Genomic DNA, 105,704 nt, shown 5'->3' on the forward strand with positions numbered 1-105,704 from the left:
GTCCTCTGTCCCACCTTCTGCTCCCATCCTCAAGCTATCTTGACTTCAAGGATACTACTACCTATCTTTTCCTGATGGAGAGCTTTGATTTATTAAGAAAATATTTTCTCTGAAAGCTGCTTTACCTCTATCTGCCTCAACTTCCTCATTTGTAAAGTGGGCTTAATAATTGTATTTATTTTTTTACAGAGTTGTAGTGAAAATTGAGCATATGTATACAACCTCTATACGTACTGTAGTTGTTGTTGGGTATCATCAAGTCGATTTTGACTCAAAGCAATTCTGTATGATAGAGTAGAACTGCCCCATATGGTTTCCTAGACAGTACTCTTTACAGGAGAAAATTGCCAGGTCTTTCTCCCTTGGAGTTGCTGGGTGGCTTTGAGCCGTCAATTTTTCAATTAGTAGCCGAGCGTTTAACCATTGCACCACCAGGGCTCCTCTATATGTATTAACTAGTATTAAAAACTGATTTATTTATGTGTGTTGTTGTTAGGTGCTGTCAAGTCAGATCCTACTCATAGCGATCCTATGTACAAGAGAACAAAACACTGCCCAGCCCTGTACCATACTCAAAATCGTTGTTATGCTTGAGCCCATTGTTGCAGCCAGTGTCAGTCCATCTCTTTGAGGGTTTTCCTCTTTTTTGCTAACCTCTACTTTACCAAGCATGATGTCCTTCCCCAAGTACTGCTTCCTCCTGATAACATGTCCAAAGTATGTGAAAGGTAGCCTTGCCATCCTTGCTTCTAAGGAGCATTATGGCTATAGTTCTTCCAAGACAGATATGTTCATTCTTTTTGCAGTCCATGGTATATTCAATATTCTTCATATGTATAGAGACTGTTATGGGTTGAATTCTGTCCCCTAAAATTGTGTGTCAACTTGGCTAGGCCATGATTCCCAGCATTATGTGATTGTCTACCATTCTGTCATCTGATATGATTTTCCTATGCGTTGTAAATCCTACATCTATGATGTTAATGAGGCAGGATTAGAGGAGTTATGTTAATGAGGCAGGACTCAATATAGAAGATTAGGTTTTGTCTTAAGTCAATATCTTTTGATATATAGAAGAGAGAAGTGAGCAGAGAGACAGGGGGGCCTCATATCACCAAGAAACAAAAGCCAGGAGAATAGAGTGTCCTTTGGGCCCAGGGTCCCTGGGCTGAGAAGCTCCTGGACCAGAGAAGATTGATGACAAGGACCTTCCCCTAGAGCAAACAGAGAGAGAAAGCCATCCCCTGGAGCTTGCACCTGAATTCGGACTTCTAGCCTCCTAAACTGTGAGAGAATAAATTTCTCTTTGTTAAAGCCATCCACTTGTGGTATTTCTGTTATAGCAGTGCTAGACAGCAAAAACAGAGAAAGACCAAAGTTTATTAGTGGGGGGAGGTAGGGAGAAAGAAGCCATGGCTTAGGGTGCTCTGAGCTGCTGTTAATGGTTATGGAATAATTTGGAAAAGGATCACAACATGATGAACCTAATCAATGTAACTGGATTGTACACCTAAAAAATGTTGAATTGTTAAATGTTTCATTATATATATATTTTTTCTAGGAAATGATCTGTTTTATTCAATTTCTTTCTTTATAAACTAAATTGTACTTTAAACCTGATTTGAACAGAGTTAAACATTAGTGAGCACTTTTTTTTTTTAATTGTGCATTAGGTGAAAGTTTACAGAGCAAATTAGTTTCCCACTCAATAGTTTGTACATGGTGTTTCATGACATTGGTTTCGGCCTCCACAGTGGGCCAACACTCCCCCCATTTCCATCCTAGTTTCCCCATTTCCTTTCATCCAGGATTGCTACTCCTTCCTGCCTTCTCATCTTTTTCCTTGTGCATATTTTGCCCTTTGGGACTCATATAATTGCTCGTTTTAAGGAGCACGTTTCTCTCGGGTGTTAAGTGTTTGCATTACGGACCTGTCCATGGTTTGGCTGAAGGGTGGTCTCTGGGAATGGCTTCAGTTCCAGTTCAGAAGGGTGTCTTAGGACCATAGTCTCAGAAGTTCCTCCAGTCTCTGTCGGACCAGTAAGTTTGGTCTCCCTTATGAATTTGACTCTGCGATTTTAATCCTGCTCTGTTCAGGACCCTAAATTGCAATCCCAGCCAGAGTGATTGGTAGTGGTAGCTAGGCACCATCTAGTTCTTCTGGTCTCGGGGTCATGTAGGCTGTGGTTCACGTGGTCTACCAGTCCCCTGGACCAATTGCTCCCTTGGGTCATTGGTTTTCTTGATTCTCCTTTGCTCAAGGTGGTAAGGGACAAATAGCTGTATCTTAGATGGCCGCTTGCAAGCTTTTAAGACCCCAGATGCTACTCACCCAAGTAGGATACAGAACTTTGTCTTTATGAACTATGTTGTGCCAATTGATGTAAATGTCCCCCGAGTCTATAGTCTTTCACCTTTGAGCCTAGGAACTTCATCCTGCCAGGTGTTTGGTTAGAGCTAAGAAGTTGCCCTGACTGTGGCACTTGTGGTGAGCACTATGTTTTATACCAATCTCTCCATCCCTCCACCCAATGATATCTTTGACAGGCTCCAATTGTGCATTTGAACCTCAGTGCAGAACCTTCAGCCTTGGAAACTTCCCAAACAGTGTTCTTTCCCCACCTTATGCTTACTTTTCTGAGGGATGTCAGTTATAAATATATTTAAAAAACCCACTGCCGTCGAGTCGATTCCGACTCATAGCAACCCTATAGGACAGAGTAGAACTGCCCCATAGAGTTTCCAAGGGGCACCTGGTAGATTCAAACCGCAACCTCTTGGTTACCAGCCATAGCACTTAACCACTACACCACCAGGCTTTCCATATATATATATATGTGTTGTTGCTAGGTGCCATCGAGTCAGTTCCAACTCATAGCAACCCTATGTACAACAGAACGAAACGCTGTCTGGTCCTGCACCATCATCACAATCATTATTATGCTTAAGCCCACTGCTGCAGCCACTGCGTCAGTCCATCTCGTTGAGGGTCTTCCTCTTTTTCACTGACCCTCTACTTTACCAAGCATAATGTCCTTCTCCAGGGACTGATCTCTCCTGACAAAATGTCCAAAGTATGTGAGACATAGTCTCACTATCCTTGCTTCTGAAGAGCATTCTGGTTGTACTTCTTCAAAGACAGATTTGTTCATTCTGTTGGTGGTCCATGGGATATTCCATATTCTTCTCCAAAACCACAATTCAAAGGTGTCATTTCTTCTTTGGTCTTCTTTATTCATTGTCCAGATTTCACATGCATAGGAGGAGATTGCAAACACCATGACTTGCATCAGGTACACTTTAGTCTTCAAGGTGGCATCTTTGCTTTTTAATACTTTAAAGAGGTCCTTTGCAGCAGATTTGCCCAATGCAATCCATCTTTTGATTTCTTGACTGCTGCTTCCATGGATATTGATTGGGGATTCAACTAAAATGAAATCCTTGACAACTTCAGTCTTTTCCCCATTTATCTTGATGTTGCTCATTGGTCCAGTTGTGGGGATTTTTGTTTTCTTTGTGTGGAGGTGTAATCCATACTGAAGGCTGTGGTCTTTGATCTTCATTAGTAAGTGCTTCAAATCCTCTTCACTTTCAGCAAGCAAGGTTGTGTCATCTGCATAACACAGGTTGTTAATGAGTCTTCCTCCAATTCTGATGCCGTGTTCTTCTTCACATAGTCCAGCTTTTCAGATTATTTGCTCAGCATACAGATTGAATAAGTATGGTGAAAGGACAAAACCCTGATGCACACCTTTCCTGACTTTAAATCACGTAGTATCCCCTTGCTCTGTTTGAACAACTGCCTCTCGATCTATGTGCAGGCTCCTCATGAGCACATGTTCTGGAATTCCCATTCTTCACAATGTTATCTATAGTCAATTTGCATAGTCAATAAAACACAGGTAAAGGTCTTTCTGGTATTCGCTGCTTTCAGCCAGGATCCATCTGACATCAGCAGTGATATCACTGGTTTCACATCCTCTTCTGAATCTGGCTTCAATTTCTGAAGTTTCCCTGTTTATATACTGCTGCAGCTATTTTTGAATGATCTTCAGCAAAATTTTACTTGTGGGTGATATTAATGATATTGTTCACTAATTTCCGCATTCAGTGGGATCACCTTTCTTGGAAATAGGCATAAATATAGATCTCCTCCTGTCAGTTGGTCAGGTAGCTTCCAAATTCTTGTCATAGACAAGTGAGTACTTCTAGAGCTGCATCCATTTGTTGAAACATCTCAACTGGTATTCTGCCACATATATTTGTCACAAGAAAACAGTTTTTAAAAACTTATTTATTCTGACAGCTGCAGTCACAGACATTTTATCAGAAAATAAATGTCTGGCATGTGGTTATTTCAAAAATAAGGGACATTCCCAGATATATCACATGTAGTGAGCACCAGTAATTCAAGATTGCTTTAGTAGATGTATTTCATCTGAAATAAATATAGTTTCTGAATCATACTTTTCATACTCAGTGAGCCTCAGTTAGCAAATTTGTCTCGCAAGAGTTAATCAGGACTCAGCTGGTAATTTAGTCAAAATGGTAGCTTACCGAAACTGTGTGGAGAAGGTGAGCGTAACCTATTGAAGGAAGAATTCTTGTTTGTGTTGCAGCTGTTCTTTTTGCCAAAAGGTGGTCTATTCACCACAGTCAGGGGTTTGGTTTAGCCACAATCAACATGTATCAAATGTATGAACCTTTTCATACTTTTTATGGTCAGGTGGTGAAAACTTCATGTTTGCTCATTATCAAATAAGGTGAAAGAACAATTTAAATATTTTAGTTCTACTTTCAGGTCTACTCACTGTATGAGTTTTGATTTTTTTTTTTTTCTCATGGATATCAGCAGATAGATAACATGAAGATACAGGGGTACAGGAATACATGATTTTCTTCCAAAATAAAAAATTTTCAAGCGATCATAACAGAACTACACAGGCCAAATATTTCTTCCCTTTATGAGGGTTTCTCTGCAGGTTTTGCTTACAACATTTATAGCCCCCTAAAGAACAAGATTAATGCATCTCCGAAAGCAATTATAATGAACAAGATAACATGATCTCGGCTATGGATCATTAAAGATCAGTGCTTTTGTAAATTCTGATCTCAAAAGAACAATCTGCAGATAATACCACCTTCCAAAGGAGCTTGAGCCAAAATACTAGCAGCACCCACCTCTCTCCTGAGCTCCAGCACATCGGTTGCCTACTAGATGGAACCATGAGAAGTTTCTGAAGGCATCTCAAATTCAACATGTCCAAAGTAAGAATGACCAGATTGGCTCATTGGTCCTCCTGCCTGCTTTCTACCTCTTAAATATCTTCTTTTCTCTATTTCCACTGCCCTTGTATAATGTAGACTCTCATTGCATCTCACATGTATCCTTGCAGTGGTCTCCCAACTGATTTCCTTGCTTCTATTTAGCCTTTTCTAGCTTGTTCTCATATGGTTTGAAGGTTATTTTAAAAAATACATACCTGCACCTTTCCTGCTTAAACCTATAAAGAAGTGGTGGCTTCGTCTTATATTTTGAGGTTGACTTAGAAAGCAAGAACTCTGGATATTTTCTGTATTTCCTAAATATATCCATTTTAACAATTCCTTATTGTATTGCAATGACCAATCTGACTTTTATAACATAATGGGGCAAAATAAGATTTAACATTAAACAACGATGTAGCAACAACCTAATCCAAGTATTTGTATCGAATTTTTATGTTACAAAATACTTTCAATATATGATTTCTTTAACAATCAGAACATTTCTGTGAGGTAGACAAATATCTGCATTTTAAGGATGGAGAAATTGAACTATAAAGGAAATAAAGTGATTTCATAAAACCATGAAGCAAATTAGCAATGGAATTGAACTTAATCTCTGGCTCAGCCCATGATGAATCTTTCCAAATGTGGAGGCAGCATGGGGATTGATAATGAGGAAGAGAATCAAATAAATGAAATATGCACAACAGCACTTTCATAAACAGGAAGGGAAGGAAATGACCTACACCACGGCACAGAGGGAAAAGGAAGGAAAGAGTATGGGAGGAAAGCATTATCTTTTTCAAGAGGGTATGTAGACATCAGAGCACCTTATTCATCGTGGTGCTATTTGCATATTGGTTAAAATATTAAACAAATTGAGAGACAGATGACCTGTGTTATTTTACCTGGAAATATATTGCTCTATGATGTTTTTCATTTCCCATGTGTGTCTGTCTTCTCCACTAAAGTGGAAACTTCATGAGGATCATAGGTTAAAACCTACTACAATATGAATCCCTAAAACAGAAACAATTCAGAGTTTTTTTTCTTTTGGATTGGTTAAAAAGCTACACACCTATTGGTGACAGTATAGTTAGGAACATGGGGCTTGAAGACAGTGGAGCTGCATTGAATCCAAGCTCTGTCAACAACTAGCTATGCAACTTTGGGCAAGTTATCCATCCCTGCAAGCCACACTGTCACCTGTAAAAAGAGTGACAGTGATAGGGCTCGGTCCATCCTTTGTAGTGAAGGTTAGGTGAGCTAATTGTTTGTCAACACCTATCAGGATGCCTGGTGTGTGGCCTGCATTCCAAAAACTGTTTTCACTACTGCAACCTACTGATATTTCAAATTCAAAAAAAGTACAGAAGCTAAATTCTGATGTTTGTAGATTTGGAGATAAAAAAAAAATGGAGATAGGGTAAGTTTAATTAGTTCTGAAAAATAAAATGAGATACTGAAAGAAACTTGAAGAAAGTCACCTAAAATATACTTTTAAAACAAACCTTTAATTTATCTCACATGCCATTTGCAACACAGTAATAGAACAAAGACGAAAAGGACATAGATGGGGTGTGATTTACTATCAATACAAGTGATCATAAGGAAAATCAGTTTATAACACAAGCCCACTGATTGAAAAACTTGCAGCATGTCACGATTTACAGAAGAGAGGGAAGACCTGAGGTCTGTCTGGTCACAGAGGGGACATTCAAAAGGAGGGATATGTGTGCAATATTCTTTTTTGAGTAATTCTCTTTATTCCCAGAAAGAAACAATTTTCATTGTCATAAATTTTTATTTTATCAAAGGTCAGCCAACTTATTTTCCAATGTGTATTTCTTCTTAGATCTTTAACCTTTCAACATACATTTTTCAGACCCTAATTGCTCCTTCGCATTGCAAAATAAATGCAATGATTGCTGTTGTTATGAGTCGCCTTTGAGTCAGCTCCAACTCACTGAGAACTTACGTATAACAGAACAAAACGTTACCTGGTCCTGCACCATCTTTGTACATTTAAGTGAGAAAAATAAAAAGATAGTATTAATTCCTTAAAAGGAAAATGACACACAATAAATTATCTCTATCATATTGAGGGTGGTGTTTGTGAGAGAAAGCTAGATCTAATCAAAGGAAACTTGTCTTTTCAAAACTTGCAGGAAAATGAACAATCACATAGCAAGTATCCACAAATAAGTTTGGGAGAGATTTGATGTCAAAATAAGATAATTAAACTACTCCACTGACACCTCTCCTTTTGTGAGTTTAGTATTTATAGGAGCCAATTTGCAAAGCCTGAAGACTTTTAAGTAACACTTTAACTCTGAATTTACAGCCCAAGGGCTCAAGCACAGGAATGTGGGCCAAGCTTCTTTTATATAACCAGACCGACCACCCGTGAAATCACAGATGGTGATTCAGAGAGCATCCTCCATTTCTCCTTTGCTTCCTTCAGCATCCGGGCTAAAGTCCAATGGCCTGGAAGACTCCTTCATTGGAATATCATCTCCCTGGTTTCCATTACCTTCCTGGGCCTCCTCATGGATCGAGGGTGGCAGGCACTCCTGCTCTGAGTTACTCCAGACGTAGCCAGGTAAAGTCACAAGGCTGTCGGGCTGTCTGCTGACAGTCTTGGCCACTTTGCCGGAGATGAGCACCATGTGAGTGCTGGCCGCCCTCTGTGACTGGCTGCTGGTGCTGTGAGTCATGGTGGTGAGCACTGAGCCGTACCTGCGGCTCCCACATGGGGGCGCCCTTTTCCAGTCAATGGATAGATCCCATTTACTCCACATCTTCTTCATCTCAGACTGAACCTAAACCACAAAAGAGTAGAGTGTTTTAGAAATAATAAGGGAAATCTTGAAACCTTGTTGCAAGGATGTCTGCTCCTGCTGTTGTTAGCTATCCTGGATCTACCCCCAACTCACGGACACACTATGCACAATGGAACAAAATGTTGCCCAGTCCTGCAGCAACCCCACGATGGTTTCAGAGGGGACCACTGTGATCTATATGGTTTTTACAGGCTGATTTTCAGAAGTAGATCACCAGGCCTTTCCTCCTAGTCCATCTTAGTCTGTAAGTTCTGCTGAAAGCTGTTCAGCACCATAGCAACACACATGGCCCCAATGGCAGATAAGTGGGGCTGTGCATGACACCTTGGGTTTAAAAAATACCACATCAAAATGTGCTAATGGATTTAGGCCAAGAAAACTTACACTTGAGTTCCTGGAAATTGATTACAAGTTTTAAGTATTAATTGGGATATGAAGTTCACTGTCCTTCCAAGTATCACTTTGTATTCCAACAAGTTGTTTTGGAACAGGGGTTTGCGAGTTAGCTGACATTTGAAAGTTCTAGACAATGAGGACCTTAGTCAATTTACATTAATTCTTGCTTTCTCAAAATAATCTATGATTAAAGAATCTCCTTTCTCCCACCTATTCTGTCCTGTAACTCCTAGAGATTCTCAAGAGATTTAGGTCACACTGTGATGGCCATTTATAAGCTTTTCTCAGAGCCCAATCTGTGGGATGTCTGGGTTTCCTTCAGACCTACCTCTCCATTGCAGTAGCAGTAGATGATAGACACAAAGAAACCCTAAAGAACACGAAAGCAGAACGTTAGCCCAGCTGACAATTCATAAAGCTCACAGCATGAAAATGTCTTGTAACTAAATATATAAGTTGAAAACTGTTTTTTCATTATTCCTTCAAAAAATTATTCTCTCCTAAAGTTTTCAAATCTTTATATTTATATTAAATGCATTTGATATCTTCCCGTAGTGTTGGCTGAACCAAACGAGTAACTGCATAAAACTCTAAGATACACAAAAAGCTGATTTCTATTATATTAGTTTCCTTTATGTCGCCACTCAAGGATCATGTAATATCCCCTGGTTGGTTAGTGTCTTAGTCATCTAGTGCTGCTCTAACAGAAATACCACAAGGGGATGGTTTAACAAAGAGAAATTTATTTCCTCACAGTAAAAAAAAAACCTTGCCATCGAGTCAATTTCAACTCATAGTGACCCTATAGGACAGAGTAGAACTGCCCCATAGTTTTTCCAAGGAGCACCTGGGGGATTCGCACTGCCAACCTTTTGGTTAGCAGTTGTAGCACACCATAGCTTCTAACCACTACGCCACCAGGGTTTCCTCCTCACAGTTAAAGTAGGCTAAAAGTCCAAATTTAGGGCGTCAGCTCCAAGGGAAACACATTCTCTCTCTGTTGGCCTTCTCATCAATGTTTCCCCAGACTAGGAGCTTCTCTGCAGGAACCCTGAGTCCAAAGGATGCACTCTGCTCCAGGCACTGCTTTCTTGGTGGTATGAGGTCCCCAACTCTCTGCTAGCTTCCCTTCCCTTTTTATCTCTTGAGAGATAAAAGGTGGATCAGGGACATGACTGGGTAAGGGTGTTACAATTCCATCTTAATCCTCTTTAACATAAAATTACAATCACAGAATGGAGGACAACCACACAATACTGGAAATCATGGCCCAGCCAAATTGATACACACATTTTTTGTGGGACATAATTCAATCCGTGACAGTTAGTAAGAGATATTTATAAACTGTGGATGCTGGAAACATCATAGAGTATTATACGGTGGGAACACAAAGAAACATTTTTATTATTCATTCAAAAATACTTACTGAGAGGAACAGTACACTAGGAGCTGTTCAGAGTTACAAGGATAATCAATGAAAACACAAAAGACAAGGTCCCTATCCTTATGGTGCTTACATTCTAGAAGGAAAGAAAGGCAGATAAAACAAAAACAGATACTGACACAGGAAAGATGTAAGATGATAAGGGCTATGTAGATATTTAAAATAAGTGATATGAAAGAGAACGATGGTGATATTAGATGGGGAACTTGGCCATTCAAACATTGTCTGAGGAGGTGACATTTGGGCTGGTTTGAATGACAAAGAAGAAACCAGCGATGTGTACATCAGGGAGAGGAGCATTCCAGGCAGAAGGACCAGCAGCTGCGAGCCCCTGAGGCAGAACTTTAGCATCTTTGAGTAACAGAAAGTCCGCTTGTGGGTCTAGAATTTAGTGGGCAACAGAAAGTATGGGGTGAGATGAGGGCATAAATTGGATAACAGCGTTTGGAATTTATTCTGAGTGTGTTGGAAAGCCCCTGGATATTTTTGGCAGGTAACTGCCATGATCAAATTCGTATTTTTAAGATTCTTCAGACTCTTGTGTAGAGACTAGACCTAAGGTGGCAGGGGGTGGCAGCAAGTGACTAAGCAGGAAGAAGAGATAGAAGGTGCCTGTAGCAATCCAGGTGAGAAATGAGATATAAAGCATGAAAGCAACCTCTCTGTCTTTTTTTCTTCCTTTCCTTTTCCTCTCTTCCCTGCCTTCCCCTTCTTTCACTTTCATTTATTTTCCACACACACAGAAAATGTCATGTATTTTACAACAATAGGCATTCCTGTCTCACTACCCAGGCTTGTTTGTGAGCTGTAGTCAGGGGATTAACCTGACCTCTGTAGAGGTGCCAAACAATATTGTCCTTCCAGGGCCCTTAGGCCCTGGAGCATCAAAGCCAGAGAGAGGGGCAGAGAAAGAGGTTGTTGTTGTTAGGTGCTGTGATGGTTAAGATTATGTGTCAACTTGGCTGGGCCATGATTTTCAGCATTTTGGCAATTGTATAATATTGTGATCACTTCCCTGTTGAAATTTGATATGTGATCACCCCCATGATAGACTCTTCTGAGTGGTACCGGCGGGGGCAGGGCCTGTGGCAGCTCACCGCCCCCTCAGCCTTCATCTCTCCATCCTCTACTGCCTATTTCCTTCCTGCTTACCTTGCCAAGGTTTTTGGCTTGTTCTGGATTCAGCAGCTGCCTCGTGTCATCTGACCTCTGGTTCTTGGGACGTGAGCTAGTAGCTCACCTGTCGATCTGGGGATTCATTGATCTTCACAACCTGCAAGCCAAGAGTCCTGCTCCCCGACCTGCTGATCTTGGGTTCACCAGCCCCTGCAGCTATGTGAATCAGGAGAAACCTTGCGGTCTTGCCTGCCCATCTTGGGATTCGTCGACCTTCACAGCCTGTAAGCGGGTGTCCTGCTCTCCGACCTGCCAATCTTAGGTTCGTCAGCTTCTGTGGCTGCGTGAATTGGGAGAGGCCTCTATCCTGATTCACGGACTTGGTACGTTCCAGCCTCTACAATCACGTGACCTGTTTTCTTGATATAAATCTCTCTATATATATATTTATACCTTTTACTGGTTTTGCTTCTCTATAGAGAACCCAGCCCAAGAAAGGTGCTGTCTGATTCATAGCGACCCTATGCACAACAGAATGAAACACTGCCCAGTCCTGTGCCATTCTCACAATTGTTGTTATGTTTGAGTCCATTGTTGCAGTCACTGTGTCAATCCATTTTATCAAGGGTCTTCCTCTCTTTTGCTGACCATCTACCTTACCAAGTATAATGTCCTTCTCCAGGGCCTGCTCTGTCCTAATAACACATCCAAAGTACTTGAGACAAAGTCTTTGATCTTCATCAGCAAGTGCTTCAAGTCCTCTTCACTTTCAGCAAGCAAGGTTGTGTCATCTGCATATGGAAGGTTGTTAATTAGTCTTCCTCCAGTCCTTATGCCCCATTCTTCTTCATACAGTCCAGCTTCTCAGATTATTTGCTCAGCATACAGGTATGGTGAAAGGATACAACCCTGATGCACAACTTTCCTGATTTTAAACCAAGCAGTATTCCCTTGTTCTGTTCCAACCGCTGGCTCTTGATCTATGTACAGGTTCTGCATGAGTATAATTAAGTGTTCTGGAATTCCCATTCTTTGCATTGTTATCCATACTTTATTATGATCCACAAAACTGAATGCGTGGTGGAGAAAGAAGTTGCAAGAGAAAAAGCAAAATATAAGAGCAAGTTAGTAGAGGGCACTGTTTACCTGGAAGGAGTTGAAGAAGAGCTCACAGTGCATGCGGATCTCCCAGCCTAGCCCAGGGAAGGAGTGGGGTAGGCACACGAACACGATGTAATGCACACCGAAGACCAGGACCAGCACCAGCGTGGATTTGGCGAGTTTCCTGAAAGAGAATGGCAAACCCTCTTTAGAAATCAACTAGAGCACCCTGAAAGGAGCTCTGGTGGCATAACAGTTAGGTGATTGGCTGCTAACCACCTAATGGCTCTACCGGGGGAAAAAGGCCTAAACATCAGAGACCCTAAAGATTAAAAAACTCACTGCCAGTGAGTCGATTCCAACTCATAACAACCCTATAGGACAGGCTAGAAAGGCCCATAGGGTTTTGAAGACTACAAATCTTTATGGAAGCAGACTGCCACATCTTTCTTCCATGTGGTTTCAAACAGCCAACCTTTCAGTTAGTACCCCATTGTTTAACCACTGTACCACCAGGGCTCCTTCGCCATAAAGATTACTGCCAAGAAAACCCTACGGAGCAGTTCTACTCTGTCGCATGGGATCACTATGAGTAAGAAATACCTCAAGGGCACCTAACAACAAAAGAGTAAAGACAGAGCTTGCTGGAACAAATAAAGCTTAACAGAGCTAACAAGGGTTGGCTTTTCCTGTCTCTTTGGATCCTATCATTGGTCATTTCCAGTCACCTTTATATTAAATCACGTAGTTTATTCTTACTTCTCAGCACTTGGCTGCTAACCTAAACGTTGGAAGTTCAACTCACCCAGCAGTGCCACAGGAGAAAGACCTGGCGATCTGCTTCCATAAAGATTACAGTCAGGAAAACCCTACAGGGCAGTTCCGCTGTGTCACATGGAGTCGCTATGAGTTGAAAATGACATGACGGCACCTAACAACAACAGTTCTCTCTAGAGTGCCTGAGTGGTACAAGTAGTTAATGCCCTCAGCTGCTAACAGAAAAGCTGGTTGTTCAAGTCCACCCAAAGGGTGCCTCAGAAGAAAAGCATGGCAATCTACTTCCAAAAAATCAGCCATTAAAAACCCTACAGAGCACAGTTGTACTCTGACAAACATGCAGTTGCCATAAGTAGGACTCTACTCAATGCAAGTGAGAAAATTTCTCTCTAATCTCATTTCCATTCTTCTCACTCAAAGGATATTATTTTCATAAAGTTGTTAATGATTTTTCCTCTCCTAAATCTTATAACTTCTATATTTGATCCTTAAAAGCATAAATGCCTTCATCCATGCTAATTGCCTTTACTTTTACAAGCAGCATTTTCCTGTTTTGTTTGTTTTTAGAATCAATTACTGCCTAGTTTCTTTCTTCCTACTCTTGAATCCCCATTTATCATTGATTATGCTTATTTCCTGAGACATTTTGTATTTTCTCATGAGCTGTTATTGTTACTGGGTGTAGTCAATCCCTAAATTCTTCTTGCCTTCTCTGAATATTCTTTAGATGTCAAGCACTCTAACTCAAATTGCCTAGAGATCATTTTTGTGTAGTTGTGTGTGTGTGTAGTTTTGTTTGTTTCCCTTGTCTCTTTATAAACATTTCCCTGTGTAGTTGGAGGAATCAGCACTTTGCCAATGTGATGGGTTGACTCTAAAATGGGCACCAGTGATTCCAGTCTCTGGTATTCATGCCCTTGTTAATCCTCTGCCCTTGAGTATGGGCAGTACCTGGGACTTTCTTCTAACTAATAGATTTTGGCAAAGGTGATGGAATGTCTCCCTTGCTGGGTTTGATGAAGCAAGCTGCCAAGTTGTGAGCTGCCCCATTGAGAGGCCTACATGGCAAGGAGCTGAGGGTGGCATCTGGCCAAAAGCCAGCAAGAAAATAGGCCCTCAGTCCAAACATCCACCCACACACATACACACACACACAAACTGAATTCTACCAATAATCGTGTGAGCTTGGTAGTTTAACGTTGGACATTATTAAAAATATTAAATATGTTTCAGCTATGAAAAAAAAAATTTGGCTGAAAAATATCTTCCCTGACTCCTATTACTCTAAACCCAAAACCCATTGCCATCAAGTCGATGCCAACTCATAGTGACCCTATAGGACAGGGTAGAACTGCCCCATAGGGTTTCTAAGGAGCAGCTGGTGGATTCAGACTGCAGACCATTTGGTTAGCAGCTGAGCTCTTAACCGCTGTACCACCAGGGCTCCCCTGTAACTCAAGACCTGTTCTAACTGATCACTACAAACTTAATAAGCTTCTGTCCACGAGACTAAACTTTCTTCGGAATTCTGAATAGTAAAGGATTTCAATCCTAATGAAAGATTCTCTTCCGTTGTTCCCAGAGAGCTAATCCCCCATGGATGAACTGAAAAGACTGTTATGCTCTCTTTCTCTTTTTAAGATAAGTCACCTTTTGTTTCTTCAGTTTCTCAAATCTCTCAGGCAACTTTCTACTAAAGCTGCAAGTTTTACACCATTCCGAACTCCAGAAATAAGTAGATTTCAAACACCATTGTGCTTTTTCGTTTTATGGGGAAGAACAAAAGTCTATTTACACCTTTCATTGTTCTATCACCTTTTGGCGTTTGTCATCACTGACGGTTGCGAGATTAGACAAATAGTAGTATAACATAGGCTCTTAGCTGTAAACTCGTACACACAACTTATTTTATAATGCTAGCACTTGAAGCACACTGAAAATAATCAAGCTAGCAGCTGACACTTTGTTCATATTGTGCTTAGTATCTAGACTCTAGCCCATATCTGTAGCCTTTTCTACCAGATAGTAAAAGCTGCCCAAACAGTGGAGGAGAATGATTCAACAAAGGATTTAGAGAACACTCCTCCTTTCTGTATCTCAGACAGCATTTCACAACGAGAGGCAGAAAGAGTTACCTGCATTGGGGATTATAAAGACTGACCCACATCCACCTGATGACTATATGTGTCCAGTTGGATAAAGGCCACGCTTAGTCAGAATATCTGAAATGATCATTGGTAGAATGGACACACCTTTAAATATTTTGATAATGACCTCAAACATTCAGTTTGCCCTTTTCTTTATCAAAGATTGAACAATACACCACTCCATCAGCACATTTGAAAGTTCTAAAAAATTTACATTTGGTAGGTACCCATTTCATGGAAAGATTGAGGACTATATAGTAAATCCACTTTCTTGATTTTAAGTTATGACATATTTTTTTAGAGTGCAGATAAAATTGTCTGCCAAAATTATCAACAAGAGACTTTCTGTGGGATCAAATGGTTTATGGGAAAAATCTCAATCTGCTAAGAACAGATTCAAATAAACATACCTAGAATTTAAGCACATTGTGAAGGTTTGGGGTTATATTTTCATAAAAATATGTTTACTTTTCAGATAAATCACACTGAACTAAATAAAAAAAATACACATTCACAAATTTAACCTTTTAGAGACATTTCCAATTAATCGGTATCTGTTTCTTTAAATAGTAAACAAAATTTTTTGATGGACACCTGTCCTGGAATTACCTGTATTGCTTTCTGGTGTCACACCCAATTGCATTGGTCTCCCAAATTTTGGTAGCCAGAACTCTAACTGTATTCAGAAAGAGAATAAAATTCAGCTGAAAGAGAACATTACAAAGAATGATTACATTAGTGTTGAAAGTGTTTCATAACAAATTTACATAAATTGAACTTTCTTGTATTCAAGAACTGAAAATTACTCATCCCATAAATGTGAATGAGAGCATCTGAAATGAGATGTTGCAAAGCTAGTGATTCCTGATTTGTTCTCATGAAAACAACAGAAAGGTAAGAAGTTTCAATATCACCGGATACAGGTACTAATGGATGATCTGCCAGAATCCCCAGGGAACTTCCAAGCCACAGCTCAGATGGAACCCTGTGGCAGTCTGGCATGACAAAGGATGATGGTTACTCAATAAATGTAACATAACACCATTTTTGAGGTAAAATTCAAGCTTCTGTCTCTACTTTCGAGAGAGGAAGAGTAGAGTTGTTTGGGGAATGCTGAGTCTCATATGATGTATCAAAGGTATGAGGTAGAGTATATAAGGCCCTTTTTCAAAAGATGAATAAGCTGCTGAGTAAGAAAGACTCATTGTTAAAGAATTAAATTGAATCTGCAGTTTTATCACGTGGGCATTATCAGAATCAATCAAGTTCTGGCTTTAAAAAAAGGGTGGAGGGAATACGTTGGTGGGATGAGCCCTTTTGTGTTGGAAGGACTCAAGGATCAACGAGGAGACCCTGATCTGAGTTCTGAAAGAAGTAGAAGCCTGAGCCCATTGGGTCCTCTCATTCAGGTCGGCAGTCCAGAAAGTGCTAGTACTTAAGAACAAATGAAATGTGGGTTGTGAAGAGTGGGCATTGCGTCAAGGCTGAGCAGAGACCAGAAGAGAGGATCCATCAAGTTCTGCATTCCTGGGGATAACTTGTCTTGCAGAGTCCTCAATCTTTTCTGGAATTTGGAAAATATCTTTCACAGGGTGATTTGCTCCCCAGACCAGCTGATCCTCTGCATCAGTCCTTAGCCCCATTGCCCTCTTTGCCATCCTACCATTGACTATCCTGCAGACACTTCTCAATAATTTCAAAAAAAACGGGGGGCTTTTCTTTAGCCCCATACATGAGGGAAGGGACAGAGGTGTGCTGTGAGCTGGTAAAAAAGGAGGGATAAACTTTCCGGGCTAATAATAGTTGCCATTTATTGAGCACTCCCTAATTTAAATCCTCACATCAGTATGGGGCAGACATTTTTATTATGGATGGAGAAACTCAGCTCAAACTGACTTGACCTACACTACCCAGCTATCAGCTGGAATTTGAACCAGGTCTGTGTGATACCATACTGAGCATTCTTAACCACTGTGTTACACCTTCTGTCCAGGATGATAAGAGAAATACAAAACATGAAGGTAGAGAATTTCCATCCATACTAACCCAGTACAAACCTAGCTCACAAACACAAAATATCTGTTAATAACAGGGTGAGAAGCTGCTCATTTATCCCACAAGTGCTACTTTCTGAATGGCCAAACTTATTTCACCCCCATTAGTTCCTCTCTCCCTGAGACTAGAGTCCCTGACAATCCAATGCAGCTACGGGTGAAGATAGTGGCGAGTGAGGCGAGTGATGCTGTGTTAAGTACTGTGTGACATCTGAAGTGGAAAGGAGCTGAAGGTGGCAAAGCCACCTGCGGTTGTCACTTGTCTTTCCCCGTTCCTGGAAAAGGCTTAAATGGCTTAGATGGGCCAACCTTAAGCTCCACCCATAGTAAAATACCCAGGACCAGGGACTCTGTCCTCGGGTCAACAGATAACACTAAATAAATACTGCAAAGCCCCAGAAATTTGATTAGATGCGATACACCAACCAGTCCACCAGCTTAATAACTGGGAAGGGGAATTTAATGGTAACCAAGTAGATTATGAAAAGAATTAGGGAAAAAACTAAGAGTGAGTAAAACTTGCTGCCTTAAAAGATAGGTAAACAAATTACAGACGCACAGGTACACATATATTAATACAAGAGACAATAGTTGAGTGAATTTCCAAATAATTATTCTGAGTGAACAAAGCCAGAAAAGAAAGAGTACATATTATTTAATTCCACTTATATAAATCTCTAGAAATTGTCAGTTATTTTGCAGTGACAGCATGCAGATCAGTGGTTGGTGATGGGGAAAAGGTGGGAGAAAGGAATTACCCAGGGGCACAAATTGGGGGGTGAGGGGAGATGATTTCACAAGTGAATATGTACGCCAAAACTTACCAAATTGTACACTTTAAATATATGCAGTTATTGCATGTCAATTAGACCTCAGTAAAGCTGTGAAAAATATTTACCTTGTGTTCTTAAAATAATTTAGGAAAATACAGGCTATAGGTTAATTAGAAACTAAGAATTATTGACTGCTTACTACTCTAAGTGTTTTACATGAATTGACTCTTAGTCTTCACAACAACTCTATGAGATAATCGCATTATTGTCCCCAGTTTACAAATGGTGGCAAGGATATGAAGGAACTGAAACACTGATGTTTGCTGGTGGGCATGTAAAATGGTGCAGCAGTGGTGGGGAACAGTCTGGCGGTTTCTCAAAAAGGCAAAGATAGAATTATGTTGCTAGGTGCCCTTGAATCAGTTCTGACTCATAGTAACCCTACTCACAATGGATCGAAATACTGTCTGGTCCTTCAATCCTTGCTATCTTTGAGCCCATTGTTACAGCCACTGTGTCAATCTATTTCATTAAGGGTCTTCCTTTGTTTTTTTGCTGACCCTCTACTTTACCAAGTACAATGTCTTTTTCCAGGGACTGGTTCCTTCTGATAATATGTCCAAAGTATGTGAGGTGAAGCCTTGCCATCCTTGCTTCTAAGGAGCATTCTGGCTATACTTCTTCCAAGACAGATTTGTTCATTCTTCTGGCAGTTCATGGTATATTCAATATTTTTCACCAACACCATAATTCAAAGCATCAATTCTTCTTTGGTCTTGTTCATTCGTTGTTCAGTTTTCACATGCATATGAGAAGATTGAAAATACCATGGCTTGGGTCAGGTGCACCTTAGTCCTCAAAGTGACATCTTTGTTTTTTAACACTTTAAAGTAGTACTCTACAGAGTGAAATTAGTTGCAAAAGGACAAATAGTGTATAAGACCATTATTATAAGAATTTGAGAAATAGTTCAAACTGAGAAGAAAACACTCTTTTGTGGTTACGAGAGCGGGAGGGAGGGTAGGAGAGGGGCATTCACTAATTAGATAAGAGCTACTTTAGGTGAAGGAAAAGACAGCACACAATTGGACTAAACCAAAAGCAAAGAAGTTTCCTGAATGAACTCAGTGTTTCAAAGGCCAGCGTAGCAGGGGCAGGGGTCTGGGGACCACGGTTTCAGGGGACATCTATGTCAATTGACATAATAAAATCTATTAAAACATTCTGCATCCCACTTTGAAGAGTGGCATCTAGGGTCTTTAATGCTAACAAGCAGCCATCTAAGATGCATCAATTGGTCTCAACACACCTGGATCAGAGGAGAATGAAGAACACCAAGGACACAAGGTGATTACGAGCCCAAGAGACAGAAAAGGCCACATGAATCAGAGGCTATATCATCCTGAGACCAGAAGAACTAGATGGTGCCCGGCTACAACCGATGACTGCCCTGACAGGGAACACAACAGAGAACCCCTGAGGGAGCAGGAGAGCAGTGGGATGCAGACCCCAAATTCTCATAAGACCAGACTTAATGGTCTGACTGAGACTGGAAGGACCCTGGTGGTCACGGCCCCCAGACCTTCTGTTAGCCCAGGACAGGAACCATTCCGGAAGCCAACTCTTCAGACATGGATTGGACTGGGCAATGGGTTGGAAAGGGATGCTGGTGAGGAGTGAGCTTCTTGGATCAGGTGGACACTTGAGACTATGTTGGTATCTCCTGCCTGGAGGGGAGATGAGAGGGTGGAGGGGGTTAGAAGCTGGCAAAATGGACAGGAAAAGAGAGAGCAGAAGGAAAGAGTGGGCTGTCTCATTAGGGGGAGAGTAATTGGGAGTATGTAGCAAGGTGATTATGGGTTCTTGTGTGAGTGGCTTTATTTGTAAACTTTCACTTAAAGCACAATAAAAATTATAAATAAATAAAGTAGTCCTTTACAGTAGATTTGCCCAATGCAATATGTCATTTTATTTCTTGACTGCTGCTTCCATGGGTGTTGATTGTGGATCTAAGTAAAATGAAATCATGATAAATGGAGAAAATATTGAAGTTATCATGGATAACAAAACACTGCCCAGTACTGCTCCACCCTCCAAATCATTGTTATGCTTGAGGCCATTGTTGCAGCGACTGTGTCAATCCATGTCATTGTTGAGGTGTAATCCATACAAAAGGCTGTAGTCTTTGATCTTCATCAGTAACTGCTTTGAGTCCTCTTCACTTTCAACAAGCAAGGTTGCGTCATCTGCATATGGAAGGTTGTTAATGAGTCACCCTCCAATCCTGATGCCCCATTTTTCTTCATATAGTTCATCTTCTTGGATTATTTGCTCAGCATACAGATTGAATAAGTATGGTTAAATGATACAACCCTGATGCACACTTTTCTGATTTTAAACCACACAGTATCCTTTATTCTATTCAAATGGCTGCCTCTTGGTCTATGTGCAGGTTCCTCATGAACACAATAAAGTAATCCAGAATTCCCATTCTTTGCAATGTTATCCATAATTTGCTATGATCCACATAGTGAAATGCCTTTGCATAGCTGATAAAACATAGGTAAACACTTTTCTGATATTCTCTGCTTTCAGCCAAGATCCATCTGACATCAGCAATGATATCGTTCATTCCACGTCCTCTTCTGAATCCAGCTTGAATTTTACTTGCATGTGATATTAATGATATTACTCGATGATTTCTGCATTCTGTTGGATCACTTTTCTCTAGAATGGGCACAAGTACAGATGGCTTTCAGTCAGTTGGCCAGATAGCTGTCTTCCAAATTTCTTGGTGACAAGTGAGCACCTCCAACACTACATCCATTTGTTGAAACATCTCAGCTGATAGTCTGTCAATTCTTGGAGTCCTGTTTTTCACCAATGCCTTCTTCAGTGCAGCTTGGGCTTCTTCCTTTAATACCATCAGTTCTTGATCATATGCTACCTCCTGAAATGGTTGAACATCAACCAATTCTTTTCGGTACTGTGACTCTGTGTATTCCTTCCACCTTCTTTTGATGCTTCCTGCGTTGTTCAATATTTTGTCCACAGAATCCTTCAAAATTCCCACGCTGGGCTTGATTTTTTTCTTCAGTTCTTTTAGTTTGAGAAATTCTGAGCGTGTTCTTCCCTTTTGGTTTTCTATCTCCAGGTCTTTGCACATTTCATTATAATACTTTACTTTGTCTTCTTGAGCCACCCTTTGAAATCTTCTATTCAGCTCTTTTACTTCATCGTTTCTTCCATTTGCTTTAGCTACTCTACATCAGAGAGCAAGTTTCAGAGTCTCTTCTGACATCCATTTTGGTCTTTTCTTTCTTTCTTGTCTTTTTAATGACCTTTTTCTTTGTTTTTGTATGATGTCCTTGATGTCATCCCACAACTTGTCTGGTCTTCAGTCATTGGTGTTCAATATGTCAAATCTACTATTGAGATGGTCTCTAAATTACCATACGATCCAGCAATTACACTCCTAGGCATATACCCAAAAGAATTGAAAGCAAGGAGTCAAACTATACTTGCACACCAATGTTCATTGTGGCATTATTCAAAATAGCCAAGAGGTGGAAACAACTCAAGTGCCCATCAACATGTGAAAGGATAAACAAAATGTGGTGTGCATGTATGTATGTATATATATATATATATATATAAAAAAATACATGTATATATATATATACACACACATATGTGTATACACATATATACATACAATTGAGTATTATTCACCCATAAAGAGAAATGAAGTTCTGATACATGCTATGACATGTCTGAACCTTGAAAACATACTCAGTGAAATAAGCCAGACACAAAATGACAAATATTGTATGGTTCCACTTATATGACGTATCTAGAAGAGGCAAATGCATAGAGACAAAGTAGATTAGTGGTTATTAGGGGCCTGAGGGAGAGAGAAATGGGGAATTATAAAATAAATAAAAATTAAAAAAGACTTGCAATAAGCCTAAGACAGAGTGCAGCTCTGGGAGAGTTTTAATCAGGGTAAGAGGATAGCCAGATTTAAATAAAAAAGAAAGAAAGAAATGGCAAACAAACAGAACCACTATAATTCCTTTGGAAACGTATAATCCTTGAGAATCAGTTTACTTTGATATTACTTCACATATGTGTGAAGTCAAATTTTTCATAAATCAATAGTACAATGTCAGTGACAAATACAGAAATAATAACTATTACCTCATATTTTCCTATATCTAATGTTATGGATTGAATTGTGTCCTCCAAAAATATGTGTTATAAATCCTAACCTCTATGCCTGTGGTTATGATCCCATTTGGGAATGGATTGTCTTTGTCATGTTAATGAGGAAAGATTAATGTAAGGTGTGTCTTGAGTTAACCTCTTTTGAGATATAAAGGAGATAAGCAAGTGAAAGGAGTGGAGCAGAGGGAACAGAAGTGCCAAGCCACTTGAAGATCACCCGGGAACAGAAGCTCAAAAAGACAAGGACCTTCCTCCAGAGCCAACACAGCAAGGAATCCTTCCCCTAGACCTGGCACCCTGAATTGAGACTTCTGCCTCCTAAACTGTCAGAAAATGAGCTTCTGTTTGTTAAAGCCATTCACTTGTATTTATGTTATAGCAGCACTAGATAACTAAGACACCCATTAATATAAATAATGCAACTCATAAACTCAGAGTTCTCTGTAAACTCATTTAAGTTTAAAAATCTCAGCAATTGTGTCAGATTAACGTCAGGAAAGATACTCCAAATCACTTCCCAACTTGACCCTTCTTTTTGATTCTCTGGCTTACTTTTGAGGCATTGCCAGAAAACAAACTACTGCCTGCAGAAAAGCAAGCTTATAAATTCTAATGTCTTAATGAATGATCAGCCCTGATTTTCAATTTCAGTTTCTTTTGCTGGGCTTGGTATTTTCCATTTCATTACTCCCATCATATAAACATCACTTAGATGTGTGCACTAGAAGAAAAATGAATCAGGAAGAAATTTCTATCCTTCGATATTAAAACATATTCCACTAAATTGGCTGCATATTAGCTTTTTTGTTGATGACATTCACCTTGTCCCTTAACAAAAAAATCAAGTTCTCCTTACTGCACATTCATTTCTCAATTCACCTAAGAAAAAGCAACACATTGTGGAGGAAAATATTTTGAAGCGTTATGACAGTCCAAAGGGAGTGGATTTATATGAATGGAATGTGTGAGGTTTACCACTACCAAACAGGAAAAAGCTATTGATTGCCATCAGATTGCCCATGGCCACCAGCTGCTGCAGCACTGATGTCCCTTTGCTGCTAACCTTAGCAGGAGCCAGTCTTGTTTGTTTGTTCCCATTTTAGTGCAATTCATTAATTCCTGCCTCCTTCTTTACAGCAAAAGTATGATATCTCTCATAGAAGTCTAGGAACCTTCAAAATGTCATAATTGATATCAGAGTCGATTAGATAGGACTATACAACAATATGGAGTCCTGGTGGCGCATTGGTTAAGAGCTACGGCGTGCTGTGGCTGCTAACCAAAAAGGTCAGCAATTCAAATCCACCAGCCGCTCCTTGGAAACCCAATGAGGCAGTTGTACTGTGTCCTATAGGGTTGCTATGAGTCAGAATCAGCTTGATGGCAATAGGTTTGGTTTTTTTTTGGTTTTTTACAATACACTTAAAAGGAGTCCCTGAGGGCACAAACAGTTAAGCGAGTCACTACTAGCCAAAAGGTTGGTGGTTCAAACCCACCTGGAGGCACCTCGGAAGCAGGCCTGGCAATACGCTTCCAAAAGGTCACAGCCTCAACATGCCTTAACAGCAGTTCTATTCTGACACATGGGGTCGCCATGAGTCGGAATCAACTCAACTACAACTAACAACACGCACTTAAAAATTTGGATTCCTCTGGCCACATTGATTGGTTTAGAGGTGGCACATGGCCCCATTAGGGCCAAAACTTCCTGCCTGAAAAATAATGAACAATGACAAAAATAGTGGAACTGGTAAGAATGCTTTCCAGGGGCAGAGTCCAATAAGACCTTTGAGCAGTACCTGACAATGAGACAGACCCTCTGTAGCTGCATGGCTCCTGTCCTCCCTCAACCTAGTTCTTCACCACTCTGTTTGGTCCTGTGGGCTCCTCCATAATCCCAGCAAAAGTATCTCTTTTTGCTTACATTAGCAAGAGTCCATTTCACTTATTTCCATCCAAAGAATTGTAAGTAAGGCAAAATAATACTTATATTAATAGCTAAAATTTATTGAGCACTTACTATGTGATAGGCAGTATACTAAGAACTTTAGATACTACTCATATGTGTGAATGAAGTACAATATTTCCCATTATACAGAAGAGGGTAAGTTAACTTGCCGAAGGTCAAACAGATAATATGTAGTGGAGCCAGGATTCACATTCTGGTCTTTTTCCAAAGTTAAGCACTTAGCACTTCATCCAAGACAGTTCTCCTCAAACACAAGTGTACAAATATGTTCTTAGGGGTCCATGAGATCTTTGTGGGAATTTTTAAATTTGATGTTTTCATTTTGATGATAATCTAAATAATAATATAAACTTTTTGGGTCCACCCCTTGCCACAGGATTTTGGTCTCTAACTGCATTTACAATCATGTGGGCACAGAGCAGAACTACTTTAATTGTTGGGACTAATGGATTGAATACATAATCAACACCTTATGGTAGATCTGTGGGTCTGCCCTTTTATGTTAATGAGAACATCCATAATTTCCAAAAAATGTTGATTGAATGCAATGATAAAACAGCCCCCAAAATGAAAACCTTAGTGAATTCGAGGTACATTGGAAATGCATTCATTGAAAGTTTCAGTTGTTCTCCACCCCATATTACTGGCATCCTCAGGGGTCATCTCATAAGTCCTCATGAGCAAGTCTGTGCAATCTCCCAATGGAGTCTGTGGTTTTTTTCTTGTTCACTGTTACAGCCTCTCTTGGTCAACACCAGTGAGGATGCAGGTCCTCATGTCTCAAGGAACTTATTGCATCTGCCCACTTCACCATTACCACCTCTGCCAGGCCATAAAGCCCTGCCTGCTGCTTCTCCTGTCCCTCTGGCCAAGCACCCCTGCTCCCTCTACTGATGCTTTGGAAGGCCCCGGACCAAAACAATGCTTCACGCTGTTGTCGATCAGGAGATACTCTTCTCATGTATTCACGTTACATAGCAGAAGTTAAAAATCACCCTCAAATCAACATCAAATAATTGCAGGTGAATAACGATTTGTTGCATTTGGAGACACTAATTTTCAGAACAAAAATTAAGTTTTCCATTGACTCCAGTTCTCATACAGAAAATTTCAACACGTGAATAAACATGGAAAACAACAGTGCTCCATTCAATCTTAGTTCCTACAATTCCAAAATCCATATTTGTAGTGAAATCTGTTTATCCCTAAAATTCAGTCCCCTTGATATGACTTCTTCAACTTAGAACTACGAACGCTCATCCTTTACAAACTCCTTTACCATCTTAAATTTCATTTGTCACATAGATCCCTTAGAAATCCCTTCAGATTTTACTTCCAGACATATAATATCCAACTATTAGAATTTATACTATTGTAAAATCCAAAGCAAAAATAAAGTGAAGGACCCAATTTAGATTTAAAACCCTGGGCAAATAATTTTGTGATAATATATATTGTCACATCTATTTGCAAAAGACCCTGCTTCATGCAATGTAAGACTAGAAAACAAACAAACCTTATATTCTAAGGTTAACATATGCAGAAAATATAAATGTAGCCATAAAAATGTAAAGATATTTCTCCCCCAAATTCAAGGGCGAGTTTGACATGTTTTAGAATGCAAATAAAAAGGACATTGAGCCAATGATTAAAAAACAGGGGTTATAGTCTTTGCTTTCTCACACTGGCCCGTGACCTTTATCTAAAAGTGCTTTAGTTTCTCTCTAAGGTGAAAAGATGGTTTGAAATGGACTCAGAAAGTCTGTAATTAGACTTGTTTTGTGATTTTCTTTCTCCTCTCCCCTCTTGCCAGTTCTCCCAGAATATCTACTTTGTATGCATGCTTTATTTTTTAAACAAATATTTATTGGCACTATGTGCCAGGATCATTGCTAGGCTCTAGAAAGACAGAAATTTAGGAAGAATGTGGTTCTTGTCCACACAAGCCTTGCAGTTTAATGTAGAAGACAGAGATTCAACAATCAGAAACATTATAAATTGTTTGTAATAAATGTTAACAAGGAAAAACTTAACTGTGTCTGTGGGTTATAATACCAAACCACAACAGTTGCCATCAAGTTGTTTCCAACTCATGGTGACTCCATGTGTGTCAGAGTAGAGCTGTGCTCCATAGGGTTTTCAGTGGCTGATTTTTTGGAAGTAGATCGCTAGGCCTTTCTTCTGAGGAGCCTCTGAGAGGACTCGAATTGTCAACCTTTAAATTAGCAACCAAGTGTGTCAACCATTTGCACCACCCACAAACTCCTGGAGGTTACGATGTTGTTGTTAGATGCCATCAAGTTGGTTCCGACTCATAGTAACCCTATATACAACAAAACAAAATACTAACTGGTCCTGCGCCATCCTCACAATCATTACTATGCTTGAGCCCATGTTGCAGCCACTGTGTCAGTCCATCTCGTTGAGGGTCTTATAATAGGTGACCTAATTTAGATGGGCAGCATTACCAAGGTCACGATGAAGAAATGACACTTAAAGTATGGAGCAGAAGGAGGCCATCCCGGCCATCCAGTGGGATGGAACGGCATGTGGAATGGACAGGAAAGGCAGTGTCGGGCAAGGTCAAGGAATTGGAAGGAAAACAATGTGGCCTGAGCATAGCGAGTGATAATACTTATACTGGCCATCTATTCTAAAGGAAAAATAAAAGCCTTCTTACACATGAAAAATAATAATAGTTAATACTTATAGTGCTATGTGCCAGCCACTGTTCCAAATGCAGTCCAATTATTAACTTGTATCATTGATGACATTTATTATTACCCTCATTTTACAGAAGGCAAAGTGGACCCTAAGTTTAAATAATTCGCCCAAGGCCAGCGTGCACAATAAAATTTCAGCACACACACTCTAGAAAAGGTATACCTGGGATTCTAACCCAGGCAGCCGAGCCCAGCGTCTGTGCTCTTCTGTGATACCTTTGGCCTCAGTCACAAGAGAGTGCAGAATCCCTGCATCCTTTACACGGTGTCCACATACGTGTGAAATTTGACGCACAGGAAGATCATGCCCCGGTGTTTCCAGAGCTGTCCTTCTCTTTACATTTTCACACAGGCCCAAAGGGAAGAAACCCTCACATGTAAATGCAGGTCCTACTGCCTACCTATAGGGTCACTATGGGTCTGAGTCGACTCCTCGGCAACGGGTGACTTACTGCCTGCCTGGGTTTGGCTGGCAAGTCAAGGATGGCCACGGCATGCAATTCGGAAGCAGGTTTCTTTTTAACCAAATATTTACTGAATTCAGAAACAGGACTTCCGTGGGAAGCAAGAAAGTGAAAATAAAAGCATTGTATTACACTTTGCTCACCTCATGTTTTAATAGAAGATGATTCATGGAAAAGTTTACCTGGAAAATTACAAAATTAAGAGCTTAATAACTTTTTCAAAATCTAAATACCCATTTCTTGATTACAAGGTAAAGCCTTCTAATTTCGAAAAAATGGAGGTAATACTAAGAAGTTTAATAACAGGCTAAGTACAACCTTTAATCCTACCCACAAAGGATGACAATTAAGTCATTTTGGTAGATACGTTAACAGCCTTTCATAAAGGAATCACACAAATGGCACAATAGGCTTTATGGGTTCGGCAAAAAGGTAAATTAAGGGGTCTTGAGAAGAGCATTCTCTGCTCAGAAGAAAGCCTCTGTACAGCCTGAGGTCTCATGATGGCAGCCTGAGGCGTCCACAAGTGCAGAGACTGTAGAGTACAGGAAGCTAGACTTATCCCTGGAGGCCTTTGAGGGCTGAGCAGTCACTTACAATGTTCGCATTATTGTTGTCCAGGAACTCAGATCTGCTTGTTTCAAAACTCACAAATCAGACGTTTTATTACTTTATTGAGACATTTTTAGATAATAGGTTGGGTTTTGTTGTTTTTTTTTTTTGGCAAGGTGTTTAGAGAAGTCCTGTCTGAGAAGGTTACCTTTTAACCTGAGGCCTGAAGGAAGAGTAGAGGTTAGGCAGGTGATTATCAGGGAGAACTGAATGCCTGGCACACAGAACAACATATGCAAAGTCCCTGAGGTGGGAAACAAGTTCAAGGAACTGAGAGAAGGCTATAGTGTGAAGATGAGGCAGCATACGTGAGGAGGAAGGTGACATCATACAAGAAGGCAGGAGTTAGAAGGGACCCGGTCATGGAAATGAGTAAAATGCATTCCCATTGTAAAGAAGAAGCATACAAAATTTCAAATCTCATTTCTTGATCTCCTTTACCTCCTACCTTCTCTCAGACCTACTCCCTGTCCACACACCATTGCTATGACTGAGACCCTCACCCAGCAGACACCCAGTGTCACCTGGTTGTCCTGTTGCCAGTCTCAAGTGATCCAACCCATCCTTCCATTGCTATCAATGGATCTTTCTTATAAAAAAAACCTGATCCTATCACTCTCCAAAGTGAAACCCCTTGATTGCCACTACTTGTAAGATTAGGTCTCAATTCTTTAGTGAAGGGGATGAGTCCCTTCAGGGTCTGGTGCCTGCCCCCTTTACAGCCTCAGTCCTGACACTGTTCCACACACACACTTGGCTCAGAAACACCGAAATGCTCTAGTACACCCTCCCAGCCTATGTTGACAAATAAATGGATGACTCCCCCCATGAATCACTACCTTCTTTGCTCATGGTTTTAATTTATTATTAATGTCCACCTACTGCCAAAGAAAGGAGCCCTGGTAGTGCAACAGTTAAGCACTTGGCTACTAACAGGTTGACAGTTTGAATCCGTCCAGTGGCTCCATAGAAGAAAAGACCTGGCGATCTGCTTCCATAAAGACTACAGTGTAGGGAACCCTGCGGGGCTGTCTACTCTGTCACATAGGGTCAAGCATGAGTCAAAATCGACTCAATGGCACACAAAACAGCAACAACTCCCAAAGTAGATACTAAATGTCTTATTTTTTCTGAAACCCAATCTTGCTCATAAAGCTGTGGTCTTTTTAATTCTAAGTAAAATAATCAGTGTCCTTGGAATCCAATCTTCTGGCTCAGTAATTCTACCTCTCTGCTATTTTCTCTCTGCCTCCTCCATCCTGACCTACTGCCAGGCCATCAGAATGTTAAAGTGGAAATATAATGGATAAAAAGGGGAAAGAGTTTTAGGAACTTCCAACTGCCAGAGCATACAAATATTCTAGATGTCTGGTCCCTGACTGCTAGCTCCTTAAAAGGCAAGTGCTTTCTGCGTGGGTCTCTTAGTGTCAGCCAGAAGTAAGGATCTATCGATGACACAGACTTTCTCAACAGTTATTGCTGTATATAGAGTCTCCCAAAACTGTTGCAGAACAAAGTGATAGATAAACTACTTTCTCTGGGTTTTCAGAGTGATTTACTTATTCTTTTTTTTTTTTTTTTTAACTAAGCAAGCTTTTAAACTTACCCCTATCGCTGCTAGGATTGGAGCTTGATAAATCCACTTGATGTCTCCAGCACTAAGTTCCCAGCACCTGTGACACGAAAAAGAACTTTCATTAATAAACTGGCAAAACAAATGGGCAGTTTTTAATTTTTTTAAAACTTAAAATTAAATAGCATTTTAAGTTTTACCAGACATACCACCTGTAAGCTTCTGATTAAGAAACAAATAGCAAAAAAAAAAAAAAACTTCAAACACTCAAGCTAGTGAAAAAAAATGTGTAATGCGTCCTTGTTTCCATACAATTAGCTAGCCCTTGGGATAAGTAGAGTGTTACAAATACTCGTGAATAATTTTTATATTGACAAAAGTCAAAACCACATTTCCAGAATCAAAAAATATTACAGTCTTCTAAATGTAGCACAATTGATACCTTATTTTTATTTTCACTGGAATGAGACATAATAATTACAACTTGATAGAGAAAGCCCTCTCACTTATAAACATGTGGTCCTTTGATTTCGCCTTTGAACGGGTTATAACATCTTACCGGTTCTCTCATTAATTAATGGGTTAAAGAATCTTTGACACGTGTTCATTTCATAGTTGTATGAGATTCATGATTTCACCTTTAATTTTAAAAAGTTGTTATAATTGTTATATTTATTTTCTGCTTCCCTCCTGCCCCAACTTGAAAGTAAGGCCTACACAGGCAGGGATCATTGTTTTTGTTCTTTGATGTATTATAAGTATCCGTAACAGTACATGGCATGTAGAGACTCAATAAATATTTGTTGAATTAAATTGACTTGAATTGAATTCAAAATAAATTTAACTTAACCTCACTCAATCTGCCCTGTACTAGTAAAGGTCTTACACTATAATAAATAGCACAAAGTTGATTAAAAATAGTTTCATAGAAACTTGAATGTATCCCTCTAGACAATTTTTTTAAATTAAAGCTTTTTAAATTAAAGCCTTCTGTTTCTTTCTCCTTGAATAAAGCCCAGCACTGCTTGTGGCAATAGTAAATGATATAAAGAAATTTTAGGGATATAATAACTTTTTTAATTCTAGATGACAAACTTAACAAGAAGCTGTTGTTCTAGGCACCGATGAGTCACCCCTGACTCATAGCGACCCTACGTGCACCAGAACGAAACACTGCCTGGTCCTGTGCCAGCCTCATAATCATTGTTATGTTTGAGCCCATGGTTGCAGCTACTGTGTCAATCCATCTCATTGAGGGTCTTCCTCTTTTTCACTAACCCTCTACTTTACCAGGCATGATGTCCATCTCCAGGGACTAGTCCCTCCTGATAACATGTCCGAAGTACATAAGATGTAGTCTCGCCATCCTCACTTCCAAGGACCACTCTGACTTTTTATTAATGAGCAAGTTAAGGATTAAAAAAGCTATTTCAAATAACTCCTGAAGGTAAAACATTTTCAATATCTATTTAATGACTAACCCACAGCTGTTGAGTCAATTCTGACACATAATCTTTTTAAATTGTAATACCTTCTCATTTCAAAAATTCAAACTACATAAATAGACATACATTGAGACACATCAATCCTACTGATATTCCTATATATAACTCCGTCCCTGTCCGTCACCTCATAGGCAACCTCTCTTACTACATTATTGTATACTTTTCCAGTGTTTCTTTATGCATATACGAATACAAATGTCATATTATTTTCCCCTATCTTAGAAAAAATGTAACATATACACTGTTCTGCAACTTGCTTTTTTCCCTTAACAGTGTATTTTGTATGTCTTTGCACATAAGTGTCAAGAGACTTTAGTAGCATGCATTCTATACCACAGTTAATTCATCAGTTCCCTACACCAAAGTCTAATTCTGGTCAAGTCAATTCAAATCTGCCAAGTCAATGGATGTGGAGCCTGAATAACATGAAAATCTAAGACAGTTCCCAGCACTGTATACCGGCATCTATTTTTCACGTTATTTAGCCAGACAGGAAAGACAAAAGACAGTGTTACTGCAGCTGTGTAGAATGTGTATCACACTCTCCTAAAAAAGGTTTCCATTTTAAGGAAGATGGCATATATTGTGTGAATATAAATTGAACATTGATTCACGAGCTACAAATCTCTTGGATTCCATAAATTTTCTTTTAGGTTTTTGACATTTTGGTAATATCTTCACAATCTTCTTTCTTTGCCACGATGACATTTCATCATGGTGTCTCCTAGCACACTGGGACTCAGTTATACAATTCCAGCTCTAAAAAACACTTGTATGTGGGAGTAGGTCAAAACCAGTTATATCTAAAAATATGAAACACTTGACTTCAATGGTTTGCAACGTCGAAGTTTCAAATTAGCCCTTTAGTGTAAGAGAAGCAAGTAAGATTTTAGACTTTTTAAGAAAATGCTACTAATTCTTGTTTTCCATTAATTCTTCAATGCCGTGGCTCAAACTGTATTTGTGCAAATGGCCCCGAAACTACCCTATGTTCATATTTTTTTTAATAAATTTAAAAATAAATACAAGTATGAGTGTCAGTGAAAATGCAGGTCTGGAAGATGGAGCATGAGGCACAGAGGTCTAATAAGGAGCAGAACTTTCTGTAGCCAGGGCTGGCAAACTGAAGATGCATGCTCTCCTAGAGATTGAGGAAACTGTATTGACTAAAAACGGGATTGTCTCCACAACTCACAGTAGATTAGAGGAGTAGAGGAAGTCAGACAGAGCTGGCCTTGAGACCCAACCAGATGTTTCCTAGGAATGTTAGAGGATATCTTTCCTTGGTTCTTTCCATTGCAGGCCCCACCATCCCTGCTGGATGGTGAAACAATAGTATAGCAAGAAGTTATGGGTTTCTCTATTCATTAGCATCTCCATAACATAACTCCTTTGAAGCAGGCCGAAAAGAAGGTAATAAGGTATTTTTGTGTTTGTAAGTAAGTTTAATTATCCAAGCTACACTACTCGATTATCTTAGCCTCCTTTAGTAAAATAATACACTTGATAGAATTTTAGAGTTATGAGAGACTTACTTTGTATATTTGATAGAGTTTAGAATATCTTCTACAACTGGGTCTAATCTGCTTATTTCCACATGGTCGAGGTTCTAGCTTTGAAAGTCTAGATCAGAAAAAGTTGAGTCTCAAATGTAAGAGACATGAATAGGGATGCATCCATCCTTTAGAGATGCTCAAACTCTGCTCTCTCTATCTGAGTTTTGTGATATAAAACTACAGGTAGGTCAGATTTCCTCCAAGAAATCCCGCAAAAACTTTCTATCTATAGACAGGTTGAATTTTATGAGAAATTGAATCAGGTAATTTTGAAATAGTGCTATATAAGTAGTAACAGAGCTCTATCTTATATGCAAAATCAAGGATCAAGTGACATCCTCGCCTAATTATATATTGTAGAAGTCAAGATTTTATTGTGAGTAAACCCTTTGTCGTCAAATCAGAAGAAACTGAATACCACAGAGAAGTTGCTTCATCAAACTTAACTATTTTAAAGCAATATTTAGCATCTGTTATAATTTTCAATACACTAGGTGCCAAATGGAGTCTTGCCCTCAAAAACAATTAAAAAAAAAAACTTGTCTTTCTTATTTTTTTAGTGAAAAAGACATGATTATTAAGGTTTCAAGAGATAGTTTGTGATCTTCAAGGAAGAACACAATATAAATACGAGAACCAATTATCTAATTCAGTACAAAAAGCAGTCTGCATATATTTGGTTTCTTTCAGTGCTCAAGGCCAAGTTTGCTGTAAGGCTTTGAGCAAGTGACCTGATGTCTCTGGGCCTCATTTTACTCATCTCTAAAATCAGAAGATTGGTCCAGAAAATGCCATAGGACCTATCATGTCTATAATTCTGAATCTACATTATAAAGTCACACATCTCAGCATATAATTATGGTAGCATTGTTTAGCATCTCTTTACCGATTTCTCTCCCGGAAGTCAAGCAGCAGATACTGCAAGTTTTCTTTGAGATTTCCAATATCCATGTATAAATACAGCAGTAATGATAACAATGCAGAAAACATTAGCCGTCAATGGTTAACAGATCCAAATAGCATAAACGAATGAAGGCAAGTTAAGATGCAAAGCCAACAAGTTCTAGAACTGAGAGAAGCTGATGAATGGGGAGCTTTGGCTCAAGTAGTAGCAAGACTGCACCTAAAGATAGTAACTCTATAGAGTTCACATTTTCAGGAACAGTGACAGGTTCTTTGTAGAGTTCAGGTGCTCAGGTAAGCATTTTTTTTCAATAATTGTGACCTCAAACTTGGTCATAAGAAGCAGCAGTTCAAGAAACCAATGCATAGCATAAAAAATAACTTCTGAAGGTCTCACCTTGCCTGAGGCAAGAGAGAAAGAAGGGAACCGAATAATTGCCTACAGGAACCACAGCCTCATCTATCCTGAGACTAGAAGAACTAGATGGCACCTGGCTACCACTACTGACCCGTTCTGAACTAGATGGTGCCGAATAGAATGAGATAAAATTGTAGAACAAAACTCAACTTCTTAAAAAAAGGCCAGACTTACTGGACTGGTAGGGACTAAAGGAACCCCCAAGACTATCACCCTGAGATACCCTTTAAACTCTGAACTGAAACCACTCCTGGAGGTCACCTTTCAGCTAAGTAACAGGTTGGTTCATAAAATAACTATTATCACTCAAATTATTCCTTTTTAAAAAATCATCTATATGAGACCAAACAGTCAACATTTACCCTTAAGCAAAGATAAGAAGGAGGGGGACGGGGGGCAAGAAACCTAGATTAATGGAAATGAAACAACCAGAATGGAAAGAATGAGAATGTTGACACAATGTGGAAAATGTAAACAATGTCACTGAACAGTAGATATAGAAATTGTTAAATGGGTACCCAAGTTGTTATGTAAACTTTCACCCAAAACCCAATAAAATATTTTTAAAAATAATAACTTCTGCAGAAAATATCTAGCAACTCAAAAACAAGCAACTAGGCTCAAGTTAAATACTCTGAGGAGCTAACAAGAAGGAATTGCTATCATGAAATGTACACTATCTTATATTGTATACACAGTCTTAAATTTAGTATTTAATATTGAATTTTATTCTGTTAACATAAAAGACCACTCAGCATTACTAGATATCTAAGTTAAAACTGCCTCACTTTTCATCACCTTTTTATTTATCATGTTTGACCCTGAGAGCAAAGGGCACTTTCTCCTTTTCCTTTGGCTCTTTATTACTAAAAAATAGAAATAACATAGAAAATGAGCATTTCAGTGTCCATTCATCATGTAGCCCCTAAAGAGAAACACACACAATTGGAGGACTCTGTCTGAAGTCCTTCCGAGCCAATTAAAAGCCTTTACCAGGCAGCCTGCAGTTGACTGCGGAGGTGTGTAGAACGGGCAGAGGTAAACAGTGACTTAACAATCTGTTAGACATTTATAATGGACACTAGGAGACAGGCTGTGGAGATTTTTTTTTCCATTTATATATAACTTATTGGATCTTAAAAATTATTGATTTCTTGATCAAGTCGTACTCACACTGAAGGTAATAATACTAATTGTTTGCCTAGAGTTGGAATTATTAAGCCCTTTCATAAATGAGTGCTCACCTGACTCTCAAAACTACCCCTTAGTCATGGCCTTAGTCGTGGCCAAGAATTTATTCTCATTTTACAGATGGGAAGACTGAGGCTGAGAGGATCTGCCACAGCTAATGGATGGAAGAGTAACCACATCACCTAATAAGACTTTATCATTGCTCAATAGATGCTTAGCAGATGGGTAAAATGGCCAAACTGATCCACAAGAATTGATCATAAGCATTGGAGCATTCTCTATGGTGATTTCACGCATGCCCATATGGAATTCACAGTATTTTTGAAAAAAATGAAATATTTACACACGCATTTCAAAAGAAATACTATGGTATATAAAAAAGGGCTAATTATGTAATATATATACTAAATGCTATAGGAGTTTGATAAGAAAGATTTTATGCAATGGAGTAGTAGGTTTGTTGTTGTTGACGTTGTTAGGTACCGTCAAGTCGATTGAGGCTCCTAGTGACTCCGTATGACAGAGTAGAACTGCCCCATAGGGTTTCCTAAGCTTTAACCTTTCTGGGAGTAGATCAGCAGGTCTTTTCTCCCTCGGAGACACTGGTTAGGTTCAAACTGCCAACCTTTTGGTTAGCAGCCTAGTACTTAGAGCACTTATAGTTATGGTTTTCCTTCCTGAACACCATGAAATACAGATAGATTTAATTTTATTACAAGAATGAGAAAAGTATGCTGGTAGACAACACTATGTCTGCAGGCTATACAAATGGGCTCATAACTCAACAAAAAAATGTGAACTGTTAAAAAGTAATGTTTAGGCAATGTAGAGTTTTCATTTATGGGAATGGAAAATTTGGCAACGGATATTGGTGCTGGTTGCACAAAATGATTGATAAAATTGGTTTTATTGAATTGTACCTGTGAAAATGTTGAATTTGGCAGATGTTGTGTTCTTTATATATTTACAACAATAAAAATTTTTAAAAAGATATGTTTCCAGAGATGTTTACACTCTAAATTATTCCTGAAATAAATAAATCTTGAATTAAAAAAAAAAAAAAGTTTTAGGTGATAAGCTATTTCTGATTTAGAGAGAAGAAAGAACTAGAACCAAGTGGTAGAAGGACAAAGGTAGATGTAGCAAAGCGGATTTTAGCTCGACACAGGAACAACCACCCAGTGTACAAATCACACACCACGCCCTTAAATTACCAGGTGTGTTAAAGCCACTGAAGACTGTGCAGCTGTCAGTGGTAACCGTTCAGGGAGCCCTTCTACAACTCTCCTTCATAGGTAATGAAAATGCCACTCATCTCAATAGAACATCGAATCTATCCGTAAGTATTTACTGAGTGCCTGAGTGGTATTTGAGCTTGGCCTCTGGAGCCTGATTATCTCGGATCAAATTTCTTCCCTCTACTTTCTGACAGTGCGATCTTAGGCACAACTTCTCAGGCCTCAGTCTCATAGGGTTGATATGAGGTTCAATTAATGTTTTCAAAGCTGTTAGAACAGTACCTAGCACGTGGTCAGCACTCAAGAATGACAGCTACTGTTTTCATTATTACTTTCCTCCAATTTGTTTTCTATGTGCTGGCAATGATCTTTATAAATGCAAATTTGCTCTCAATATCACATCACTGAAACCATTCCAGCGGCTTCTTTTTTCTTCTAGGTTAAGGACCAAACATCCTAACGTGGCCTATTTCAAGGGTTTGTATTCTGGCCCCCACTACCTTCTCCAATTTCATTTTTAAGCTCTAACTTTAGCAGAGGCAAGGGCTTCATCAATGAGACAGGGAAAAAAATCACAATATAGGATGAGTCCTGATTTTTCATGTGATAGCAATAAATAAAAATGTTTTTTAATCAGTCATTACTTCTAAGTATAAATCAATGAAACAAAAGAATAATAGCTGCTAATGAGTATTGAGCACTTACTAAAAAATTTAAGTTGTCAACAATTTCATTTACTTGGATCAACAATCAATGGCCATGGAAGCAGTTGTCAATAAGTTCAACGATGTATTACATTGGAAAAATCTGCTGCAAAAGACCTCTTCGAAGTTTTAAAAACCAAAGATGTCACTTTGATGACTGTCTTAGTTGTCTAGTGCTGTTACAACAGAAATACCACAAGTAGGTGGCTTTACCAAAGAGAAATTTATTCTCTCACAGGCTAGGAGACTAGAAGTCCGGATTCAGGGTGCCAGCTCCAGGGGAAGGCTTTCTTTCTCTGTTGGCTCTGAAGGAAGGTCCTTGTTATAAATCCTCCCCTGCTCTAGGAGCTTCTCAGCACAGAGACCCCAGGTCCAAAGGATGCACACTTCTTCTTTCTTGGTGGTAATGAGGTCTCTCTGTCTCTCTGCTCTCTTCCCTCTTTTATATCTCAAAAGAGATTGATTTAAGACACAACCTAATCTTGTAATTGAGTCCTGCTTCATTAACATAACTGCCTCTAATCCCACCTTATTAACATCATAGAGGTAGGATTTACAACACTTAGGGAAATTACATCAGATAACAAAATGGTGGACAATCACACAATACTGGGAATCATGGCCTAGCCAAATTGACAGATATTTTGGGGGGACACAATTCAATCCATGACAATGACTAAGATGCACCTAATCCAAGTCAATATCTTTTCGATTGCCTCACATGCTGGACAATGAAAAAGGAAGACAGAAGAAGAATTGATGCATTCGAATAGAATATTGACTATACCATGGTCTGCCGAAAGAATAAACAAATCCATCTTAGAAGAAATACAACCAGGATACTCCTCAGAAGTGAGGATGATGAGACTTCAACTTGCTTACATTGGACACATCATCAGGAAAGATCAGCTGCTAGAAAAGGACATCATGTTTGGTAAAGTAGATGGTCAGTAATAACACAGGAAACCGTCAATGACATGGATTGACACAGTAGCCAAAACAATGGACTCACACATACCATGAAGATCATGAAAGTGGTGCGAGTCCAGGCAACGTTTTGTTCTGTTATACATAAGGTTGCCATGAGTTGGCAACAACCACTAATACCATCTCTAGCACCAGTGTATTCCAACCCCTATATCAAGTGCTTTACATACACTAGTTCATTTAATTTTTACAACAAGCCTATGAAGAGAGGTATTGATTTTATCTGCATTTGATAGACCAGGAAACTGAGGTTCACATAACAAATCTGCTGTCACAGGACCAAGAAGTGGCAGAACCACCCTGATAGAAGTTTGACCCCAAGCCCCTCCACATTATGTGACCATTTAGACCCTTCTGTCTGCCAGACGAGTCCCTAACACGCTCGCTGCTAATGGAAAAATTGGAGGTTCAAGTTCACCCAGAGGCACCTAGGAAGAAAGGCCTGATGATCTGTCTAAATCTAAAGAAAGGATTTTTTATCACCACCCAGTGTTGTTACCTGTACTCTTAAGTGCTACATTGAATTAACTTTAGACTACCTGGAGGAAATTCTGGTAGGATAGTGGTTAGGAGCTATGGCTGCTAACCAAAAAGTCAGCAGTTCAAATCCACCAGGTCCTCCATGAAAGCTGTAGAGGGCAGTTCTACTCTGTCCAATGGGCCACTATGGGGCTACCTGGAAGATCCTAATGATTCAGTAAGAAAAACAATGGATTCCACTTCTAATATGCGTTTGTTTCATCATCTGAAATTATTTAGTTCTTTATGGAAGACAAGAAAACAAATAGACTAGATGAAATTCATAGTTTGTATTAAGTATAGATAAGTAGTTAATTAAGTCGCACATGTGTGTCAAACATAGATACATAGTGATATGGCAACTTGATATTAAATTCATGATATACTAAACGTACAAGAGGCAAAAATATTTAAAGCACTCAATATTCTTGAGGTCTTAATTCAGCCACAAATTGGTGACACTCATTCCCACACGTCCTTTGTTCAAGAAACAGGAATAAAACCCAGAGCTCCTCAACAGGCTAAATGGGAAGTTATAGCAGTGGCCAGGTGTACTTGGCCCTGCATCCCTCTGATTGAGCAAGTGGGTGTCATTGGCCCAGGGCACCTTCTGTCTGTGGGCTCCCTTACTTGAATCCAACTCTGGCCTTTGTAGCCACACCATCACTGTGGGGCAGGCTGATGTGGCAGAGAGAGAAAGTCAGGACATGTAAATACTGCACGCAACAAGACTTAGGTAGTGTAGTCCTTCCACCTGCTTGTACCCTGTCCTAAATGTGTTAACTTACCCATATCTTTCCCCTTGCTTCTCACGATGTGTTTTAAATTGGTTTCCTAAACTATGGGGTTCAAGCATCTTATTCTGGTCAATGAATCTTTCTGTTCTACGGCCTCTGGGATAGCTTGCTGGTGATATATTGGGGGCTACCATTGCATCAAGGTAATTTCCCACATGACATCCCTAAAGGGCAATTAAGGACAGTAAAAAGTGTTAATTCCAAACAGGAGAGTCTGAGTCTGGAGAAAATCTGAAGCTCTTTCTCCACCTCTTCTCTTTCACTCACCTTGCATCAGCTAGAGTTGCTCGTGCCACAGCCCAGGCTGCAACAAATGCTGCTGGAAATCCTGTGATCAGAAAAGGATGCAGAGACATTATTTCTATGACAATGAAGTGTTTTTTTGTTTTTTTCTCATACTAAATACATATATAAGAATATACTATTAAAAGTTGAGAGAGATAAACAGATGTGAGAAATGTTGATTTGTGAACAAGAAAAGTCCATTTCATCTCCATCTAGTCCATCTGTGAAATGGGCTAAGAACATTGATGTTATTTGTTCCCAAAAGTCTGAAGATGATGGTTGGCCCAATTTTCATCAAAGGATGAGGAGGAGACTGAAGTTCCTGGGGCCAAAATAGGCAGTGGCTGGTGTATCCGAGTCTCTTACCACATTGACCACTACCCACTCTCAAGGGATGAGGCACTGAGAGGAAGGAGTTGCAGGGAGGTTGTTCTTTCAAAACACTAGAACTTTTATTCCTAAAAACTGAAGGCATAAAGAAGCTATCATTTCAAGTTATAAAATCAGGAAGTTTTGATAAGTTTAGCCTCTTCCTTTTTTTTTTTTTTTTTTGGTTCATTTGACTTAAGACAGAAGTATTTGCATGCATTAATAGCTTAACCAAGGGGGATTGCTGTATTAGTTTGATGATTTGAGCATGAGATATTTGTTCTTCATACATGATAAACATCTGCTGGGCTTGCAGTGTCAAATACTGACTTCTCATGAGTCCTTCTTCCCCAAGAAAAGGTGACCGACCGTTCAGTTCATACTATAGTTGATCAGCCTCTGACACCACAAAGAATCATAAGCCATAACTTTTATGAACACTGCAATAAAAGACTAAGGGATTTCATGGATGACTTTTCATTATGCGGCTTTTATGACACAGGTTTAAATAAAGTATACGGAAACCATGACAAAAGCAACACAGAAGCCAGCGAACACCGTACAAAGGGAGAAAATTGCTTCAGTCTAACTTAGCACATTTTTCTTAAACATCATATTAAATGCTTCATCTTTATTAAAAAAAAATGCATTTGTGATTTTTCACATAGTCTTTCTTAGCAATAAAGTGAACAAAGAAATAGGCTGAGATGAAGGAAAAAAATGCAGAAAAATGAAAATAAGGCAGTACCCCCATAATAGAAATTTTCTTTGGTTCCCTGAAACTTACATTCTGGTTAAAAAAAAAAAAAAACTGTTGCAGTAGAGTGAATTATGACTCATAGCAACCCTATAGAACATAGTAGAACTGCCCCTAGGGTTTCCAGGGAGCACCTGGTGGATTCAAACTGCCAACCTTTCAGTTAGCAGCTGTAGCTCTTAACCACTATGCCTATATTCTGGTAGGGGAGGCAAAATTAATAAAAAACAGCTTTAGTTATCAATGAGTACTGTGAAGACAACAAAAAAATGATACTGTGTAATAGGGGTGACACAGCTCTTCCTGATAGAATGGCTAGAAAAGGCACAAAATAGATCCCTTGCTGTGCTGGCAGTCTTTAAAATGTGTTTGTTCTATCTTTGATTAAAACATTCATGCTTTTCCAGTTGCAGATCTTAATCTTCTGTTTCATTTACAATCTCCTAAGCAGGACGTCTCCTGAATGACATTCTACACAGTGTTGATTAATGTTGCCGGAGTTGGCATTATATTTTAGATAACAGTTACAGCAAACATACCAAGCATCATGTCTCAATGAAAACTGCTATTCTCATCCTCTTAGAAGACCTTCATTCAGACTAACATAGAGGCAACCCTCTAGGAGTAAAGAATAGAAAACAAGCTTTGGTACTTTTTAAGGATTTTTGATTGCCAATGTTGGTATCACATTATCAGGTACTTTAGAACACATAGATACAGAAAAAAAAAATGTTTGAAAGCAAGTAAATATAAATGTTACTCAATATATGTGTTTACCTTGAAACTTGAGTTCCTTACACAAGGTATGTAAATGTAAGATAGTGACTCTGAAAGGGAGGCGATCTCTGGCCTAAGAAGAAGTAGACAGGCTCTGGTGTGGCTCCATCACCAACTAGTGTTGTGATATCAGGACTCAGATTACTATCCTTTAAAATGAAGGTCTGGATTAAAAGTAGTCAAAAAATTATAGCAATTAAACCTTTTAATCGAATAGAAACTTAGCAAGAAGCCCACTGGATAAAACTGATAAAAGCAGAGCTGCTTTGGAGAAGGCAAAAAGGGGAATAGGGTCTCCGCCTGATGATTTATGTAGTTTCACCTTGTTTTAGACACTGTGGAGCCTTCATAGAATCCTACCTCAGCCTTACCATCTTCTTGTCATGCCATTATAATATTATAAAGTCATAGCTTGATCATAAAGGGTAGAGTTAGTCCAAACAATTAGAGACCTGTCATGACATGGGGAGTCCTAGGTCTGCTCCAGACATACAATGTCTTACTAACTAGAGAACTTGACTTCTCAGCAGTCCACTTGACTGTTCGGACATGAAGCTCAGTGCTCCAGTTCCCTCCCTACTCTTCGCAAGATGCTGGATTTCAGTAACCACTACCTGCTAGAACACCCTCTCTATGACTTTGGCAGAACTGTTCTTCTCATAGGACATTAAGCCAATACTCAACGAGCATATCTCATTCTCTGTAAAAAAAAAAAAAAATTGCAGGGCCTTTGAAAGGCTTCCATCGTTACAAAGGTAAACCTTTATTTATGAAACTTTAAAAGAGCAAAAAAAAAAAAAAAAAAGAGTTACCACCTCTTAAAATGGAATTACTATAAGTAATGAAAGAATATTTTTTAAATATCTAATTCATAGTTTCAAAAAATGCTCTAGAAGAATAGAGTAAGCTATTATAAAAAAAAAAAAAACAGCTTGAAACATAGAAGAGCTATAATGGAAAAGAAAATATGTTTTCTAAATTAAATACCTCCAGTAGGCAAAAATCAGAAAATCAAATTGGTGGAAATGAGGAGGAGGAAGAGGAAGACTTAGGAAAAAGTAAATAATGGCTGGGAAGGATAGCAATGAATTTTGATAAACCTACATAATTTTTACAAATTGAATCTAAAGTCAACTATAATTTATTTTCTTTTAAAGATGTAGTAACCTAAATAATTTTAAAGGATTGGAGTAAAACCCCAAATTACATTTCAGACATCTGGGAATGTGATAGGCATAGAGAAACCAAGTTTCTTATATTTCATAGAGTCAAAATATTGATCTTTCACTGACTTTAATGGTTAAACATATTTTTAACTTTAAGGTAATTATGAGTAGAAATAATAAAAAAACAGTGGCATGAAAAAAATCACAGAGGAAGGAGAAAATATTTCTTACAGTTTTTAAATTTTGCTTGAAACAATGAAAATCTTTGTGTTGGGGTGTTATAGTGACTATCACAAATAATTTTACAAAGAACAAATTTTCTGAATTAAAATTTTTGAATATAGTGCCTATGATCAGAACAGAAAAACAGACAAATTAACCAGAAAGATTAGATTGCATGCTTCTTGTTCAGGGGGACTTTGACTAAACCCTATCTCTATATTTCAATTATATTTACTGCCATATGGACGATCAAAAATGTTTGCTGAATTGAGACTGTTTTATAAAATAACAAAACTGGAAGTAGAGTACCTTTTCCTCATTAATTTCAGAGATTACAGTATATGAAAATATTCTAATTTAAAGCTTAGTAACAGGAACATGACTACATAATACTGCCAGGATAGGTGTTTTTAAATGATAATATATAATGACGTCTCATCTGACATTAACAATTAGGGATGGCTGGCTGCTAATACAGATGTAAATTACCACTTTAAATAAAGGTAAAGAAACGAGACTGCATCTTTTAAATAAAAAAAAAAAAAGTGAAAGGACAGAATGAAACCAAAAATAAAGTGCCTTATTTCTGGGACAACCGAGGCAGAGATAGGGAAACTTAAGATAGGGAAACTTAAGAATGTGGTTGGTTGAAAAAAAACATCGTCATTATTAATATTTGCTGTCACGCCTCCAAACATCTTGTTTTATAATAAAAGTATATAAAAAGTTATTTTAAATATTTTTCTTCAATTTAGTAAAGGTCAGATAGGGAAGCTATTCCTCGTTAGATAGTGATTTCCTTCCTTTCCAATTTTTTAAGAATCAGAGAAATCAACTTAAATAAAGTAGCTCTACCCATTACCACAATGTGAGTAACAGAGTTTTGAGTATTTACCTAACCGGATATTGTTTAGAGTTATAACGATTGGGTGCAAGTGAGTAACAAATCACACAGAGGAATCCAAGCAAGTTCTCTTCTTTAATGAAGCCAATAAATCACATTATTGGAAGAAAGTATGAAACTGGATTCAGTATGAATTACTCCAATAAAGGATCCTGCAAAGAAGCTACAATGTTTGGCCATTATTTTTCTTATGGAAGTTTGGAAAAATGAGTCCGAAATAAAAGTCATGTTTTTTAATTATATAGCAAAACAGAGAGAACTATTATGGCTGACTCTCAGCGCTGAGATAAGAGAAAAACAACATCTACTAATGAAATATATTTGGATATTTACTTCATTAGACAGTAGCTGTGTTTTAGGAGCAGCTTAAAATAAGAGCATTATGATACCTTGTAATATATACGCCTAGACTAGAACATTTACATTAAAAAAAAAGTTGCAGAAAGAAAGAAATTGTCAGAAGACAGACCAATCATACAATCATGACTTCATGAAGACTGGTTATCACTGTTTTGAATTGTGCCTATTTAAGTGACCATAAGATTGCATGTACTATCTTTTCAGTGAACTTCCATAAAAATCCTACTTGCGTTCATGCATGTTCTTAAACTATACTATGAAATGAAGATGCTTATCTCTCATAGTTGCCATTCCTATGCCAATATCTTTGTGGACAAATTAATAAAAATGTAAAGGAAGGGAGGAAACTCAATCTTGAATAGAAGCTCATGGAAGGAAACTTGACTACTTCTAAATCTTTTTTTTTCCATAGAAAGATTTAAAAACTAGTTTCCTGGATTTCAGTGGAACAAACCATTGATTTTGAGGAAGGATAGACTGAGACCAGCACAAATAAAGGGCTCGTTGTGCAGTGGTTAAGAGCTCAGCTGCTGACCAAAGGGTCGGCAGCTGGAATCTACCAGCTGCTCCTTGGAAACGCCATGAGGCAGTTCTACTCTGTCCTATAGGGTCGCTATGAATTGGAATGAACTCGACGGCAATAGGTTTTTTTGTTTTTTGCTTTTTTTTTTTTTTAAGGGGAGGCCTGAACCAGTTAGCTATCAGGCCAATAAACAACTAGAGGAAAAATAATTTATTATTACAGGTGTGACCGATGATATAAAAATTCAAATAAAATATAACTCAAATGTCTATAATTGTTATTGAACTTTCTATCAACACTTTACTAACTTCTAGTAATTACATGGGTACACAGATAAAATTTTGAATCAAGGCAAACTACCAGAAACTGTCAAGAAAATTTTCCAAGTGTCCTAAAAAATAAGATACATTTATTTAATTGACTGTATAAAATGTATATATTCAATTTTGTTTTCTGTTTTATAAAATGTATGTATTCAGTTCTCCCATAAAAAATATGGGAGAGCCTTAAAAACAGGTATGCTGCCTTCAGAAATACACCTTTATTCACGACAATTTTTTCATCATAATAAATGAAGTATTACAACAAACTGACCTTTTTTGTCTAAATGTTAACTAGCAGAAAATTCAATATTTCTTACCTTCACATTTTCAAATATTAAAACAATATTAAGGAAAACAGGCAAAGCACCATTCTTATTTTGGAGGGAAAAAAACTTAAAATTTAGTCATGAGCCATTTAGTGAATTTTTGCTTTCCTATGATGGAATACCTAATAATTTGAATATTAAAAAGCCATTGGGATTTGCCATTGTTAATCTCCCAATTCTTCTTGATTTTAACCACATGTGAGTTTAATTCCTCTTAAATTTCAACGCACACTCATGTGGAGTTCGTGCCTAGTCCAGTCATCCCTCCAGGATTGCTAAGCCATTTTTGGAATGTGAGCTCAGTATCTTATTTTTTTTTTTTTAATTACTTATGCCAAAAGTAATTTGACTGATTTCTTTCCAAAAGACATGTTAAGTCCAAATAATTACTTTTTAATTTGTATTTGTTAAATGCTGTCAAGATGGGCCTATAAATCCTTTCTGGCTTTCTTCATGAATAATCTAGAAATACAAATTGAAGATATGTCATTATAGCTTAGGAATTCCAAAATCAAATTTCTAGGATAAAATTACTGATAAATCAAGACATTTATTTAAGACATGAACAAAATAGTAACAATGTATTTTTTAAATTACCTCCAAAGAATTCTTCCAAGAATTCAGTGTAAAAACAATAATCATGAATTAAACTTTAAATTTTTGTTACCTCTGGGAAGATTACAGACTTGATCTTAAAAATTCTCTTCCAAGAATAGAACCATGAAACAGAAAGAAGGAAGGATAAAGATATGATGGGGAGGGACTACTTCAGGAAAATGGCTGAAAGAAAGTTAATGGTAGGCAACTAAAGCAACAGAATCATGACGGGAAGCCCTCCCAACCACAGTCCAGTTCAAAAGCAAGGGAGATAGGAATGCCTTACCCCAGCCTACCAAGGTGAAGCCCCACAGATATTTGGTGTCCGAAAAGAAAGCCACAAAGATTAGACTATGCAGGTAGAGACCTTCCACCAGGATCCAATAATAATTCGTAGCCAAGAAGTAAATAAACATCACGACAGCAATCTTGCAGCCAATCTGTTACAAATAAACGAAAATTGCATCATATTAGCTCTTAATTGTACTGAATACCGACATTAGCCCACAGGAAAACAGTTCTTCCAGTTCTCTTTTATAGTCTAATGTGTCTCTTGTATAAAGTAATGTCGACAGTGCTGGAAGAGACCAGAACATAGCTACTTTAACAAAGCATTTTTAAGAACATAGGTTCGATTCTATCATTTAAAAAAGATCTTTTAAAAAAAATCACTTTTCTTAATTTATCCTGTTTATTAAAATAATACACAACCATAAAAAACAGAAAACATAAAAGAAAAAATCATCATTCATTATTCTACCACGAATTTATTTTATTCTAGTCTTTTTTTATGCAAAGCTGGTTTCACATACTTGAGATTACATATATGTGCTTTTGTACAATTTGACATAAGATAAATATTTATTGAATACCCGTTACGTGCCAGACACTGTTGTAGGTTTGGGGAGTAAAAAATCCTGCTCTCGATGAATTTATGCTAGTGGAGGAGCCAGACAATAAAAAACCACATACACACACATAATATTATGTCATAGATAATAACAAGCACAACGAAGAAAATACGGTAAACAATGCAGAATGAGAATGATGGAGATGCTATTTTTAAAATAACAATAGCTCATGTGAATGAATACAATATTAACCATTCTTCAAAACATCATTTTAATAACTATATGAAATTTTCCCTGAGGATATTATAATTTACTTAAATAATCTCTTATTGTAAAACTCCTAGGCTGTTAAAAATTTACTATTGGCTTTAATTGGTTTAATACGTAGCTATAGTTTTTGCAGTTGTTGTTGATTGGTTGGTTGGTTGTTTTTCATTTTCCCAATTTTCTAAAAAATTGGTAACTGACTTTTGAATTTCTGACCTATTCTTTCAGAAAGGATTTTGTAAATTTGCAAGTACTGAGGTTTCAAAAAACAAAAAAACATGAATTATTAATTTAAACTTTGTTGTAACATGGTAAGACAAGTGGTTCATTGTATGGGTCTACTTCTTTTTAAGGAACTATATTCCTGAAATTTGACAACTCCGGGTTTCTTTTTGTGAAGCTTGAGTTGAAGGACAGTAATGCATCTTTTCCTCCCAGTGTGTGTTTACTTGACTCATTAAACATCCTCTGTCTGGTCCTATGGTTCCCAAACAATGGAGAAGCCAAAGCCTTCATCTTCTGATTGTCACTAGGTGCGGGAGGTATAACTTCTTCACAGAATCTAAAACGGGGGCAGGAATTTCGTATACCAGCAACTCCCAGCACCCTTCCTATTCCTCAGCAGCAAGTCCTTCTGTGGAATTAATGCCTGCTAATTTGGCTTTTTTTTTTTTTTAATCCCAAGCCCTGGTAGCATAGTTTTAATTTGCTTTTTTTTTTTTTTTTATCCCAAACCCTGGTGGCGTAGTGGTTAAGTGCTACAGCTGCTAACCAAGAGGTCAGCAGTTTGAATCCACCAGGTGCTCCTTGGAACTCTATGGGGCAGTTCTACTCTGTCCTATAGGGTTGCTTAGAGTTGGAATCCACTCTACGGCAGTGGGTTTGGTTTTGGGTTTTTTGGATCCTCCTCCTGAAGGTCACATTGTCCTCCTGAAGGCCACATTGTAGTGACAGAGAAGTTTCTCCAAATTTCTGATGCACATTTGACTTGTATCTTTAATTTCCAGTGCTATAAAATATACTCTATCTATACCGATAGCTATAATACCAGTATAATATCTACACTGGTACATAAACCAACATATTGAATATGTATGTTACTATTGTGTGTGTCTTCCTGGATATTTTAATGAGAAGTGAGGAGAAGGCATACAGGCAGTCCGCCAGGTTATGGACCTCCGACTTACAGACAACTCAATTTGCCCTTTAATGTTATGTAAACTTGCCCTCACTTTGAAATGACTGAACCAACCCCTAAGCGCAACATATTCTTCATCACAGTCACCTTCGCTTGCTGCACATGCAGCTACTGAATCACTGAAAAGTCTTCGAGCCTTTTCTTGCACCAAAGTCTAAATAAGAACTGTACATACGTGTTCCGACTTACGCACAAATTTGACTTAAAGACACACTTAGAAACGAATCTCATTCCTAACCTGGGACTGCCTGAGCCCTGGTGGTGCAGTGGTTAACAGCTTGCCTGCTAACCAAGAAGTTGGCCGTTTGAATCCACTAGCCGCTCCTACACCCTGTCCTATAGGGTCGCTATGTAAGTCAGAATGTACCCTACAGAAATGGGTTTTGTTTGGCTTGAGTTTGACACCTTCTTGGAAGTTCCATAAGGAAAGTCTTTTGGATTAAAGAAATCAAATAAGAATTTAAAGAATATTTGCTGGTGAAAAACTTTCCTAGTTTATCAATCAGCTGCAAAACAAACTGTCCAAAAACTTAATGGTTTAAAACAGTATTTATATTACTTCTTACGAGTCTATGAATTGACCAGGTGGTCCTGCTAATCTGGGTTGGGCTTGGTTACTCTTGACTAAGTCATATGTTTGCAGTCAGCTGGCAGGTCAGATGGGGCTGACTGGTCTAGAATGGCCTCGGCTGGTATAATTTGCCTCTGCTCTATATGGTCTCTTATTCTCCAACAAGCTGTCCTCAACTTGTTCTCATGGTGGTGGCATCTTGAAAGAGAGTGGGGTAATATTCCAGTTTTCTTGAGGTCTAGCCTCAACTGGCAAACCATCACTTCCACCTCTATTTGGCAAAGTAAGTCACAAGACCAGCCTAGAGTCAGTATTGTGTGCTTTTAAACCCCAAAGTTCCGGTCTTGCAAGGTTCCCCCCCACCACCCCACTTTTGAAAGTGGTGAGCCATGATAGTTGCTACATCAAATGCCATTCTCTCCAGGTACTTTTTGCAATTTCCATTCCAGAAATGTTCTTGAGGAAAGGTCCCAAACACTTTGCATAATATAAAATGATGAGGGATTAGGCATGGAAGTTGAGGGTAGAACTGAGGTAATAAAAGTCAGTAAACAAATTGGTAGCCTTTTTCATTTTGTACAGAGAGGTTATTTCACAGGTCAAGATGAGCCAAAACATGTTAACACATATTTAGTAAACTGTTAAACTTTCCTTACATATTTGTAATGTTATACCAGTCTGTAATGAAAATACTTACATATTGTGACTTGTCTAGAGAAGGTACTTCTATGGAATTTTGCAGGTCACCCTGCATGATCATGGACTGTAGCTCCTTTTCTCCTATGCGAGCATGGACCACTCTGTCCTTGACGAAGATGCTTGCAGCTCTCAGCATGAAAGACACAAACAAGTGTATGTGGATATAGTTCCTGGTGCAATGCAATCGCCTATGAAGAGAAAATTTTCAGTATTTGGATTTGAATTAAATCAGAAGTGGGGAAAGAAAAGGTATAAATGAGCCTCAGGCTCTGCAAAAAAGAGGAAACTATGATAAACTTGAACACAGACAGAAACCCATTATTATATATTTCCAATAAAAACAATTGGAATCTAAAACTAAAATGTAACATCTTGAGAATAAATTTCAAATTTATCCTAATCTATTATCATGTTGATCCAGATTTTGAAATATTAAATATTATATTTTACTACATATTAAAATAACAAATAATTAATGGAGAACCACCTTGAAAAGGGATAAACAATATTAAAATTGGAACTTTCATATTTTCTACACATTCTCTACAAGAAAAAGTAAGCTATTTTGGTAACATGACAATTTTATTTCCTAGGAATGTTTGAGAGTAAATAAGCCTACTTTCACCTAAAAAGCTTTGGAATTATAAAAAGATCGTAGACAAAAGTTAAGCCAGTAACATACTTACAGGTAGATATAGTGCCACTAAGTTCCAGTACAGAAAGCTAACTACAAAAAGACATTTTTTAAGCTTTTATGAAAAAAAAAAAAAGGTTGTGTAATCTGGTCAAAAGGCCCAGCTCCACCACTGCTTGACTATGAGAGCTTAAATACACAACTAACACTACTTTGTCTTCCAGAATGGACAAAGCACCCAAATATTAATAGTAAAACATTTTAATCCAAATAATGTATTTTTATGTCTCATAATATAGGGGTTAAGGTCAAATGAGACTGACCTAAATGTAGACATTTTGGGAGTGAATATATTTTTAATGCCATGGACATGTATTTATATTCCTTGTGCTCAGATGATTCTCTTCATTGATTGACACCTCACTGGAGGAGTTTTCAGGTGTGAGCATTGTTCAGCCAAACACGTTATCCGTGTACGTGGCAAATATTGACTGTGAATAATGGCTATCACAATATATAAGTACATTTTGATTTTTAAGAGACTTAAATGCTATTTACTGTCCTAATCGGGGGGTATTTTATGTGGTGAAAAGAAGAGCTTCTATAATTTTTGCAGAACTTTTTGTTGTATAGAAAGAATTTACTGTTAAATACTGTTATTAATTATTATGTAAATTAAACAATTATTACTTAGTCATTTGTTTTCTCTTGAATTATTTTGTAGCATTTTCCTTCTCATAAAGAATTATCTCACCCCCCCCCAAAAAATTATCTATTGTTCTGAACAGACACAGCTAAGCTTGTTGTTGTTAGGTGTTGTCAAGTCAGTTCTGATTCATAGCCACCCTATGTACAACAGAACAAAACAGTGCCCAGTCCTGTGCCATCCTCACAGTCATTGCTATGTTCGAGCCCATTATTGTAGCCACTGTGTCAATCTATCTTCAGTCTTCCTTATTCATTGTCCGGTTTTCACATGCATATGAGGCAACTGAAAATATCATGGCTTGGGTCAGGCACACCTTAGTCCTCAAAGTGACATCTTTGCCCTTTAACATTTAAAGAGGTTTTTTGTAGCAGATTTGCCCAATGCGATATATTCTTTGGTTTCTTGACTGCTGCTTCCATAGGTGTTGACTGTGGAACCGATTAGAATTTATGACAACTTCAATCTTTTCTCTGTTTACCATGATGTTGCTTATTGTTCCAGTTGTGAGATTTTTGTTTTCTTTATGTTGAGGTGTAATCCATACTGAAAGCTGTAGTTTGTGATCTTAGTAAGTACTTCAAGTCCTCTTCACTTTCAGCAAGCAAGGTTGTGTCACATGCATATTGACAGTTGTTAGTCTTCCTCCAATCCCAATGTCACATTTCTTCTTCATACAGTCCAGCTTCTCAGATTATGTGCTCAGCATACAGATTGAATAGGTATGGTGAAAGGATACAACCCTGATGCCCACCTTTCCTGACTTTAAACCATGCAATATACCCTTGTTCTGTTCAAACAACTGCCTCTTGGTCTATGTACAGGTTCCTCACAAGCACAATTAAGTGATCTGGAATTCCCATTCTTCACAGTGTTATCCATAATTTGTATGATCCACACAGTCGAATGCCTTTGCATAGTAAAAAAACACAGGTAAACATCTTTCTGGTATTCTCAGGTTTCAGCCAAGATCCATCTGACATCAGCAATGATATCCTTCGTTTCATGTCCTCTTCTGAATCTGGCTTGAATTTCTGGTAGTTTCCTGTGGATGTAACGCTGCGATCATTTTTTAATTATCTTCAGCAAAATTTTGCAAGACCAATGACCACAGCTAAACTTAGTGTAGTGGAATGAGCTCTAGATAAAGAGGTTCCCTTCGCAGCTTGACTACGTACAATATTGTTACCTTAGACATTTAGCTCTAATTTCCTAGTCTCTAAAATGTGATAATACCTCCCAAGCCAACTTTACAACGTTGTTGTGAGGAATCCCTCTATAATGCCCAAATCAAATTGTGTTAAACTTATACTTAAAAACTTCATTAGCACCATGCTTGGTAAAGTAAAAGATCAGCAAAAAAGAGGGAGACCCTCAATGAAATGGAATGACACAGTGGCTTCAACAATGGGCTCAAACATACCAACGATTGTAAGGATGGCACAGGACAAGGCAGCGTTTTGTTCTGTTACATATAAAGTCGCTGTCAGAGCCAACTCGACTGCAGCTAACAATAACAACAATTCTTATAGAACAAAATTAAAGTGGTTGACAAGGAATACTAAAATACCAATTGTTTTCTCAGATATTTGTGTTACACACCAACTGTGAGCTTCATGAATACATACATACTACACATGTTGTTCACTCATATCTCCATATTGGTGCTCGAAATTCCGTGTTGAATTAAGTTGAATTGAGTTGGATAAAAGTGTGTAAAAAATAAACCACAACAAAAGTGGGTAAAATAAACCACAGCAATTGTTTAATGAGAAGCTAGTTTGTTCTGTAAACCTTCATCTAAAGTACAATAAATAAAAATAAACCACAACAAAAGCAATAAAGACTATTTATGTGTTGACATCAGATAATTTGGGAGACTATTTAAGACAAATTTCTGTTCAGTAGCACTAAAATTATCTGAGCAAAGTGAAATAAGCCATTATATCATGAGTGAAAATTTTTGTAACTCATTCAACTCTGCTCTGTATCACTTTGCAAACAAATACACTGCAATGCAGATCTATTGCTTAAAAGTCTGATACTGCTTCAGTAACTGAAGTGTTTAAACAAACAAACAAAAAAATTAATTTCTCATTGCTTTAGTCATCTAATGCTGCTATAACGAAAATACCACAAGTGTACGGCCTTAACAGATGTTTATTCTCTCGGAGTACAATAGGCTAGAAGTCCAAATTCTGGGCGCCAGCTCTAGGAGAAGGCTTTATATCTCTGTCAACTCTGGAGGAAAGTCATTGTCATCAATCTTCCCCTGGTCAAGCAGCTTCTCGTGCAGGGACCTGAGTCCAAAGGATGCATTCTGCTCCTGACGCTGCTTTCTCGGTGGTATGAGGTCCCCACGTCTCTCTGCCCGCTTCTCTCTTACATGTCTCAAAAAAGATTGGCTTAAGACACTACCTAATCTTGTAGGTCTCATCAATATAACTGCCACTAATCCAAGTCATTACATCATAGTGATAGGATTTACAACACAAAGGAAAATCACATCAGATGACAAAATGGTAGACAATCATACAATACTGGAAATCATGACCTAGCCAAGTTGACATATATTTTGGGGGACACAATTCAATCCATGACACTCATGAATAATTAACTGTACTGAATTAAAAAACTTGTGGTCTGGGGAAATATTTTATGAGATCTCTGTGTCTTCTATGGGTAGGAAGCAGAACCTGTCCCTTCATGGAGAAAGAATGATTGAGTCACTCACCTGAAATAACCAATGATAAGAATAGCCACAGCCAGGGAACCGAAGGATATGGAGTATCCAACGGTGTACATGACATAGAGGCGTTCAAAGAATTCTTGCTAAAGGAGAAGAGATACACACACATGTTAAAGGACTGTTCTATCAGAAAACTAGCAAGAAGAATATGTCATTTTTGGAATATATTTTCTACTTTATTTTTAACTTTTTAATTGAATTATAATTTACCTAAAATAAAATGTGCACATCTTAAGTACTTTGATAAGCTTTGACAATCAAGTTGATTTGTGCCCCTTGCTAGTCACAAAACCACCCACTACCCACCCCCAGGTAACCACTGTTACCACAAATTAGCTTTTACCTATTCATGTATTTCATATACTTGCTGACTATTCTCGGACTTCTTAGAATTATATAGTACATATACTTTTATCTCTGGTTTTTTTTTTGTCAACATACTGTTTTGAGATTCACTGATAGTTATCTATATCAGCAATTATTTTTCAAATTTTTATTTATTTTGAAATAATTGCAGATTAACAGGAAGTTACAAAGATAGTAACAAATATCCCCTTTATCTTTCATTCAGTATCTCCCAGTGATTATATCTTACATACTACATGTCAAAACCAGGAATTTGACATTGCTATAATGTGCGTGTGTGTATAGTTCTATGTCTTTTTATCACATATGTAGGTTTATGTAACCACCACTGCAATCAAGATACAGAACTGCTCCATTACCACAAAAATCTCCCTTGTGCTAACCCTTTATAGTCACACCTGCCCTCTTCCCCCCACCATCCCTAACCCCTGTCAACCATTAATCTATTTCCCAGCTCTATAATTTGTCATTTCATAAATGTTATATTAATGGAATCATATGTCTGAGATTGTTGTTTTTTTTTTTTAAATCAGCATAATACCCAGGAGATTTATCGAAGTTGTTGCATGTATCAATACTTTCTGAAGCTCACTGAAGGCTTGAGGAAGACATGAGAGCTAAGAGAGATGCCAAAGGAAAACTGAGGAAGATCTCTCCAAAACACAAGGTGCCTTCATCTAGAGCAAGGCAGTGTCTAGCTGAAGACTGGGGGCAGGGCAGCAGGGTGGAATGAGGTACAGAAAGCCTGGGTCAGAGCTCAAAGCAAAGTGAAATCCCCAGCAACTGGAAAAGCTGATGGATGTTTCAAAAGCAGAAGGAAACCTTCCATGGCTGGGTAAGCTGCCAGATGGACTAAAACCTATGTAATATTCTCAGAAGGTTACTAGCGGTCCGATCCCAAGCTCTGTCAAGGGTAAGTCTTGATTCTGCTATCAAAACATAAAACAAATTTAACAACAATTTTAAAGTAATCCAACCTTCCCACCTAACCAGTCTGACAGAGGAAGAGGCCTGACCATTTCAGGGGGTAAATAATATATACTTCAGTCTTTTACCTACAATGCCTGGCACGTAATCAAATATCACAAGGCAGAGAAAAGAAAAATTTGACCCAAAATCAAGAGTCAAAATAAGACCAGAAAAACAGATGATTCAGATGTTACAATTCACAGATAAGGACTTAATAATAAGTATTATAAATATATTAGATGATCTAATGAAAAGGTACATTTAAAATGTGTGAACAGATGGGAAATTCAGCAAAGAAATTAAAAAGAAAACCAAATGAAAATTCTAGAACTGAAAAATACAATATAAAAATGAAGTCAGCAATTAGACTGAACACAGAAGAAAGGATCAGTGAACTTGAAGAGAGGTCAATAAAAATTATTTTATTCCATCCCCCTGCTCTGCTCCAGTCTTCAGCTAGAAAATGCCTTGCTCTAGATGGCTCCTTGTGCCTTGGGGAGATCTGTCTCAGCACTCCTTTGGCTTTCTCTTAGCTGTCCTATCTTTCCTAAGCCTTCAGTGAGCTGTAGCAACCACTCACTCCATGAGAGCCCTTTGCATCTCCGGGGACTCTCTCTCAGCTTCCCATCCACCACCTATGGCTGCAGCAGTCACAGACTTAGTGAGGGCCTTCTGAGCCTCAAGGGATTATCACCCAGCTCCTCTGTTCTGCCCCATGCCTTCAACTAACTGCTGCCTTTCATTCTGTGAGGGTCCCATGCAAATCTTAGAGGATTTCTTTTAGCCCTCCTGCACTACCCCTAGCCATTGGCATACTGGCTCTATATACTCAGTGAAAGCCCCATAGGAAAGAATTGGCTGGTGGCTGAGAGGTCACTGTGACCGATGCTCTCTCCTTGGAATTCTATGCCCTTACACCAGCCCTGTCTGTTAAAAGTTGGTTTAAACGTTTGGTTCTTTTCTTTTTATCCCCTTCTGTGATGTGGTTGGGAAATCCTGGTGGCATAGTGGTTAAGAGCTACAGCTGCTAACAAAAAGGTCTGCAGTTTGAACCCACCAGGCACTCCTTGGGAACTCTGTGGGGCAGTTCTACTTTGTCTTATAGTCAGAATTGACTTGATGTGGTTGTACCCCTTTTGCTACAGTCCCAGAAATGAATGTAGCCATGGATCTCTCCTCTCATAGGAAGGACTTGCTCATTTCTGGAGTTGGTTCATTTAGATTTCTTTGCATCTTCAGCTTCTGATAGGTTTTTGCAAATTATTGATTGAGTCGTATCCAGCTTATTCTGATAATTGTAATTTCCTACATCCTGACTGAGAGCAGAGGTCTTTGTATTCTGTTTTGTTTTGTTTTGTTTTAAGCATTATTTACTACATGTTATTTTCTGTTAATAAAATATTAAAGTTTATTATAGAAAACATTTGGATAATGTGTAAAATACAAAAGAGGGGGAAAAATCTCTCAAATCCTCAGCAACAAAAAAATAAACACTGTTAATATTTCATGTAATTCCTTTCATTCTATTTCTATGTATCATTTCCTATTGTTTTAAGTATCTGCTATCTCAGTTTACATAAATGTGTATTATCTGGTTTTTGTTGTTGTTGGTTTGTTTGTTTTCAGTTAACTTAAAACAAAATTATTTCCCAGAACATTGCAAATACTTTACATATATATGTATGACCTTATTTAAATCATTTCTTTATTTGAAGCTTAAATTCTATGCACTATAAAGATTCATGCTTCAAAGGCAAGGTGAGAAAATCACATATGAACCCTGGACTTTGGCACATTTACTGAAAGAATGTAGCGGCAAGCTTTGCCCATCACTGTTGTGATGGGCAGCTGTGAGGGAACCTTCCTCTTGTTAAAGATAAAAGCCTGACGTCTAAAGGTTTGGATTCCAATCATTTGACTAATCTTATATTGTCAAGGTTCTCTTGTGGTCTTACCTGTGTGCCTTACCGTGACTACTTTGCAATAAACTGAGTTTATTCATGAAAAATAATAATAATAATGCTTCACTGAGCATTTTCTTCATTAAGTTCTCCCCGTCTTAAATTCTTATGCTTGAACCTTAGAAGTAAAATTATAAGATCAAAGGATATGACCCCTTTGAAGCGTTTTCATACATATTGCCAAATTGCTTTCCTGAAGGTCACATGGCCTTTAAGTATGACCTATATTACATGGTAACTTCTACAGTGTGCTAATATTTTAAATACCACATTCTAAAGAATTTAATAACTTTGTGCCTTATAATAGTTCCTTCTCTTCTTTTTAGTAAAGGTGATTACCTAACTTTGCCAAGCCAATGATGTAGAAATTACTTAAAGAACAAAATAATAGGTATTTAAAGACACCTCAGTCTTATTTCTCCAATAAAGATGTGCCGTTTTTTCTAAATACATGCATGTGTATATTCCTTTTCCTTCATATCAAAAAAAAAGTCATTATAACCATTAATAAATTATAATTTATAAATAAGTAATATCATTTTGCCCTCCAGTATATAAAAACTTTAGGAGATAGTTTTATTAGTAGACTCTTATTTTTCTTAAACTTTCTCAAATTGTTGTTTAATGATTGTCAACAATAGAAAACATTTTTTATCTTTTTAATTAAGCAGATAAAATTAATTATTTATGCTAATGAAATTCTTCAAATTTTTCAGTTAACTTTTAAACCTGTTTTATATGAAATAGTACATATCTTGGGTATACCAACCATCCTTAATTGCTTTGCTTCTTGGGATACACAGTAATCACAAAAAATGGTTATAAAGTTAGAATTGTGTATAAATAAAACCATGATTTAATCTAATGGACATTTAAAAGCTGTGAAAGATCTCTATTTTTCACCATTTAAAGCACAACAAAATTTATTACAGAGTATAGTAAAAATCAGTGAATGTTTCTGTCATTGAAACTGAAATTTATTTTGAAGCATTTTATATTCACTCAATATTGGCTTTAGTTCTGTTGTAGAGTGATAATCTCCCAAAACTGACCAATTTTATCTAAGAAAAATTCTTTCCATTGACTAATTTTATCCAAGAAGATTGTCAGTGATAAAATACAAAACTGAAGATCATTCAGCAACTTACTAAAGAGTTCAGTAAGGTGATAGTGCTTTACGTTAGAAAAGAAGAAAGTTAAGAAAGGAAGTTGGGACTACGAATGCTAATAGCAATATTAATTGCAACTAATATATGTGTGATAAAACAAAAAAAAACATTGCCATTGAATCAATTCAGACTCATAGCGACCCTATAGAACAAAGTAGAACTGCCCCATAGAGTTTCCAAGGAGCACCTGGTGGATTCAAACTGCTGACCTTGTGGTTAGCAGATGTAGTTTTTAACCACTATGCTACCAGGGTTTCCATATATATGATAGTAATGGTAATAATAAAGAAATCTTTAACTTACCACTTCTCTCTTACTGCTCTTTCTACCAAAAACATCACCAGGCATAAAGGAAAATTCTAATGTTGGGAGAGTTTATGCATGGTAGACTCTAGGTGGTCAGGGTCCTCAAAAAAATCATTCGTACATCCATTTATCATGTTGACTCCTAGCATCACACCTATATATTATCGTGTATTTTTACTGAAGAGGTCTAAGTACTATAAATTAAAGCATGGCTTTTAAACCAGCAGGTATAACTTACAAGTAACTATCTGGAAGTTTTCAAGGTTTCCATATAATTGCTATATTGGAAACAACACTGATGTGAAATTAGATCAGCCTTTTATAATCATCATGTTAAAGAATAAAAGGGTTTTTATACAGAATGGCTGATAACCAAGAATTATGCAAAAGCATTATTCTTTTTTCCTTTAAAGTTTCACAAACACAAAAATACCATTACCTTTCCTATGCTGATATCTGGTTGCAGGAAGCGAAGGCAGTCTGAATAATTGGCCCAAGTTTTATTTAAACTGTGCATAAAATCCCATGTTCCGTTGGGGTTACAATGTCGGAAAGCAACTCCTACAAAGACATGAAGAAAGATGTTGAAATTGCTCAATTCCCTTAGAGTCTATTTAAAAAGAAAGAAAGAAAGAAAAGAAGAATTCTGTTTCAAATTAATCATTTTAGAAAAAGGCAATACCTTTATGATTAAAGTCATAAATGTAAGAAGGGCATGGGACAGCCGATATCTTCCCCACTGTTCCTCTGGGCCAACAAATTAGTCCATCCCATTCTGGGAAACAATTTCCCTCTGGTGAAGATAGAAATTAAAAAGCAAACAAAGAAAAATTTAGTTGGAACCAGACAATAAATGCATTCAAATATACAAAATTTCAGATCTCTGCCTGTGGTAAAATATAAAACAAATTGGTAGTTTTAGAAATTAGAATGGGGTAGATATGATAGGAATGCCCAGAATTCACCTACTAACCTCATCCAAGGTCCAGACAACCAGAACATTTGATTTGCGCAAATTAAAAAGATTTAAACAATTGCACTTGTATTAGTTACAAATCAATCCGTTTCCTTGAGCATTTGGGTTGTTGGCAGATTTCAGCTCTTTGCGGTTGGAGGACAAAGCTCCCTGATTCCTTGCTGACTGTCAGCTGAAAGCTGTTCCCAGCTTTTAGAAGCTGCTTGCAGTCCTTGGCTTGTGCCCTCTTCCTCCATCTTCCAAGTCAGCAAGGGATGGTCTAGTCCTTCTCACACTTCAAATCTTTCCTGCACTCTCCCCTTTTGCCACATCTCTGAGGGATGCTTCTGCCTTCCTCTTCCGCTTTTTTAAGGGTCCCTGTGATTACACTGGGCACACCAAAATAATCCAGGATAATCTCCCTATATTAAGATCCCTAACCTTAAATCCATCAGCAAAATGCCTTTTATCACGTAAAGTAACATACACAGGCTTAACATCAGAGATTAGGGTATGGACATCTTCTGAGGGCCATTTTTCTGCCTCCCACAAGTACTATTTATTATAGTTCTCTGAATTTTTGTGGTTACCACTTACACTAACTTTAGCTGAGGGTCTTTCTTTAAGCTAATGATCATGGTGTCAGTTTGTTCGGTTTTAAAGTCTGATTACAGAACTCATCAAACCATTGCCTACTACAGAAAATAACTCAGCATAAACCTGAAATTTTTTAGTGTCCAACCTATCACAGAGAAACGAACACTTTATTTGCTTTGTGGACTGCTGAAGCAATAAGAAAAACATGGCTTCCCCTGCCCACAGTGTTCTTGGAGAAGAGAACATTTTCTTGGAAACAGCCTTACTTTGCCCAGATAATACAAGCTGAGGCTCTACATCATCACAAATGACCCAGAAACTCATCACACTGGCTCCTGCTTCAGCTGCACAGCTTCTCCTGCTTCTCTTTCCACCATTACCTGCTTTTTGTTTGTTTCTTTCTTTCTTTCCTGTTTATACAGAGTGTTTTGAATCAACCTCTCCCATCTACTTTGCCCTAGACTCTTTCCTGTATCTTGACAGCATCCCATATGGCTTCCAATCCATTCCAATGCCATTAGCAAGTCGCATGTCTTTATTCATCTGGACTGTTCAATCTTATACCTGATTAAAAAAAAAAAAAGTGCCGTCGAGTCGATTCTGAAATCTATATAAATTAACCCAGGACACATATTCTTGTTTTCCTGTAACCCAATTGTTCCTCTAAAATCTACGCTGGGCAGTCATACATTGTTTCTGGCAAGACGTAGTCACATGATGGAATAAAATCTTCATACAACTGTAACATCCAATGACTAGCTTATTTTGTATTCATGTCATTTTTAAATTGCTATGGGAAAAACATCTGATTTTTTTCTTTACGCTTTAAGAAGTACAGTTTTCTAGGTCCCCACAAGATCCCACCACCACTACCAATCTTCACACTCCCCCAAATTTAAAGAGACCAATGCTCCCCCCAAATGTTTCTGCAGATCACGTCCATTTACAGTCAGTTTTATTTCTCTGATGGCTCTTTGACAAACACACGGATAAACATTCACAGAAAGTTGAAAAGATTGGGTAAATGATGACCTCTAAATAACACAGAACCTTAATTAGCATCTTCTTTTTGATAATCATTTCATATCATATGTGAGTAAATGCTTTTATTATTTGGCAAGACACTAATTAGTTACTTAATGACTCACCAATCTCCCTTTATAACTTAACACCATTAATTATAATTCTTGTAATCTTTTGTGTGTGCCAAGACAAACTACTTAGTAATGAAGCTTTTCAAGCAATGATATTTAGAACAATCTAAAATCTGAAGAATCTAACTTGGTCTTTTTTCAGAAGTAGAACTGGGATAAATAATATTATCTTTTTTGTTTTTAAATAATTGAATAGTTTTATAAATAGGAATACATATTTACATTTTTTTCTTTCATAAACATTCAGAAAGAAAAGAGAAAATATTATACAAGCATGACTTAAGAATTAACAGTTATTACTGTTTTAGCATATTTATTTCATCTAATATATTTTTTGTTATGACATTTTAAAGTAAATTGCAGGCAACATAATATCTTATTCCTAAACATTTGTTACACATCTTTCAATCTTCAATTTTTTTTATTGTGTTTTAGGTGAAAGTACAGCCCAAATTAGTTTCTCATTCAAAAATTTATGCACAAATTGTTTTATGATATTGATTGCAAACCTCGCATCGTGTCAGCACTCTCCCCCTTTCCCTTTACACCCAGGGTTTCCCATGTCCATTCTTCCAGGTTTCCTTTCCGTTCCTGCCTTCTTGTCTTTGCTTTTGGTCAAGTGTTGCCCGTTTGGTCTATACTTGATTGAATTAAGAGGCACATTCCTCACATGTGTTGTTTCTTTTATAGGCCTGTCTAATCTTTGGCTAAAAGGTGGACTTCAGGAGTGGAGAGGCTTCAGTTCTCAGTTAGTGGTGTCCAGGGGCCATAGTTTCAGCGGTCCCTCCAGTCTCTGTCAGACCAGTGTCTGGTCTTTTTTTGTGAATCTGAATTTTGTTTTACATTTTTTCTCCTGTTCTGCCTGGAACCCTCGATTGTGATCCCTGTCAGAGAGGTAGGTGGCGGTAGCTGGGCACCATCTATTTCTTCTGGGCTCAGGCTAGTGGAGGCTGTGGTTTCTGTGGTCCATTGGTCCTTCAGACTGATATTTTCCTTCCATCTTTGGTTTTCTTCATTCTCTTTTGCTCGAAACGTGATGGGACCAATAGACGTATTTTAGATGGCTGATTGCAAGCTTTTAAGACTACAGGTGCTACTCACCAAACTAGGATGTAGAACATTTTCTTAATGAACTACGTTATGCCCATTGACCTAGATGTTCCCCGAGATGATGGTCCCCAGCCCTCAGCCCTAGTAACTCAGTCCCTCAAGGTGTTTGGATGTGTCTAGGAGGCTCCTATGGCTTTGCCTTGGTCAAGTTGTGTTGACTTTCCCTATATTGTGTATTTTCTTTCCTTTCACCAAAGTTAACACTTGTCTGCTATTGAGTTAGTGATTCCCCGCCTCTCCCTCATAACCATCAAAGATTGTTTTTTTCTATGTGTAAACCTTTTCTTGAGTTTTTATAATAGTGGTCTCATAGAATATTTGTTTCTTTGAGATTGACTTATTTCACTCAGCATAATGCCCTTCAGATTCACACGTTCTGAGATTTACTTGGATTTATCATTGTTTATTATCTTTGCATAGTATTCCATTGTGTGTAAAAAAGTTTATCCATTCATCTCTTGATGGCCATTTAGGTTGTTCACATCTTTTTTGCTATTGTGAATAATGCTGCAGTGAACATTGGTGTACATATGTCTATTCGTGTGATGGATCTTATTCCTCTAGGATATATTCCTAGGAGTGGGACTGCTAGATCATACAGTATTTCTATTTCCAGTTTTTTGAGGAGGCACCATATCGTTTTCCACAGTGGTTGTACCATATTACATTCCCATGAGCAGTGCATAAGAGTTCCAATCTCCCCACAACCTCTCCAACAATTGTTATTTTCTGTTTTTTTGATCTGTGCCAGCAATGTCAGGGTGAGATGGTATCTCACTGTAGTTTTGATTTACATTTCTCTAATGGCTAAGGATCACAAGCATTTCCTCAGGTGTCTGTGATCCACCTGAATGTCTTCTTTGGTAATGTGTCTGTTCACATCTTTTGCCCATTTTTTAATTGGATCATTTGTCTTTTTATTGTTACAGTATTGCAGTATCTTATAGATTTTAGAAATTAGATCCTTGTCAGGTATGTCATAGCCAAAAGTTTTTTCCCAGTCTGTAGGTTCTCTTTACTCTTTGGTGAAGTCTTTTGATGAGCGTAGTATTTAATTTTCAGGAGCTCTTAGTTATCTACTTTATCTTCTGGTATTTGTACATTGTTAGTTATGGCTTGTATTGAATTTATACCAAGTATTAGGGCCCCTAGGGTTGTTGCTAATTTTTCTTCCATGATTTTTATCATTTTTGGTTTTATATTTAGGTATTTGATCCATTTTGAATTAGTTTTTGTGTATGGTGTGAGGTATGGGTCCTGTTTCATTTTTTTATAGATGGACATCCAGTTTTGCCAGCACCATTTGTTAAAAAGACTGTCTTTTCCCCCATTGAATGGACTTTGGTCCTTTGTCAAAGGTCAGCTGACCAAAGGTGGATGAATTTACATTTGGGTTCTCAATTCTGTTCCATTGGTCTGTGTGTCTGTCATTGTACCAGTACCAGCCTGTTTTGACTACTGTGGCTATAGAATAGGTTCTGAGATCAGGTAATATGAAGCCTCCTACTTTGTTCTTTTTCTTCAGTAATGCTTTGCGTATCTGGGGCCTCTTTCCTTTCGATATAAAGTTCATTATTTGTTTTTCCATCTCCATAAAGAATGCTGTTGGTATTTGGATTGGGATTGCATTATATCTATAGATCACTTTGGGTAGGATTGACATTATCACAATGTTGAGTCTTCCCATCCATCAGCATGGTATGTTTTTTCATTTATGTATGTCTCTTGGTTTCTTACAATACAGTTTTGCAGTTTTCTTTGTACAGGTCTTTTACATCTCTGGTTAGATTTATTCCTAAGTATTTTATCTTTGTAGGGGCTATTATAAATGGTATTGTTTTCCTGATTTCCTTTTCGAAGTTCTATTTATTAGTATACAGGAATCCAATTGATTTTTTTTATGTCGATCTTACATTCTGCTACTCTGCTGAATTTTTCAATTAGTTCAAGTAGTTTTCTTGTGGAATCTTTGGGGCTCTTTAAAAAAAAATTTTTTTAATAAAAATTCCTTAAATTAGCTAGTGAGTTTAAAATAACACTCTTTTTTATACATATAAATTGAAGATACTTTGAGTGAATTTACAAATAACTAGACATTTTCACTGAAAGGCAGACCAAAGTTTGGCCAGCTTTAATTTGATCCTATTTGAATGGAGAAGGATCTCAAAGAAAATGCCTTTTCTCTTTTCATATTTATTCATCTACATGTTTCATATGACTTCTTTCTTCATACATTTTAGATGTTATATAAATTTACATCTAGTTAACTTGTTATTTTAAGTGTAATTCACGTGGCGTGTAACTGCTCATACTTCCTTGCCTTTGCGTATCTTCTTCCCTCTGCCTGAAATTCCTTTTACGTCCTTCTTCACCCACCTAACTCCCACCCATTCTTTAGTTTTAAGATGAGATGATTATTCCTCCAGGAAGGCTTCTTTGATACCTCCTGATGAATTAAGATGCTTTTTGGTGGTCTCATAGTTCTAAGTACCTCTGTTGTTAAACTTACACAGAATAACAAAAGATGTCTATCTCCCTTACTAGACAATCAGCTCCACAAGCCAAGACTGAATCTTACTCATCAATACATGGTGGCACATAATATTTGTTGAACTGTTAAAAAAAAAACTTTGGAGATGATAATGTTGGATTAGGTAATCTCTGAGATATCTTTTAGCTCAAAATTTTTCATAGAAAATAATTCATTCAGCCCTCATAGAAAATAATCCCTACAAATTCCTTTGTGTTGATGCTGTTCCTTGTTGGCCGAGCTGTACATCTGAGATATCAGTCAGTGTTCTTTAGAGAGTAGCATGAAGGATTCCCTTTCATGGCACTATCAGTCTAACTATGCAGAGAACTCCCACCTAATACAACATACCTACAAAGACCATATTAGAATGAAAATCATCATTTTAAAGCATGGTTTAGATGGCTATAGAGTATAGGAGTCAATCTGAGGCCACAGAATATTCTATATCTTAGCAAGTACTGCATTTGAATTCATCTTAGAGAATTTTATTGACTTAGAGCTTGGGTTTCGGTGATGTTTCAGCAAAAAAAGATGAAGACTTATGCCAGATAAGGGTGAAAATTGGATTGGGGATCCCTGTATCAAGTCAGAATCCCCCAAATATAACTGCTTTGGTAGGTAAACTAGAAACAAAACCAGTCTTCAGAAAGATCGATCTGTTTCAGCCTTAGCTCCATTTGGAGTTGAGAGAGGAACAGTAAAGAAGAAAAAAAAAAAAAAAAAACTTCCCTGACAATTTCTAACCATAAGCTTACATTGATATGTCACCTAAATTTAGTTTAAAGTGAACTTAGGTTGATAGCTCTTCTAGGCACCTTACAAAAGGAAATGCAAATGTTCTCTGAAGGAATGTACTTTAACACTGAATTTCATGAGTTTCTAACCGTGAATCATTAAATACACAAGAAAATACACCACCATGTGTGGTTGTCAACATTGACCAATGAAGTCTATGGCTATTGGAATTGTTGAATGCGAAATACAAAATAGGTTTAAGGAAATAAGGAAAATATTAAATGAATATTGAAGGCACAAGAGACTATCAAATTTAAACATTAGACAAAGCTAAAGAGAGAACTGGTAAAGAGGACAATAGACTTAAAGACATTAGTAAAACAGCAGTGGAGAGACCAAAAAAGAAAGAAAGAAATATAAGATGTGGAGACTTGGAGAACTGTGCAGGAAGATCCCACATTTTTCTAATTAATGTCTCAGAAGGGCAGAATAAACAGAATGGAGGGCAAATTTTCAAAGACAAAATAGCTGAGACATTCCCAGCACTGAATAAAGATACAGACCTCTGATTCAAGAAATTCAATAAATCTACACTTACATACAGTGTAAAATTGCAGAACATGAAAGTCAAATAGAAGATCTTAAAAGGATCCAGAGGGAAAAAAAATCACCAACAAAGTCTGAGAATTTCTCAACAGTAACAGAGGAAACTAGAAAAAAAAAAAAACTGAAATAATATCTTAAAAGTGCTAAAAAACAAAAAATTTCAGCAAATGATAATATGTCCCAAAGAAGTATCTTTCAATTTTGAGACTAAAATAAAGACATTTGGCAGACAAAGAAAAACAGAGTTTACTACCAGAGGGATTCTAACTTAAAGAAATCCTAAAAGATATACTTCAGGAAGAAGGAAATTATCTCAGAATGAAGTGCAAAACAGAAAGGTGAGGGAAAAAAAGATAGTAAGAAGTCGAATACACTTAAAAAATCTCAACTCCACAATTTATGATAACATAAAATTAAGATATATAATTTATAATAACATAAAATTAAGATATACCTAAAATCCAGTATAACAATAGCATATAACTTGAGAAGCAATTAAAGCATTTCAAACTCCTTTTATTATTTGAAACGGGGGATGTTACTAGTTTGCTTTAAATTTTCTTAAGTTAAATATACCTTATAAAATTTCCAGAATAACCACAAAAATTATAATAATAATTGTTACTAATAAATTATCTGAGCCAAACTCTTCAGTTAAAAGACAATATAAGCCCTAAAATCTCAGCACATTTTTAAAAATTAGCATCATGGGGGCAACATTTTCTGATCATAACCATTTAAGTTAGAAATAAATTACAAAAAAATTTTTAAAAACATTTGGAGACTAGAACAAAGCAGATATCGAATTGCATATAAGGAATTTTCTGTTGCATTCTAATTATTAGGAATTTAGGGAGCTCAGTAAATAGCACCCCTCTTTCCCACTTGAATTTGGAACTAATTGAGAAACACATAAGGAGTCAGACAGATGGATTTACAATTGAAATCTTATTACCAATAAAGTTTTTTGATGAATATAGCTTGCTTCTTTGCTGTCCTGAATTGCACTAACTACCCAAAGCTGGTCAATACCCACAGGGACAGAGGCTGTCCCACAAAGCTTACTACTGCACGGTCAAGGGCAGACCAGTATGTATGCTCTCTATGGGAGGGCAGGTCCCTAAGAAAAAAGCTAATGTGCATACACCCTATTCCTATTCCCAAACTCACTAATAGGGCAAGTCACTCCTTCTATAGGGAGGGACGAACAAGTGGCGTAAATAGATGAAAAAAGGGCCGTTATTCTAATACACACCCCTCCATGTGGAAACATAGGGAATTGCTGTTAAGATCTTCTAACACTAAATAAGAGCAGAAGTCTGCAGTCTTTGTGGGATACAATTTTCTTAGCATCTTTACCTCCCTCCTGGAGCTGAGCAGTGATGTTGAGTTCACACTGTACTTTGGCTTTCAGCACAAGGACAATCTGCTCCTCTATAGTAATGGTGCCATCAGAATCCAGCTGTAAAAATGGACAAAATACAAACTAAGAAAAACATTCTCATTACCTTTTTCAAAAAACCATGATACAAATTTCCATTATTTTACATTCTAATATAATTTAAAATTAAGCTTTTGCAATAAGCTTTTATTTGAATGAAAATTCAAAATTCATTAAGTTTTAGGATAATCTGACTTTGACTTGTTTAGCCCAAAGGGGAAAAAAAATCACATAGCAGAGGAACCGAATCTTAAGGAGGGAAAAACTTTACTTGCTACAGCTATACCTGTGTAACAAATTACTGCAAAACCCTATGACTTAAACCAAATATTTATTATCTCAAGCTTGGGAGAGACTTAACTGGGTGGATCTGGCTCAGGGTCTCTCAGTCAAGGCTTGACTTGCAATCAAGGTTTTAGCCAGGGATGCAAGCACCTGAAGACTTGACTGGAGCTATAGGATCTGCTTCCAAGATGGCCCACTCACATGGCTAGTGGCAACAGGTCTTAATTCCTCAGTGGCTATTGTAAAGAGGCTTCAGTTTCTCACCACATGGTTCTCTCCATATGGGTTCTTGAGTATCTTTTCAACATGGCAGCTGGCTTTGCCCACAGTGAGTGAACCCAGAAAGAAAGCAAAGAGGAAGGAAGCCACATTGACCTAGCCTCAGAAGTCACTTGTGGTCAGTTCCACCACAACCTATTTGTTAAAAGCAAGTCATCAACTCTCCTTCAATGGGAAAGGTGCGAATCTCTACCTCTTGAGAACCCAAAATCAAACCTGTTGTCTTCGAGTCAATTTCAACTCATAGTTACCCTATAGGACAGAACAGAACTGCCCTATAGAGTTTCCAAGGAGTCTGGTAGATTAGAGCTGCCAACCTTGTGGTTTGCAGATGTAGTTCATAACCACTACAGCACCAGGGTTTCCTACCTCTTGAAGGGAGGTATCAAAAATTTATAGATATATTTAAAAATAACCACCTTTCTACAAGGGACCATCTATTTTATGGAAAAAGAATGTGGACTATTATATTTTCTATAAACTTTTTTTTTTTTTGTAAATGACTCATTACCATCTTTGGGCCTTGATATCTTTACGTGCAAAATAAGAAAGGATACCCCCACATGTCTGTCAGTTTGTCGTACTGTGGGGGCTTGCTTGTTGCTGTGATGCTGGAAGCTATGCCACAGGTATTCAGATACCAGCAGAGTCACCCATGAAGGACAGGTTTCAGCTGAGCTTCCAGACTAAGACAGACTAGGAAGAGGACCCGGCACTCTACTTCTGAAAAGCATTAGCCAGTGAAAAACGTATGAATAGCAGCAGAACATTGTCTGATATAGTGCTGGAAGATGAGCCCCCCAGGTTGGAAGGCACTCAAAAGTTGATTGGGGAAGAGCTGCCTCCTCAAAGTAGAGTCAACCTTAATGACGTGGATGGAGTAAAGCTTTTGGGACCTTCATTTGCTGATGTGGCACAACACAAAATGAGAAGAAACAGCTGCAAACATCCATTAATAATCGGAACCTGGAATGTATGAAGTATGAATCTAGGAAAATTAGAAATTGTCAAAAATGAAATGGAATGCATAAACATCCATATCCTAGGCATTAAAAAAAAAAAAAAAAAAGCATTAGTGAACTGAAATGCACTGGTATTGGCCATTTTGCATCAGACAATCATATAGTCTATCACGCTGGGAACGACAACTTGAAGAGGAATGGTGTTGCATTCATCATCAAAAAGAACATTTCAAGATCTATTCTGAAGTACAATGCTGTCAGTGATAGCACAATATCCATAGACCTACTAGGAAGACCAGTTAATACGACTATCATTCAAATATATGCACCAACCACTAAGGCCAAAGATGAAGAAATAGAAGATTTTTATCAGCTGCTACAGTCTGAAATTGATCGAACATGCAATCAAGGTGCATTGATAATTACTGGTGATTTCAATGTGAAAGTTGGAAATAAAGAAGAAGGATCAGTAGTTGGAAAATATGGCCTTGGTGATAGAAACAATGCCCGAGATCGAATGATAGAATTTTGCAAGACCAACGACTTCTTCATTGCAAATACCTTCATTCACCAACATAAATGGTGTCCATACACATGAACCTCGCCAGATGGAACACACAGAAATCAAATTGACTACATCTGTGGAAAGAGACAATGGAAAAACTTAGTATCATCAGTCAGAACAAGGCCAGGGACAGAATGTGGAACAGACCATCAATTGTTCATATGCAAGTTCATGCTGAAATTGAAGAAAATGAGAGCAAGTCCACGAGAGCCAAAATATGACCTTGAGTATATCCCACCTGAATTTAGAGACCACCTGAAGAATAGATTTGATGCATTGAACACTGGTGACCAATGACTGGACGAGTTGTGCAATCACTTCAAGGACATCATACATGAAGAAAGCAAGAGGTCATTGAAAAGACAGGGAAGAAAGAAAATACCCAGATGTATGTCGGAGGAGACTCTGAAACTTGCTCTCGAACGTCGAGCAGCTAAAGCAAAAGGAAGAATTGATGAAGTAAAAGAACTGAACAGAAGATTTCAGAGGGCCTCTAGAGAAGACAAAGTAAAATATTATAGTGACATGTGCAAAGAGCTGGAGATGGAAAACCAAAAGGGAAGAACACGCTTGGCATTTCTCAAGCTGAAAGAACTGAAGAAAAAATTCAAGCCTCGAGTAGCAACAGTGAAGGATTCTATGGGGAAAATATTAAAAGACGCAGGAAGCATCAAAAGAAGATGAAAGGAATACACAGAGTCATTATACCAAAAAGAATTAGTCAATGTTCAACCATTTCAAGAAGTAGCATATGATCAGGAACTGATGGTACTAAAGGAAGAAGTACAAGCTGCTCTGAAGGCATTGGCGAAAAACAAGGCTCCAGGAATTGATGGAATATCAATTGAGATGTTTCAACAAACGGATGCAGCACTGGAGGTGCTCACTCGTCTATGCCAAGAAATATGGAAGACAGCTTCCTGGCCAACTGACTGGAAGATATCCATGTTTATGCCTCTTCCCAAGAAAGGTGATCCAACCGAATGTGGAAATTATAGAACAATATCATTATTATCACACGCAAGCAAAATTTTGCTGAAGATCATTCAAAAACGGCTACAGCAGTACATTGACAGGGAACTCCCAGAAATTCAGGCCGGTTTCAGAAGAGGATGTGGAACCAGGGATATCATTGCCGATGTCAGATGGATCCTGGCTGAAAGCAGAGAATACCAGAAGGATGTTTACCTGTGTTTTATAGACTATGCAAAGGCATTGGACTGTGTGGATCATAACAAATTATGAATAACATTGCGAAGAATGGGAATTCCAGAACACTTAATTGTGCTCATGATGAACCTTTACATAGATCAAAAGGCAGTTGTTCAGACAGAACAAGGGGATACTGACTGATTTAAAGTCAGAAAAGTTGTGCGCCAGGGTTGTATTCTTTCACCATACCTATTCAATCTGTATGGTGAGCAAATAATCCAAGAAGCTGGACTATATGAAGAAGAACGGAGCATCAGGATTGGAGGAAGACTCATTAGCAACCTTCATTATGCAGATGACACAACCTTCCTTGCTGAAAGTGAAGAGGACTTGAGGCACTTACTAATTAAGATCAAAGACCACAGCCTTCAGTATGGATTGCACCTCAACATGAAGAAAACAAAAATCCTCACAACTGGACCAGTGAGCAACATCATGATAAAAGGAAAAAGACTGAAGTTGTCAAGAATGTCATTTTTCTTGGATCCACAATCAACAGCCATGGAACCAGCAGTCAAGAAATCAAAAGATGTGTTGCATTGGGTCAATCTGCTGCAAGGGACCTCTTTGAAGTGTTGAAGAGCAAAGATGCCACCTTGAAGACTAAAGTGTGCCTGACCCAAGCCATGGTATTTTCAATTGCATCATATGCATGTGAAAGCTGGACAATGAATAAGGACGACTGAAGAAGAATTGACGCCTTTGAATTGTGGGGTTGGCGAAGAATATTGAATATACCATGGACTGCCAGAAGAACGAATAAATCTGTCTTGGAAGAAGTACAACCAGAATGCTCCTTAGAAGCAAGGGTGGCGAGACTGCGTCTTACATACTTTGGGCATGTTGTCAGGAGGGATCAGTCCCTGGAGAAGGACATCATGCTTGGCAAAGTACAGGGTCAGTGGAAGAGAGGAAGTCCCTCAACAAGGTGGCTTCACACAGTGGCTGCAACAATGAGCTCAAGGATAACAACGACTGTAAGGATGGCGCAGGACTGGGCAGTGTTTCGCTCTGTTGTGCATAGGGTTGCTATGAGTCGGAACCAACTCGATGGCACCTAACAACAACAACAAGAAAGGATAACTAAGTACTCTTTAAGTTCTTTGAAGTTCTCATAGTCTATGTCTCTGATTCTTCATTTACCATTGGATGACAACCTTAAGCATATACAAAAAAAAACCCAGTGCCGTCAAGTCCGACTCATAGCGACTCTATAGCAACTCTATAGGACAGGGTAGAACTGCCCCGTAGAGTTTCCAAGGAGCGCCTGGAGGATTTGAACCGCCAACCTTTTGGTTAGCAGCCATAGCACTTAACCACTACGCCACCAGGGTTTCCATATATGGAGGCATAATTTACTTTTTTTAATTTATTTTATTATTGTACTTTAGATGAAGGTTTACAGAACAAACTAGCTTCTCATTAAACAATTAGTACACATATTGTTTTGTAACATTGGCTACCAACCCCACAACATATCAACACTCTCCCTTCTCAAACTTAGGTTCACTATTACTAGCTTTCCCGTCCTCTCCTGCCTTCCAGTCCTTGCCTCTGGGCTGTGTGCCCATTTAGTCTCGTTTTGTTTTATGGGCCTGTCCAATCCTTGGCCAGTCAACCCCAGGAGTGACTTCATTATTGAGCTAAAATGGTGCCCAGGGGCCATACTCTCAGGAGAGTAAGTCTGGTCTTTTTTTGTGAGTTAGAAATTTGTTCTACATTTTTCTCCAGCTCTGTCCAGGACCCTCCACTGTGATCCCTGTCAGAGCAGTCAGTGATGGTAGCCGGGCACCATCTAGCTGTGCTGGACTCAGTCTGATGGAAGCAGTGATAGTTGTGATCCGTTAGTCCCTTGGACCAATCCTTCCTATGTCTTTAGTTTTCTTCATTCTCCATTGCTCCAGACAGGGTGAGATCAGTGGAGTATCTTAGACAGCTGCTTACAAGCTTTTAAGACCCCAGACACTACTCACCAAAGCAGAATGTAGAACATTTCCTTTATAAACTATGCTTTGCCAATTGAGCTAGATGTTCCCTGAGACCATGGTCCCCATAACCCCCAGCCCAGCAATTTGGTCCCTCAGGGAGTTTGGATGTGTCTATGGAGCTATAGCGTCGCTATGAGTCAGAATCAACTCGACGGCACTGGGTTTGGTTTTTTTTGTTTTGTTTTGTTTTATGGAGCTTCCATGACCCTGCTTTGGACAAGTTGTGCTGGCTTCCCCATCATTGTGTACTGTCTTACCCTTCACCAAAGTTACCACTTACCTATTGTCTATTTAGTGTTTTTCCACCCCCATAACCACCAAAGATTGTTTTCGTGTGTGCGTGTAAACATTTTCATGAGTTTTTACAGTAGGTCTCATACATTTGTCCTTCTGTGATTGACTTATTTCACTTAGCATAATGCCCTCCAGGTTTATCCATGTTGTGAGATGCTTCAAAGATTCATCACTGTTCTTTATCATTGCATAGTACTCCATTGTGTGTATGTACCATAGCTTGTTTATCCATTCATCTGTTGATGAGCAACTAGGTTGTTTTCATCTTTTTGCCATTGTGAACAATGCTGCAATAAACATGGGTGTGTATAAGTCTATTCATGTCAGGGCTGTTATTTGTCTACGATATATTCCTAGGAGTGGGACTGTTGAATCATATGGTATTTCTATTTCTAACTTTTTAAAGATGCTAACAAATCTGTCTTGGAAGAAATACAACCAGAATGCTCCTTAGAAGCAAGGATGGTGACACTGCGTCTTACATACTTTGGGCATGTTTTCAGGAGGAATCAGTCTCTGGAGAAGGATACAATGCTTGGTAAAGTACAGGGTCAGTGGAAAAGAGGAAGACCCTGGAGGAGATGGACTGACACAACGGCTGCAACAATGGGCTCAAGCATAACAACGATTGTAAGGATCGCACAGGACCGGGCAGCGTTTCATTCTGTGGTACACAGGATCGCTATGAGTCTGAACCGACTCAACAGCACCTAACAACAACAACAAGGAAGCGCCATATCATTTTCCAAAATGGTTGTACCGCAGCCTCTCCAACTTTTGTTAGTTTCTGGTTTTTTTAATTCATGCCAGTAATGCTGGGGTGAGATGGTTTGTAGGCTTATTAACAATAATAAGGTCCAGAGCTTTTTAATTTTGTTTACTGTTAGGTATTTAGAGATTCTTAAATCAGATGAGATAATAAAACCCATCAATTTACCTAAGTGACATTCTCCCAATAAAAAAAAAATTGTTGCTGTGGAGTCAATTCTGACTCATAGGATAGACTAGAACTGCCCCATAGGATTTCCAAGGAGCAGCTGGTGGATTTGAACTGTCAAACTTTAGGTCAGCAGCTGAACTCTTAACCACTTCGCCATGCGGTTTCCAAAAATAAACCAAACCCATTGCCGGCTAGCCAATTCCTTTGTAAATCCCAAATCTTTCATTTCAGGCTGTAAATACATTTATTCCCTAGAATCATTTCTTAAGGAAAATGAGAAAACAAACATTTTTTATATTGTGCAATAAGACATTATGAACTGATATCAAGAAAAAAAAGATGTTTACATTATAGGCCATAGGAAGTGCACATAGAGATTACTGATAATTATGATTTTTAAATGACACATAAAATGATAAACCGGTAATTTAAAGCAAAATGGAGGATACAGAAAGAAAACCTATTATAAAAACTGGTTTTAGGCTCAAAAAAAAATCTTACACTTGAAAATTATGAAGTCATTTTCTCATATATTTTGTAACACAGTAAATAGCCAATATATAGTTCTGAAGATTTCTATATTACATTCATTGTTCAATACCTAAACTTATTTTAATTATTTTATGAAAGGAAAGAATATGCAAAAACAGACAACTTTGTGGGTTGGAATGCACACCGGAATTCAGCTATCAGACTAACCCAACCCAGATCTGAGTTATTAGTAGCTCCACTGAAAGCAAGCCATAAAATCTCAAGTATCAAAAAGAAAATGAAAAGGAAACAGGTGAGTCAGCTGAGTGGGTGTGGCAGGAAAAACTGGCTCCTTCCTACTCATTCTCTACAAAAGCTAGGTACCACTCAGGTATTTTTTTCTGGCTGTTTTTGTTTTTGTTTTTTTCCCCAGTTAAATAGTTACTTTCTTTTCCCTCAATCCTAGGAATTACTGGGTAAGATGTGACCAAGTTTCAGAACCATAAATTTGATTCAGAGAAATCTGACTTCATTTATCAAACAGGAACATTTCAAACCACCCCTCGTACCATTTTTATTTAAGCACTCTCTTTTTTGTTCCCTTTTGTGCAGATGCGGACTTTTTATTGGGACAAACTTTTCAGAAACAGAAGCATCCTATAAACTAAAACTTATAGAGATATTTTATTCCCAAAAAATGTGGCTAATTGAGCCAAGAGCAAGTTTGACTGGGATGTGCTGACTGATGAGCTATTAACCTTTAGTCATTTCAAATGAGAATAAGAAAATGCTTAGTGTCTTTTATATTTTTTTTCTCTTTCTACTTTGTTACAAGTACCAGTGTTCTTTACCATAGAGTGACATTAAAATCATAACCAAAAAACCAAACCTATTGCCATCAAGTCATAGTGACCCTATAGGATGGAGTAGAACTGCCCCATATGGTTTCCAAGGAGCGCCTGGTGGATTCAATCTACCAGCCTTTTGGTTAGCAGCCATAACTCTTGACCACTATGCCACCAGGGCTTCCATTAAAATCATAGGATGCTTAAAACAAAGAGCCCTAGTGGTACAATGGTTACGCACTTGACGCTAGCCAAAAGGTCAACGGTTCGAACTCACCAGCCACTTTGCAGGAGAAAAGACCTGGTGATCTGCTCCCTACAAAACCCTGTGGGGCAGTTCTACTCTGTCATGTAGGGTTGTTATGAGTAAGAATCAACTCAATGGCACACAACAACGACAACACAGTTAAAACAGAAGAGCAGTTTTCATATTCAATGTCTATTACTCCAAAAGTAACAATTGCATCCAAAACAAAATATTACATTTTGAAAAATGTATGCAAATATTTTTCCTGAACAAGTAAGCATTTACAATTTGAAATAAAATGTTGAATTTCAACCTGTCACATTCTTGACAGCTAAGAGAAGCCCCAATTTGATAGTGTATGTCTTATTGAAAATTCCTAAATTTGTCAAGAGAAACGAATTCTTAATGTCAGAATCTGCAAACAGTCATAATTACAAAATGCACATTTATCCCATCTTCAAGTAAACATGAACCCATAAAGTAGAAGTATTTAAAAAGAACTATTCTAGGACTCCCACTTCTGGGATGATGGGATAGATGTACTTTTTCCTTTTACTCCCGGTAGGTACAACTAAAAACCCTGGATGTTGTATATAAAACCAACATAAGAAGACTCTGAAAGGCAGAGAGAAGAAAGCCAACTGGCTAGGAACTTCAGAATCTGAGGAATGACCTGGTGAGTTTGCTGGGTTTTTTTGTTTTTTGGTTTTTGTTTTCTCATAATTATATTCCCAGTTTGGAGAGGAACAAACTCACAACTAAGAAACACCAACAGACACAGAAAAAAAAGAAAAAGTCAAGAAAAGTCTACTTTGTCTAGCCAATGATCAAGAAATGGGCAACCTAGTGAAACAGAAAACTTTTAGATAATAACTGCTCTACCTCAGCCAGATACCACAGGAAAAAACTGCAAGCCTATTCTATAGAACCGCTATTCTATCATGGGATCCATTTCAATATGGAAATAAACCACTGCTCAGTGATGGAACTTCATTTCAATGTGGAAATAAACCACTGCTCAGTGATGGAACTTCATTTCAATGTGGAAATAAAAGCACACAAGAATTACCACCACGAAAACAGCACTTACCCGATTTGAGACATGACAAGTTGCCAAGAAGTAGATCATTTCATTCAGGCAGCTGGCATTCAGAATTTAACATTAACACAAAATCAGGTTACAAGCCATATTGCAGATCTACACACATCAGAAGCGGTGGCCAACCTTTCATCCATTTGTAACTAGTGTTACTGTCCCAGGCAACACATCTGTGCCTTTGAGCAATCTGTCATGCAGCCCAGCTATGGGACTCTGGGAAACAAGAGCAACTGGGATCATAACCTGGTTGATAGCCATCAGCAACGAAGAGGCTAACTCTGAGCAAAAGTGATGAGGTCAAATCATCATTAATAAATAAGGTCAACAAACTATAAGATAAAGTTTCACATACTAGAAACTCTGTGCACCCATTAGCTACAACAATTTTGCAATATATTAAGAGCTTAAGGGAAAATTACAATAAGAGCTTGTAAGCTAAACAATTTTCTATGACCTCTCAATAAAGGGGTGAATACTGGAACTAATCCTTAGCTTCCCTAGTTTCTGATATAAAGTTATGGCTGTCAGGCAACAGCTAGCTTACAGGTAAAAGAGAGGAGGTCAGAGATAAATTGTTTTTAGATAGTTGAGTGAATAATAGGGAAAAAAAAGTAGGTATTGAGCAGTTAAACCAACAGATCTGAGAATAACAAAGGGTTTCTAAAAGAGTACAAAGTGATAATCTATGTGATTTTACTGGAGGAAAGGTAAACTTAAACCAAGGAGGGCAAAAAAAGCGTTCTCTGACAAGACTGTGAGAGATCAGTGTAATTTGGGAAACAAACTTTAAGACACAGAGGCAGCCACTCAAGAATAAGCTTGTTGTCAGGTTGATTTCCCCTCCCAAAGGAACCGTCATCACTCAAAGGGGATTCTGAACATTAATTCAAATTTAGATACATTTCTAAAAACACTGAACATGAAGGTCCTATGACAGAGGTCAGTCAGGCCTTTGCCATCTCTGATTGAGGATATGCTGTCTACATCCCACAAACATGGAGGTAAAAGACAGATAAGATACATTAGAGATAAGGAAAGTGAAGGGACCCTGAAGGAAGGGAGACAAGTCAGGGTCAGAGGCAAAGGGCTCACCTCTGCATTGTTGGCAATATGTATTTCCCTTCAGAGTAGAAGCTTTTGGAAAAATAGGAACATATTTTAGTCATTTTAAGATCATGCACAATAAACACAATAATTAGTAGCTCAATGCAATTTTATTCAATTGAAATAAGAAGACCTAGAAAAGAGGAAGTTTAACTGAAGAGTTGTTGTTGTCATTGTTAGGTAATTGGTTCCGACTCGTAGCAACCCCATGTACAACAGAACGAAACACTGCCTGGTCCTGCACCATCCTTACAATCATTATTATGCTTGAGTCCATTGTTGCAGCCACTATGTGGATCTATCTCGTTGAGGGTTTTCTTCTTTTTCACTGACCCTCTACCTGTTGTCAGGTTGATTTCCCCTCCCAAAGGAATTGTCATCACTCAAAGGGGATTTTGAACACTACTTCAAATTTACCATAATGTCCTTCTCCAGGGACTGTTCTTTCCCGATAACATGTCCAAAGTATGTGAGACACAGTCTCGCCGTCCTCACTTCTAAGGGGCATTCTGGCTGTACTTCTTCCAAGACACCTTTGTTCATTCTTCTGGCGGTCCATAGTATATTCAGTATTCTTTGCCAACACCATAATTCAAAGGTATCAACTCTTCTTTTATCTTCCTTATTCGCTGTCCAGCTTTCCACGCATATGAAGCGAAATTGAAGGGCACCTCTTTCTATTCACAGGAAAGTCTTTAGCCAGTCACCTATTCCACACCTGATTGTGCTGGTTTAACAGTGAAGAATGTTGAGCATATTTATTCTACAAATATTTGTTGAGACTGGCCATGAGCAAGACACTGTCTATAGACACTATGGAAGAAGACAGTTATTAAAGAATTCTAAGCCATAAATCTGATCCTTGGGTAGCTCAGGAGGCATAATACCGCTCTCAGGCACTTACAACAAAACTATGAATGGCATTATGTGGTTTAAAAACAAAAAAAAGCAATAGGCTCACAAAGAAGATGCCATTATTAATATATTACCAATCTGGTGAGAAATAGAGGCTTGCTGCATCCTTAGGGTGGATTTAAAAGATGTTTTTGTGGCTGCAGGAAAGCCCTATGAGTCTACTCAGGATTTCACCAGGCTTTTAGCTACCGCTAATATGACTACCAAGAGCTTAATATGACTACCAAGAGCTTTATAGACTATTCATCCAGGAAATAAGATGCCAAAATATATTTTGAGAGAAGTTCCAACCTGGAGCTCATTATGTGCATGAGTGCCTTTCTGAAAGCAGATTCTCTAGTAAGATAAAAAAATATATATATATAGGCAGAAGGATATGCAAGTTTAGACACATCTCATGCCTACAAAACTGGTTTAAATATCTCCGTGTGTGGAAAAATATCAAATTCCCACTTTTGACTTCCCTGACACCAAACTGTGCCGAAGAATCCAAGTCAATTTATCATCAATCCTGTTCGCCTCTGTCCCCTTCTGTTCTGACATCAGCTGCACATGCGGCACTTCTCCCTCTGACCCTAACCACCTGGAGGGAGATCAGAGCTCACAAGTTAAAGGACACAGTCCTCTGGACTGCCAGATCTGTCCAAGACCTACAGCACAAGCTTGGGAGTCCCCACAACACCCTCACTGCTGGCCTGCTGGCTACAAATTTGGGATTTTCCCACTACCACTTCAGGATGCTAGCTATAAGCTCCTCGCTTCCCACCTTTGGGATCCCTCACTTCTGACCTGCTGGCTACAAATTTGGGGGCTCCCTCTATTCCCTCAGGACACCGGCCATAAGCTCAGTGATCCCCAACATCCATTCTCTCACTTCTGATATGTTGGCTCCCCCGTAATTCCTTGGGTTTGATAATTTGCTAGAATGACTCACAGAACTCAGGAAGACACTATACTTACAATAACATTTTTATTACACGCAACTCAGGACCAATATAAAGAAGACACACAGCGGGGAGGTTTGAGAGGGCTCCCAACCCAGAGATTCCATATTCCAAAAAGAGACATGCTACCCTACCACACCCATCAATGACTTTAACTAACAAGGAGCTTCCATGTTCAAAGCCTTTACTGGGGCTTCATTATGTAGTAATATTGATTGAATCAGCTCACCTCCCTTGAGCTCAGCTGATATCACAAGGTGGTCCTGGTTTGACCAGCCCCAGCCTGAGTCGTCTCATTAGCATAAATTCCTAGGTGAGGTCTAAAGGCCAACAGATAACAAAGGCACCTCAGTTACTCAGCAAATTCCAAGGGTTTAGAGTTATCTATCAGGAACTGGAAACCCTGGTGGTGTAGTGCTTAAGAACTACATCAGCTAACCACAAGGTCAGCAGTTTGAATCCCCCAGGTGCTTCCTGGAAACTCTATGGGGCAGTTCTACTCTGTCCTTTAGGGTCACTATGAGTCCGAATCGACTTGACGGACAAACACCAAATTACTTTAGCTAAAGTTAGTGTAAAGCCCACATTGTTAAACAACCTTTGCTCTCAGAAAAATGTATTTAAAAAAATAAATAACTGATGAAACAGTTTCTTATAGAAAACAAAGCTAGCCTGAATATATAAGCAGTGCAAATGATAAGTAATGTAAATTATTCTCATTTAGGAAATTTCATCCAGTTTTCAATTTGATATAAATAGCTTCATCAGGGAGAGTCAGAAGCTAGCCTCCAGGGACTTTAATTACATATGCAGTCTGCTCCAATCTTGTCACCTAAATATCTGCCCAGGAAGTACTGACCTACTTTTTGTTTGTTTGTTTTCTAAATATTTTATTTTGTAATAAATCTTTTTCTTATAATTAACAAGAGCATTTGACTAGTTTTCTAAGTCAAGTGGCAATATATAATACCCCTTCTTCCTATGATCATGCAGTATCTGGTGAGTATCTACTGGATGTCATACGCTGTGGGAAAATTATTGAGACAGTTCTTGCCCTCAATTAGCCCAGTATCTGCGGCAGGAGGTCAATATGACTAGTAAAACACATTTTTTAAAGAAAATGACAAATCATTTATGACTTTAAAATAAAAAATTTATTACATGTTATAATTCAAAACTTCTACCCTAGTTTTATATTTAATAATGTAACAAAATTGGAAATGATGTTGTATCTATTATATTATCCCTAATGATAAATTTTTAAAAGGGGGTCCAACTAAAGTAAGAAACAGACTACATGCCTGCAATACCTAATTCTACCATTCAGCGTTATACTGGGAGCTCTAGCTAAGGCAATATGACAAGATAAAGATAAAAAGAAATAAAAGTATAAATATTAGAGAAAATTGTTACTGTTCATGAACAAATTGGCTAGGTATAATCAATAAATATAAAGAATATACTAGTAATAACTAATTAAAAATAGAATAATAGAAATGATAATAGCAACATGATGATGATGATAATGGCAATGACAACTAACACTTACCACAAGCAAACTGTGTCAGGCACTGTACTAAATGTTTTTTCTGTAATCTATAATCATTCACCAGCCCAATGAATTTGGTATTATAGCATCCCCACTTTTCAGATGAAGAAACTGATCTTTTTAGATGTTAAGTAACAGCTAGAGAGTAGGAAAAATAGACTCTAAATCAGTTCTGATATTGAAGTCCATAATCTTACCCAGAAAGCTATAATTTACTTTCTTAGAGAGTCTATAAAATTCTATCAGCCAATGGAGTAACTGTCAAGCTCATCATTTAGCCTGCTTATTTGACAGTTACTAACACAAGAGAGCTCTGGAAACATCAAGCTCTCTTAGAGATGCTTCACCAGCACACTCATCTCTCTGCACATCTTTGCCCACAGATGCAGGTTCATTTGCATCATTTGGACCCAGGGAAGTCACCCTTTCCTGTTGGAATAGAGAGACCTTTTATAAATTAAGACTGGCCTCGAAACTACTATCCTGAGATAATCTTAAGCCTCAAACCAAAAATATACCCTGGAGTCTTCTTAAAACCAAACAATAGTTTAGCTTAACTAGCAAAAAAAAAGTCTTCCTCCAGTACACAATATCAGGGAAGCCAGCACAACTTGTCCAAGGCAGGACTGTGGAAGCTCCACAGATACATGCAAACTTCCTGAGGGACTCAATTACTGGACTGAGGGCTGCGAGGACCACTGTCTCGGAGGACATCTAGCTCAACTGGCATAACATAGTTTATAAAAAACAATGTTCAACATTCTAGTTTGGTGAGTAGCGTCTGGGGTCTTAAAGGCTTGAGAGCGGCCATCTAAGATACTCCACCGGTCTCACCCCGTCTGGAGCAAGGGAGAATCAAGGAAACCAAAGACACAAAGGAAAGATTAGTCCAAAGGACTAGGCTCCACCAGACTGAGTCCAGCATAACTAGATGGTGCCTGGCTACCTCCACCAACTGCTCTGACAGGGATCACAATAGAGGGTCCTGGACAGAGCTGGAGAAAAATGTAGAACAATCCTAACTCACAAAAAACAACAACAACAACAACAAAAAAAGACTTATTGGTCTGAGAGAGACGAGAAATCCTGAGAATACGGCCCCTAGACACCCTTTCAGCTCAGTAACGAAGTCACTCCTGATGTTCACCCTTCAGCCAAAGGTTAGACAGGCCCATAAAACAAAATGAGACTAAATGGGCACACCAGCCCAAGGGCAAGGATGAGAAGGCAAGAGGGAACAGGAAAACTGGTAATAGGGAACCCAAGGTCAAGAAAGGGAGAGTGTTGACATATCATGGGGTTGGCAACCAATGTCACAAAACAATACGTATACTAATTGTTTAATGAGAAACTAGTAGGTTCTGTAAACCTTCATCTAAAGCACAATTTAAAAAAAACATGTATATGTATGTGTGTGTATATATATATTTTTATATATATATATATATACACACACATATAAAATCTTCCTTGAGCATCATGCTCTTTCAAGAGCTATCCACATGGGATCAAACTGGCAACAGCAACTTGCAAAATTAGACAGGAACCTTAGGCGGCAGTGAATTTATGTTAACGGGGGAGGAAAAACTCAGAAAAGGAGGGTGAGAATGGTTACACAACCTGAAGAATGTAATCAATGTCACTGAATTATACATGTAGAAACTGTCAAATTGGTGTATATTTTGCTGTGTATATTCTCAACAACAACAACAAAATAAATAAATAAATAAATAAATGAGAAAAAATGAAGAGTGGAGTAAATGATTAGAGACCTGAGTTCCAAGGGGTCGCAAAGAAGATAAATTTTCTTGGAATAGAAGAAATATAAATTAGTGTCTTAGTTATCTAGTGATGCTATAACTAAAATACTACAAGTGGGTGGCTTTAACAAAGAAATTTATTCTCCCACAGTCTGGGAGGCTAGAAGTCTGAATTCAGGATGCCAGCTCCAGGGGAAGGCTTTTTCTCTCTGTTGGCTCTGGAGAAGGTTCTTGTCATCAATCTTCCCCTGGTTCTAGGAGTTTCTCAGCTCAGGGACCCCAGGTTTCAAAGGACACACTCCACTCCCAGCTCTTCTTTCTTGGTGGTAAGAGGTGCCTCTCCTCTCTGCTCGTTTCTCTCTTTTATATTTCAAAAGAGATTGACTCAAGATACAACCTAATCCTGGAGATTGCATCCTGCCTCATTAACATAACTGCCTCTAATCCTGCCTCATTAACATCACTGAGTTTAGGATTTATAACACATAGGATAATTACATCAGATCAAATAATAGAGGACAACCACACAATACTGGGAATCATGGCTTAGCCAAGTCGATACGTATCTTGGGGGAAAACAAATCAATAACAGTTAGCTTTATTCAAACATTTATGGAAAATCTACTACCCAAATTCACCTTGCTAATTGTCACAGAGGGGTTCCAAATGGTCTATTATATTGCCCTTTACCCCTCTACGTTTACAATGCAGTAACCTTATAGAAAACAAGTCTGTATTCCCTTTTTAAACAATTTAGTCACTCACTACATACTTATTTCTACTGTATTCTCATTGAGAATATCATTCACACGTATAGTGTCAGCTGCTTCTTATAAAGTGATGATGTCAAAATTTATACCTCCCATCCAAATCTTTTCTTAAGCTCCATAATCAAAGATCCTAAAATCTACTAGATATTTCACAGGTCCCTCACACACAGCATATTTAAAATTTAACTCATCATACCTGCCCCAATCTACTCTTCCTTCAGTTGAATGTACCTTCTAAATATCTCTTGCATCCATCTGATTCATTTTCTCAACTTCTACGAAACAGGACACACGGTGATTATTAGGAGTCATGCAACTGCCTTCCGATTATTTGCTCTGTCTTCAAAATGATTTCTTAAAAGGTAGAGATAGATATTAACCAAGTAATAAATTAGTAAATGTAAAATTATAACAGTTATCAGTACTATAAATAAAATAACCAATTGCTGACAGAATTGAGTTCAGTTCTGAAGGAGAAGCCAGAAGCAATAGAAGGAAGAGTGTGGAGGGTAGAGGGAATAGCCTTACAAATTTCTCACACCCTTCACCGAAACTTAAAAGCCTTCCTTGGCTCCTGTTCATGCTTAGAATGATCTCAACCTAATTACCATTCCATAAAAACCCTTTACTAATCTGCTAATAGATTGGTAAAGAGGGAAGAGCTGGTAATTTCACTATCAGATTTGAAGTCTTTTTTTATTCATACATTTTAAATTTTAATACTGTCCCATTCTATGGGATCAATGTTATTACTGTTCCTATTTTACAGTGGAAGAAAAGGCAGACTCAGAGAGGTGAAATGAGCTACCCAAAGTCAAACAGCTTGTGAGAGAGCAGTAAATGACAAAACCAATTCAAGCTCAAGACAAGAAAATAAATGGAATTCATGAATGTTTGTTGGAAATGTTCTATTTTTATTCACGAAGAATTGAGAACTTTCTAGGAAAATGAAACCTACTCTCTGTGCATTGCCAAGAAAAAAGCCTTATCTCGCTCCCTTCCATCTTGCTGTGCCCAGGCTACCTGGGCTGAAAAAAAACAGCCACAATTCACACAGCCACAAAGAGGTCCACCCCCTCAGGAATACAGGGCTTCCTTGGCAGTGTTTGGCACTTGGTAAGTCCTCAGTAGATATAATAACGATTATTATTTTTTCCCACCCGATAAAGTATTTCTGATTTTCCAGGACACTTTACACTGGAAGGTCAATCGAGATCACCCTTTTCACTGCGAGGATAAGGAGAGAGCAGAAAGATGGAGTTCCTGCCCAAAGAGGTCGCATGTTACCAGAGGAGGAATTTGAATTCAGTTTTCTGGATTCCCAGGTGAGTGCTCCCTCTGCTGCAACAGAATGCCCACGGAGTGTTGGGATTTCACTCAGGCAAAAAATTAGTGATGACTAGAAACCAAAATCTGCCCGTTGGCATCTGCTCACGTCTGGCACTGTATGGAACTTACGTGCTTCCACCCAGTATGCCATGAGTCTCTGGGAATTTTTACAGTAATGAATTGATATGATTATTTAAGCGATGGATTTATATTCATCTCCCTGCACACCCACTAGCTGAGAGCCATGGTGATCTACAGCCACGGTGCCTGAAGAAGGTAACAGTTATGGATTGGAGCATGTCCTCCAAAAATACGTAAATCTTAACCCCTATACCTGTGGTTGGAGCCCTTGTGGCACAGTGGTTAAGAGCTGTGGCTGTAAATCAAAAGTTCAGCTGTTCGAATCCACCAGCCGCTCCTTGGAAACCCTACAGAGCCAGTTCTACTTTGTCCTATAGGGTCGCTATGAATCAGAATCAACTCAACGGCAACAGGTTCTTTTGGGTTTTATACGTATGGTTATAGTCCCATTTGGGAATGGGTTTTGTTAAGCTAATGACGCAGTATCAGTGTAGGGTGTGTCTTTAATCAGTCTCTTGAGATACAAAAGTGCAGATTGAGCAAGCAACCAGGCAAGCAAGCAGAGATGGAAGAAAATAGATGCCATGCCACATTAAGATCACCAAGGAGCCAGGAAAAGAAACCAGAGCAGACAGAGAAAGAGATCCTTCCCCTAGCGACGGTGCCCTGAATTCGGACTTCTAGCCCCTTAAACCATGAGAAAATAAATTTCTGTTTGTTAAAAGCCACCCACTTATTGTGTATTTCTGTTACAGCAGCACTGGGTAACTAAGACAGTAAATCATACGGGGCCCAGCCCATTACTCAAGCCTAACAAAATAATGCCGTATATTGGTATTTTTGTAAGGGAGGCAGTCATGGAGGTACACCACAGGGAAAAATTTGCTATTTAGCTGCAGTGGAGCCCTGGTGGTGTAGTGGTTTAGAGCTCGGCTGCTAACCGAAAGGTCAGCAGTTCAAATCCACCAGCCACTCCTTGGAAACCCTACAGGGCAGAGTTTACTGTGTCCTATAGGGTGACTATGAGTCAGAACCTAGTCCATGGCACAAAACAACAACATTTAGCTGCAAGGAGTGCAGTTAGCTGACAGCCTCCAGCTGCAGTGTCTTTACCATCTGTCTCAGCTTTTGAGCCAAGGCTAACCATCTTCTAAGGAGCACCCAGCCAAAAACTGAGCACAGTGAAAGTACTAGGACCTGGTCATTTCTGCGCTGTACAGGACTTGTCCTAAAGGCCTAGACTTTTGTCAGATTTGCATTCTAGTCTGAGGCTTTTCCTGTCCGATCCTGCTTTTTCATCATTTTATATTTCATAAGCATTAGACCCTGTTATGAGTTGAATTGTGTCCCCCAAAAGAATATGTTGAAGTCCTAACACCCAGAACCTATGATGTTGGTAGTATAGGCGGTGGTCATAGTATAGGCGGTGGTGGCAGCATAGGTGGTGGTGGCCATACAGGTGGTGGTGGCAGTATAGGTGGTGGTGGTAATATAGGTGGTGGTGGCAGCCTAGGTGGTGGTGGCAGTATAGGTGGTGGTGGCAGTATAGGTGGCAATGGTAGCATAGGTGGTGGTGGCAGTACAGGTGGTGGTGGTAATATAGGTGGTAGTGGCAACATAGGTGGTGGTGGCAGCATAGGTGGTGGTGGCAGTATAGATGATGGTGGTAATATAGGTGGTGGTGGCAGTATAGGTGGTGGTGGCAGTATAGGTGGTGGTGGTATATAGGTGGTGGTGGTAACATAGGTGGTGGTGGCAGTATAGGTGGTGGTGGTAACATAGGTGGTGGTGGCAGTATAGGTGGTGGTGGTATATAGGTGGTGGTGGTAACATAGGTGGTGGTGGCAGTATAGATGATGGTGGTAATATAGGTGGCGGTGGCGGCATACGTGGCGGTGGCGGCATAGGTGGCGGTGGCGGCATAGGTGGCGGTGGCGGCATAGGTGGTGGTGGCACTATAGGTGGCGGTGGCGGCATAGGTGGCGGTGGCGGCATAGGTGGCGGTGGCGGCATAGGTGGCGGTGGCGGTATAGGTGGCGGTGGTGGTATATAGGTGGCGGTGGTAATATAGGTGGTGGTGGTAGCATAGGTGGTGGTGGCGGCATAGGTGGTGGTGGCACTATAGGTGGTGGTGGTAGCATAGGTGGTGGTGGCAGTATAGGTGGTGGTGGCAGTATAGGTGGTGGTGGTAATATAGGTGGTGGTGGCAGTATAGATGATGGTGGTAATATAGGTGGTGGTGGCAGCATAGGTGGTGGTGGCGGCATAGGTGGTGGTGGCACTATAGGTGGTGGTGGCAATATAGGTGGTGGTGGCGGCATAGGTGGTGGTGGCGGCATAGGTGGTGGTGGCGGCATAGGTGGTGGTGGCGGCATAGGTGGTGGTGGCGGCATAGGTGGTGGTGGTGGCATAGGTGGTGGTGGCAGTATAGGTGGCGGTGGTGGTATATAGGTGGCGGTGGTAATATAGGTGGTGGTGGTAGCATAGGTGGCGGTGGCGGCATAGGTGGCGGTGGCGGCATAGGTGGCGGTGGCGGTATAGGTGGCGGTGGTGGTATATAGGTGGCGGTGGTAATATAGGTGGTGGTGGCAGCATAGGTGGTGGTGGCGGCATAGGTGGTGGTGGCACTATAGGTGGTGGTGGCAGTATAGGTGGTGGTGGTAATCTAGGTGGTGGTGGCAGTATAGATGATGGTGGTAATATAGGTGGTGGTGGCAGCATAGGTGGTGGTGGCGGCATAGGTGGTGGTGGCACTATAGGTGGTGGTGGTAATATAGGTGGTGGTGGCGGCATAGGTGGTGGTGGCGGCATAGGTGGTGGTGGCGGCATAGGTGGTGGTGGCGGCATAGGTGGTGGTGGTGGCATAGGTGGTGGTGGCGGTATAGGTGGCGGTGGCGGCATAGGTGGCGGTGGTGGTATAGGTGGCGGTGGTAATATAGGTGGTGGTGGCGGCATAGGTGGTGGTGGCGGCATAGGTGGTGGTGGCGGCATAGGTGGTGGTGGCGGCATAGGTGGTGGTGGCGGCATAGGTGGTGGTGGCAGTATAGATGATGGTGGAGTATAGATGGTGGCCATAATATAGGTGTATTTGATTTTTGAATATGACTCTATTTGAAAATGGGTCTTTGAAGGTATTATCAGTTAACATGAGGTCACGGTGAATAGGGTGGGTCCTAATCCAATATGACTGGTGTCCTTATAAAAAGAGACACAGAGAGACACAGAGTTAAGACAGCCACATGAAGGAGACAGAGATTGGAGTTATTCTACCATAAACCAAGGAACACCTGAAACCACCAGAAGCTGGAAGAGATAAGGAAGGGTCTTCTCGAGCCTTCAGAGAGAACATAACCCTGTCTACACCTGAATTTGAACTTTTAGCCTCCAAAACTGTGAGAGAATAAATTTCTGTCGTTTTAAGCCACTCTGTGGTACTTTATTACAACAGCCCTAGGAAACTAATATACCCCCAGTAAGCTCCTTGCAGCCCTAACTCCACATCAGAGTCTGCTTCCAGGAGGACTCACTGGCGCATATATACAAAAATATCAAACCTCTTTGACAGTGGTCCTCATTACCATGTGATAATCTGCCTTGAAAATGCATCCTGTGCTCTGTAATGCCACGTGACACATGGTATTTTAACTGAGCATTGAAGCAAGGGCAGATCACCACAGAGATCAAAACAATTGATTATAGTCCATGTTATCTACTTTGTGATATAGTCCAACGTTTACTAAATACTAGACATTAATTCTCCATAAGATCATTTGGCTGGGATGAGTTCCCTCTGGTATTCTATCAATATCTTATCATTTCTTTAGATATATTAAAAAAAATTTTTTTTTTTATTAGCTGGGTGTATATTCATCATTAACTGAGTATTGTAACAAGCCAGGCTTATTTTTCATAAATACCCTATCTCTCTCACTTGAGCTAATAAACTCAAAAACTGACACTTGGAGAAAATAATACCCAGAATTTATTTAGTCTCTATTATACCTCCAAGTTAATTAGTGGGATTTCAGAGCAGATAATAACCATAACTTAAAATAATATGTCAAGAATTATAGAATTAAAAGAATCTTAGTCCAATAAGACTCCTTTGAAGATGAAGAAACTGAAGGTCAGAGGAGATATCCATGTAAATCACTTCAATTTAACCTTCAGATTTTGTTTAAAGTGTCCAAAAACTGATTGCATTTAATATACTACCGCAAATACAATTCTCAAGCTATACACTTAAATGAAAATCAGTTTAAAGCAATAGGTCTCAACCAGGATCAATTTTTCCCCCCAGTGGACATTTGGCATTATATGCAGATATTTTTGGTTGTCACAACTGGGATGGGGGTGGGGAGGCTGCTACCAGCATCTAGTAGATAGAGGACAGGGATGCTGCTAAACATCCTACGATGCACAGGACAACCTCTCAAAGCAAAGAACCATATGGCCTGACATGTCGATAGTGCTGAGGTTGAGAAACCTTGGGTTAAAGTTATTGCAGGAAAAAATAGTTATTCCGTGTGTTGTTTTATTGACAGCTAAAATGAAAAGAAATATTCTACCCATAATCCCATAGTGATTTCGCTCTTTGTTGTAGTAAATAAATATCTCCCTATTTCCTTGGAAAAAGTAAGCTCGAACACTGAAGAAAGTAAATGGTTAGAGTCAGGGGTGGATTAACCAGGAAGTACACATAGATTTACAGTAAGCAAGGTGTACACCGGCGTACTTGTGATTACTTACTCATCTGAAGGTTAAATTAATTTACATTGCCACATTGCCACACTGAGCTCTCCTCTAACCTTCAGCTTCTTCATCTTCACACATGCGAAAAACAGGTGACATTGTACACTACAGATTAATAAGTAAGCACAGGTAAACCTGTGAGTAGATTGTTTATTGGGTAATGTGTCCATGGTTAAATTTCATTCCCATCTTATACAAGAAAGTGGTGTTTTTAAGCATATTATCTTATCATATAAAAATATAGGACATACATTAGAAGGCACCAGGTTTCTATAGCTATCATGAAAATGTATCACCAAGTTCTTGGGTTTTATTCCATGTAGTCATAGTCTTCCTGTTAACTTGGTGGAAAATTCAGGTTAAGTGTATTATGAGTATATTCTACTTCTAAATAGCCATTGCTAATCTTCTTAGTTAATGAAAGGCACACAAATTGTTTGGTTTTTTTTGTTGTTGTTGTTGTTGTTTTTCTACTGAATAAGACTACTTGAAACATCCTGGTCATGTTAGGTAAAGCTCAAGTATTCAGCAGAGCACCTATTTCCTATAAATCCCTTTTAAATTTTAATTTTATGTGTTAAGGCTACAGCAGATAGCTTAAATAACGATTGCACTTTTTAAAAAATAAACTTAAATTGGTCACCTGAAAGCGAAGAACATAGTATTAAGTTTAGATAATATCAGCATATAGTCAATGCCTTATTTTTCTCAGTGAAATTAAAAAAAAAAAAAGTGCGGCTTCATTTGATGGTCAAGGTACGCCCCCTACCGAACCAAGAGAAAATAACATTGGTTCAGTATAAATTCACAGGGCTCTTAAAAAGCTTAACGCCCCCACTTGACACATCTCCTTGTACTTCATCTGAAAATCTGAGTGTAAACTCTACATTGCATTTGATTACCAAAAAAATAAAAAGTGAAGAATTTCACCTTTACACATTAAAGAGGTTCCATTATGAGCGATCACCCAGAAAATCTCTAAACTCATACTAAACTCGCTGCCGTGGAGTCCATTCCCACAGGTACCGAGCCTATAGGACCGCGTAGAACTGCCCCATAGGGTTTCCAAAGCTGTCATCTGTACAGAAGCCGAATACTACGTCTTTCTCCCGCTAAGCGGCTGGTGGATTCAACCAGCAGACCTTTCAGTTAGCAGCCAAGCACTTTAAGCACTGACACTAAACACGGAAATGATAACCGGCACTTATCCCTAACGTTAACAACTGAGCTTTATTGGATACGACGTGCTTTTCTATCTAGTCTCCTCGCTTTAACGAAACGTGATTATGTATCAGGCAATGCTAGTTATCGTTTCACAGAGTGGTCACAATCGACCCTAGAAGATATCATGAGTAAGGGTAAATGGCCAGCAGACAAATAATAATGATATTTTGGATTATTTACACGGCGACCAAGGAGTCTAAGAGTAAGGAAGTTCCTTAAACCCCCCGGCCCTGGAGTCCTGATTCCGAACCTCGTTAGTAAATATTCTCCTCGCTTGCAGATGCTGGACGGAACAGTGCCCGCCCCAGGACATCACTCACCTAAAACATTTCTTTGCACCTCCACTAAATGCCTCCCAAACCCTGCAGGTGCCCTTGTGTCCGTCTGTCCGGGAAGCTCTTACCTGGGCTCCGGCAAGGAGGCAGCTGCCGAGCATCAGCCACCCCCAGACGTGGGGCACCGCCCCCGGTCCGGCCATGCCCGCACAGACGGAGCGAGAAGCAGGTCCCTCTTCCCCAGACTCCCCAACTTGGCGCCGCGGGGCAAACTTGTGGCCTGGAGCAGGCGCAGCTGCCGGCACTCCCCCGCTGCGGCGGCTGGGGCTCCGATCCTCGCGGCTCCCGGGCGACCGGTGTCCCGAGCTTGACTCGCAGCCCTGCGCCGGCCGCGGCGGGGAGGGGGCGGCGGGGCGGGCTGACCCCAGGGCCCAGCGGATCCGGGGCGTCCCACGCGGCTGCACGAGCGGCCACGAGGTGCTCCCGCTCCTCCTCCGGATTCACTCCGTCTTCTGTTCAGGTGGGGGAGAGGGAGTCCAGGTCAAGGATATCCAGCGGTGCTACTACCACCACCACGATCTCGCACCATCTGTTTCCCCGACTCTGTCCGTAGTTCCCACTGCCCTGTCTCTAAGGGCGACCTGGCTCCCGGGGATTAGTCTGGAAATGTCCCTACTGTCCACATGCGCGCTGTCCACCAGCCACGGGAGACACTGGACAGTGGTGGATAAAGGCTCGGTGGCCAGGCGGGTCCCCTGTCCGTGGCTATCTCCTGAATGGTCTCTGTAGCTCTCTAAAGTTCTGTGGCTGCTTTCTCCTAACCATGACAATAATACTGTGTGGAGGGGTGGTGGTGTACGTAAGTTCTACGCCAGCAGAAATATCTGGGTCAAAATTTCTCTATGTCTTATTTTAAATTCTGGATCCAGACATTAAAGAAAGACAACTAATATTCTTTAAACAGCTTTTTGTGCAAACACCCTCATTTGGTACAGAGCTTTTTCCTTTATTTTTCTCAGAGGCATAATCATGGAGATGCCAGATACCTTGCTATACAGGCATTGCGTTCAAGAATATTCAGCTTCCCTGTCAGAAAGGAATGATTCCCGTAGACAAGACACAAAAATTCACCCATCTCCTTCCTGACGATGAAGATCTGAGATCTGTCATAAATTGGCTTTCATCTGAGTGCCAAACTGCTTTTAAAATTTACCAGATTATTGATTGTTGCCCAGCTCTGAAACACTAGAAAGGGGTGAATTTTATTTCTATTTCTACATGTCTTGGAAGATTCACCCCATTTCTATTTTGATGGATGTATATTGCTGTGTTTATTGTAAACAATTGCATGTGCTTTTTGGAAGTAGAATACAAATTATACAAAACACAGACACAGACGCATGCCTGTAAAATTACCAAGCAAAGTTCACTTTCCACTGACTCCATAAAATGTTAAGTTTTTTTTTTAATTCTTTTTCAAAATAGAGCTTTTTATAGTCGCTATTCTCTAAAATCCTGAGTTTGGTTAAATGATTTAGAAATAGCACCTGTTACAGTACTCTACTCAAACCAGAAAATAATGGTGATAGTAATAATACTGTTAAATAATATGTATTAAGTGCTTATCAAGCCAAAAGCACTGCTGTGGAGTCGATTCCGATTCCAACTCATAGTGACCCTATAGGACAGAGTAGAACTGCTGCATAGGGTTTCCAAGACTATAATCTTTAGGAAAGTAGACTACCACATCTTTTTCCTGAGGAGCAGCTGGTGGGTTTGAACCACCCACATTTCAGTTAGCAGCTGAGCATTTTAACCACTGTGCCACCAGGGCTCCTAAGTGCTTATTACATGTCAGGTGATATTCTAAGTACTTTATATAAAATTAACTAATCTTTACAATAACCCTGTAAGATTAAAAAAAAAAAAAAACCCATTGCCTTTGAGTCGATTCCAACTCATAGTGACCCTATAGGACAGAGTAGAACTGCCCCATAGGCTTTCCAAGAAGCACCTGGTGGATTTGAATTGTTGACCCTTTGGCTAGCAGCCAAACTCTTAACCACTACACCACCAGGGTTTCCCCCTGTGAGATAGGTATTATTATTATTAATCATAATTATAGATGAAGAAATAGACACTAAGTCATTTGCCCAAGATCCAACTATTCTCTCATTGCGGTACTGCTGATCAACCGTTCTCTTATTCATGCAATAGTATTATTACAATTTTTTTCATATTCCTTAGGCCTCACAGAGCCAAAAATAATCATCCATCCAGTTTTCGTTTCCATGTCTTTATTCGTTCCCCCTCTCAAAATCTGAGAATAATTTACTGTTGATTACAGTAGCAGTTCTCAACCAGGAGTGATTTTGCCCCCACAGGACATTTTGTGATGTCTGAAGATAGTTTTACTTGTGTCACATTTTTGGTTGTACCCACTACATGCTGTTGACTTCTAGCGGGTAGAAGCCAGTGATGCTACTAAACATTCCACAATGCACCGGACAGTCCCTCACTACAAAGAAATATCTGCCCCAAAATGTCAATAGTGCTAAAGATAAGAAACCTTGCAATACAACAAAAAGGATACCCCAAACTATTAGCTGTTCATTAATAAGACAGTCACACATATTGGAACTTATAATCGGTTTTTTTTTTTAAACTTACGCTATTCAAGTGAACCATTCATACCAACTGGTACAAATCCACAGACTCTAGACCAAGGTATTTGTCTAAGGCTGGGTTCTTTAGAGAAGCAAAACCAGTATAGCGTATAAATAGAGAGAGATTTATATCAAGGAAATGGCTCACACAGTTGCAGGGACTGGAGCGTCCCACATGGGTAAGGCTGGAGGCTTGCCCTGATTCACGTAGCCGCAGGGGCTGGTGAACCCAAAATGGCAAAGTCAGACAGCAGGGCTCTTGTTCACAGGCTGCGAAGACCGAAGAATTCCGAGATCACAGGCAAGACCACAGGTAAGCTGCTAGCTCAAGTCCCAAGAACTGCAGGTCAGATGAACTGGAGCCAGCTGCAGAATCCAGAGCGAGTAAAAGCCCCCAAGCCTTGCCAGAATGTCCACTTATATTCGATGCAGGCCACACACCCAAGGAAACTCCCTTTCGACTGATTGACTACTCAAAGCAGATCCCATCATGGAGGTGATCACCACATCATACGACTGCCAAACCCCTGAGAACCATAGCCCAACCAAGTTGACACACAACCTTAACCATCACAGTATTCAAAGCTTTGAAGATATTAAACTGTGGTAAGTGAAAAATGTTAGGTAATATATAAAACATTACCCAAATTGTAATATCAGGATATTGGTGCTTCTTGCCATAAAGTAGGAGTTCCTGAGTGGCACAAATAATTAAGCGTTTAGTTACTAATCGGAAGGGTTGGTGGTTGCAACGCACTCACAGACCTTCTGAAGAAAGGCCTGGTGATCTCCTTCCCAAATATCACCGCCTTTGAAAACCCTATGGCGTCGTCACGGGTCAGAATTGACTGGAGGGCGACTGGTTTGATTTTTTGGCTTTTCTATAAAAGATAAAATTATGTGTAAATTTGGAATAATTGGTTAATATTATTCATTAACTAAAAAAAAAAAGCCTTTATGCACAGTTGATGGGATTCCCCATCAATCTTTTTGCAAATAGCACCTTGTCAATCCTTAACCCTTCAAAGTCTGAATTTTGTTCTTTTTTGGAATTTTTTGGTGATGCCATGTTTTTTCACTAATGGAACAGATGCCAAATCAATTGTTTGTTGGTAGTTTTTTTATTTGAAAAAATGGGGTGCCATCTGCAAGCGGGCAATATCGGTCCCATGTTCCAGGAAGTACATCAAAAATACGGTATATATCTGCCCATGGTCCAGGAAGTGCATCACACTTCCTGGTTACACTTGAGCCATAAAATATAGGGAAGCAAGCACTTTTTAAAAGATGTCATCAGTCAATCACAAAGGACAAATATTGTATGAGACCACTACTGTAAAAAACTCATGAAAAAGTTTACATACAAAAAGAAACAATATTTGATGGTTACAAGGGAGGAGAGGGGCAGGTATGGAAAAACACTTAATAGACAAGCAGTAACTTTGGTGAAGGGTAAAACAGTACACAATACTGGGGAAGCCAGCACAACCTGTATAAGGCAAGGCCATGGTAGCTCTACAGACACATCCAAACTCCCTGAGGGACCGAATTGCTGGGCTGAGGGCTGTGGGGACCATGGTGTCAGGGAACATCTAGCTCATTTGGCATAACAGAGTTTATAAATAATATGTTCTACATTCTACTTTGGTGAGTAGCGGCTGGGGTCTTAAAAGCCTGTGAGCAGCCATCTAGGATACTCCACTGGTCTCGCCCCTTCGGGAGCAAGGAAGAATGAAGAAAACTAAAGACAAGGGAAAGATTAGTCCAAAGGGACTAATGGACCACAACTACCACGGCCTCCACCAGACTGAGTCCAGTACAACTAGATATCCCTGGCTACAACCACTGACTGCTCTGACAGAGATCACAATAGAGGGTCTGGGACAGAGCTGGAGAAAAATGTAGAACAAAATTCTAGCTCACAAAAAAGACCAGACTCGCTGGCCTAACAGAGACTGAAGAAACCCTGAGAGTATGGCCCCTGGACACTCTTTCAACTCAGTAATGAGCCCACTCCTGTGGTTCACCATTCAGCCAAACATTGAACAGGCCCGTGGAACAAAACAAGACTAAAGGGGTGCAATCAGTCCTGGAGCAGGGGCTGGAAGGTAGGAGGGAACAGGAAAGGTGGTAATAGGGAACCCAGGGTTGAGAAGGGGGAGTGTTGACATGTCATGGGGTTGTTAACCAATGTCATACAACAGTGTGTATACTAACTGTTTGATGAGAAACTAGTTTGCTCTGTAAACCATCCAAAGTTCAAAAAAATATATATTAAAAATAAAAGATGGCGTCAGGGATATGACTAAAACGAATGGGCCATATTGGTCCCATGTTCCATGAAGCACATCACACACACACACACACACACACACACACACACACACACACCCATGGTAGGTATGGGTTCCGTGGCCCAGAAAGTGTATCACAAATTATTTTCACTCCAAAAATAACTCATCTACTTGAATATTTCCAAATGCCGGTAACCGTACCTTCCCAATCACACAAAGGAAATTGTAAACATACTTCTAAGCCTCACCTCACTGTACTGAAGCCAAACACAAAAGTTTCACACAATCACTCCTTCAGGAAGCATGCCTTCATACCAATGGCTCTCAACACTCCAATGTGGCGCAGCCCAACTTCCTTATTTTTTAGGCAGTTGTACCAGTATCCTCCATGATGCCAGAACATTCTAAAGTGGCTCAAATGCCTGCAATAAACCTCCAGGGGCAGAAAACGTAGCAGGAACATATATGTGCCAGCAGTCATAAAAGCATTAAAAGCCAGTGAAAGTTTCTGGAACTAAGGAGTGGTGATAGCTGTATGACATTGTGAATGTACTTAAAACCCACTGCTGACGAGTAGATCCCCACTCATAGCAACTTTATACTATAGAGTAGAACTGCCCCTTAGAGCTTCCAAGCTGTAATATTTATGGAAACAGACTGCCACATCTCTCTACCACGGAGTGGCTTGTGGATTTGAACCACCAACCTTTCAGTTAGCAGCTGAGCACTTAACCACTGCACCATAGGGCTCCTTGTGAATGTACTTAATACTATTGAATTGTACACTTTAAAAAGGCTATTTTTTACCTCACTTTTAAAAAAAATCAGTGAAGGACAGGTGAGAGGTCTGATCATCCCCGTTCACAAATGAAAAACATAAGATCTTGATAACAAAGGGATTCAATCCAAACTCAAAAAGAATATTGGGCTGGGGGACTTATTTTATTTTCTATATGTTCCATGTATTTATTATATTATATGATATTCTGGAAACAAACAAATTACAGTGATGACTACCCTTGAACATATATCTTTACGTAAATCATTGAATATTATCTTAAATTATAAAATCAGAATTTTTGTTAAAAAGATATACTCAGATTTAAGGCTTATTGTAGATATTTATAAATTGGACCAATTTATACACACCCCTGCCTTACCTGGTATTATTTTTTCAAATCTTGCCAGTTTAGCAAAGATGACATCTCACTGTTGTTTTCATTTTACTTTCTTAGTTTATTAATAATATTGACTATTTTATACATTTACAGGCCAGTTGTATCACTTCATGTTAAAATTTCCTGATCAGGCCTCTTGAGGAAAGGTGTGAAGCGGCACACACTCTGGAGACAGACAGCCAAAGTTTGAATTCTGGCTCTGCCACTTCCTAGCTGTGTAACCCCAGGCAAATTACATAATAAACCAAAAAAAAAAACCCAAACCTATTGCCGTCGAGTGGATTCAGACTCACAGCGACCCTATAGTGCAGAGTACAACTGTCCCATACGGCTTCCAAGGAGCACCCGGTGGATTTGAAGTATCACCTTTCAATTAGCAGCTGAACTCTTAACCACTACACCACCAGGGTTTTCAGATTACATAATATCCTCTCTTTATCTTAATCTCAATTGCAAAATGGGGAAAATAATAGTACTTCCCTCAAAAGCTTGTTACAAAAGTTAGATAAGTTAATAAACATGAAGCTCTTAGAACAATGTTTGGTCCAGGAAAAATGCTCAGTAAGTATTAGCTATTATGATCAGTGGAAACCCTGGTGGCATAGTGGTTAAGAGCTACCTTTTGGCAGCTCGAATCCACCAGGTGCTCCTTGGAAACCCTATGGGGCAGTTCTACTCTGTCTTATAGGGTTGCTATGAGTCAGATGGCAATGGGTTTTGTTTGTTTTTTTTTAATTATGATCAATGGAGACCTGGTGGCACAGTTTTTAAGAGGTCAGTTGCTAACCAAAAGGTTGGTAATTCGAACCCACCAGCCGCTCTGTGGGAGAAAGATGTGGCATTCTGCTTCCACAAAGATTTACTGCCTTGAAAACCCTGTGAGGCAATTCTACCCTGTCCTACAGGGTTGCTATTAGTCCAAATCGACTTGAAGGCAAAAGGTTATTATGATTAATACTATTTTTTTTTTTTTAGTCTTTTTGCCACAGCTGTGAATGGGCAAAGAACTGTGGTAATTTGAATGTTTCCTATTTATGTGGAAAATTCTTCAATGTATTTAAAACATTATTAAATAATAATATTATTAAATAAATAATACTAAATCTTTTTTTCTGGCATAAAAATCGAAATGTTTTCCCAACTTATCGTCATCAGATTTATTTATTTTTGTATGTATCTAAAATTATCAACCTTCCTTTATAGTTTATTCTTTAGCTTTTTAATGCCAGGAAAGAAGGTATATACTAAAAATTAGAATAATCAGCTGTTTTTTCTAGTTCTTTCTATTGTTTCATAATTTTACATGTAACTTCTTTCATGTATCTACATTTTTTTGCTTGAAAATGGTGATCTAACAATTTTCTCAAGTAGCTAACCAGTTCACCCAGCATCATTAATTAAATAATCAATCTTTTTAACAAGGAAGATACTTTGAAAGGCAGTAGATGATGAAAGTTTATTGTCATGTATTGAATTGTGTCCCCCAAAAACATGTGTCAACTTGGTTAGGCCATGATTCCCAGTACTGTGTGGTTGCCCTCCATTTTGTCATTGTAATTTTATGCTAAAGAGAATTAGGGTGGGATTGCAATACCACCCTTATCCAGGTCACATCCCTGATCCAAAGTAAAGGGAGTTTCCCTGGGGTGGACCTGCACCACCTTTTATCTCTCAAGAGATAAAATGAAAGAGAAGCAAGCACAGAGTTGGGGACCTCATACCAACAAGAAAGCAGCACCAGGAGCAGAGCGAGTCCTTTGAACCCGAGGTACCTGCGCCTGAGAAGCTCCTCGACCATGGGAAGATTGACAACAAGGACCTTCTTCCAGAGGCGACAGAGAGAGAAAGCCTTTGCCTGGAGTTGACGCCTTGAATTTGGACTTTCAGCCTACTTTACTGTGAGGAAATAAATTTCTCTTTGTTAAAGCCATCCACTTGTGGCATTTCTGTTATGGCAGCACTAGGTGACTAAGACATTTGCTGAAGCCTCTAAAATCACACCTTCAGCTCCATGTGAGGCTGCTATGCTAGAAGAGGTTTAGAAATTAGAGCAGGGTTTGCAGATTATTTAATAGAGCATCTCTCTGTTACCACAGTGGAATCCTGTTCATCAAACCCAGAGGTTAAAGGCCCCTATCGATTTTAAAGTAGTTAGCAATGTTTCCTCTGAGTACCTGACTGTTAGATTTGGAAAGCTACAAGAAATTAGGCCTTCAAAGCTAAGTCCCTAGAGCTTTCTGGCTGGGATTCTGGAAGCAGGCAGATTCCATCAGGGAAAAGCCTGGCCATTTCAACAAAGGTGTTGGTCAGGATACATCAGAAGGGAAAATGTGCTCTACAGGAAGAGGGCCTCTCTGTCTCTACCCCAAACTGACATGCTTTCTCTCTGTTTAACCTGTGAATATTTTTATTTATAATAATAATGTGCCTTACAATTTTTTTTTTACAATGTCTTGTGAGAATTAAATATGATGACAACTTAAAAAATCTTTTATCAGTTTATAGAAGTACACAAATGGCAGTAAGTTAATTTACAGAATACTTTCATATATGTTATCACATTCAATTTATAATTATTAATATGCAAAGCCTATTATGAAATACTCATTAATTTGTAGCTTAAGGGAAAATAATGAAAAGGAAGCAACTATAAATCTTAAAAATTTCCTACTGATTAAAGAAAATAATTAAAAAACTCAGGGCCCACTTCAGTCAAGGTAAAGCCTAAAGAAAATTAGGAAGTTGGACAATTACGTTTTTTGGCATCATCCTACTTCCTCTCTCTTAAATCTACATTTGCCCTAGCTTGCTAAATACTCAGTGTTTTACATTTGTTTCTGAAATAGTTAAATGAGAACTTGATCCCCAATAGCTAAGTAACAGCCCCTCTCAAACTTGCCCTCCCAAGATTTGATGTCCTTCTGCTCTCTGTTCCCTCTTGATACTTCCTATCTGTGAAGATTTTTTAAATATGTCCCTGAAATTCTTCAACATTCTTCTATGACGAGGCGGAGGTCTGGGTCTCCTCCCCTCGATGTGGGGCTCTGTCTGTGACTGCTTGACCTAGGGAGTATAATAGAAGTGATGTCTGGCCTTAAGAAACTGGCAGCTTCTACTTCCAGGCTCTGGGGACTCTCATTCTTGGAATTTCTAAGGCAATATGATGTGAGGAAGTTCAAGCTGCTCATGGAGTGGCCCACATGGACAGAACTGAGAATCTCAGCTCTCAATCCTGACTGATATTCCAGCCAACAGCCAGCCATATGAGTGAACCATGTTGGAAATGGATCCTCTAGCCTAAACTGAGCTGCCTCAGCTGATGCCACGTGGAGCAGAGGTGAGCCTTTCCCACCAGTCCCTGCCCAAATTACAGATTTCTGAACTAAACAAATGGTTATTGTTACGTTAAGTCATTAAGTTTTGGGGTGCCTTGTTACACAGCAATAGTAACTGAACACCATCAACTCCTACTCCTGTGGTTTAAAGATCTCATCTAGCTGTTGACATAGGATATGAGAACAATTTCATTTCACTAACAATACTATATATATTCATATATATAATTGTATAACATTAACATTAAGATTATTTTTCATATAATCAAAGACTCATCACATATGGGTATCTATAAGCTCATAACTGGAGGAAAGGTTACCAAAGATAGTGCTACAAAAGCCTTTACATAGTCACTACTGTGCAAAGGATGAGCCTTTAGGATGAGCCCATCCTTATCAGTGACTTTTACTATAAAAATTGCTGTCACAATTAGAGTTTTTGACAATGTAGTTGTTGTCCTTGAGATAATACTTGTTTATCTGGAAATCCTACATACTACTGCCAGAGGTATGAACACATGTGCCATATACTCAGATTTCCAGAGATCCCCCAAAGTACAAGAAACAGCCCGGAATGTTCACCTTATCAGGTATCAGATTCTGCCTCAAGAAGCTGAGTGCCAACAGCCAGTAACGAGTTACAATCTTATAATCTTGTGGCCAGGGTTCTATCTTGTCAAATGCTGATTGGACAGGTAACACCTTCAGTCCTTATAAATCCATTGTCTTTCAAAGTCATACTGCCTTCTCAAAGGTGACTCATTATTCTGTCAAGAATTTCTGAGCGCTGTTGCTCCTTGATTGAAATGCCATAGAATATTAGTTCATACGTATTCGAAAAATCTTTCTACTTCTTCTCAATACATAAATCACCCCTACTAATCTACAGCCATCTATCCTCAAAAAAAAAAAAAATCTAGTAATGAAAACGTCACTACCTTAGTAGTGAAAAATATCTGATTGAACTAGCCCTTAAAAGCCCTTACCATGGACTAAATGGCTAAAATAGGTTGGTTGTAACAATAACTCACATTTCTATAGCATTCTACATTTTATACACTCTTTTCATGAATTTGATTTGCTTCGATCCCCAAGCAACCTACGAGGTAGGCAAACCAAGGTACACATTTTAGTGGTAGTACCCATTTAGACAAAGAAATTGCAACTCAGAGAAGTTAATTGACTTACAGAAGGACACACAGCAGCACATGAAGACAGCTTAGGCCTTCTGTTCCACATCTAGCACTTTTTCCTCCTATTCCATCCTGATCTTCTGTAATGAACTTCAGCATTTGACTAGACCTTCACAGATGTACTAAGTGCCTTAACATTCATTTTTTCATTTCTCCCACAAACTCCCAGTAGAATCAGATTGTTTAAAGAGATACTTATTAAACTAAAGAACAGTCATCTCAGGCAGTATATCTATGGGTGATTTATTTTGAGCCTTTCAGTACAGGAAAATATATGCCCCCAAGAATCACTAAAAGGAGAAATTTTAACATAGATAAGAAAATAATGGCTTTTTAAATTTGGGATGAATTCAGGAAAAACACTGCTTTTTTAAAAAAGGCAGGTGAAAGAAGCTTTGAAAAAGATAATTTGATTAAGACTTTTAAGACTTAGGGAACGATAATTTTTTAGCAATTTACACTAGATACTTTCTAGTCACTGAAGATTACTGTAAGAAGTAAATATTGATACAGATAAAAGATGCACAACATCCTGTTTTTGCCTTACAAAATGTATGTGACAAAGCGAAATATAAACATGGACAAATAATGTAAAAATAGCCACAGGCTGCAGAATGAGGAAGCTTACAGCTGAGGTTACCTGAAGAAGGTTTCCTGGAGGTTGCAAGATTTGCAAAGCTTCTCCTGTGATACGATGAGGGCAGAGGGCATTCTACGTGTTTTGAGAGACACATGCTCACCAAGGGGCCGGGTGTGTTATATAATATTCAGGAAACAGGGATAAAACTTTCTTGTAAATAAGAAGGGAAGGTGAGGAAAGGTGATAGACAGTGGGAGTCCTTCAATGCCTGGCAGAGATGCAGAATTTGGAATGGCATGATAGCAAGTCATCTACCGCTGGGAAGTTGAAACATAAAAAATTTTTTAGGAAAAATTGTTCTGTTTGCTCTGTGTAGAACAGATACAATGGGGAGGAACAGAAACCAGAGAGCTATTTAAGAGGCAATTTGCAGTAATAACTGTAACACGGTGGGCACTATGCTAGGCACCCAAGCTTCACAGAGAACAATCCTGACCCCAGGGTTTTTGCAAGAGAGAACAGTGGAAACAGAATGGAAGTCCTCTTAACCCTGTGTGGGTTATGAGCATTTCCAGAGAAACATCAGAACTGAATGTGAAAAATGGCTACGTGTGATCCAGGGGGAGGTGTCGAGGAAGGCATTCGTGCTGGTGCATGGGCAAGGCAGGGAGAAGTGGGAGGGCACTCTGAGTTCTGGAACATTAGTTGTGAGGAGAGGCAGGAATAAGAGCTGCAAACCCTCAAGGTGAAAATGTTAAGTAGGAAAATACACAGGAAGGGAGAAGATGAGAGAAATTGTGAAAGAAAATATTAGCAAGACTTGGTCATTGACTGGCATTGGAAAGTAAAGGGATAAAATAGAGTTAAAAAAAAAAAAAAAAACCTCTTTGCAAGTCTTGGGGACCAAAAGAATGGGAAAAGTGTTGGCAGTAATGTGAAGGCAAGAAAGGGTAGTGTTTTTGGAGGGGAGAGGTGCTAATCTAACTCTCCTCACATTACATTTCAGGTAGCATTAGAACATACAGATGATGGGTGGGAAGATTTTGGAACTGAAGAGAATGTGAAATTGGAGAGTGGGGCTATGATGAGTGCTGAAGACAGATTTGGGAATGGTCCAGCTTCAAGTAGAAGCCGAGTCCATCAGTGGATGAATTAGCTCAGGAAACTCAATGTGTATGAGAATATAAATAAACGGTTTCCTTGTAGAAGTCATACACGTATATCCAACATATTTAAGCATGGCATTATCCTATTGTATTCCTCCTTCAGACATCTGGAGTACAGCTAACGAACAAGCACAGTGCTCACAAAGTAGATCTACTAACACTCAAGCATCATATCCCTTTGGTTTCTATTCTGGAACTAGGAGGTCAACACTTGTCAAACACTTGTTGAGATCGACTATAAAATTTGCTTTATTTTCTCCACAAAAAGTTCATGCTTGTACAGAAAAATTCAAAAGGGACAAATACATCTGGTTAAAAACTTGTCTAGGCATCAAATATCTTTTGATAAATCTTTTTTATTAGCTGAATATAAACCAAAACCAAATCTGTTGCCGTTGAGTCAATTTCAACCCATAGCGACAGAGCAGAACTGCCCCATAGGGTTTCCAAGTAGCCACTGGTGGACTCCAAATGCTGACATTTTGGTTAGCAGCCTGAGCTCTTAACCGCTAAGCCAACAGGGCTCCATAAATCAATAGGATCTGTATAAGAAGTTATAATCAATATAACGACTTTAATGCCCAGAACAATGCGGCAGGGTATCTAAAAAGAGCCCACAAAACTTCTTCACAGTTGCCTTTCAGAAACAGCTGGAGAAAACCAGGCCCAGAGACATGCGCAGAACATCCACCTGTGACCGCTGTGTGAACTTTCACCAGGGGCAGTGAGGGGCTACAGCCCCAGCCAGGGAATCGAACCCAGGGAGCGAGAGACTGCACAGGCGCAATGCCCCATAATAAGTCCTGCTATGAATCCCAGAGGCCTCCAGGACAGGAGCCATCTTGGAAAGCTGTTGCCTGTGCACCTTAGTTAACACATCCCCGCCTGTGTCTATGAATAAACATGAATCTTTTCCCGCCCAAGAACTTTTAAAAAACTCAGGCCTGTCTTTTGTTTTCTGAGATGGGGGTATGCGTTGCTCTAGGCCCTCCTTGTCTCCGCTTGCAAGCCTCTTCAATAAAGCTTTGCTTGTGTGGAAAACTACGTGACTTACCTGATCATTCTTGAACAGTGAAAGGCAAGAACCTTATTCCAGGAACCCTTCCATTAAGATTAAATCCAAGAAAATCCTATGGAGCAATTCTTCTCTGTAACACATGGAGTCGCCATGAGTTAGAATCGACTGGATGGCAGCTAACGACAAAAAAATACTTCATGACGCTGGGGTATGCAAAGATTTCTTAAACAAAATACAAAATGCTCTAAGTCAAGGTTTGTAATAGTGGCATTGATATTTTGGGTCAGATAATTCTTTGTTGTGGGGGGTTGTACTATATATTGTAGGATTTTTAGCAGCACTACTGCTGGCCTCTACCCACTACATGCCAGTAATAACCCACCTCCCACCCCAATCATGACAACCAAAAATGTCTCCAGGGCTTTACCAAATGTCTCTGGGGGGACAATGCCTGTCCCTTCCCCTACAGTGGAGAATCACTGTATAACCACAGGAGAGAAGAACCACACACAGGACTCTATTAAATTTCAAAACTTCTTTAAAAGATAGTATTAATAGAACATTTAAAAATAAATTATTTTTTTCCTCTTGACTGAAAAACTACAGGCTGGAGAGCTGTTTTAGTCTGAGCTTTCTATTTCAAAAGTGACCTGGAGACAAGGATTTGAGTGCAAGTCGTTTATCTTGGTGGTACAATCAGAAACACCAGCAGGGAAATAAAGGAAGCGAGGCAGGGACTGGAAAGCAGCAAATAAAGGGTGTTTTACAAAGCAAATTATTATTATGGGCAAATGGAGGTAATCCCTCCAGGGAGCTCTGAGAACCAGTGTAAAACTTGCATCCTTGAGTTGTCTCATCTGAGGAGTCAGAGATTTGGGGTATTTATACACCAC

The 105,704-nt window shown here is 38.9% G+C and overlaps 1 protein-coding gene across 1 annotated transcript; it reads right to left on the reverse strand.

Annotated features, from left to right (window-relative positions):
* Positions 1 to 6,576: 6,576 nt before the first annotated feature.
* On the reverse strand, positions 6,577 to 91,584 carry PTH2R (parathyroid hormone 2 receptor). The gene is made up of 13 exons (XM_003405919.4): positions 91,510 to 91,584; positions 67,410 to 67,512; positions 59,043 to 59,153; positions 58,800 to 58,921; positions 53,575 to 53,672; positions 49,499 to 49,688; positions 46,201 to 46,354; positions 39,573 to 39,633; positions 29,521 to 29,587; positions 15,702 to 15,796; positions 12,214 to 12,352; positions 8,836 to 8,877; positions 6,577 to 8,090 (listed from the first exon to the last, which is right to left on the reverse strand). Exons 1-13 carry the CDS (start codon positions 91,582 to 91,584, stop codon positions 7,695 to 7,697), a joined length of 1,653 nt encoding a protein of 550 aa, XP_003405967.1. The 3' UTR covers positions 6,577 to 7,694.
* Positions 91,585 to 105,704: the final 14,120 nt, after the last annotated feature.

This window comes from Loxodonta africana, chromosome 6, assembly GCF_030014295.1.
Source record: "Loxodonta africana isolate mLoxAfr1 chromosome 6, mLoxAfr1.hap2, whole genome shotgun sequence".
In the NCBI taxonomy this organism is placed as follows: domain Eukaryota; kingdom Metazoa; phylum Chordata; class Mammalia; order Proboscidea; family Elephantidae; genus Loxodonta; species Loxodonta africana.

Bases quoted from the DNA above. Each gene is read 5' to 3' on its own strand.
- PTH2R (XM_003405919.4), bottom strand. From the start codon at position 91,584: ATGGCCGGACCGGGGGCGGTGCCCCACGTCTGGGGGTGGCTGATGCTC. The intron at 53,673-58,799 runs GTAATGGTATTT...CTTCTCCTTTAG, and splicing joins CAGATATCAGCATAGGAAAG to CAAGAATTCTTTGAACGCCT. The intron at 12,353-15,701 runs GTAATTCCAGGA...ATTCTCTTTCAG, and splicing joins GACACCAGAAAGCAATACAG to GAAACTCGCCAAATCCACGC.